This window comes from Erithacus rubecula (genome assembly GCF_903797595.1).
Source record: "Erithacus rubecula genome assembly, chromosome: 2".
NCBI classification, from domain to species: Eukaryota; Metazoa; Chordata; class Aves; order Passeriformes; family Muscicapidae; genus Erithacus; species Erithacus rubecula.
Window position 1 is genome coordinate 63,006,463 of NC_136685.1, and position 112,608 is coordinate 63,119,070.

The 112,608-nt window shown below is 39.3% G+C and overlaps 2 protein-coding genes across 7 annotated transcripts; both read right to left on the reverse strand.

Moving 5' to 3' along the window:
- Positions 1–18,072: 18,072 nt before the first annotated feature.
- EPM2A (EPM2A glucan phosphatase, laforin) lies at positions 18,073–51,995 on the reverse strand. 3 transcript variants are annotated; one of them, XM_079298813.1, is made up of 4 exons: positions 51,610–51,995; positions 40,249–40,423; positions 21,334–21,575; positions 18,073–19,935 (listed from the first exon to the last, which is right to left on the reverse strand). In XM_079298813.1, exons 1-4 carry the CDS (start codon positions 51,869–51,871, stop codon positions 19,655–19,657), a joined length of 960 nt encoding a protein of 319 aa, XP_079154939.1. In that variant the 5' UTR covers positions 51,872–51,995; the 3' UTR covers positions 18,073–19,654. The 3 variants fall into 3 exon arrangements, with proteins under 3 accessions (XP_079154939.1, XP_079154940.1, XP_079154941.1); XM_079298814.1 differs by lacking the exon at positions 51,610–51,995 and adding an exon at positions 51,340–51,496; XM_079298815.1 differs by lacking the exons at positions 40,249–40,423; positions 51,610–51,995 and adding exons at positions 35,423–35,517; positions 39,213–39,234.
- A 13,475-nt stretch (positions 51,996–65,470) lies between these two features.
- On the reverse strand, positions 65,471–82,842 carry FBXO30 (F-box protein 30). 4 transcript variants are annotated; one of them, XM_079297714.1, is made up of 4 exons: positions 82,571–82,842; positions 77,991–78,095; positions 69,222–71,310; positions 65,471–68,381 (listed from the first exon to the last, which is right to left on the reverse strand). In XM_079297714.1, the coding sequence occupies exons 3-4, from the start codon at positions 71,292–71,294 to the stop codon at positions 68,178–68,180; spliced, it is 2,277 nt and encodes a 758-aa protein (XP_079153840.1). In that variant the 5' UTR covers positions 71,295–71,310; positions 77,991–78,095; positions 82,571–82,842; the 3' UTR covers positions 65,471–68,177. The 4 variants fall into 4 exon arrangements, with proteins under 4 accessions (XP_079153840.1, XP_079153842.1, XP_079153841.1 ...); XM_079297716.1 differs by lacking the exon at positions 82,571–82,842 and adding an exon at positions 82,109–82,310; XM_079297715.1 differs by lacking the exon at positions 82,571–82,842 and adding an exon at positions 81,757–81,999.
- Between the last annotated feature and the right edge of the window lie 29,766 nt (positions 82,843–112,608).

Consider the following 112,608-nt stretch of genomic DNA (forward strand, 5'->3'; position numbering starts at 1 on the left):
GTTGGAGTTTTAAATGCCTTGCTGAATGAAAATGAAAATCAAGCTCGACCTGCAAATGTTTTCCATAAACTTATTGATAAAAGCCGTTTTCTGGCAAAGCTGAAGAAAAATCTTTTTGCCTGGTTTAGGCATTCTGTGGGGAATTCAACAGTGAAACTGAACTCCAGGTATTTACTTGTCGTCCTAAATTATCACAGAAGTAGCAAGAGAAAATATTTGAATTTCAAATTGTGTTTGAAGCACCTAAAGTGTTGGCTTGGTACCTGGGTGATGGACACAGCTGTCACTCTGGGAGCTGGGGGTGATGAAGGACCATGTCCTCCTCTGTCATTGCACTGCAAGAGTCAGGGTGAACATTTGTAGGACAGGTACTGAGAGACAAGAGCTTGGACAATTGTTTTCCTTGTCATGGGTCCTGGCATCATCCCTCAATGCATCCACAAAGCAATCTGATTGCAAGGATGCTCAAACTGTTAACATTCAGTTAGCTTTTAAAATCTCAGATTCACCATCGTCCCCTTTTGCATTTTATTTCTATTGAATTTAAGGGGTTTTTCTGTCTTTCTTAGTCTTTTCCTTTTGTGGTTTTATTTTTCCTGTTTCAAACTTAACAAAGACAGGCCAATCATTCATGACATCTGATTAATCCAAGTGTTCACTGGGAAAGACTTTGCTGCAGCTTGAAGGTGTGATGAATTAAGAGCCTGTCTTTTGAAAAACTTCACTGAATCTGAAACTAAAGAGAAAACTTTTTCTAAAGAAATTTTACTTTTTAAAATTTGTCTATTTAACTTTCACCAATATTTATATAGGTCTCTGGAAACAGAGGAGGGTGGAAGGTAGTTGATGTCTCTGTAACAGGATGCCCAGATCCACAAGAATCTTTGGATCTGATCTTGCATTGATCAAGTTGATCACCTCTTGAGGTAAGGGGACAGGATTTTATTTTGTGCTCTATTTTTTTTATTTCACTTCCCTTATTTTCTGGTGCAAAACATACAATATGATCTTTTCACATTCCTAAGAAGTTTCTTTCTTTCTAGGTGTCCCTATCTGCTCCAGCATTACATATTCACCTATGTCAACTTGCAATACAATTTTAAATTGTGGTTTCAGTTCAATGAAACACTCAAGTATTGAAGTACCATCATGTGCTAATAGCCAACCACTTGTGTTAAAACTTCCTCCACTGAAATCTAGTAGCCAAACCAACCAACCCAGAAAAGTAATTTTTGCTAAGGTAATAAGTTGTTTTTCACCTTGCTATTAAAATACAGCTAAAAGGTGGTGGTAAAGAATGGTAATAAAATGAAAATTTCCACAGTATTTCAGGAGATTTATGCTGATAAATTTTAACTCTGAAATTTCAAGATGCCTGAAATTTATCATTAAATGTTAGAACACTGACAGTACTGTCTTTTCACTTCAAATGGCCAAAATCAGAAAATATTTCTGAAAGGTATTATTTAATTTCTTTTCTTCTATTTTAAAATTCCAGATATTTCTATGGAAAGGCCTTCAATTAAAAGTCTACCTTCTTTCCTAAAAATAAAAATAAAACCATCAAGTGCCCAGAAAAATGCAGCCCCGAACCCTCTTGCTCAGTGATGAGATAGATGGTTTTTATTTGCCTAACATTCTTAGCATGAATATCTGGAATCATTTAAAGATGGTGATCCATGAAATACTGCTGTCCACTTCGTGTTGGAAGGAATTAGTACGTGGAAATTGGAATTTACAGAAAATTAGAATCTACCAGAAATTTAGAACAAGAGCAAAAATGAAACCAGACAAATTCCAAGTTTTGTATCGCAAACTCACAAGCCCAGACAGAAAGAAAAGCTTTCACAAAGAAATCAGCATGCCAAGTCCCATTGTCTTGGTTTTACTCTGTGACACTGAGAAGATCAATTGTTCTCTGTTTCTAGCACACTTCCTCTCCTTCTACATTGCCCCTTCTTCAATCAGTATCTCCTACCTGGTGCCACCCAAATAACATATTCCATCTTCTTTGGCAACTTCCTTCAGGGAATAGAAGTAGCTTGCAATAAAATAATAAGTCAAATAGTGCTTAAAGGACTTTGAGCCACAAAGGACATGAAATAACTCTCATCTCAATTGTGTGAGTGATGCTTAAGAGATCAATAGCTCTCCACCAGAACAAAATAGATACCACTGAAGAAGACACTTAGTGATCCCCCTTTATCCTGCTCTTGCTCTTCCTAGTTATTGACACAACCCCTGGCACCCACTTCTCTGGGTCTTTTTCAAGAGGAACACAAATCTAAAGACACTTTTGAGAGGCATTACTAGCTCTACTTCAAAAGAACTGCAGGAAATTAATGTTTTGGGTAGTACTTTTTAGATTTATTAAATAGGTTTTTTTTCCTTGCACTGAATTTTTTTAAATAGCTTTCGTATTCTCCCTTTTCCAAGCAGAGCAACTGAATTCATTCACAGTCCACTCACTTGAAGCAAAAAGCCTGGTTCTTTCCATAGCTCTTTGTCTTGTTTTAAAGCCAATTGTTTGCTTCTGCCAACTTTTAATTGCACTGAAAACTTGACGCCCGTGAGTGTGAAAGGAGGTTTTCTATCATTGTGTCTGATGGCTGCTCTGCTCTGTTGGTGATTATTCATTTACCTCTGATGTTTGTGGCTCTTGGCAGCTGCTGCTACAAAACTTGCAGCAGTTCAGTGTTACTTCCTATTTGTCATTCACAGAACCATTTGTTTTCTGTTCTAGGAAAACATCAACATCTTAATGCAATTTATTCTTCTGATTAATGGGAGAAGTAAAGCCATATGTTTATCTAGCTTACACCCGTTTTATTTAATAAGCTACAGTTGTAGGTATTCAAGAATATTTGAATTGAAAGCACACTGTGAAATTTTAATCCTCATGTGGAAAAGAAAACATCTTAGCTGATTAGTCTCACTTTTTCCTATCATCTGCTACAGAAAACGGAGATATTAAGGAAATGAATTTTGCAATAATCAAGTCAGCTAGGCAAAGAAGTATTTTGTTTCCATGTGCTCACTGTGACCCATGAGGAGGTGGCTGGTTTTTATCTGACATGAGCAGTAAGTCTGTCATTGGGGAATATAAATCCTGATGTCCTCCTTGTGAATCCCAAGACTATGCCCAAAAGAGAGACTAGAATTCACATTTCCTAAGTAGTTCATTGTAAAAGTCCATTTAGACAAAAAATTATTTTCTATAAAGATTTTGGAATTAAATTGTTTCTTAGTCAAGTGTGAAACAGGCCAGAATCAGTCCTGGAATTCACTGAGGCAATGCCATGAACCTCAGTGGATAGATATGTATTTACAGAATATACATTTGATCCAATCAGTACTAGTGAAAGGTATGAGACTGCATTTTAACTGGGATCCTGACACTCTATGAACTTGGGTGATGGTTTGAAGCTATAGGAGGAACCCATCACTCCACCTTTGGTTTTAGCAGACAGCTTTCACTTAAAAGGAAGATAATTTCTTTAAGCCTTAAAGACAATGCTTTTTGCTTGATTTTTTAGCAGGAAGAACTTAATGGCCTCTTATGTAATAAGTAATGATTTAATACATCTTAATCAGAGTATATGTCCTTCAGAGACTGAAGGTCTTGGGAAATTTCACCTGCAATCCACTTGTAACACCAGTTTAACAAAGTGCAGCACTTGTTTGGTACTATAAAAAAATGTAGATTCATTTCATCATCACCTCTCTTATGCTTCCTCTGAAGGACATAAAGTTACCAGCCCAGACCTTTCTGGTAAAAGTGGTATCACATGTATATTTTCTCACATCAGTTACTATTTACCACCTCTCTTCTTGCATGGTCTGTGGCATGAGAATGGGTTTATACTGTCTTCCTACACAGCTTACATCAACCTTGGCCTCTTTGACCCCATTTTTCCACAGCAATGGAAATACCCATTCAAGTGCAAACTCTACTGCGAAGTTTCTAGAACTAGTGTTTGAAAGATAACTCAGTCTTCAAGTGTTTGTCTTGCTGTGAGTGGCAGAATATGTCAGGGTACCATGGATATTGTCACCATCAGCTTCTAGTCTAAAGTGCTGCAGTAGAATCTGAGAGCTCAACAGCCCAAAACTTTCCTGAAAAACACCCAGTTCTGTGTAGTGAACAAGAAGCCTTGAGCTTCAGCTGGGAAGAGTAATACATTTGCTTCTGGGTGAAAATTTTCATCCTGCATAATGTCCCCCATGACTAATTCTGTGGGTATGAGTAAGAGGCTTAAAAATACAAATTTTGCCATGCAAGTGAATAATATGTCATGGGCCTTCCATCAGCTTTACTGCTGTTAGTGGCCCTCACATGGGTCTTGCTGATATGCAATGTAAGGTTCCAGTAACTTTGAGTTTAGTTTCCTAAAAGGCTAGATAATTTTGTGCAATCATTAACCACCTCTTGCTGCTTGGCACACTGAAATAATAAGGGTAATTGAATATCACGCTTCTGGGGGTATGCTAATTGCCTGCAGGGCTCTGGAAGGATGTTTCATCCCTGTACACCACACAGCATAATTGGATAGGTAATAGGCATTATGGGAGCCTTCCACCTTCCTCAAGAATATCAGTGCAGAAGGCAAAATGTCAAGTTAGATGAACAGATGATTTAACGCAGTCTGGCAAGCCCTCTGCTCCTGTGGTGCTGTGGTGAGCAGCTGATTGCAGGATATGCACCTGCCATTGTGTAATGAGGTCCTGAGCATCTCAGGTCACTATTTTTAACCTGAAACACCAGCAGAAGCCCCAAAGGTCTCAACATGCTAATTTATATGGAAAACTCCATTTAAAGTAACATTCAGTTGTGAATTAAAATGTATTTATGCTTAAATAAGAATCAGGAGTGACTATTCCTGGTTTCATAAACACACCATCCCCCGAATCCCTTTAATCTTCTCTGTGTCAGGTAATGGAGAGGCACAGTGTGAGTTCAATTAGTTTAAAATCTTATCATTGTAATTGGGAAGGATGAGCTGTACTATTTTGCCACATAGGACTCAACACTTTGAGGTTATTTACTAATTTTTTATGTTCTTCCAAATGCAATTAATTGGATAACCGTCAGAAGTTAATATTAATTAATTAACAGGGTTCCTACATAATTGTATGTGATAGACATGGCCAAATGAGTCCTTTGAGATTACTGGAAGGTAGGGAGGGGAATTGCTACCATGAATACCAAATCTCCTTGGCAGACTGATTCACCTATAAATGATGCTCAGGTACAATTAGGAAAATGGCCCGTGCTAAAGACAGCTCTAGAGCACACACTGCCACACACATGGCCCCATCTTAGAGATACAGCATATAATTAAATCAGAATAACCTTGGTGAAATCAGGACTCTCAAAAAGCTGTCTACAAGAATGACCTCACTACTTTCATCTCCTTTAAACAGCACTTCACTGACTTCAACAAATTTCTGTCTTCAAACTCTTTTTTACTAGCTAAATATCCTTCCCTACAATTTCAGGTAACTGGGACTGAAAACTTCCCATATAACAAGGTGTTTCCTCTGGAGTTGTTCACCAAGGACCCCTGCCTGTGCCTGCCAGCACACTGCTGCTCTGCTTTCTTCCCTTCACCACCAAAATAGCCTCCTCCCAACAAAAGCAGGGACACTGAAGCAGTGCTTCTGGGCTGCTGTGCTGGCTGGCCTGTTTTCTTCAGACAACAGTGTGAAAGCCACATAAAATTATATCACTGACCATCCAGTTGTTGAATTAAAACCCTGGGGCACTGTTGCTATTCTGCCATTTGAAGTGCCACCGTTTATAGCAGCTGTAGTCCCTGAATGCCAGTGCTTATCTCAGGTGCTGAACTGCCTTATTAGCTAGAAGAGGTGTTATGATCCTGACCAATTTTCTGACTTTATGTTCATTGTGCATTAGCAGGGTCCTGCTGTAATGATCCAGCTTTCCTGGAGCAGGAATTCATCAGATGCTCCTGACTCGGGCTGTCTAGGGAGCCTGTGTTTCAGCAGGATGAGTATGGGAACAGGGCTCCACCAATAGCCACTCGTTTTTTGCAAGGACACTGAGCACCTCTGGGAGTCAGAAATCATGTGCTACCAATATAAATTCAGAATAAACTAGAAATCTGTGGGTTTTGATCAAAATACTAGCTATAAGGTATGACAGGCAGATCAGATACTTTCCACATGATACCTGTAATACAAACAGGATTGAAGCAGGTAAGGGATGAGATGAAGTGAAATTTATTGTCAGAAAATTATTCCAGTTGAATATTCATTTTTTAGCTACACTTTTATGTGAAGGTCCCTTGCTGTTTCTGCTGGATTCTGCTTTGCTTCTGTCCTTCACTACGGGACAGGGTTGTTATACACAATTAAACACATATCCAATTTGTGCTCCAGAGACTGTGGCAGCTGTACCTCAACAGAGGGTGAAGACAGAGCAGATGGATAGAAGATGAAGTGCTGTCAGTCTGTCGGGATTGAAGATGCCACAAAATCCAAACAGGACCTATAGTTTATAAGAGAAAATAATGCCCTGACAGCCTGATGAAAGACTAACTCAGAAACCCTCATTCCCCAAAAAGTTAAAATCAGCTAAGATTGATATGGCTGGACTGTCAAGTGTTTAATCTTTTTTATCCTTTTTTATCTTCTCTTTTTTTTTTTTTTTTTTTTTTTTTTTAATAAGAAACCAGACCAATCTAATCTGAATGAGGAAAGTCACCTTCCCTGGTGCTCCATTTAATTTTCCTCAAGCAATAGAAATGAAAAATTTCATTTCAAAAACATAAAAAGAGGAATATTCTCATGAAGGTAAGAAAAAAATTTCAACAGCCCCACAAGAGAAGCTTTAAAACTGTCACTCACATCCCTAAAAAATGAAGCCCTAAAAAACAGGATGTTCAAACCCACATGTGGGTGCTGCATTTTTTTCCCTCACAGACCAATAGAAACTATAGTGACTTAGAAATTCAATTAGTGCATAGCAAGGGAACACTTGAGAAGGGAAGGAGAGAAGGGAGACAGATGAAGTCAAGTGAATCTGGAAGAGACTTTAAGAAAAGAGTACAAACAGTGTTCTGGAACTCCCAGTTCTGCACATTAGTCAGTAACAAAAGAAGGTGCTGATGTGCAGATCAACATTTAAACCCATAATACTTTTGACAGAGTGCTGGTTTAACTTTATTCTGCACTTATTGTTTTTCATTCTATATCTGTTTCACATGCACTTGACCCTGTTTCGTATAGACCAGATGTTGCACATCTGAAGCAGTGCCTAGTACCATGAGATGAAATAAACTTTTAACCTCGACCAGAAAGCAGGAGATCAGTAAGTTTTCATGTGTTAATCTTTGAGATCCTGAGCAACAGAATCACACAATCACAGGGTATGAATTTCCCAATCCCAGTGGAAGTAACTTCACCTCACCAGTTCTAGCCCAGCCAGAAGCAGTGAATTGTGTATCTGCTCCCCTGCCAGTTTACTGATCTGCCCCTGGTGTATATATTACAGCAAAGATTTCCAGTCAGCCAGCTCAATGTTTTTCTGTGAATTGACTATGAAATGATACAGCTAAAGGGTAATATGCCAAGGAATGACCAATTCAAGCATGGCAAATATTGACTGAAACAGAATATTTCAGAGTATGAGGGGCTTGCTTTTCGGATTTTTCCATAAGCAAGACACAGAACAAAATAAAACCCCAATAAACACAATCAATCTCTGTTAGGGTCGATATGTGGACAGATTTTGATGAGTGTGTGGGGCACTTTTTATTAGGATTCTATGAACATCAGGGGCTGTAAATCTAGACCCATTTTCTTCTCATACTTTCTTGTGGATGATGGGAACATTTTGACAGAGTTGCTAAACCACACACACTCACACATCTGGATGTTTTCTCATAGTTCCTTCTCCTGCTGTATTTTGTCTGACTTTCCAGGTCTCTCATTTCTTTCCAACCTGGGTTCTCCAGCTACCCTGTTTCTACAGAATCAAACAGCAGTTTATCTTTGTTTTGCTCTGCCTGCCTGCCCAGATAGGCCGTGGGGCAGGCTGGCAGGAGCCCTGGGCTCTCCTCTGCCCTCTGAAACATGCTGGCAGGTGGCTGAGCAGGACTCCAGCACAACACCCCAAACACATTTTGTGATCACTCTCAAAACCTTGCTCATACAGGGAGGCTGTTGTGTGGGGTTTTTAAAGCAGGAGTCTGTCCCTGTCTTTGTGCCCAGCTGCAAGAGCTGACATTGCTGCAAACTCTGCTGAGGGCTGATCCCACAGGCCATTCTGCACTGAGCCAGGGGCTCCCTGCCATGGCTTTGCTCTGCTTTCCTCCCTTCCCCCAGGTGCCCCAGGCCAGGAGTCTGGATTGCCAGAGTCCACATCAGCACTGTAATGGGACTCACCAGCCTGGGCCCAAAGTACCTAAAAATTGTCCATAGCTCAGCCCTCAGGCTGCCCTCAAACCTGATCCTCTGAGACACAGGAGCTTCCCTGTCTGTGCACAGCAGAGCTCCCCCAGATTGCACTGAACTCCCCAGCAACCAAAAATCATCCCTCACCTTGACACCCACTTTTAGGTCATGATTTTGTGTGTCTCATTTTTCACAAATGTATTTCCTGAGGGAATTCAGCCTAGTTCAAATCCCCCCACCGTGGCACAAGCTGTTTGAGACTGGCAGGTGAAAGCTGCTGGGATGGCTGCAAAGGCACATGTCCTTTCTCTTTCCTTTTCTTTTTCCCCCACACAGATATCCTTGTTAGAAAACCACCAGTAAACTGGTGTTTTCTATGACTGCTCTCCATCTTAGCAGATAATTTTTCCCTTTAAATTATTATTTAAATGATTTTTCAATTTGGGAAAAAGAGGAAAAAAGACACAGGAAAATCAAATTCTTTACATTATAAACCTGCAGTATTTCTCCATCCCAAGTACAGCTTTTGCTGGCAGTATATGGTGTCTTATATGGGCTAAGAATAGGAAGAAAGTAAACATTCCTCTTTTGGTGAGGCAGCACACCAACTTTCCTCTTTTTTTTTCCACTAGAAGATGTTGGAAGTTGTTGAATTAAATACTGATAGCACACACACACTTTTTTTGTCACTTTCAATGGATGACAGCTGAAGAGGGAGCTGAGATCCAAAAACCCCCTTAGGTTCTGGGGTGATGATGGTGGTGCCAGCACAGAGCATTTCCAGACCTTGTAAACATCAGCTGCCAGGGCTGGGATTTACAGCACTGCAGATTCCTTAGTGAGTTGAGGCTTCAGGGCACAAATGTCACTTACTGACTGTCAGTCTCTTGATGCTGATGTGAACATATGCTACCATTCTCTCATTTCTTCTGAAACATCTGAGATAATGGTGATATTTTTGTCATAATAGCTTTCTTCTAAGAATACTTGATTTGTAAGTGAGCATAAAATCTGTGAGTTCCTTTACCAATATGTTCTAGGCCAGGCTGCAGCATGGTGGGATCAAGCCACCCAATTCCCACAGCATGATTCCAGGATGCAGAACAGAATTCAAGTTTCATTGGGCCAGAGAGGGAAGGCACAACAGAAATGCTGGTGGTGGGATCTGGAGACCAGGATGCTCATGGTTGACAAGGAGCCTGGTGTGCCCTGCCTGCTCTCCAGGATGTTTTGGCTTGTTAAAGCCAACATAAATTCAACATAAGTTTCCTTCCCATGCCATGCAGCTCAGCATCTAGGGCCACATTCTGGGAGACACAGCTGTGAAACACTTTGGACAGAAAAGTGGATTAAGCCTACACTCCCATTTTCCAAGCCAGCATTTTAAGCCCTGAGTAATTGCAATGAGCACTAGAGCTATCACACCACCCTAAAAAACAATCAGGAGTCAGCAAATTAGAGGTGTCTCCACCAGGGATGATGCTGTGCCCCATATCCCAGACAGGTTGAGGTGTTTATCAGAACTTCTCCCAAGCTAGGAATAGGCATCAGATTTGCCTCTGACCTCTAATTTTCTATTCAGTATCTGCAGGTGACTCCTCTTTCAGCACGCAGGTGGCACACAGGCACTGTGACACCAAACAATATAGCTTCATCTAGTCCTTAAAAGCCCTAAAACTTATGTGGTTTGATGAAGTTTTTAGCTGGTAATTAAAAAATATTTATTAAGAATTTTCTTGGTGTCTGTGCTGTTACAACTGTCGGTAGCACACTCAGAAATAAATCTTTGGGGAAACTGATAGGGAAAAGAACTTTATGAGACACTAGTCATAAACACGAGAACCCTTTTTCCTTTAAGTTATCCTCCATTACTTCTAGGTGTTTTATCTGTGCATTTATGCATCAGAATTTTTGCAAATAAAATAAATCACCAGAATTACATTAGCACAAGCACCAGCAGAGACACACAAGCAATGATAATGTGATTATTGCTTCCACTTGGTTGTTTAAGTGCCTAGAAGCAGCATTTGATGCTCACAGGAGTTTTATATTTTCAGGCTCTGTGAGATGGCCAGAAGAGTGTAGTGATTCGTTTCCTTCTTTGTGCTGGTGGCAGAGAACACATGGAAATCAAAGGTAAGAAAGAGTTAAGAGAATGAATTATGTGGGAATGGCATGCACACTTCATTTAATAACTTAATAAACCAGAGGGTTTTTGAGGCAGCAGATAACAAATAGGGACAGGGGAGAAAAGTTTGTCTCAAGGGGAGCAGAGGTTTAGAAGGGACATTTTAAACCTATACCTAAATGAAGGTTTGGAGCAGGGAGCTCTTTAAAGCAGAACAGAATTAGTGTAGCTCAGCTTCACAGCAATGCTGCCAGAGCTCTCAAGCTCACCAAGGCATTTGCAGGTGAGATAGTTTTAGGTTTAGGCTAAGGCTTTGTTAAATCCCAGTGGAGTTCATCAAGTATTTTACAGAGCACAAGTTCTCAGATGGAATAGGTGAACAGATTAATTACCCTTTGGCTCTTCCAGTATGAAAACTTGGGGATATGAAATGCACTGCAAAACAAACCAAATAATGTGGTTATTCCTCCAGCATGTAGCAGACTCATGGAGTTTCTTACCAGAGGCTGCTGGAATATTTGAAGCTTATGCACACTGAAGACAGCACAAGGACTTTAATAGAGATATATTCTAGATACTGAACAGAGAAATTACATCAGCTCTGGAAATATCCTGAGCTACAAACGCCCAGAGCCTGGGGGCAGCAAAGTACCTTTGGTGTTTGCCCTGGTCTCAGCCTGCCCTTGGCTTCTGCTTTCACCCACCATGTGAGTGGGGCTTGGGCTGGGGGAACCCTCAGTATGACCCCAGGTCCCTGCTCTGTGCACCTGTGGCCTCTGGGAGAACAACTCCATTAGCCTCACTTCAGAAGGACTGGTGAAAAATCCTGCTCAGGTGTAGGATCCAGATTCTTCAGTAGGGAGATTTCTATCTAATTGCTATGGTTTCTGCACATCTCTTGTAGGTGATTCAGAGCCATGCAGAATCCTCACATAGTTTCAGGTTTCTCTCCACTGAATAAAAGCACTATGAAGAATCACAGGTGAAAAGAAGCAAGTTTGGCACCACAGTATGTCTAGTATTGCTCTAGTTTTTGGCAAGTCTGGAATGAACAGTTACCAAGATAGAGTACAATACTCCACAGAGAAAAAAAAAATCCATAAGTCAAAGAATTTTTCTTAAAATTTCAGTAGTGTGAATCACTTTAAATGCAAAGAGTAGCAGGGGCAGAAAGTAAGAAGAAGAGTACAGGAGTAAATATGTGTACAGAGTAGAGAAAAATTATGCTCATGCAAAATACTACAGCAACATTGCTGAAAAATGCAGACTCACACCAAGACACTGCAGAGATTACTTGCATTTCCAGCCACTACATATCTGACATGTATACCACCATCCTTTCAATCTGTAGTCTTGAAAACCCTGGTCTTGGGTAGGCTTGATCTTCATTTTATTTGTTTTCCAGGGGGGCATGTGGCATGTGAACACAGATACTCAGAAAAGTCTGTTGGTGTGCATGACAGATATTGTCAGATATTGTTTCCATAAAGAAGTTCAAACATTTATTACCACCCAATATATTGAAAAATGAAGTGATTTCACTTTGCCATCTTACACAGCTTGTTTGAGTCACAGGATTGTGTAATGAGAGTTTCCTTATCCTCAAATTCTGGCATTTTCTGGGGGCATTTCAGTTGCAGCAATGAACCAATTTTAAGTTTGTTCCATCAAACATCACAGTGGAAAATGCAACCAAGCTCTTGAGCATCAAGTGTAATGTATTCAACTTGAAATCCCCATGAGTGTTCTGGTACCTAAATTTCCACAAACTGTGTGTATTTTGTTAGATCAATTTGTATCTAAAGGATGTGTGACCTGAGTGAAGCCTTTCAGAGCACAGGAGGAGAATCAGCCAATCCCCTGCCCAAGTCCAGTGCTGAAAAAAAGGTAGAAAAGGTCATTGATGTGTATAGGTAGGTTTTCTCTCTGACTTTAACAAGTTTTTCTAAATCCTTTTCTCTCCTGCCTTGCCAAATGAAAAGCAGGTCCATCAGAAAAAAAGAGCAGATTCTTGTAACTGCTACATTTCTCATCAATGTTTATTTTATAGATGTTGAGGTTTTAACAAAAATTTTAACACAGCGAATCTTAGATCTTCCTAACAACACAAAAAATACATCAGTTTCAAACATGGTTTTATATTATCTGTGCTATTCAAGATTATATTTTAATCAGTACTATTAGACAGTTATAAGTATATAATATAGACAGATGAGTGAAAAGAAGATAATTCTATGTTTAGTAATATCCCAATAAACCAAACTTAAAACCACAGAAATTACCTTGTTGATATAATTTCCATCAATTTCTGATACAATTCTTTGGGGGCTTGTTTTTTTTCTTTTTAAATCAGTGTCACTGAAGGATACCTTGGAATTACAGCTTTCAGGAAAGCAAAATCAAGTTAAAATTAAGTTACTGATTTTAGCTCCATAAGCAGCAATACACAAATGGCAGAGCTCAGCGTTTTCTAAAGTGTACTCAAGTCATGTTCCCAGCAATCAAGAGAGACCTAATCAGATTTTTTCCTCTCAAAAATAATGATCTTGGCAGATTTTGTTAAATAGCTCGCCAGGCTTTGCTGTTCCCAAGGGTGTTGTGTGCTCACGGTGGTTGCTGGGTGCTGAGATGCATTTGTGCCTGGCTGCTGCATTTCCTCAGTCCCCATGCCTGTGTCTTACAGCTGAATGAGGTATTTCCAGGTGCTGTGAAACCCCAGTGAGGATGGGAGGCTGTGGCTCTGCTGCCCCAGAGAACAGGCTCAGCCCTGAGCCCCTGCCCTGGATTGTGGCTCCTTCCCACCCGCTCCAGGTTCACACAGCTCTCCCTGGCTCCCCTCCCTGCCCCAGCCTGTGCTGCCAGCCTCGCTTTCTCCCCTGCCTCTTCTCAGGTGACATGACAGCTCAGGAAGGAAGGAAGAAAGGTCACCTGGCCACTTATCCCAGTAGACTGCTCATTTCTTCAGTTCATGCATTTTCCTACTCCTGCTTCTCCATCTTCCTCTGCTGGGCTAGTATATCTAGTTACTGCCTTACAAGACATTTTGCAGTCCTTTGCATGAAAATTGCTGCAAAACAATGCATTTATTTTACCATATAGGAAGAGTAGAAGACTTCAGAAATTAAGAGCAGCACTTTCTGCTGTAGTTGCCCATAGCTAAATAGCTAAATTAAAAGCTAAATTAAAAGGTTAATTTAAAAAACCAAAAAAACCAAAAAAACCCAAACTCAAACAAACTAAAATCACCCCACAAATGAGATTTTCAGTGGTGCTGAGAATACCCTATCATGATTATCTTCATTATTCTTTGAAGAAGGCACTTGGATAGATGAGGCACCAAAAACCCTGCACCAAGTCTGGCTAAAGATGACAGCATCTGTAGGGGACTGAGGTTAAGCATCCTTTGTGTCATGTTAGAAACAGAACAACTCAAGTAGAGAGATTAAATAATCTATTTCACCTGCAGAGCCTGGCTGGTGTCAGGGCCACTGCTACTGCCTGAGGATTTCCCATTCCAGTTCTCTGGCTATAAACACAGGTGTTGCAGGGTGGGAGACATCTGAGAGGCTTGCCTGTTTCAGCAAGACACGTGTGAAGAGAAAGACTCCATCAAGATGTGTTTTTGTTTAGACTTCCATCTGGAGCTATAATTTAAACATGTTTTAAGTGGTGCCCTTCCCATTAGCTCTTCTAAAGCATAGCCTCATTGATCCTGTTTCCAAAGCACACATCTCTACACAAAGGATTTATGTGACTGCCAAACCATAGGGCACCAGTGACCATTTTTATGCTCAGGAAGCTTCACCAGCTTGAGTGCACTGTATGAGTTAATTGCCCAAGAAAAGGTATCCAAGTGGTCTGGGTCCTTGAAAGCTTGTCTTTCCAAGTTTCTTTTTCATTGCAAACTGCATTTTAAGCCTAAACACAGTGTTTCATTCTTTACCTCTGTGTTTATGTATTTTATTGAATTTTTGAAGATTGGATTAATTTTCAGCATTTGATTTGTTGCTGTGAATTTGGGCTGGCTGCCCAACTTAACCATGGCTGCTACTCTTGGATGATGGCCTGACCATTAATTATTTCTCTGCTGAAACTGCATTACCACAAAATAAATTTTGTTATAATGACATTAAGTAAAGGCCACAGAAACCTCTCCAGCATCAGAAATTTCTTCTTGGAAGCTTTTTAATGTTTTTTCCTCACATTATCTAAATCAAGAATGAGATAGCATTAAATATTTTACCAGCTTGTGAACAAACAGGCCTTCTATTTTCCTTGATGTAAATATAACATCAGAACTGAAGTAATTGTCAAATCATATACATTATCCCACAATCTTTATAAATTCAATCTCCCAAATAAGACACACATTTAAGCACAAAAAGATTGAATCATGTCAAACTAAGTTAGTAACCATCTTTAGTTTACAGAGTATAACAGTTCTTACTTCATAAGACAAGTCTCAGTGTGTCAAAAGGGTTTGATAAAATACTCATTACTCATTCTTAAAAATATGGGAATTTTTAGCCACAAAATTAAAAAGTAAACCATTTCGGACTCTAATGAAAGACCTTGAGATGAAAGGAAGAGCAAGAGGAAAATATGTATAATTAGGAATAAGCACCCATAGTTTCACTGTTAGCACAACTGAAGTGCCAACAACATGCATTTTGGTTACTTGTATCAAAATCCTGCAATTATGCTAATATACAGTAATGTCATTGCCCTTGAAAATACTGCTTTCCTCTAATCATTTAGGAAGGAGATCAATTATGAAGTCATGTGGCTTGGTTTTACTGTTGATGATGTCACACTGTTGCTGAAACATAAAAATTATTAATTCCTTTCCACTTCTACCATTCCCAGTCTGCTCCATCAGGGTAGCCCATTACCCTTTATGTTATATTCATGTGGAAAATAAACCACAATTTCTTTCCAGCAGAATACTTTTTAAGGGATATCTGCAGAGGTGATTTACCACTGAGAATGTAAACAGAGTTGGAGACATTCAGCTGCATTAATCCAATTCCATTTTAGCTAACAGCAGCCTGATGTTCATTATCTTTCCAGAAAGTAAATCTTGCTTGCCAAATATATGCTTTTCCAGTAGTTATTATGCTTCTAAGTATTTTCTCATTGTTTTCTGCTGCACAGTGTATTTTTTTAAAGAGTAATGTTTTTTGTAACTTCATCATTGGTTTGAAACATCTCACTGCAATTTAATTATGAAGAATAAAAGCAGTAACAGGCTAATATACTTACAGAAAATGTCTTTGGTTACTTTATTTTTTTCCTCAAACACGGGCCAGTAAATTCAGTGGGTTTTATAGATTAGAGCTCAAAAAGGCGATCATGATAGGTAATGGAATAAGTCTGACTTTTTGCATTCTTGTTTTAAGTAGGGATTTTTGTACTTGCTCCTCAACAATCTACAGCCTTTTTTCTTTACCATTTCCAAGTGGGCCTGACTGGCAGTGTCAAATTTTAATTTCATTCCAGAGCAGAGAGACTGTTTTGGCACATGATTTTGTGCAGCACACACAACTCAGTTGCCAGGTTTGAAACTTTTCAACCATGGCGAACAGCCTGGTATCAAACCTGCCGCCAGAGTTTTGTTGTGCTTGCTGTTCACAGAAGGAAAGATAATAAACTTACAACATAAGCAAAGGGACCAAAGTTCAAAGAAGAAGGGAGTAAGGGAGAAAAGAAGGTATTCAATAGTCACACCAGTTCCCTTTCACCAGCTTGCATCATCAATCTGTCCTGCAGAAATGTCCTGCAGAAAAGTCCTGCAGAAGACTGTCATTAGGATTTTTGTGATGTCCAAAGGAAAAATATTCATGAAACTACACCCACCAAAGCCCAACCCATCCATCAAGGGGCTGTGCTTGTTACGAAATCACTCATCAGAGAATTGCCTAGCTCCTTCCCATGCATAGAACTGGGAAAGAATATATGCTATTGGTTGGTCTTATAATGATATTGAGATACTTTGTCTGGAGTTATAAATGTTCCTATTTCAAGCAGCAAATTCTACTTTCTTCTTTAATTTAATGGAGGTAAAAACATGGCTCTATCAGGGCAGAGAACACTGATGCTCACAGCATCACAGCCGTGTTCCCCAACTGATGCTCTCCACTGATGAGTTATCAAAACATTTTTACCTGGTTCCCATTATTACAGACTTCTTGGGTCCCATCCATTACTGTCTATCTGATTCTAATTCTTTTTATAGGAGCTGTTTTTCTCTAAATTTTGTAGTGCTTTAGCACAAAAGTAGCAAGGAAATATGCAAGAGCCTGTCTTGATCCTTTCATCCAAATTACATCAGGGGGTAGCTACTGTGGAAAGAGCTAATGATCCAATCAGTAAAAGAACACACTACAAATTGGAATTCTAATACATAATCTCTAAATGCAGATTCATTATCTAATTTTACATTTGAAGAAATCGAATATTTTATATGATTGATTTTCCTGTTGCTGTGGTCTCTTGCAATGATCCCTTTACCATTTAAGTTCCTCGGTGTATTCCACAGAAAAGGTTTTGAATCAATGTTGCTTGACAGAATGGCCTTCATTGACAAAGGCAGGAAGGCAGCAATGAGAGAAAAAAGCATGTTACAAATAGGTACAAAGGGACTGCAAGGATCCTTCTGGGTTCTCTTTGCAATTCTTTGCTAACATGAAGTTGGCAAGTTGCTTTCATGCAGGTCACGAGCTAATGCAATCTCTATGATATGTACTCCCAGGCAGTTCAGCAGAGAAGCAAACTGAAGTGGCAATAAGCAATGAATCAACAACCCCTTGCTGAAATGACAGTAAACAATGAATTAACACCCTGCTAGAGCATCATTGAATCTGTGACTCCTGTGTCACGTGAATTCCTGGCCTAAAAATTAAACATCAGTCTGCTTCCATCTTGCTCTCAGGAAAGGGGATGAAATTTTGAAATCAGAGGAAAAAGTCTAAAAAACCCTCTGGAAAGGAGATATAATGAAAATAATGCATTGGAAAAAAATCTGGAAAATTTAGAAACTGAGTGACTACAATGGAATGGACTGACATGACAGGAAGGGCAGTGCTATGAACCAAAACTTGCTAAAATTGCTCCAAATGAAATCCTGAAATCAAGAAAGAAAGGTTAGAAAAGGGTGTAGAGAAGATGCTAAGGAATTGAAATGCTAAAAAACATAAAGGGAAAATTCCAAAACCTAGTAAAAACACTGAAAGTAAATGGGATGACAAGAAGTGCAGGGAAATTGACCAAAGCTTGCCCAAATAATCCTCGTTGAAATCACAAGATCTCATTCCCTTTCCTGAAAGGAAAAAAAAAATATATATATATATATACACACACATTATATATATATATATATATTCACCAGTGAAACTGACACAGAACACCAGACAAGACATGGGCAGTTACCATTAAAGTGGCTGTTTCCACTTTTCTATAGAAATATTGGTCATGACCCTTTCCAATATTTGTGAAATTGGGAGACAAAGACACATGACAAAATGGGCTGCTGTAATAGACATTTTGTCTTTATTTAACAGAGAACTTTTCTCATCCATTTCCTAAACAGGCAGTGCTATTTCAAAAAAATCAAAATGAAGTCATAATCAAAACCACACACAGAATAACTTAAATAAACATTTTTATTTTTAAGATGATTGAAGTATAGGATAAATAAAACATATTATTTTGGACATTCTCTATAAACAGTTCATATCTAATAGTTTCTCCATTAAGTATTCAGAAAATCGATATTTAGTACTTAAACTACTCTGTCACTGACTGCATCTTTAGAGGAACAAGTTGGCTGGAAAAAATGAGATTTCACTGAAGAATAAACCTATAGAAGTCATGTTTCTTAATGTTTATGCATCCTTAATCCTCTCTTTTCTCTTGAACTCAACCTACAGCAAACTGGCATTATCTGAGCAGGACTGGAAGCTGTTGGTGCCACTGCTTAGTTTAGCTAAGGGACCAAGCAGCAATGGAAAGCATTAGGGATCATCCACAAATCCAGCACCTAGGCTAAGTTCCTGAGAAACCATCCTCTGCAGAGTTGCTCTTTGTTCCTATGAGGAATGTATCCACTTCATTCAGCCCAGATAGCCCAGCATGAGCTTCAATCAGCTGAACCCAACACACACCCACTGCTTGCACCAGGAGAGGCTTTTGCTGTGCTGAAGATACTAAAGTAGGCCAGGAGCCCAGAGGCTGTGGTGCCAGTCGTGCACATTGCTTATCACACAATTCCTATAGGTCCTGTCTTACTCCAGTGGCTACTGCTCAGACTGACCTAAGGGAGCCCCTCTATAACACTGCATGGACTGGAGGGGCAAAATGCAGCTTCAACTCAGAGAACCCACAGCCCAGGATAATGTAACAAACAGTGGTCCTGCCCCACAACAAAGCAAGGCTGCCACAGCTGGAGCTGTGTCCTCTCTTCGTGCCACAGCTCAGCATAACTCCAATGTCATAACAGAATACAGCTGGAGCTCATAATAGTTAACATTAACTAGATAGACAAAGAGCAAATCTTAGTTCACTGCATTAGACATTAGCCTTATGTTTTTAAATACTGAGTTGAAGAACTAATTTCCTTCTGGTCTTTCTCATCAACACTACTTGACTACAGAATTACTACAAAATATTGCAACAATCTAATAGCTGCTTAAAATAACTGAGCAGCTTTGGTAATGATCTGCTCCATCCTAACCTGAACCTTAATCCAGTCAATCTTTCAATTTTTTCTTTATCCCTGAAATATTACTAACTCTATTTCACCTCACATCTTATTTAGAGTCCACCCTAAAACTGCAGTTCCTGTAGGCAAGTAGTTAAAAGAAAATCTTGTTTCACTTCGCAGAGTTCCTAGGTCTCATAATTGCACTGAAAGGCTTGAAAACCGGAATCATGTCATGCTTAAAGAAAGAAAAAAAACACTCTAAGGCACTTTTTAAACAAAATTCTCATCACTTTTACAATAAATTTATAATCAGAAGAGGTGAGGTGGGTGCTTGAGTCACAGAAATTTTTAAGTCCTTGGGTTTGAAATGTAAGGATTCTTCAACTTCCTTTCCCTCTTCTGCTTTCCTACTCTTGTATTTGGCACGAGGAACGAAGATGCCCAAATTTCTGGTAGAAATCCTCTTCAGCACGATTCAGAGCTTCCTCGTCGATGTAGACAGCCGGTCTGCGGGAAGCCAGGAAGTACTGCACCTTGCGCAGGCTCCATCCCCCCACGTACCTCAGCCAGCCACTGACAGCGGCCGTGGACCTGCCCACACCAGCATTGCAGTGAACATACACCGTGTGCCCGTTCTGCAGCAGCCCGTGCAGCAGGCAGACAGCTTGTGGCAACATCTGCACTCTTCCTAAGGTCAAAAACAAGGCACCTTCATTTGCACCGGACAAAGGCTGTTCATGGCTGAGATTCTGCCTGTACAGACTGGTGAACTGTGAAATATAATGACAAACCTGACATACTCCACTTTTATCTCTCTTTTCTCAAATGACCTTCTAGCTAACTTGTTGTTGGGGTTTGTTTTTTTTTTTTTTTTGCAACATAGAATCAGATCACACAAAACTGTAAAATGCCCCAAGTCTTCTCTAAATATACATTCTGATAACATCAGATGTATGTGGCATATTCATTTTCAAAGGAACTGAGACAAGGGAGCATATTATAGAGAACAGCACAAAGCACTAAAGTTAGCAAGGCAAAAATGAAATGTTTTTTAATACCAGAGATTTGTGAAGGTACCTACATACTGCTGATTTCCAAAACATTGTAATGAAGGCCATCAATTCAGAAAGTGAAGAGGGAGAGCAGAACCTTTTACTGTACAACTTAAAACTGTTATGATTTCATAGTGTACAAAGCATACTTGTAAACAACACAGAATAGCCTTTCTCACTCCCAAGGGGGTGAATATATTCTTACACTTTTCTTCTGGCTATCTTGGGAACCAGAGCTGCAAACAGCAGAGCCCAACTCTTCCTCATGGCACATACGGGCACTGACATTAACCCCTTCCAAATCCTGTTTTAAGGTCTCCTGTCTTCCCTGGTGTCCTATTGCTGGCATGACAATTATCTGTTTGGGGCAATGGTATTTCACTGTGTTGAAAGCACTCTCTTCTGCTGGTAGGCTGCTCACTTCCAAACACACTCACTTTCTAACCTTCTGGCTGGAAACAGGACTTTGAACTGGGCATTCCAACCAAGGGCTTAAAAGTACTAGTGACTGATGTTACAGCTCAGGTGCCATGAGTATTTTCAATTAATTGCAAACTAAATGTCTCTGTGGAGTTTCATCAGGCTGGTATACTACAGTTAGAGAAAAAGTGTTTGTTGGAAGGGAACAGCAGACACACAGCAGTGCCTCTCCATTTTTAATCAGCAAAGGTGGCAAGCTCCCCTGCTCTGCACACTAGCAGTCTTGCACCTACACAGCATATTTTCATTATATAGGCTGAACTCAAGCTGAAAGCAAAAATAGTCAAGCTGTTATTGAGGTCAAATGGCTTTAAACTCTAACACACATAATACTGCCAGACACAAGTACTTTAAGATGGCCTCTCTGCCTACAAGAAAATATGAATAATTTGTTAAAGACAGCACACAAAGAAACTATACCTCACGTGCCAACCATATTTTCATGCAAAATGTACACAGAACTCCTCCCCCCACCAGCGGTCATGAAAGTGACAGATTAGTAACTCAAAGTGTTTGCTGCTATTAATTTACTGCAAGAGTGACATGAGCATTACCTTCAGTGCTCATATCTGCAGTTGGCAGCCAGACATAGGCAAGGCCTTCTTCCTTATACAGTTTCATGAGGATTTCGGGGCTCATGGGTTCTGGGTAGCGATTACAGCCCCAGGAATTTTGAACTATGTCAGATTCAGTCTGGAAGTTCATCACAGCTGTAACACCCAGCTCATGCTTCAGCTTGATTGTCACGTGCTCCAGCTGCCGAGGGCAACTTCCCAGCCAGATGTTTGGCAGAATCCTAGCATTGAGAAAACATTGCAGTGGGATTGATTACAATACCTTAAGGAAACTGTCAGCAGTGCTCCACTTCCAAACCTGCTTGACATCATCACACAAACACTGCTAAGCACAGACTTTACATGTCAGGCAGTAAGAAACTTCTTGTTTCATTACAACTTATTTTGTTACAGTTGAATTGTTGATGTTTGATGCTGGGGATCAAGCTCCTGACCACAAAGAGCCAGATGAACTGAGAGAAAATTTCAGAGCACAATTATAGCAGAGGTCTCCAAGGTCTCCATTCATCACTAAGCTTGCAGTAGAAGCTTACTAACATCAGGGACTAGAATAAGAAAACTCTGAAAACTTCAGACTTTCTTCACTGTGAAGTGTGCAATTTGAAAACACACACACAAAATACAAAAAAAAGCCAAAAACAACAACAACAAAAAATCCAAACAAACAAAAAAAGAATTCACATTATCCAGATCTGCATTATTATAATAATAAGTCAAACATAAAGAAGCCTTACAACTCTTTAGCTGCCACTATAATGAGGGAAGTAGGAAAAAAAGCATTTTGAACTACCCTTCTGTGATGAAACTTAAAAATTAATGAGTAATTTTCTTCTAATTTTTCTCTGATCTCTTTGAGTCTAGTGGGAATCAGATACAGAATTACAATACATGTTAGCTTCCCTCCAGGCCTGAAGGACCAGAAATTTTTCAGGAAAACAAGAGGTTTATGTAGGATGGAAAAGTACCAGAAATATGGTTGTTTATCTAAATCAAACTTCAAAACTTCTATGGTTTTCCCACTGCTAATTATCATAAACCTATTGTATACTTCAACAGATGTTGACATTATAAACTGAATATTAAGAAACTTATTTTCAAATGAGGGGTTTTAACATGCACATGCAATTAAAATGATGGTATCTACAATGGATTATTCAGATGCTCAAATTAGTAGTGATCTACTTTAATTTCTTTATGCTTCCATTAACTTCGATTTTGAATGGGCAATCCACAAACTAAACAAAATACCCCTGCATTTAGCAAAAAACTTTGCAAACCTTATTAACTGCAACAAATCTGTAACACTATTAACTGCAAATTCAGCAAACACTATGAAATGCAAATCTACAATAAAAGCAAGATCCTCATAAATAAAATGTCTGCCATGTATGTCTTATGATCTTTCCCAGTTTTAACCCCAGCAACAAATAAGGAAAGTTTCATGTTTTTTAAGAAACATATAAACCACTCTTAAATCATCAGGTAGCTATTTCCATTTTACTATCACAGTAATAAGTAGTAGCATTTAATTAAGACCTGCAATTGACTGTAATTATTAAAACCTGCTTTATTAGTACTGCAATATTATCAAAAAGAAAAATTCAGATCCAGGAAGCACTAATTTTTATTGTTTTCTGTAAGCTGCATCCATGGTGAGTTGCATACACAAACACAGCCTTTGGCCTTAACAGCCCCTGTTTCAATGGGGCGAAACAATCTCAATATATGGTAAATGAGACCAATTTAAACAAATATATTACATAGCAAATAACCATTTCAACCACATTACAACAGCGAGATCACTTGAAAAGATTTAACTTGGTTGTTGTTTCACATACATGTTCAAAAATTGCCCAAAATCCAACTTAACCAGCTCAAGCATTCTCACTGATCAGAGGGATGGGTGAAGGTGCAGCAACTGCTTCACTGCCCCCTTCCCACGTGCCAGCCCCACAGCAGCCCCCATCCTAACCTGAGCCAGTGAATGCTCTCAGGAACCTGCACAGGAACCTGCCACAATGACTAGAGCATTTCAAGGTGGTGAATGTAAGCTACAGTGCCCTAACAGATGCTGACAAATGGCTGGAGATGAGCAATGCCCACAAAACTACATTCCTGGGACAGAGAAATGGCAATATCACTAATACCTTGTGACAATATGAGGACATTATTTCAAGAACAAGAACATTATTACCCTCCCTTCAAAGGCTTTCCTAGTGACTCATACATATGTAATTCACCTGATACTTTGTGAAACATCTAATGCACTAAATTACCTTGATGTGAGAAAAAAAAATGTGTTTTCTAGGATTTGATTGAATTAAAAGTGACTAAAGCATTCCTGAGATAAATAAAATTCTGGGTAGTACCCTTGCTTACTGAAAAACCAATGCTTTATAATTTTTTCCCCCAATGATTTTTTTAATGGGTGAACATCACAGCTGTGCTACCTGCAAGACCCCTGGGATATAGACCATTTGTTTATTTTGCTCTTGCATCCTCACACGTCTTGTACATGACAAGATCTCCTGTATTGCACAATACCAATTACATTCACTGAACAATCTGAAAAGTTTACCAAATTTTTATCACTTTCTTTCCCTATAATTAACTAAACTAGTGGAGGCATACAGAGAATGACCTAAGAGATATATTTAAGACAGGCAATTCTTGTGAATTTGTTTAATGATCAGGTCCTAAAGTTTAGCCTTTGAGAGGATCAAGATGTAGTCTTGACCTACAAGACAAGCCCCTTATCTGTAATTCTTGGTCATGCTGGCCAAGGCTTAACCACCCTTTTACTATGCAGAAAACAGTATTGCAGAGGTGTCCTATCAGCCAATTTATCCAAAAGTTTTAGGACAATCCTATTGCATAGTAGCTATATTTCTATTTGGCTTTATCCAGTTCAAACCTCACCTTTTTCTGCCATCAGAAGGAAGGAATAAAAGGGGTTAGTGCATGTGCAAGTACAGAGACTAATGGAGAGTTCAGCAGCTATATTTTATATGTTGATATTTTGGGGGGGGTTTCATTATGCTGATGATCAGGAATCATACATATTGTACCAAGCAACAATGTTCATTTTTATGTCTCTTTCCTTAATGATATAACTTTTAGTTTTCCTTTTCAATGTGGTCATTCTTTAAGTTGCCACTGAACTTCAGTAGGTAGCCAGATTTTAGCCACAAGACTATTTGCATTGGAAAGAGAGGTCTTTTAAATTCCCCTCTGAACTGTCAAGTTGCAGTGCTCTGAGCTCTCTGACAGCCACTGCTTTCCAGCCCACATGTGGGTGTATTCCAGACACAGATTATGTAATCTCTAAGCACGTAAAAAAAATTATGAAATTATTAGTGATTAATAGACCCTTAATCTTTCCAGCCAACCCCTTTCATGTTCCCAAAATATCAAAACAGGATGGTGTTTTAGCAAAACACTACTTTAAATTTTGCTTTAATATAAAAATGACACTTTTTCATTGCACATCTTTACTCTCTGCGTCAAGGATAATAAACCATGTTTGGCTCCTGAAGACATGGAAAATTCAGTCAGAGACAGTTTATCAATGAAGAAATCACTAGGGTGATTTAAACATCAATGATATTTAGCAATCTTCTGAGATTAAGACTTGTAGATTGTCTATAAACCCTTTTTTTATAGGTACTTTCTGTCAGCTACTTGCAGCCTTCCCTACACTTCAGTTCTCCACAAGTGCTATGGATACAATATTTACCTACCTTTTAGGGGTCCAAAGGATGAATTCATGTGAGAAGCTTGAGGTTGTGGTAACAAGGACTAAATATTAAGCAAATGTTATTCAGTTTATTTTTACAGAGCCCAGACTGAAGGCTGACATATTTAAAACCTGCTTTTTGACTTATAAACTGAGAAAACCAACAATTATTTATCATTACTACCAAATAAATATGGAATACCCTGCAAAAACTTGTACACTTCCAGTACATTTGAATTATTTTTAAAGATCTAGACATATATTGTGTTTGTTGGCTTCCCCCCAGGACCCTGCACAGTCTAGATAAAAATATAACAATTCAGAGTGAATGCATCTAAAATAGCAAATACATTCCATTTAATCAATGTGTATGCAAATGGTCTTCCCATCCCTAAGGAGAAAATGAGTCTGAGACAATGAAAAATTAGCATTGTGAAACTTTTTAATGCTGCAGACTAATTTTCAGGCTGGTTCACAAAGCATGACACATGATACCTCTCAATCTTGGTACAGTGTACAAAAACCAGGCCAGCAACTGCAATTGTAGGGATTTGATTCCCAGGGAAGGTGACCTGACCCAGGGGAAGACACCAGGTTACTGCATCAGGCAGCCAGTTCTTCCTCCATGACACCAATGTTTACTCTGCTTCTTCAGCAGCTCCTGTTTTACTTTTGCTAATACTGCTTTGAGACAAAGAGATCCTAAAATGCTGAGTTGCAAGCTGGGATGACTCAGGTACTGCTTCCAGATCTGAACAATCATCATTGTGCTAGGAGGAGGCATCTTAGAATCTACCCTAAAATCAATCAATCCTCTAGGAGTCACAGTTCTTATAGAAAACAATAGGATTTGGCACTTTAGGGACATATTTCATCAGAGTATCTATCAGGTGCTGCCAGATGTCCTTTTATCTTGATAGTTGCCAGCTTTAATCAAAAGACAGGACATTGCCAAACTAAGGAAACATAGCAGAGTGTTTGTCATTGGTTATTGGCAACAGTGAATCATCAACTATGCCATTTGTTTATAGCAGTGATATTTTTGACCAAGGTCCAGTCTGTTATTTTAAATGAAAAGTGATGGATTGAATCATCCCTCTGTGCCAGGTCAAGGTGTAGCCTGTGTTAAAGCTTGCACTCCACTTCACTTGTCTACTTCCTCAGATCCCATTAAGCATCTGATGACAGTGAGATAAGTATCAATATACACATACAACAAAACAGAACAATTTAGCTGAAACAACAAACAAAATAATGATTCAATTGACTCTGTCCTCCCTCAAGAGACTCTTATTTCCTAAAGGTATAGCATGCAACCACATCTACAAGAAACTTGCAGTAAAACTTCCTCTGCATTCCCAGAAGAGCAACATATATAATTCAGTCAATTTACCCCTAGCATTTTGTGTTGCTTCTAGGCATACAGAGTGGTTTTTTGCACCAATATAGTGCTATTACTCTGGTACCAGTACAAGCAAGCAGCCCAAAGGGAATATAGGCCTGAAGTACAACTCAGTTGCAGATGATTTTTGCAGCACTTGAACTACTGGAGACTGTTTCCAATTACACTGCATTCCTATTCCCTCTCCTGATGGGACTGCAGTAGGAACTCATTCAGAAATTTTTATAAGGTGGATTTTTATGGAAAACTTTAATCTGTCTGAACCAAAAGCTTCATAGAAATTTTCAACTTTCAGCCAAATTCAAACTAGTTCAGAGACCAGATGTCTGTTCCCTGTCTCATTTGACACTTTAAAAAAAAAGATTTCCAGAAGTATTGCTTTGGGCATATTCAAAATGAGAATATAGGAAATCCTACCAGCTATAGCTGAGATGCTCTTTCATCTTTTCTGTATCCTCTGCCTTGTGACAAGGCACATCACTTTTAAATGGTGATACCACTGGATTATGATGACCCAGAACTATCATCCTTCATGTGTTCCTTCTTTTGCCTGTGGCATCCTTCTAACATCATATAGCAGCTTATTCATAGGTCTGTGTGTGCCTTCCCTCAAGTACCACATTCGACATCTCTCTTCCAGGCCTTACTTGTTCTTTTTTCTGAAGCTGTTACAGTATGCACTTCCTAGAAATCAGAAGAGGTTCCTTTACTTCTGCCAGAGCAATCTGGAAGCATTACTTAGATTGCTGTCTAATGCCTTGAAATGCATTCACAGACAAGGATTTACATATGACCAGATTCTGTTCTGCAGGGAAATATTTGAGCATGTTCAAATATTTGGTATGTGGAAAACACACTGATTACTATCCTCACCTTGGAAAAAAAATTCTTTTGTCCGATATGAATAGTGCAGTCAAGGTCATACAGACACCTTCTTGTCTCCAAAATGGACACAAAGAACAGACTATTTCCTTCCAATCTGTAAAATCCTTTTATTTATCTCTAAGTTACTAACACACTCAAATACAGCTTTGCATTCTTCACACATACACACACACAGGCTTGTCAGATATTCATAGCATCTGATCACTCTTGTTTGCCTTTGGACTCTCTCTCTTTTTGAGTATGTTGTGCCCAGCACTGAAAAGAGTGCATTTCTGAGAAGAACCAAAGATTACTTACTTCTTGGGCTTCAAAGGCTTTATCCCTCTTTATAGTTCCCTGGCAGTTCTTCTACAGCATGTCATTGCTGACCTATATTCAACATGGGATTCCTTTTTCCAAACAGATGAACCTACTCAAGAAGAAACCAAAATTTTCCCAAAACATTATTAGTTTCAATTTCCAGTGGTGTAAAATTAAACTAAATTAATATGCAGGAAAGAAGCAGATGAGATGCACAGTTGATGAATGCATCTCAGCAATATGTCTTGGAATAAATAATCCCACAGGCACATCACTGTGTTTTAAGCTAACTATAATCAAATAGAAATGGAAACTGGCAATGACACTTGGTGAAAGCATTGCTTTATAAATAGGTCAAAGTGGAAATATGAACCTGTACCAAGAACTGAATGAAAGAAACAGAAAATTTATAATAATGGTCTAAAAAACATTGATCCTATTCTACACACTCAAACATTGAAGTTTTTACTAATATTTTATTATATCAAGAAAAATACAGAAAAGTGAAGATATTAAAAATACAGCAGATTCCAGCTATTTCTTGTGAAAATACTTTCAAGTGAGAGCATACTAAGGATTTCATATTCCTAAGAGGGAATTTAACTACTGTTTAAAGATAATACATATCAGAAAGGCAAACCAACTGGCTTTATCCAAATAAAAGATATAAGGAATATCAAATTCCATATAGCTTCACCTATGAAGTAACTACCAAGAAATGAGAAAAATGGCTACATTTCAAAAATATTTATTTTTAAGTCTTATGTGTTCCTCCAAAATACAGACAGTATGGGCAGATATCAAGGAGTCCCTTTTTTGGTTTTGTTCAGGAATTCTGTTTTCACTACAGTCTGTTTAAACAAAGGACTGAAAGATCTCTTGCAAAATGCTTCCTTTCCAATGAAATGATAATGTAGAACTGAGGGGTTACGACACTGACATTTCATTGCATATTGCAGAGGGCACAAGGGTAAATGGCTGTGGTCTTAACGCCTTCTCCTGTTGATTTATGATAAAGTCTCCTTGCAGAATTCAAACTGATGGACCCTTTGTGGTGAGAGGCCTGACTTAAGCAGGATTGACTGGGAAATCAGATGCACTTGATTTCCCAGCACAGTCAAGCAGTAGTGGCCAGAGCAGGAGAGCAAGGTTTGATGATGCTATGGTCTAAGTCCAAGATAGAATAAACAGGCTTAATAAGATCACTCTTATCAAGAAAGATTAAATAAATGGCCATAACCTTAGGAGAAGCCACCAGAGAAAAGCACTGATTCATGATAAAACTATATCCTAAAAAGAACACAGCTGCAGACCTTGTAGAAACTACTTATATTCTTGAACAAAAGAATTGCACTTACCTAAATGTCAAATGTCAAATGCAGAAGGAGCACAAGTCATTGCTTATAAATTTGTTCTGCTTTACCACTGAAAGACTGCAGTTTATTGCAAAGTTAAGAATTCTACCTCAGGGCTTTAAATGAGGAGAATTAGACAGACTAAAATGTAGTTCCAAGGCTTTTTTACTTCTCCTTCTTATTTGGAACTCTGATGTAAAGCAATTAAGGTCTGGCAAATTTTCTTCTTAGATGTAATTTGAACTACTTATCTAGCCTCTCACATGGGAGCAGACTTGGAATGTAGAAAGGAACACCTGCTTTTATCACTTTAGAACACTTTGTCAACTTAGCGATATGCAAAGTTTCTCAAGCCCTTGAATTCTGAGTCTTATGCTTAATAGTATCTTATTTATTCCATGTTCACAAATCTGTGGCATAAAACTACCCCATTTACTGATATGGCAAGCAAATAAACCATTAAGGTTTTGACTTCATACTGACAATGTGCTAAAAGTAAAGCAGATAAGAATAATATCAAACCTGTAACTGAAATACAGTATTACCCAGACATTCAGCTACAAAGTGGTTCCAGTGTTTCACTGCCCTCAGGAAAAGATTTCCATAGCACCAGCTTGGTGGAACAAAAGGGTACAAAATACTGTCTTCACTTAATCCACCAAACTGCTCCTACAGCAGGTGCCACGGTGCACTCTTGAGGTGATGAAACACTGAGAAACTGTGCCCATGCCTAAGCACAGCTCTTCTCATTCACAACCTTCCCGTGCATTCTGTGTGTGCTTCAGGATTGTCCCGGCTTTGAATTCACCAGGGACACAGAAAACAAGATCCACGTGAGAAGAATCAAAGTCACATAAGACTTTAGTCTAGACAAATCCACAAAATTTTCTCTTTATGGCCCATTTTCCCCTTCCACAGCAATACCAAACATTCCCTTGCAAGGAGCATAAGAGCTTTATTAGAAGAAACTCACAAAAAACAATTCATAAGAACAGATGCAGAGATCAAGGACATTCCTGACAACCTATTCCCTGCCACAGCAGGGAACTTATTTGATGAAAACACGTAGACAACTCAGAAGTAAACCACATCCCAAACTGCAAAAATGGCAATAATACTTGGATAAGCAGTAGTGTTATGTTTGAAAGTTACCAAATAATCCTTCTGTTGCATTCAGTAATGGTAGACCATCATCAGGAAAAATGGGATGATGGGAAATAAACACCTGGAGAGCCCAGCAGAGAGTGTCAGAACAATCAGAGTTATAGAAGACATTTTTTCAGAAAAAAGATTAAGTGATCCAAGGACTAATATCAGAATGAACACAGTGAGACATTCCAAAGTCAACCACTCTGATTCTGGGAAAAAAAGAGTTTCCAAGCATATATTGAAGGGCCATAGAAGGGCAGGATATTAATTTGTTCTCCAAGTCTTCTGTGGAGAGAACAAGATGAAATTAACTTAAATTGCACTAGGAAGACTTAAATTGAGATTAGTAAAGCTTTTTAATGGTTGGAATAGTGAGGTAATTGAATGGGAGAGTAACAGGCCTATAGAGTCTCATCACTAAGATGAGATCATATTTTAGATCAGGCTGGATAAACCTGAAATGATTTAAATGTAATTGAGATTAAGTTGGGGCAAGGAAATGGACTGGATACTTTCTGAGGTCTCTCTGAGCCTATGATCTATGATACTATAATCATAAACTTTAATTTCCATTTCTGGAATCACTACGTATATTCATTTATCAAGCTCCATCTTGAAATAATTTAGGTTCCTTGTCCTTCCTGCCCTATTTGAAAGGTCATGCCAGAATTCAGACATCATTTCTTTGATGACAGAAACCTTGTTCTAATTTACACTCTCAATTCATTCAGAAGCAATTAATATCCATTTGATCTTAAAGAAGGTTCAATTTCAATAATTCTTCTTCGCACTATGTAGTAATTCCTGAATATCTTTTACAAATAGTAATAGATTATCTTTCTTAGTCTTCATTAAACCATGCTGTCTATCCCAGACACCAGAAGTAGTCAAACTATGGTAGCACAGTTCCTTTCATGCCAATTTATTTTGCTTCAACTCCAGTGGCATAAAAGCTACACATCCTGTAGAAAATACTCTCATTCATTACATATTTGTTGTCCAGACACAATAATGGATCAAATTTATCTAATTATGTCTCTAAACTATGCTCATGTACTTCAGTAAGTTCAGTGGAATTGCTGTTATCAGCCTCATAGTACATTCAAGTACAGCGAAAAGACTCACAACATAAATTCTTCTCCCTTTTTCACTTCATTCCATTAAGAAGCTTAAATCAAATTAATTGATCACATATACATTTTTATAATCTATTTGTTCTCTAGTCTAGATATGATCTAAAGTAATGTGGTCACACAAGACTATGTACATAAATGAACTGAAATGTGGAAGATTAAATGTTATTCTTCCTGCATCCAAAGTGAAATATTTTATGTCACATTTTTCTATGTATTTCTACTGTGAAGATAAGAAAGTAATGAATCACAAGCACAGCAATGTCTTGTAGGACAGGGTGTCCAGATCTACCCTTAAAGGACTTTGCCAGAATTTATTTTCAAACATACACACAAGATTTCAACTGATGCCTAAGGAGCATACTGTATGCAGGAGAAAGCAAGATCTGCCTTTGTAAGGAATGACTCTTCTTGTACTTTCATTTTATAAACATTCTCTGAAAGCAGACAGTGTGCCAATTACAAAAACACAGCCTGAGAAGAGAATCAGGTTCCAAGGCTTGCACTGAACAACCTGGAAAGGACTCCTCCATTGGCTTGTGAGCATTAATGCCTAAATGCTCCAATTATAGAATCTTGTCTCATGCAAGCATGGTTGCCAATGGTTACTTCCTACATATGTCTCTGTTAGATTGCCAGCATTCCCATTTGTTTTGAATTAGAACAAATACCCGGAAACACAAGAACAACAGGCTGCTAAACTCAGCCAGACTGCAATAAGCCATGAATCTCTTGGCATTAGGAACAAGAATTTCTAACATTAATGCTTACAATGGGAATGAAGCCACTGCTGGCACCTGTAAGTTAAATCATCTCAACAAAATTGCCTTAAACTGCTACAAACAAATTTCAAGTTAGTGCCCAAGAAGATTGGGGAATCATTGGTAAAAATGTATTTCGTCTCCTTTCAGAGTTTACCTATTAGCAGCTGCTTAGGAATCGAGACTGGAAAAACTATAAAAGATAAATACAATTTAAAAAATGTAGCATTTCAGATCCAATGGAAATACAGTCCAATGCTTCAGAAATAAGTACATGTTCATGAAAATTGCATAATTGCAAAGCACAGATTATTGCTAGGTGGCCTTGTGATACACATGGCACCATATGCACATATACAAAAGTATGGAATCTCTCAGAACTACAACAATCAGAGAAAGATGCACATTCATCCCTTGTGATACCATCTGAAAACAGCCTTGATGAGCTCTGTATCTGTGTTCATTCCAATTTATCCAGAATTTCTAAACCCACATCAGTTCATTTATTAGAATTTTAAAGAGGGACAGATACATACTAGAACAGCACAGGCTGGAGGACATCATCTTAGAAATATGGACAAAAATTGAATTAATGCCTCACCGCAGTCAGCTACAAAAACAAATATAATAAGGTGTTCTCACAGCAAAATCAAATCAAAAGGACAACATAGGGCTACCATAACAAAATTGTCAGAAATCTGCATTTTAGCTAATGTACCTGGTTACTAGATTCTAAAGATAAGATTAATAACCTGGTGGATGAGTAGCCAACATCAAAGGTTGAGGCTGGCATGTTAATGGAGCTACTGAGAGGGCCCAGAAGAAGCTATGTGTGTCTTATTAACACAAAATCATCAAGTATAGTGGAATGTATTGAAGAAGTCTTGGATGACAAAACAGGAAAAAATCATGAGAGTTAAATTTATGCACAATCAATGCTGCAGTTTTTATTGGAGCTCAATAACTGCCATGAATTACCAGAGGTTCTTTATTTAAAAAAAAAAAGTCTTTTTTTTCTTTCATATTTCTTTCATTTCCTAGCAGTATCATTGCACCTGCTTGGAAATTGAAATTTCAAGCATTTGAACAATTATATTAAAGTGATCTACTGTTACTAAAGTTTGTTTAAATGTGTTTACATTATTAGCTGAAGCTTGACTTTGTAAATTTGTTAAACATATTGGACAACCTTATTACCAAGACTACAGGTATATTTGAGAAGCTTTTTCCTCCTTTTATCTCACCAGATTGAAGTAACACATTATTACAATGAAGCAGTGAAATTCAGTCTTCTGCAGTGAAAGCAGTATTTAACATTCTTTAGGACTGGCCTGCACACCCTCCAAGCTGGCAGCCAGACCACAGAAAGAAGGAACATTGGAGAAATTATTTTGTTAGGGAAGCTGCACATCCTCTTCATCAGATCATTACCTTGAGAAAATGAAGGCACTGTTCGGAAGAGCTTTTAAAAGGCAGTCATGGAGAAGTTAGTTAAACTAAAAAATAACCAATAAAAAAGAAAAGGCTCTAGAAGCTCACCAACATCCACCCCCCTGTACTAGCACCCAGAATCCAGCCCCTGAACTGAATGACAGTCATAGAGAGTCTCCTTGCTGACCCACAGCTGATGGATGGGAGGGAAGAGGAGGGAAGGAAAGGGGAGAAAGGGAGAAAGTAAGCAAGCACCTATTGAATTATAAATTTATTATCTATTCCACATTTTCCTGTATCTGCATTAAAACTGAAATGCATATTTTTGCCTTTGTTATCTTCTTGGTGCTTAAAATCATATATTCTATTACTAGGCTTTTCACATCAAAGAAAAAAGACATTTCATTTTAACTTATAAACCATGCTGTCTACTGAACCAATAAAGAAGGAATCCACATTTCTAAAAGCTTGGCAATGTCTATGACATTTGACTCAATTTTTATCACAGTTCATGGGAGGATGCACATTAAACTTCTGAACAACAGCAGGGATTATGTACCTGACTCCCTGAAATTAAATTTCCCAAAGTACAAGCATTAAAGGAGGGAACAAGAGATTTTCAGTTCAGCCCCGTAATATGTTCCCTGGGAAGACAAATGCAGTTCATTTCTTTGTTGGGTTTTGGTTTTTTTTTCCTTACAGAGAGAAAATTATATATGGGAAAATACAGCAACAATTTGATAATCTCTATTTACTCTTGGGAAATAAAACACTTATGTTTCTGAGACACACTTCAAAGGAACTAGAGCTATATTCCAGTTTCCTTTCTAATAATATTTTTTTATCCTTTAAGAAGGACTCTCCATATTTTCATATGGAGGCACATTTTTGAAATTATCTTGTGAATATCTAGAGCATTTAAGCACGAAAACTTGCATTTATATCTCTCAGCTTTTGCAAAAATTATTGAAGATGGAGGTAGAATTCATAACTTAATAACTACAGCTTGCTAATGTTTCACACAAATTATCTTTAATAATTTTCCCATTTAATTTGAAATAACTATGCAGTTGTTTATTTCAGATTTTTTTGACTTTCAGATCACCTCTTTTAGAAATATAGTATACACTGAGCAAGTAAGTAAACACTAAACCAGCTGGTGGTAATAAAACATCTGATGGCATTACTTTTCTCATTTGGGGATTAAAAACTCTCTTGCTCTGACATTTTTTTCTGTAAGAGTCAGCCTCAGGCTGCCTGGGCAAATCTGCCCTAGCAGTTATGCCTGCAAAAAAAAACAGAGGAAGGGGACGCAGAGTGGGTTTACTGTGCAAACACACATCCCTGGTTCAACAGGTTCACCACGTGTAACCTTATGGAGTTGTGTTAGTGAAGTTTTTCAACAACAACCAGCAATCTGAATTCACTCTGTCCTGGTAAGCTAAATAGCAATCAGAATGTTTACACAATTTCTGTTTTTCATAAAGAGTTCTGATATCTTTAGATAAACTGTATTAAGAAATGCCAGCAATTACTCAGCACCTAACAAATGCATGTAAAACGAAGGAGGAAATAAATATCTTCAAGAGAACTGGAACATCATCTTCAGTGAGAGAATGATGCTGCCCCTTCCTTGTCATCCCAGCTGTGAGCTAAATTGCCCAGGATTTCACAATCTCAGTCAATTTCATTCACAGCCGGCAACACCAGCAAATTGCTTTCCAATGGAGACAGAACTTTACTCCCTCGCTGACAGCCTGAATGTTAAAGAGTAAAGAGGCAGGAAAAAGGGCTGAAAATCCTCAGAAGAAATATGGACAAGCGGCAGGGAGACACAGTAAAACACAGAGGGAAATTGGAAGTAACAATAGTTTCTGCTCCCTAGCAGTGATACCCCACATAAAATTCATACTTACTGGACTATCAACATTTTTCTGTTATATCCTACAGAGAAAAACAGAACTACGTTTACTCCTCCAGGTTTTCCCATAGAGGGTTCCTAATCTTCCTTCTATTTTTTTCTCCCAGAATGACACAGAATTGTTGGGGGTGATGTAGGAAAAAAAAATTAAGACACACAAAGGACAGAAAACAGAATTAACCTTTAAACCATTCTATAAAAGGTGATTCCCATTGGGAAGTAAACAATGGTTCCAATTTTTAGTAGTTTCAGCCTATAGCTCAGTACAATAAAACAATATTCAAAGGAGTAGTCAGATATCCTAGTTTATGGGATAAACATAAAAAAATGTGCCTTAGAATATTTTCATTACTTAATATATAAAATGGCCAGACAACTTTACAGTTAGAGCCCCAAGTGGTGAAATCAAAGGATGAACTCTTATTGATGTTAAGTTCTTTTGATCAGGATTATTTTACTAGAACACAATCAATGAATTTTGTTCCAGAGCTCATTATTTCTTTTTCTCTTCTCTAATATCACAAGCATTCTTTAGGCACAGGGGACAGTTAGGTGTCAGCTTTTAATGTTAATTATGGTAATCTCTGTAGACATCATCACCTCTTAATTCATAATATAGGCATAAAATATCAGTGCAGCTTCCTATTGCGGTAGCACAGGTCACTGCCCTCTAGGGGGTTTTTGTGACAGCTTACTCTTTAAAGCCTTTTTTATAATCCAGTAATAAAAAAAAGCTAAGAATTATATTTAAAAGAAAAATGTCTTTTATTTTGTGAATTAATTACAACCAGTAAAAAGAGAAATTAAAGACTAAAATAAAGTGCTCTCTCTTGTATTTTTTCAAAAGTAATTCTAATTTCAGACTGAACCCAATATACTCAAACAAGTTCTTGTTTTCCACCTAATTAAAAACATATATCAATCAAGTAAATGTTCATTTTTCACATAGAAAGAAATTCTCTGCTCCATCAAAATACTGCTCTAGTGCCTCCAAAAGGTAAAAAAGAAGCATCTCCATTTTGCCCTGGATCATTCTTCATTCACTTACCTATTTATGCTAACATTTACTACAAGGCAGGAACACACATCTTATGTGACCCTCCTGATCATTCCCACTCAACACCTAACTTAGTTTATAACCTACATTATTGGCAGTGTTGTAGGAAACTGTCTTACCAACAAGCCACAAAACATTTGTAAATACTACACTATAAGCTGTGTTTCATTTGCAACCACTGAGAAACAAAAATAATATTTCCAAGCATGGGAGTTGATCTTCTTTTATCATTACCCTAATTTTGTCTTATAGAAAAAAGCACAGATGATAGCAACACATTTGTCAACTTGCCAATCACTCCATAAACATGAAATATTAGTATTTAATAGCACATATATATATATATATATCTTATTATATATTTATATATTTATATATATATTTTTTTTTTTTTTATGCGAAAAAGGGTACTAAAGAAACCTTTTTGTCAAAACTTTGTTGTCAGGCCTCATGGCTACTCTCATGTAGTGACTCCATTGACTGTGGTTTGCAATTTGTGCATTTTCCTCCAGAATATTTAACAGCCATACAATACCACAGTAACAGATTAGCTATCATTGTTGTCTGAGGAATTCACTTGCATATTCCAGTTTATTTGCATTTTACATGCAAAGCATGTAAAAATTACTTTTCTTTGTCAGATTTAAGAAATATGAGTCACAAAAGCACACACCTAAAATTAGTCTGAAAATAGGAAACTTAGATAGCTTTTCCAGAGATATTAATTTCCATAGAACCTAATTCTGCCAACAAGCATCATTGTCTTCAACATATTATTTAAGGATTTTGTAATTTCAGATGTCACTCCCTCTCTTGCTCTTATGTAATGCCTTTCTTCTGAGAAATGTAGATGTTTTTATATAAATAATAAGGTATACTACATCTACAAATTAGGAACTTCCAGCTTTCACAGATGGAACTGAAACAGGGATAATATGCTTCCGATTGGCAAATTTTCTGAAGTCATCTTCTCCCAGAAAAGATTACTATAACTCTAATTTAGTTTGGAAAATTACTCCATCCTAACTGAATTCTTCTGCAATTTGAAGCCATCTTATTGCAGTAATACCTAAATAAAAGAAAAACTGATTGGGTTTTTTGGTTTGTTTTTTTTTTCCTGAATCAGATTTTGGTTAAACGTGGCATTACATCTCCAAACCAAGTGAATATTAATGCCAGGGAGCTTTCAGTCATGACCCTTAGCTGTGGGGAAAGTTCCATCTCACATTTAGAAGAAATTATTTCAAATCCTGCTGTGCTTAAAAACCACATTGCATACTCTCCTACCTGAATGACTAACACAAAATGAGTTCTCTAAATATAAGTTTAAATGTAAGTTTACTAAATTGTGAGTGATATACCTACATCAAATAAGAAAAATCTGATTCCTGACAGCATTGTCATTAGCCTCAGCTAATTGCAATAATTTGGAATAAGGCAAAATTGGTTTTGGCCCCAGCCAGAAGCAGGCTCTTCCCATGCTGCTGCAGCTCATCTAAAGTAGAAGCTTGTGTTTTATGAAGAAGCAAGATGGCAGCAAAACTGCAACTGTTTTTAATTGTGATTCAACAGAAGATAAATAAAATCAGTCCCAGGGCTCATAAGGGAAGCCCCTTTGACAGAGTAAAACCTTCCTTTCTCATTAAGTCACACATAGCAGCCCTATTAAGTGGAGCAAGATAGAAGATGGGCTCACATCTAAAGTTTTCATTGATTAATCACCTCCTTCCAGCCTCCACCACCCTGTAAAGATCCTGTAAAGAGTAGTGACAGGACTCAGAATTTGTGGTCATAATGCTCCCACTACTGCCTTCACTACAGAATGGAAAAAAGTAATCTTAGCTGGAAAACCATTGTGATCATACTCTGAGATTTAACTGTAAAGGCAGAGGCACAGGCTTTTTGCTTCTGTTTGGGTTTGGGGTTTTTTTGCTTTAGGGAGGATGGGGGGTATATAGGTATTTTTTAAAAATATATTTATTAGATCAATCTTCACAATACTTCTCTGAATCCAATAAATCCATTTCAAAATAAGGGTATTTTCATCCGCTCACTTCAGCTGCTCTGCCAACAACAACAAAAAAATCTAAAATAGCTAGTGTTTTTGGGCTGCTTTATTATAACCAGCAGAATGGTGAATCTGCCCCCAACTGTTAAAAATTAAAATAAAAAACATTTAAGGCGGAATTCTACAAAGTATTAGAAGTAATTATGTGACAAGACTGTTACAGAGTATCCTTACTTAATATAGCTCAAAGAAATGAGATAAGAATTACTAAGATGCACATATAAGGCTGATTTTCAATGAAGGTACGTGTGTGAGAAGGGAATGAAAGAGAAGATCTTCATCTGCAAAAGACTACACAGCTCAGAAAATTTTCTTCAAATATTCTCTAGCAGTATCTGCAGCTTTTTTACCTAATCTTTGAAACACATAGTCATGCAGATAAGGTGGCATTAAATGGATCACTGCTGCCTCTGGAAAGGAAGATAACTTAGCCTTTGGTACTTAGATATTCACTTTCTGACAGCTGTTCTTCTTTCCCAAAAAATTTCTCTGCCAAGAAAAGATTATTTGGGATTGACAAATCTGTGCTTTGGAATAAACAAGATCTTTACTCTGATAGGATGCTGGAAACAGATGTTTAAGATCCATATAACACTGCAGTTATCAGGTGTACCATGTAACTTGAGGGGGTCTCAGGGAAAAGGTCCCACAAATACCTACATGTGCCTGACAGTCATGTTTACTAATCCATGCTATTCCAAAAGATACCAAGGGGAAGAAATCTTCCCCTTGCACGCTGCAAGTCCAACGAGGAAAAGACAATTCCCCTTCCTACCCTGTGAGAGGGTGGAGAAAAAGAGCACAAAGAGGAGACATGAGAGTGAATTTGGTGTAGCTGATAAAGAAATTCATGCAAAACAATGCCAGGGCCTAATGAAAGTACAAGGTGGATTGATTTCTTAAAAAAATACATAATGCTTTGGGATAACTAACTGCTCTGTAATGCATGTGGCATATCAGGACTGCCAGCATTCACACAACTATTATCAATCCACAGACTTCCTGCTGTATCAATTGACCGGAGATGGGGAAAAAAGAGCTACACAGGGTCCCAAATTCCTCAGTGACACTTTGTTAACCATCAGTGCTCAGCCTGTTGATCATCTGCAGCCCTAAGGGATGGGTGTCCTCCTTGACCTTTACTGTCTCCTAATTCAAGCAAGGATGCCGTGGGACAGTGGACTCAGGTGAACACTACAGAATACAAACATTTTAAGGCTTGTCTAAGTTTTAGTATTTTGTTAAATACATGCCCAGAACTGGAAGTAATTGAAAGTGGCTGTCACTAATTGCAGTGGCTGCCACACCAGCAACAACATGTCACCAGTAAGCTCTACTGCTGGATATTATTTTTGTTTCCCAGGACATGTTCCTCAGTACAATCATCCCAAAACAAACACATAACGTACATGCAATTTTACACATGTATATAGACAAGCATTTGGAAATGACAACCCAAAAATCGCCACAAAACTTTTTCAGATGTGAAACAGATCAGTAGAGGGTACAGGCATCCTTGAATTTAGGATCTGCTAAGCTGACATTTAATTGCAAAGAGGTGCTGAATCTTTGTTAAAGTTTACTGTTACATACAAACATTCACTATCACTACTTCAAATGCAGTTTTCAGATATGCCAGTTGAGATTTTCTGTTTGTAACATTTGGCATCAGCCAGGCTCTGCACATTTCTTTTACCTGGAGTAATGGATAGCTTGATGTCCTGCGATATTAAAATAGAAATCGGTTGTGTGTTTCATCTCATCAGTATGTCCAGAGACTTCAATCCAGTGTGCTATTGGGAGGCAGTAAACTCCATCTACTATGTTGCTCTGGTTGTAAACACAACTCCGATCATGGTGGGGCCCACTACCTGGAACAGAAGAAAGGACAGTTGCAGGCTGTGCCTCTGGACAATCTTCACAAAAAACTGTGGGGAGATTTGAACTGAGCCTTCAAGGCCAGGAGTGGTGCTTCCTGCTTCTTCAAACCACATTATTAACAACTGAAATAGTGGCAACAGAAACACTGCCATAAAGGGAATGTTCAACATTAAAATAAAATTTTGTAGATTATTTTTAAAAATCTATTTTAATTTATTTATTTACTTTTAAACCCTCACAATATTAAAAACTCCAAAATCACTTAAAATTTAAGGAATAATTAATGTCATTTAATTTCCTTATTTGATGTCTCACAGTATGTTACCTCAGTGTTTAAAATTCTTGCTCAGTGGCCTCTCTCTCAGTCTTGCTGTGTTTCAGACATGTCATAGCAACCTGACCGTGGTTCAGGCTGAATTCTAAGGAAGCTGCCAAGATATGGGAAAGACCTCAGAGAAAGTCTAGAGGAGAGCCATGCATGCTCAGAAAGGTAAAACCACGATAAAAGGTAGGACTGGTGACAGGACTTGTTACCAGTTTAAGGATTCAAGAGGAAAACCATCAATGTGGAAAGGCATCAAAGCCCAAAGAAGGTGGTAGATAGCAACCTAGAAACAAGGCAGACTTGTTTAAAGGGGCAAAGAAGGGTGGCCCTCTTCCACCTCATTCACAGCTGCCTGGCCAGCAAAGACTCTTCAGATTCCTGTTGCAGACCAGACACATACAGGTATCTAGCCAAGGAGTTCATTAAATCCTGTATTTTATGTTGGCAGACCAATAAACACTCACTTTGCTGTCTTCAAATGCATGTCTCACTTTCCCAAAGTGACCCACAGAGAGAAGGCCACAATTGCAATGGTGAATGACCACAACTACCTTAAATGGCCTAGTTTAAAGTAAGATTCTTTTTCTTATGATTTTCCACTAATATTCATTACCCCCTCTTCTTCTCTTACAGCAATAGTGTGAGCTTTAGCCAGAAAAGTTGTTTTTAATACCATGCCAGAGTAAGCAACTTAAATAGAAATGTGTTATGTCATCAACCAAAAGGTTATCTAGCCTCCAAAAATACAGTACATATACATTCTCCCTTCCACCACCATTTTTACATACTTATTGCAATACTAATTGCCATATAGCATTAATTATCATGCAGATCAGAAGTGACCTAGTCTATGGCTTGCTTAAGCCTGTTACGCTTACACATTATTAAAAATGTTAAAATATTTCTGAGAAAAATTATGCCCAAAGGAATATATTCAATTTCACATTGCACATAAATGTATGACCAGTTTTCAAGCACCACAGCTAGGGAAATTTGCTAGAGTAAGAGCATTTTGGGAGATGTATTAATGCAATGATTAGAGAGTAAGAATAACATTTAAGAGAAAAGCTCAAATCATCTTCTTATTTCCAGATGACATGCAGGCCATTTTATCTTAATTATGAAATATTACTATTTACCAAAGCAAAAAATAAAATATGAGGCAGAAAACTATTTTCTCTTTCACATTACTGAGCAGTTATGCATCACAGTTTTCGATTATTTTGATAAGGTAAACACAGTTTCAGAAGCTACATATCTTACCACTACATTTTTATCTCATGTTTCTAATTCTTTACATATTCTTACCACTTTTAAACAATATGAGAAGACAAGAGAATGCATCAACAAATACAACAGTGTAAAAATCTATGGATATTTATAACTTTTAATTAATGACTTTGTGTATTCAGCAAAATACAGCCACAAACACCATATTACCTTCCCCATCCTCTCTCCAACAGCTGTTTGTAGCAATGCACATCACCATGGCCAAGTCCTGCTGTCTCAAGGCTGTGTCTGATCCTGACCCCCACATTGCCACGGGTCCATGTCCTGTCCCAGCCTCAGCCTGTCCCCAGGGAGATGCCTGATGCTCAGGCCTGGGGCTGCCCTCGTGCCCCTGGCTGCCTGCTCCTGACTGCCAGTCCCATGGGGTGTCCCTGCCGTCCCCAGGGAGCTGCCAGCCCTCACTGTAACCTGGTTCCCAGGATCTCTGGCTTTCTGGCTGCTCTCAGCCCTGTGCTTCCTTGTATGCCACCATGTGCTTCCTACTGCTCCATTTCTTGAGGTATGTGCACTTCTACCTGCCACTTTTGCAGATCATCATCCTTCTCCTTCTCTAGCTTTAATTCTTGTCTCTTTTTTGCCTTTCTTCCTTCTCTATGACCTTCCTCCTTCTCTCTGCCTTCTGAAGTGCTGCAACCTCCTTGCCTTGTAACCTTATCACCTTCACCATCATTAATTCCCTTAAACAGTCACATATGGAAATGGGGACAAGAGTAAGCTGCCATGAGATGTTTATTTTATTTGTTCCCTCGAACAGGTTTGGTCTCATTCTGAAACATTTTCTTCTTTAGTCAATATTTATCACTGCTGATTTTTCTGCACCACTCAGCCTCAGCCTTCCCGCTGTGGCTTACAGTCAAACCTGCATCTCAAAAGGTATGGTTCTGGTTTGCCTTCAATAATCAGGTAAACAGTAGCAGCTTGTGTTCATATCATATTTCGTGAGAATTGCCTAGCTCTTTACTACTCCTTATGTTATATAGTGATCTATGAATTAAACAACTTTCCTACTGAAATAGGACATCTGTGCAACAGACTGTACATCAATATATTTTCAACATATACATATATATTCATATGCAATATAGCTCACACAAGAAGGAGAGAGTGCAACCATCTTCAATAAATACTAATTTGGGGAACAATATGATCAAAGTGGATTGTGCTTAGAAAGCTGAATTCATTATACTTCTTCAAGGAACTATGAAAATCTGCGATTAGCAAAAAAGATCAGGTTTCACTACCCAGGTAATATCCACATAATTACACGAGTGCTTCTCACCACAGTTTGTTTCACAATATGCATTTAACAAGTTCCAAAATGAGAAAACATTGTTTTATGAGTCCACATAATGCTTCTGCTAGCACGATTTGTCACAGGAAATCCACCATATTTTGGATGCCGTAAGACAACAATGCAATTTTTATAGTATTTCTACTTTTCTGTTCCTAGAGACAATAATAAAGCTAAGAACATCAAATGTTTCATTCAACTGCTCATCTTTGAAGAAAAGGAAAACAAACACAAATGTCCTTTGAGAAAAGGCTCACACAATAGCAAATATATGGGTTTACAGCTAAACCCATTTCTATATTAGTATTTTTTATCATCTTGTTTTTATCCATATTCTAAGTGGCAAAAGATAGATTTAATTATTTATCTTTGGGAAGCAAATATACAATCAAACATTAAAATTCAACCAGAAAAAAAGGATAAGTTAAATATTCGAATAGTACTGATCTTCCTGTTAATTGATCATGTTGGCTCTCCTAATTAAAGAAGAAAAGCATTTTGGAAGAGTTTATTACAATATACAGGTTCTAGTTTAACTTCTTGGTTAACTTTTTTTTTTTGCCTTTAATAAGGTCCATATTTTTTTTATTTAAAACCCATCTTTGTGATTCTTCACAGCAAAAATGCTTATCTGAAAGATTAAAATAAGTTTCCAGGAATTAAATTATAGTTTTTCCTTTCTTTTGTACTTGTTGCCTTGTCCTGCAGATGGTTTTGCACAGAATCCACTGACAAAGGGAATTGCTGGAGAGCAAAGCAACCAAGTAGCCCCACTCACAGCCCAAGCCTCACAGAGGACTCTTTCAAAATCTGCATGACTGCAGTTTATGGCTCCTTGTTTAATGCATATCCAGATAATCAAAGGAGTATACACATAACTAAACAAAAGAATAAAACCAAAGATCTCAGTATAACTGATAAATGGTGCTGGTAAAAGGAGGAGACCAGAACGAAGCAAAAGAAAACTGGTTTTGATCCTCCTTGAGCAGGGAAGTTGGACCAGGTGACCCACTGTGGTCCCTTGTAATCTGATTAATTATGTGATTCTGTAAAAAACAGCTACAGATATAAGAAGTAATACAAGATGTGGAAAGATCTAGGACTGGAAGAAGGTAAGCAGAGACTAGAAAAGGATGTTCTGAAATTCAATCTAAGGAGGCACAACCACAAAACACATAGAAAAACCTGCAGTTACTATTCTATTACAGCTGTACTACAGGGATGAAAGAAGTATAATTCAAGTCTGCCAACAGCACAGATTCACCTTGATACAGAAGAGAACTGCACATAGATTGCTCAAAAGAATGAAGAAATTGCCAGCTTGATCTTTAAAGATAATAAACAAAATATGGGCCAATGAAATTTTTTACCACTATTTAGAGTGGTGAACAAAAACCACATGAATAAATTAAAAAATAAAGATTGCCTCTTCCACTGTCTCTGCAGAGATCTTTGCAGCAAAGGCTCTGCTCAGTCACTGCTCTCCCAGCTATCAGCTTGTTGCACAACTTGCTCAAAGTTTTAATTTTTTCTGTTCTGTGTTGTGTAAGGCAGGCATGCAGGAACTCCAGGGCACAACAGCAGCCATAAAGGCACTGAGTGTCTCATCCCTACCTTAGCCTGACCCTAAAACACAGATATACAACTTCCAAACCCCAGTAAGGTGAGAGTGTTTCTCAGTTCACTGCTACCTCTTTAAAAACCACAAGGCTACTACTTAGATAACCTTAGAGAAACACATTAAGTAACTAACTAACCAACCCACCCACAAATCACAACCAGACAGGCAATTTTCACTACTACCTACTCAGAAATCAACCAGAGCACAGACTAACTCCTATAGTCTTTGTCATAAATTTTCCATGAACCAGCACACTTTAAGTGTCAATTCAAAATTTTAACTATGTCTAAATATTTTAAGTCATTCCATTTGCTGTATGAAATGAGGTTCTTTAACATGGTAAATGAGTATCTTAAGCTCATGCTTAGAAATTCCCCTGGAAGAGTTTAATATTATAAGCACTCTGTGGGCAGATAAACAAGGAGGGGGTCAAGGAATAAAAGACTATTTTTAAAAAAGTAGTAGTAGAACAGGAAGTAAAGAAAATATACCCCCAAAAAATCTCCTCTCCAAAATAAAGCATTTTAAAGAATAAATTTTTGCTAGCTTGCTTATCCTTTGTACCAAAATTACAACAAAGGACTCTCAAGTCCTATTTTGGATACAATTCTCAGTTATCTGAATGTGCTACTGCAGTCTTTTTATCACACATGACACTAACTGAACTCCCTTCAGTACACTCACAATATTCAAATTTACTTACCCTTCACACCAGATTGTCACAAAAGTCTCCCTGCTGCCTGTGAACAAAATTCAATCTCTGATGCTTTGAAATAGGATCTGTCTCAATCTTGCCAAGACTGAATTGCTATTGATTGTTTAAAAAACAGAGGTAGGGGAGGCTGAATTCCCCTCATTGGAACTGAACAAAGTCAAGTTTTTGAGACTTTGAGTCTGCCACAGGCTCTGGAATCCCACTTTCCTCAAGTCTCAGCAAAGCCCTCAGTAGAAACCCTTTGTGTTTACAGCTCAGATAAATAGCTCCAATTCTGTATGTCATGTATGAAGCTTTACTTGTGTACCTATGAAATGCATACTTTTTATGGTCAGTAAACCATCTTCCCCTTAGATTCTGTAAGTGGAATATGAATGTATTGTATTACTTAAATACCTAGTATTAATGTAAGGCAAAATTGTTCATTTGCCACACCTAGTTCAGTAACTCCTTCTTGACTGATTTTTCAGAAATTTGCAAGCCAGGAAGGGATACCCAAAACTATTTGCATTATACACCATATTTATATTCCACAAGACTTAAAGCAGACTGTTTCAACTTCCATTTTGGTAGAGTGGCTACACAGAACCATGGAAAAAAGTTTTAATTCTATTAAAATCCAGGCTGAATTTGAGACTTCTTAGCCTCAAATATTAGTTGCTATTTAGTCAAATATCTACTCTCAAATATTTAGTCTCTATTCATATATCCTAAGGATTTTTTTTGTTTTGAAATTATGCCAGAATTAAAATGAAATATTTTACAAGAAAGCCATTCTCAACACTTAATGCTGTTAATCACCACAGCTATTTTTTTCCTTTTTAAAAATCAGATATAAAAAAATCAGAATTTTCAAAGGCAACTTTCAAAAACATGTTTTATTTCTCTCTCTAGGTCTGCTCAGGCCCAAGTGTTTTTCAGTGGGGACTTCTACCATACTAAGAGATTTTCACCAAATGCCTCGTGTAATGATGGAGACGTCAGAGAAAAGCAACTAAAAGGAAATTTTCCTCATGTTAAAGACAGTTTCTCTTCTGACAGATGGTAAAAATAAGACTTAAGGAAATACAGATGAGAGAATAATGGCTGATAGCAACAAAATGTACAATCGAACACAGTCATCCCATTTGCCTCGACACTTGCTACTATACTGTCTACTACTGATTGCTACTTTTAATCCGCTGAAAGAAAGGGCAGGAACCTAGTGATTCTGTTTGTTCCTGTGTCATCCTGTGTGAAATGAGCTACATCAAAAGAGCAACCTCAGCAACACCTTAACCAAAGTATCGTCCCAATTACTTATCATTTACTTCTCAGTGTTTCTTGTCATTGAAAATAAGCTGATGAGCCCTATTGAATGCTACCACCACTTGGAAGTGAGGGACAGAAAAAAATGGTAAATACAGGATTTGCATAAACAATGCATTTTTGTAAATTTGCCATTATAACCACAAAGGCTTTAATTAGACTCTCACAGAAATCAGAACTGGCTTCTGATTATCTCTGTGGGTAGGAAGATACATGCTTGCCAAAGTCACAGGAATGCAAGTATATGTATTTATTTTTATTCTTGCAATTTTGCAGTTTCACATAGGACCCTCACTCTACATTGTTTTACTGACATCTGGTTGTCTGCTCAGTGTAAGTTGCTTAATGCTGATAAGCAGGTAGAAAATAATCTTGCTGCCATTTGGTTGCACCAAAATGCATGCTATGTATATGTCTTGAGGGGGTTGAAGAACAAACACCAGGAGCTATTGCACTTTATTATCAAAGTTTCTTTCCTTCCCTTAAAGAAGTATTGGGTTGAAGAATTCAAAGCTATCCACTTTCACTTTAAGTTTTATCACATCTGAAAGGTATTAAGGCATCTGTCACTGTCCAGAAAGCAGCAGCTTTGCAAGAGCAAAATGCCTATGATGTACAGTTATTCAATTATCACATAATTTGTGCTTTATGCTCATTTCTAGTCACTGCCTACTTCAGAACAAGACTGGGATTGGGAAAATAATTAAAACCCCGGATGATTTTCAAAAGCAGAACAGATTACACTAAATACTAACACAACATGCAAGAAGCTGCAAGATGCTAGGCAGCCACTGGCTATACACAGGGAATATGGCACCACCCAGTGGGAACAGCACTACATGAAATATCTGCATTAAACGAGCCATGAAGAAATGTAACTCTTTAGGGTTCACTTGGGTTTGTTTGGTTGGTTTCATTCTGTTTGTTTTTAACAACGGAACTGCTAACTGTTTTGGGGATATGTAGATTAGCTTTGGAAAAAAAAAAGAAAAAAAAAAAACAAACATGGATCTGCTACAGAAATTAACATTGTGTCCACTGTACTTCTTAGAACAACCTCAAAAGAACTTCTGTTTTGTGTATCCTGCTAAAGCTTAGCCCCAAGAATTTTTCAGTTCTAATCTCTCCATTGCAAATGGCAACTACACCTTACCTTCTCATACTGCTTTAAAGAATCTCTGCCTTTTAATTAAGAAATTATACCTGTTTCGTTCAAAGAGCTGAAGCCAAATGTCAGATTGATTGAAGTTTCAATACACTTTAAAAATATCAGCTGACCCTGCTTTTGAGCTTCCACTGGTGATACTGTATGTCAAGCTTCAAGCAACCTCTATCTACACCAAATTAAGAGCTACACAAAAATCAAAGAATAACAAAATTGTTTGGATTGGAGTGGCCTAAAAGATCATCCAGTTCCAAGCCTCCCACCTCTCCCCAGTCAGGGACACATTTCAGTAGACAGGTTGCTCAGGGTCCCATCCAATCTGGCCTTCAACACTTCAAGGAAGGAGCATCCACAATTTCTCTCAGCAACAAAAGATCAACATTTTACAATAGAAATTTACGAATGTACTACAAGCTCATGTAGGTTTTTGTGTAATTTTTCCCCCTCCCAAAAATACAAAATGTAAGCAGATTGTATTCCATCATCTCAAAATACAGTGTGGGGCATACCTCTAGTAAATTCCCTGTCTTTTCATGCTGCATGTTTCTTGATTAGTAACTACAGTTTATTTAGATTAAAGTAAGGGGGAAAAGGCACAGGTGAGTGTTCCACCATAAACTCACAAAAACAAATTCAAGCATAAGTTTCATCTTGTATTTATTTAATTTTGATGGCAGGAACAAAATACTTTTAGTTTCCAAGTTGAGGTGTGTTTATGTCCAGTTTTGAAGAATATGCAACAAAAACAAAGTACACAGACAGACACAGGTGCAGCTGGGGGAAAAACAGTACATTTATGAATTTAGTTATTTTTCTAAACCTATTCCCAGATTCTAAAGCTCAGCATAACCAACCTGTTTCTACAGACACCACAGCATATCACAAATCCTGGACAGCAGGCTTCAGCTTTTACAGCAGGTAAACAAGTGCCAACCCTGAAGAAACCCCACACAGCTCCTGTGACCTGAGCCACAAATGCTCAAAGGCTTTAAGTGACAGATCCTGGGTGCACACCAGCAGCATCCCCTTGGGACAGAAGAGGCAGGTATCTGATCCTTCAGGAGCACAGGGGAGTCTCCCCTCCCACTTCATCCTCCCAGGGAGGGGAACTTGTTCCCTCCAAGCACAAGCAACAACCCAGTGGATCTCGCACAGGCCAAGCCTTGACTAAAAGCTTCCTACCAAAAGCCACAGAACACTGGCCTGTGAATCTGACTCTTGTAGAAACAACTACCCTACAACTACTTTATCTTTCAGTCCAGTTCACTGCATTGGAATGGCTGCAATTTGTACTCAAAATATATGATATGGTAGGTACTATATTATTATAAAAACCATATGCTCTACCAGTGGAATTCTCACACACATACATGACTTAATAAAAAACTGAAGTAATTTTCTTAAATACAGCACATGATTCAGTATATGTAAACATCTGACATCCATAACTGGACTAGACTTTCTCTGGTTACAGATGAATGCCTCAACTCATAAGCTTAGAGCAAGTATCATTGTGCACTTTCCTCGTAAACATGTCTTCAAAACTGCAGATGTTCTGCAAGAGCTAAGTGTTTCCCTAAGCACATTTTAATTCTAAACATGCAGGATACTAAAGAGACTGCATAGAATTTGTTTAGAACAAAAAAAAGTTATTTTAAGAAGGGAGTTGTCTTGCCATGCTGTGACTTTTATAAGAATAAACAGATGACAGCCAAAACATTCATTGATCAACAGTTTAAAAAAAAAAAAACCCAAACAACATCAAAACAAATTAGATTTAAAAGAACTATAAGTTTGCTCAGTTATTGGGTAAGAAAACATCCTTAGGTTACATGAAGAAAATAAATTTCAAGGTTTAAGCAAATTTGTGCTTTCCTGAAAATATCAATTGAGGAAAAAACAGTTGACATGAATAACTAATTAAGAAACTCTTCTGCATTTAGATGACATACCCACTTGCTTTCTATCATTCCTGCTAAGCACTGAGCCCAAACTCTCTGGAGCATTCACAATGACAGGTACAAAATACCACCCAGGATAATCCTAAAACTTCTAATCTGCCAAAACACAGTATACTTATTACTCTATCTACATTTTCCTAAAAGTGCTCCCTGGAACAGACAATAATTAGAGATACCACTACTTCCAAACCAGAGAATAACCATCAACCTTACAACTGCTGATTCTCTGTAGTTATTCTCTATTATTTCTATAAAATCCTAATTACTTCTAATTCTACTATTATTTCTCTAATGTGCATGGTGAGGACCACTTTATATACCAGTATCAATGTCATATTATGTACAACTTGGCACCTTCAAAGAGACCCAATTCTGCTTCCTTGCACAGACGTAAAGATTTTTATTCCATAAAGTTCACTTTTCCTGCAATTCTGGAAAAGAAAAACATGGTTAAAACAGGCAGAACATACTATTTGTTTTAGCTGCTAAACAAAATAATTACTACAGCATGATGTACATAATCCTTCATGATGTAAACTTCTGTGAATGCAGCATTAACACAAAGTTTTTTATTAGCATAAAAAGAACAAACAAATGCAGCAGTTATGACAACATGTATGTTTTAGTCTACATGACAGAAAGACAGTTCAGAAGTGTGGTACATATTCTTAAAATGGGTGAAGAGCAACTGCTCTACAATGTGTTATTTTGGTACATGGATTATTATGCTATGAGTTAAAAAAACCCCTCACAAATTACCAAGTGATGTGTCTTCCTTTCACTAGGTCAGATCCATTCCTCAGTAACAGGAGCTATATTTGACTCAGCAGACAATATGACTTTATTTGTCTCAGCAGACAACTGTCTGAGTGTTCTCTTGTTTCTAAGATACCTAAATACACTAGAACAGCACATGGAAACTGACAAGAGTTATTCAGCATTTGAATTTGAGCAGGAGGAAAACACGGTGGAAGCACTACTGAAACGGCAAGAAGACTGGAAAAGCCGCAGCTGAACTTCTCCCTGTGTTTTTCTTTAAGAAATCGCAATAGTAATATTTACCAGTCTGAAAAGGTCATCATGACATTTCACCTTAGCGAAATAACATAACAACTCACACCATAGTGTGTGCATAGTGCATACTAGGAGATCCTGAATTCTTTTATTTCTGCAGAAAGAAAGAAAACCAAGCGAAACATCATGACAATGGATGCCTAAGCTTTTACCAACCTAGAAAGGCAGCCTCCTTGTGCATTCCCCCGCCTCCATCACACGGTTAAAACATACTTTTGTTGGCGAGAACCCCCGTCAGCCACGACAGCCTGGGCGGCTGCAGCTGCAGGCGGAGCTCAGGCCCCGCAGCTCCGGTGGGCCCGGCGCGGCCAGCGGGACAGGGTGGGCCGGAACGGGCGGGCTCGGGCTCGGGGCGGACAGCGGCCCGAGCCCTCCCTCGGCCCGCCCGGCCGCGCTCCTTGCGGCGGCGAGGGGTCCCCTCCGTACCTTCCCAGAGGAAGTGGCCGCCCTCCCGCCGCAGGAACTTGTACCAGAAGGGGCTGGCGGCGTCCTCGTCCGGCAGCGCCACCTCCGCCAGCCACAGCGCGGGCTCCTGGGCGGGCAGCGGCGCGCTCGGCCGCGCCCGCCTCATGGGCACGGCGCGCCGCGGGTCCCACTCGCCCAGTTCCGGCCGCGAGCCGGCCACCAGCAGCTCCGCGCCGCCCTCCGTCACCCGGCCGGGCAGCACCACGCCGAAGCGGAACAGCATTGCACTGCCGCGCTAAGGACGTGGGTTGACGACGCGCCCCGCCACTGCTGCAGCACGGCCGGGAGCGCGGCCGCCGCTGGGGGGCCGCCGGGGCCCGCCCTTCCGCCGGGGGCGGACACCGCCTCTGCCCGGGACACCGCCCCGGACACCGCCACTGCCCCGGACACTGCCCCGGACACCGCCACTGCCCCGGACAGTGTCCCTGCCCCGGGCACCGCCGCTGTCCCTTGGCCCGGCGGAGATTCCTTCGGTCCGGGCTGCTCCCGGTGCCGAGGGCGCTTCCCCTCCGACAGTAGCGGCTGGGAGTTCAAACAGCACCGCCCCCGATCGCCTCCTCGAGTAGGGATGGAAAATGCTCTCCGCAGCCTAACGCTGGCTCTCCTGGTTGCCAAAGGCTACGCGTCACACATGCTGAATTTAACAAGGATTATTGCTGCTTTAAAGGAAGCCACTGCAATCACTCCCAAGAGCCCGGGCTTAATTTAGCGCAGCAAACACATCATTAAAAATTGCCATACGTGCAGCTACAAACAAGGACTGGCTGCAAATAACGCTTTGGTGCTCATGAAGTTTGTTTTCCCCGCTGACAGCCAGCCAGTCGTGGTGAGGAAAGAAATGTAAAATGCTGAGGGAGGTTAGAAAGCTTTCTTTAAAAATCTGGATTTCACTGCACGCGTTCTGTTTACAGCCAGAATGGGAACATTTGGCAACTCCTACGCGTAGCAATACTCAGGACTTAGAAAGACTGAGGAAGAGGATGCAATCCAACCATTTACAGGGCGGTCCCTGCTTGAATACGCCCATTTCAGAAGCTTTTAAGGACAGAAACAGAGGAGTAGTAACTTTATTTAGGTCAAGTTCTGGGAACAGGATGGAGGCCTTTCAATGAGTCAAAAGAAAGCCTGCCTCAAAAGATGGCTGTTTGTTTCCTTTATTCAGAGGTGATGACACTGAAGTGTATGTGCTGCCAGATTTATTTTTAAGAGTGCTTTAGTCAATTTTCACTGATACTTACTGAACTTGTGTAAGTGATATTCCACAACTTTTCCAGATGTAACCAAAGCAAATGGAATTCTCACTTTTCTCCATTTCTGCTGGCTTCACTGTAGCACTGCTGCCTTTGTGGAACAGTGCAGTGCATTTTCATGTTTGTTTTTGCTCAACATTACAGTCGAGCTACCCATACTCTATGTCATAATTGTTTTTCGAGTATCTATCTTTTTACCATACACCTTCATTTTAGCAGCATGGATGAGACAGGATGTAACAACTCTGAGATTTTATCATATAGCTCAAGCATGACAGGAGTCCTAAAACCACCCCAGCATATTGTGTCTACATAAAACTATATTCTCCTATTCATTCCAGTCACAGTCAGCCAAGAAACTGCAGGATCCAATAGTACATCTGATTGACAGCTGAGTCCCTGGCTGTTGTCTAAGGTCCAGTGTAAAGAAACACCAGCAACATCCATCTTTGGACAAACCTGAACTGCTTTATACCTGTAATATTGAGTTCTCATCTTGGACCAGTAAGCCTTGTGGAACAACAATAAATTTTTTTGTAGACTCTGATGTGTCAAGTAGCATCTTTTTCCTCCCTGTTAGATTTTCATGGTCTGTGATTTGTCATCTTCTAAACTGGAATTTCAGCTGGAGTAAAGGCAGCGGAGGAGGGGAGGAGTTCAATTTACTGTTAGTATTTGGGATTGAAGGAGTTGATGAAGTACTTCCACAGTTGAGCCATTGCTATAACCCTAAATTTAGTTTTAAGTGTCACCCTAAGCCTCTTAAGGAATTAACAATAGTTTCCTTTGCCAAAATGACTTGTTATTCTAGTACTGCCTGGCCAGTCCTCTTCCCCTACAGTCCTTAACACTATTCTGAAGCCTAAAAGCTTTCCCTATAATCCAGTCACCTTTTACAACCACAAATTAAACATGACTATATCCTTCTTTTTTCCCCCCACTATAGTAAGTTCTCATTCCAACTTGGCAAACCTTACAGTTCCCATCAAAAAGCTTTGGCACAAAGGGGCAAAACCCTAATAATCAAGTTGTTTTTAACTCTCACAAAAACTACTGTCAGTTGGTTCCTGTGGGAACAAGCTACCATCTTAGTGGTCTGTCTGCATTAAATAATAAACGCTGTGCATTTGTGCCCCTCGCAGCTGTTTAGGATCTCTCAGGATATTTGACTTACAGCAAGCACTTGCTGAGGGGAAGCCTCAATTGACCTCAAATTGAACAGTGAACTAGCAACACAGTGAGGCTTAGTGCCAAGTTTATTTTAAAGCCTTCAGTTTATTGCTGCTGCTCTGCTATCATCCCAGGCATTTGCTAAAGCTGTTTCTAACTGGCAAAAAGGGAAGAATAGTATGGAAAAAAACCCTTATTTTTACACAGCATTAGTGTACAAGAAGGGACTTGAGAGATTGTAGTTTCTGCAACAATCAGTTGCTTTGTGGATTTCACCTAAATTGTACAATACGTAGTAGCCTTATGTAATTTCCAGGTCCTCATAGGAAGACTCACTGAGGTTGTGTACCAACTTAACATCAACCAACCATTAGTTGTGCCTTCAGGTTTCTGCCTAACTGTCGCATCTTAAAGGATTCTAGGGAAAAGGCTGAATTTCCAGACTTTTCCAGAAATTCCAGAATTCCAAAAACTGGGGCTGTGACTTTATTTGCAGATACGTGAAACACATTTAAAGGCATTTTCATTTGCTGTGCACTAAACTTTTGCAGAATCACAGTTCTAACTTTCTGCAGAACTCTTAATTTCTTATAGTGTCTCTTTCAGGGATAAAATTGTCATGGTATTTTTTGAACCCAAGATTTTAAAACCATTCATTATAATCAGAAAACTTGGGCAAAGTATTGCTAGCTGAAATTTTAGTAAAAACAGTACTTGAGAAGTTTGATGGTATACATCAGTTCAAAATTCAGCTTTCCAAGTGGAAAGTCATATTTTTCTTTACAATTTTCATATCTGAAAAGCATCTACTAAAAGTGTCTTCATAAGGGTATAGAGACAGTTAGCTGATCAATGTGAACACTACTAAAATGACAGATGAACTTAATAGTTCCACGTTGGGGCAGCCTGTGTCTGCAGTGTGTGTCCTTCACTGATTCCAAACTTTTACCCCATAACCCAGTCTGCAGCTTGGAACAGCTTTATCTGTTATTGCTGTACAGTGATCTCAGATGATAATATTTCCAAGTAGGGAAATCTGTAGTGAAGAGAGTTTGAGTAACAAAAACAAAACACAAATACAGAAAGATCTGGTTGGAGAAGGGAGGGGGTGTCCCTGATTGTAAGTTGTGGGTGATGTTTAGATTAGCAGTGCTCCTTCTTAGACTTGCCTTTTTTCCCTTTTTAGGTCATTTTCTTTCTTGTAAAGATACAGAGAAAGTGTTATTGCAATTTCCAAATATTTCTGCTAATTATAGAAAAGAGAAAGGCAGCACATGGTACACAGTCTGCCTTGTAAAAAGGCAAACATTTATATTATGTGTAAGCTGATTTAGATGTATTAGTGATTTGGGTAAAATGTTCATTGCTGAAAAATTTAGACAGCCTGTATTTCTTCAAAAAGATTGAGCTAAATATAAAAGAAATCCTATTCTAGTGCAAATAATTTAAGACCACTTCTTTAAGTGAAAGTTGATTATGTTGATTAACCTAAACTAATCAACATATGGATCCAGACCTTCTAATTGAATTCTAACTGCCCCTCTCATATCAATTCTGATAGAACTATGAATTAATGCTCTACCTATACTTCTAATTTGACAATGCAGCAGCTAAGAAGTATCTTTACCAACTGAAGATTGAAATAAGACGCAGAATTAAAGAACTTGTTAACAGATAAGCACTGCTATCCATAATTTTTAGTTTTGAGCTGTGTCAGAGCAGTGATAACTGCACGAACCATTTTAGCTGCTTATTGCTAGGAGCAACCTTTTATGCAGACTAAGCTACAGAAGTTCTGTCAGGACTGACCATTTCAGGAATTGTGTTGGAAAATTATTCTGCAGCAATAGATAGGACACTACAGGAGATGGTTTCCACTTTTGCATGGGGGTTTGCATAGCATGTTTTTAAACTGTTTGCTGTTTTTAGAAGTAACTTGGCAGTAAAAATATACAACACTACAGTAAACACTACAGAAATACATACAGGAATAACTGGTAGGTTTCTCTTTTCAACATCCAATAATGCTGTTTGCATCCCCATTTGCCTTAGGAGCTGGAAGAAGTCCCAACATATTTCAGCACAGAGTCCTTCCAGGATGTCCTATCAGCCTCATCAGTGTCCAGAAATCAATGAATATTGCAGACTAGTCCAGCACATAGCTCCTTTCCTGCCCAGAGCAAGCCACACAGTTTTTGGAGGGATACTCCATGCCATCTGTGGTGCATTTGCACTGGGATGCTGTGACCCAAGCCAATCCAGAATTCTTGCAGCCCTAGCAGGAGCATGGCTCTTCTGCCTGGCACAAAGGGAGGAGGGAGGCCAAGTGCTTACATGGAGATCAAAGTACTGGGAGCTTCTTGAGTGAAAAACAGTATGTAGCAGTAATTGTTCCAGTATTAACTCATTATAAGCTTCATTTTTGAAACCAGCCTGTTGCCACCAATGTTTTATCAAGTTTCTAATTAAAGTATCTACATATGGGAAAAAAGAAGTGTTTTGGCTGTTTAGAAACAAGACAGGGTAAAAACAAATACTTAACTGTATGGAATAACAAACCTTTATTTCATTAGTTAGGAGAATGCAATCTGACCCAAAACTTATATGTGATATGATAGATTAAGTAAATCAATGTGCCTGCCTTTTTTCTGTGGAGACATAAATAATCCTTCCACTTTCAAAAGCTGATGCTCACAGATCCTAATAACTGTGCTCCAGTCTAATGCACCCTCTGTACTTGTGCAGGGTTTCACTGTTCTTGGGATCCCCACCTAATTACTGATTGATAGAAAGTTCCTGTATATTATACTCCTGGGGGCATTTTAAGAAAAAAATTAATTGCTTACTTTTCATTATGCAGACTTTTTAATTGCAATTGTTTTATATATGACCAACAACATTTCAGGAAGTCACACAGCATTAGATGTTCAGTAGAAGGTGAGAAAGGCAACCATGGGAAAGGAAGTTTGACAAGAAAACTTCCTTCTTAAATATGTGCTTAAGCAATAGATTTCTAGCTCCAAAACTGACTGGAATTTAATAAACAGCCTAAAAAAACTTGAAGTCTTGCTGAAAAGTCCAACTAGATTTTTTAAAGTTAGAAATAGAACCATTTTATTGTATAATGATTAAACAGCTTTGGAAGAAAAGCTGTTTGGAACAGTAAAGAGAAACCTTTACTGGTTTTTAAAAAAATTCAGCAAAAACCAACCGAAGGATGTTATCCTTAAAGCCATGATCCCATATCAGAAAAGAGAAGAGGAACAATTATTCATTTAGAGTATAAAATTCTCAGTGGTTATTACATGCTCCTCACAGTACAAGAAATCAAACTTACTGGTGACTGACCCTACCAATCAATTTATTTTTCCAATTATATTAAAAAAATAAAAACAAACAAACAAAACTTAAAAAAAAAAAAACCCTTAAAGCCTTTTTCTTAGACTGAAACTGGATCAAAAAATAAATCCAGAAATTATCTCTAGATCAACACATTAAGTCTGGGAAAAGTGGCAGCAGAAAAAAAAAAATTGAAAAGCACCCCACCCTACAGTTCCACCACTTACAAAAAATAAGAGGTTATATCACCAGATAAATCTAATAAAACAGAGATTTAATGCTCAAGTGTATATAACAGCATATAGAATATCTATTTTCTTATCTTCTTTCCATACATGAATCTGTTGCTGTGTCACTGCATCAAATAACACATTGCTGCTGCTTATCTTACTGGTTTCATGTATTTACCAAATTTTCCACTGCACATCTCTTTATTTTAAAGAAACTTTATTTTGGCTGATTTAGCAAGCTTCCCTAAATTCACTTACCTGGCACACAAGTAGTCCTTGCTAAGAAACAAACACTGCTTTCATCCAGATATAAAGAAACCCTTGGAAATAGGAATTGCAGTCTAGAACAAGTATAAACAGCCTGCAACTTAGCAACCTTCCACTGGCCGTGGCAACAGCTTGCAGCCAAGAACCAGGAGATGTGTATGACATACTTTACAGACTAGATCATAGACAGGGGACTCCTGCTACTTAATTTGGTATGTGTATATTGCTGTGTACCATAGTAACCTGTTTCCACTTGAGCTCAAGTTCTCACACAGATGCCTCCCCATTAGCACAGCCATCCCTCAAGGTAATGCCACAGAAACCACAGCTGAGCTGTACCTGCCCCCTAAGTCAGCAGCTGATCACTTGGTGCTTCTTCACCTCTTTGAAAGAATAATGGATTTTGAAGATCAGCCCAAACCAGATCAGTCATGCTGCAACAGTACTACAGCAGTCCTTCAAGTACAGCACACACTTCAAATACTCTCCCTGTAGTTACACTTGAATTACACCTGCATTGTCTTCAACAGCTGTAAGAACACTTGAATTTTTAAATGACATTATCTTTATCAGTGCTGACTTTTATTCCTTAATGCATGAAATGATAATTATGCAAGCTGTCTGAAACGTCTTACACCTGCACCCTCTAAACTGGTTTTAAGGTTACTGACAAATAGCACTGATGCTGAGATCTAATTTTTAGAGATTCCCTCTTTGCTTACTTTTATATATTAACTAATCTGCACTCTTCCATAAGCACAAATTCTTAAGCTAAGATCATTAAGGCTTAGTGCTATATACAATATTGTCGCCAAATGCCTTTCCTATTCTGAGATAAATCTAAATAAAAAAGTTAACAGAGTTATATATTAAAACCAGGTATTTATTTGGTCAAAATTGCATCTTTTTCAAGTATTACACTCATGACCTCAAGTTCCAGGCAAGCGAAATTATTTTCTTAAATTATCAGTTAGTTTTTTGATTATTTTAGCAAATCCCTTGTCTGCGAACCTTGTAGAATAAATCCTGATCTGATCTCACACTTTTTAGGTTACTGCCTACAAATGAAATGGGAGTTTTAAAATATGTATTTATACAGGGATTGTTGGAACTAGTTCCATGCAAACTTCAAGCACTTTTGAGTTCTTGTCAGCCAACTAACAATTCTTTATAGCATGTAGTAGATTATAATGTTCCAAGTTCTCAAGAATTTAATTTTATTTAAAGAACAGGCTTTTTACACTGCACACATTTATAAGTAATTTTAATTTATTATCAAATGTCGGTATTCCAGTGGCTAAAATATTTCTAAGGAGAAAAAGGCAAAGGTAATAGAGCTGTTAGACTGGCATGATGGTCAGTCTGGATTGACAGGGGCAGCACAATGAAGAACCTGATGTGCCACTATAAGATTTCCTTTGGAAGCATCACATTTTAACTGATTTAAACTGAAAGCAACAATTAAGCTCTGCATTTCCACTTTGACTGTAAGTATGAATATGAAAGTAATATAACTTTTTTTACTTTTATGATCAATTATATTGTTAGTCTTCACTACCCTGAACTGCATTAAATTACACATAAATTAAACTATCATTCAGCATTTTGCAAAGACTGAGATGTGATAACTCAATCTGTTGCTTCCATAATCAGAAATTCTGAATGCATCACTTTCTGGCTCGGTGAATTTGACTGGTGTTATTGCACAGTTTCTCCTCAGCAGAACACAAGTGAGGTACTGACTGAGGGTTCCAAGTATAAGAGAGCACTTGTCTTACCTCTGCTTTCTGAGCTACCTCGCTTTCAGCTGTACACACATTGCTTTCAAACTATGTAAATACTATCAATATAAAAAATAATATAAAAATATAAATAATATAAGAAAACAAAAAAATAAGAGAGAGAAACCAGTATTCATATAATTTTGATCTCCATGTCTTTGTAGGGGAAGCTAAACCAATCTTACTCAAATGAGGTTCTCTTAACTGTGTTAAACACTAAACCTCAGAAGGTAGGTTCTGCTTTCTTTGTATTTAAAAAGCATGAAATAAAAAAGCACTGACTGTCAGTGCCTTCATTTGCTAGGCAAAAGATTCAAAGCAAATCCATTATTTTTTTGGAAGTCAAAAGCTAAGACTTTACGAGAGGTAACAGATAAATCCATAACCTCCTTTGACTTTATTACCACATAAAGGATTATGTACCTGTGGAAACATATATTTCATTTTCTGTGCTTTCAGATCATCTATTTTGAGCCATGGGTATTTTACATAGGTGCAAGTTTTAACTTTAGACTTTATGAAAATAAAATTGCTGTTTATAAAGCTATGCAAAATGGCCTTTTACATATATAGTTTACAGTAGTATGACTGCAGATTAAAAGCCTCAGTGGGAACAGCCAGTGGGATATTATTATTTTTGAACAATGTCAAGAAAATTACAGAAATCAAAGAAAAAAGGAATATTGCAAAGAAACTCTTCCTGGTCTGAACTATGCAGACACCAAGAGAGACTGATCCTTTTTCTACTGCTTCCCTCAGCTGTGTTTTTTGCAAAGCTCTGTGGATTTCATTAAATCTCACAATCAGCTCAAAATGTAAAGGGGACTATTAGACTTCAGCAACTGAATTGGATACTATACAAATTTTTATTTGAAAATTGTAGTTCTCTGCCATTCAGAAATGCTTGCAAATACAACAGCTTTTTCTTTAGGGACACATCATCAACTAGAGACCTATAAAAGGGAAAGCTACTGAATTGCTTCACGGCAATGGACTAGAGAGAGATGGACAAATGGCACATTATTACCTAGAAGGACTTATTTCAGACCTGGAGAGTTAGTACTTTGGTTTAGAACTGAGATCTATTTTAAGCAGCAACCCATGTGACCTGGATTAGAACAGCCTGAAAATTGCATGGAAGTCGAATGAATCCACTCATTTCCCCACAAACACCTCTTTATGTAAATTTAGTAATAGTGTTGTCATATGACAGAATGTGAATGTGTCTACGCCATGAATCTGTATAACACATAAACTAACTGACTTCAGTGTTCTACTGAGACCAAAACCTCTCAAAAATCTGTGAGTTGTCATTTACATAATAAATCCATCTGGTTGTTACTGGTAGTCTTTCCTCTGTTCTGTTAAGGTTTATGTCCATACCACTAAAGAATGAGTAGTTTTATTTTATTTATTATTCTGTATTTATTATTTGCTTTGCTGCACCACATCTTTGTTCAAACATTACTACCTACATAAATTCAAGGAGATAGAAACCAATTCATTTGATAGTTTTATGCTTAGTTGGATCAATGTAACGCTACATGGATTCAAAGAATTATGATAATAATAGATGTTTTCCCTTTAAAAAGTGATGACATTTTTTTCCTTACAGAAGTTGCATTATGGGTAAGTTCATGAAAGTAATTGCAATTACAAGCTCCCATGTGTCTGGGAGCAGCTTACTCTTACTATGGGTGAGTCCCTAGATAATGATCCTCATGATAGTTTCAGCTTGAGCACAACTCTAAAACTTTACCACCCTGGATGCAACTAGTCACTCTAACTTGGTCAAAATATGGAAAAAAACACACTTAAATGATCTTCATGCAACCATGAGGCACTTTGCTCAAGATCTGAAGTCGCATGGCATGTATCAGTTGACCACTTGTCACCTTTTCCCCATGCTCTGCTAGGTCACCATAGCTGCCAGGGAATACTCACTCATTTTGTGTGTTGCTCTCACCAAGTACCATAGTTAACAGTAAGTTGTTCAATTGCTGTCAACCAAGAGTGGCTTAAAGTTCAAACAGAATATTCCAAAGGCAGGCTGTGACCTACCTTTAGAGTAATGGTTTTTAAACCCACTTTTGCTGAGAGCATATGTGTGGTCAGAGCAAAATCAAAGACCAGTACCTTAACTGTCAAAAACATAAATCATTCCATATTCTCCACCTATTTCAATGATTTATTACACTTTATTTCATCTATGGATGTTCTGGCCAATCTTACTTACCACACCTCTACATAAGGTAACTAATTCATACAAGTTTCTGTGTGTTATTCTGGGACTAGTTAATGTAATAGAAATGTAGCAGGCACAAAACCTGCCCCTGCATAGACTCCCTTCCATGGGTGGAATCTCCTGCCAGAAGCCTGTTCCTGTGGGGCTTTCCATAGACCGCAGCTTCCCTCAACCTAGATCCACCTGCACCCCATGTGGGGTCTTTCACTGGCTGCAGAGCTGATACCTGCTCCTCTGCAGTCCTCCCTGGGCTAGAGGAATGGCCTGAGTTACCATGGTCTTTTCCACAGGTTGCAGGGGAATCCTTGTTCCCACATCAGGGACCTCCTCCCCCTGACCCTTTGTGTCTTCTGCAAGGCTGTTTCTTTCACGTTTTTGTCACTCTTCCTCACAGCTGCTACGTAGTGTTTTTTGCACTTTCTTAAATGTCCAGTCTCTTCACATAGAGCTTCCTCCCTCTTAAAATTAGAAAATCTGGGATCATTAAAGTTTCACTTGAAGATCAAAAGGATGAAGAAAAGTGATATTGCCAATCATACACCTTTTGCAAATGTGTTGTTTTGGTTTTGGTTTTCATTAAAAAGATGCACTTGCTTGTCTACATGGCAGGAAATTTCATTTGAACAAAATACAGAAACTGAGTTTTCTATTTACCAGGTAAGTTCTCCTAACAACCATTAATCAGCACTGTTAATACATTAAAAAAATATATCACTGAGAATTTTTCAGTTGTTGGGGTAGGTTTCTTTTTAGCGTGGGGTTTTTTTATCAGTTGGTTTGGTTCTAACCTTTAATATAAAGGCTTCTGTGCGTATCCAAAATGGCAACAGCTGAAAAATGAAGTGTTACAATTCCATTTAAAGATGCAAGTCGCTTGGACAGTGTCTGTTTTAATCACAAAATATGGAAGCAATTTTTGTTGTATGCAATCCCATCTACTCATTAGCCTTACTGCATTGTTAATTCAAGAATATTCTATCCATCTATATATTAAAAAACACATGTCCAGTGCTGTACCTTATAAAAATCTTGCTTGTAAGTAAAGCCACCTTGCTCAGGAAACACAGCATCCAGTCACCCCTTCGTCTTCAAATTCACAATGACGTGAAACTCCAGACAGCTGATGCTCATAAACAGCTGTCAGAGTTCATAGCATTAATATTTTACCTTAGCCAAAGCTCAAATCGCTTTAAGCAGCACACTATTTCCTGTTTGTTGCAAAGAATCACAAGTGGAACACAACTATATAATTAAAATACTAAAGAGAACACAATATTCAGATTATACAACATGTAACAATCAAACATTAACACTTCTGAACAAAGTCCAAGGTAGGTTCATGCCAGGTCGTTGATGGTTCATTTGCTAACCAGTCACATAATCAGATTAGTTTTGTCCTGCAGCCTACTCCTGTGCTATGAATACTAATGCAATTCAACTTTCATTTTACTAGCAGAATTGCCTCCATTTAAATCACAATAAACTTGAAGGTGGCTCTGCTGTTACTTACTTAAAATCATATGTTATGGGAAAAAAAAAGGCAAGTATTAAAAGCATGTATCAATCTATTTCTTCAGTTCCTCTCTCTAACACCTTGCAAAATTCTTGGTTCAATATGACATTATGACACTATGAAACTGAAACAAATTTGTGAGCTCATTTAATCTTTTCCTACTACTATTTTCCTGCAGCTCATTTGTTTTATGATTTAGATAAATATATAAATGCCAGTCCAGTTTAGAACTAAACTAAGAACACTGAAATATCCTCAAGGAAGAAATCACATTTTTCTGATTCATTGTACAATCTAGCCCTAATGAAATTCTAGCTTTCCTATATTTTGCAGTTAAACTATGTATATGGGTTTTTTTTCGACTACCTGAGGCTGTAAGGAGGCTATATACCTACTGCTGTCAAAATTTAGTTTGTCAAAATGACAGAGGTGTGGACTTTTGCCACCATAGTGCATCTAATGATGATTAATAATATTTTCTTGACTACCAGGTTATTAGCAAGCTATACTGAATGCTATCAGTCTCACTCCTTGCATTCCCTAACACATTTTTGGTCTCTTTTTCTGGCAAATATCAAGAAAAACCAAGCAGATGAGTCTTCTGTCTCTGAGGGACCTTAATTTTCTAATCATTCTTAGCAAATACTGCCTCTGATTCCACCAGCATGTAGAATCTACATCAAATACATACCTTGCATTCAGTAGAGACGACTGCATTCAACTTAACTAATATCTGACTCAGGAATGCAAGCAGTGCTTGGAGACAGTTTACAACTAAAGCACATTAAAGCACAAGTAGCAGCAGGATAACTCCTGCTATTATGGAAAAACTGATAAATCACCACTGAAACACAGCTGCAGCATGTACAAGTCAAACTCCCAGCATTCTCACGGTCTCTCAGGAGAGTCTGTATATGCTGGGACTCAATGCCCGAGTTATTCCATCTCTTCATTCAGTTTCCCTCTCCAGTTTGGATTATTGTTTCAATATTCACCATGTGCCAGAAATTCACAGTATGAGACTGCCATTCTTCAAGCTCTGCTTTACATGCCCTAACTTTTTATAAATCCTATCTGAATACTGCCTTTTTCCTCAGTGCTGTAAACAGGTTCTACTCATCTGAAGATGATCAAAGCTGCCTGAACAGAAATCCTGACTAAAGGAGTTTAAATCTGATATTACAACAGGCATTGAACTGTCCACTGAACTTAAACCTCATTTTAGAAAATTACATGCAGCACAGAAGACGTTTCAGCAGTAGCCATCTCAGAAAAATAACCTAAAACATACAGGCAAATCCCCTACAATACTTTAAGCAAAATATTTCCTTACACAGGAGAGTATCTAATCCAGTTATGGAGAGAAAACCAAAATGTGGCCTGTCTAGAAAGTGAAATAGTCACAAATTTTTGAAGTTGAACTTAGTGTAGTATGGGTACCATTTTAATTTGTAAAGATTATTAGTAAGCCAGTATTAGCAAATGTCAGGGCAAAACATCAGTTTCTGAGCAGTCTTCTATTTTAATGTTTTATATTTTGCCATTCCATAAGCAGCCTGAAATACAACCATTATCTAAATTTTTGTTTCTGTACTATTCTAACCAACAACTTTCAACAGAAAGCTTTACTCATTAAACAACACACTGAAAATGTTCTTTGCAGACCAGCAGCATATCATACTGATCAGATCATGTTTCCAGTTTATTATTCTGAAAAATCAATTAGAACAAACCTACAAGCTACAATATGTGCTTCAATGTTACGTACTCAAATCTTTAATTGTGGAAGAGAATCTATGCTGCATAATGGACCAAAGCAATAGAAATGGGTAGATAATCTGAAAAGGAATGACCAAACTTCATACTGAAATGTGCATAAATTTTAATCACTTCTGAATTTTGCAATGTTTGAATGTTTGTAAATAGTTTCCTTGAAGTACTTACTGTAAGCCTGTAGGCAAAGCACCATGTTTGAACACCTAAAGGCTGGGGATGAGCTTTAAAGAAAATACAATCATACTAAAAGAGAACCTCCAAAAGTTTTATTAGGATTTCAACAGACATTGAAAAAAATATTGCATAATGATTGAAAACATAATATTTTTAACAAAGTAGCAATGTGGTATCAAGTAAAAGAAAGACTGGAACAGCTGTCTATATATGCTGCATGGAACATGTACCAGGAAAGGGATATGACATTTTTAAAATTCAAGGTCAAATGTGAACAGGTCACATTTTGATAGACTGACTATACACCATAGATGTTTTATAAACTGCATAGCAGTGTAAAAAGAAAAAAGTTTTATCCTAAGTATACTGTATTCCTGCATTTGGAGCAGTTTACAAGGCAGAGATGTTGTTTACAACATTGATATTTTAATAGCTCTGGATTCTCATAAAAAATAAACTAATTTAACAAAAAAAGCCTGTATCTACATTTGAAAATAAAAGTGCATGTATTGAGAAATAGTGTTATTTCTTAAGAAGAGTACTTTAAAAATTCATTTTAATAGATCAACAACTGATGATACTTTAGATGCAGTTCTGCACTGTGCTACAAGCGAGGTTCTAACACCAGTTCCTCTAACTGAACATCCTCTTTTCCATAAGCACCAAGACACGTGCCTGCCTACTGTACTTATCTGGGTTCTGGGGAGTTACAAAGAATGCAGAGTACCAAAACCACCATACTGCTCACTAAAAAACCACCAGTAACCCAAGACAGATGTTTTAAAGTAGATTTAGCCATAATTGCAAGCATCATCTCATCAACTTCCAGGATCCTTCCAGTCACACAACTACTTTTAAACACTGGAAAGCAGCAGCAAGGAGCCATTAGAGCTAAAAGACAAGAACTGATCAAAGTCTGTCTCCTGCCTTGTACTGAAGAATTGGTGGGTAATGAGCATTTCAGTGCATTCAAAGAACTGGGCTAGGAGTGCAAGATTGCTACCTAAATCCCAGTTGGTATAGTCAGATCTGTATGTGAATCGAGATTCACCTTTCCAGATAACTGTGGTAACAGCTAAGAATTACTGCAAGTGTCGCTAACTGTGGAGGGTTTACTCCTTTCTTCTCTTCACACAACAAAGAAGAGAAGTTGTGGAATGAGAACATGCAGTTTGAAGATCCAGGCAAAGCTTCTATTCGAGTTCTTATAATTTCAACTCATGGCACTGAAGAGTTAGTTGTTTTGTTTTTTTCTGGGCACCTGTAGCACTCTGAATAGAAGAAAGGCAGTGAATGTTTTGCTGGACTGAATCCAGAATGGGAAATTTACAGATACCAAAGCTGTGAACTGCAGCCAGACTAGCCATAAACAAGTGTCCGGTACAGAAATTACAAGGAATAAATTTAGCCATTTTTGTAAACATCTCCTCCTTACTTATCTCTTTTTTTTCCTATAATGGAAATACACACTGTATTTCATTGTTCCAAGCTCTGGTCTGTTTCTGTTTTAGCTTTGTGGCACAGTTGCTAAGTGCAACAGGCTAGAGACACCAACATTAATACAAACAAGTTGGAAAGTCAGTTCAAGTTATTAAAGTTTTGCTATACCAGGCCATTTTTCACAGCAAGTATTCTCTGTTCACAAATGCTTTGTAAGATATTTTCTTATGGAAGACTGGAAGCAAATTGGAGTTCTTGGTTTAACAAATGTGATTTAAAGTAACATTTCTGATATGCCTTATGCAATTAACAAATCATGTCTCATCTTATGAAGATGATACATTTGCTATACATACCAGTAATTTAAAATGCTCCCTAAAAAAGCAGCATTTTTATAGACAAATTAACAGAAACGGAGACAATACATCTCACAACACCACAGAACATGTAAAGCCCTTTCATTAGCTGCACTATAAATTCATAACTGCTCATCACATACTTTGAATTTCTGACTGCTCAAGCAATTTAACCCTCAGCCAATTGCAGGACAAGGAAAAATTCTCTGAACATTTGACATTGTAGGTGTGAGAGTAAAATCAAGTATTCCATGGTTTTAGCTCTAAAAGTTTTGCTCCCAGAAGTAAAACAACTGTTAAGAGTTCAGAAGAAAAATAGCAATTGTTGACATGTCAAAACAAAGTTGTACTAAAAATTAAGCTGCTATAAATCTGAGTTCACTTAGATCATTCCTAAAAACCTTTTTTTTAAAAAAAGCTGATCCTAGAACACTTGTTAATTAGGAAGAGCAGTAGAACACTGATTTAGTGAGAAAAGATGTGCTTAAAAGCTGTGTTTGAGACATCTATTATAGTTTTGCATTCTTATCTTTCAAATATTTGGATTTATAATTTTTTTTTTTTTAAAAAAAAAGGACCAGACACAGAAGGTACAGGATTTGGACAGGACCTCTCTTTCACTACAATTCAGTGTTTCCTATCCAAATGTGGATACCATTTAGAGGCCATTTTGGAAATGATCAGTCAACAGCTACATGGGCACCAGTGAATCAGAAAACAAACCTTAGGATTTTGTTCTTAAATTATATAAGTTAGATAAAACTACCCTGTCCAGCAAGTTCCGAATTTTTCAAACGTTAAGGCAACTTTCATTACTTTCCAGCTAAACAGTATTATAAAAAATAAATGTCACTTCAAACCTTATATACACAGTGACAGAGTAGATTCAGCTAGAAAGTATCTTTAGTACATTAATAAAGTGTCTCGTAATATTACCGAGGTTATATCAGGTGCTTGAGTGTATGTGCAATTGGAGTGGCTGCAATACTTAGAGCACTGGTTTCAAAACGGAGCGCAGTGAACGTCCCTCCTTGGTGAGCTCCCGTGTCACACACATACATGGCAGTGGCACAGCCTCCTCTCGCCTCTCCACAGCGTTGTAGCTGCACTTCTTCAAGTGGTCAGCCATGCTCACGATGTCAGCAAATTTCCACTCATTCACAGTACAAAAGGCTGTACTGAAGCGCCAAACCTAGAAAATAAGCTGCACTTAGGCTCACAGTGTTTTAAGATACCTGAAATCAGAGCAGGAAATTACTTGTGCTTGTGCTAGAAAACATTCAGGTAATATTGTCAGTAACTCGTACTAAAAATCAGTATGACAAAAAAACACTACACAGAATTTAGAATTTAGTATTGTTAGTCTCAGGCTGATTCAGATGCCAAGACAACTCTGAACACTGGGAAGAAATAAAGGTAGTATTTTTTCTGTCCACAAGATAGATACAATCAGAAGTTAAATGATAAGGTATTTCAAGACCAGATGCAATAGTTCATTTCTTATCAACTTGCAGCTCCAAATGAGTGTTGCAAATACTCTGCAGTTTGGGGTGGGGAGAATGGTAAAATCTGTATTACATAACAGTCATCCAAAGGTTTTAAGTTATTTCAGTATTTAAGGTGTTCAGTACCAAGGCAATAGATATGACCTCAACAGGTTTGAAAAAAAAAATTGCTGTAAAGACTACACAGGCAAGAAAAGCAAACCTCGTAGGCAGCTTTCCCACTTCTATGGAATATTGCTCTTACAGCAAATCATGAGGTAACCCTTTAACATTTTAAAATATTGGTAAAAAATAGTCAACTTGCTTACATCCAGCAAAAACTAGACAGACTGTACTTCTACTTCTCCAAGTTTGGAGAAGACTGAGACAACCTGCAGCAATTTTACCTTTTTCTATACAACAATCTCCTCCTTGAAAGATTATACCAAAATCCAGTAGTAACAGACATAATATTAAGAGAAAAGCAGAAACAGGACCAAAGAAATACTTTCCCTTTCACCTTCCAAATAAAAAAAGTAGCAACTTACCTTTTCTTTTACCTGCCAAGAACTTCCTTCTGGGCACTTTCTCTTCTCCCAAAGCAGTATCACCATTCCACGTGCTTGAAGCAAGCTTCCACACACATCTCTCATTAAACGTGACACTCTTGAAAGCTGACATAAACTAAAGCCATCTAGAAAACTAGCAATGTGCTGCAGCACCTCAAAAGGTAGACTACTCAGATGGTCATTGTGTAGTCCAATTAAGCAGCTTTTTGCTGGTTCTACTAATACTGTGGATATACAAGGCTGAACTCCAAATGACCGTAAGTGGCGGTCATGAATAATTTTTGCCCCTTGTGTTGAAGGGCAAAACCTTCGTTGAGAGTATGTACACCCATAATATGCCAAAGGACACCTCTGCTCCATCCAGCCATTAAGGCCAGCATGAATGTCTCCATGCACATTCTTAAAATGTGATGAAAATTCATTCCTTCTAAACAACTGTCCACAAACAAATGTAAACATTGAACGCTGTTTTGTTTGGTATCTAGCCACATATTCCAATACCAAATCCAACCCAAGGGTCTGGAATGGACTTGGATTTGAGAGCTGTGGGTTGGCGTGATCACATGCAGATGCTGAAGCTATTTCCCCCACCATTGTATTTGTGGCCAATATAGCAGATGGGAGAGAAAATGTTTGGGTCCCAAAGTCAACGTGATACACATCGACAGCGCGACTTTCCGATATCCCCCTACCTCCGGGAGAATCTCCTAGGCAAAACAACAGAGCTGCAGTGATTAGATCAATTCCCTGAAGACCCATAGGATCTTCTGTTATCTCCAAATCTGAAGTATCAACAGCTTTGTCTTCTTTTGGTGTTGACCAATAATGGTTAACAAGGAACCTGTACGATCGATGCCGTAAAAGTGAAAATGCATCTATGTTTCTCAATCTTTCTTGTTCCACTTGTCTCTCTAACATTTCTTCTTCATTAGCACTATGAGGAAGTTGTACATCATTAGCATTGCCATTAACTAAGTGATCAGCTGGTATTACTTCAACTTGTGCTGTTACAGGGCAGGAGCTGCCAGACTGTAATTCTTCATCATCATGAGATGCAGTACATTCACCATTTGCTACACTGGACGGTTTTGAATTACATATACCAAGATCTTCACTGTGGTTCAACACTTTTGAACATTCATTTTCTACATGAAAGCCATTACACAAAAGTGAGGAGTTACTGAAGTTTAGATTTAAGTCATGGTTTTGCACTACATCATAACAAATATCACAAGAGCCATTTTGCTCCATTTGTGAATTTTGACTCAGGCTATCAAAGTTAATTCCCCCAACTGCTCCTACATTATCTTCATTTGCATTTTCAGAGTCAGACTTTTTATCCTGAATAATGCCACTAGAAGCTTGTTCTTTAATCTTGGGATCTTCTTTCGTTTCTTGTGGTGAAATGCAGAGGTTTGAACTTAATATACCAATGTCCCTTGTAGCAGTGTTCAGGATATCCAGAGCAGCAGCTAAACTCCTCGTTGTTTCTACAGTAGCTTGATAAAGTGCATCATAGGACTCTTCATCTACAGGCATCAAACCATTGGTGTGCACTGTATCGGGGGCACTTGATTTGACAGAGGTTTGCTCTCTGGATTCTGGTATTTGATCCCCGGCTTTTGACATCATAGTTGCTACTTTAAGTGATTCTAATAACATGCGCTGGTCTTGAAGAGCTAAAGCCATATCTAGCTGCTCCACTTCATCAACATCTTTACTCAGGTTTTCGTAAGATTTTCGGTCAGCATAACTGACTGGCCATCTATTCCACTCCATGGTACAACATACCACACTTGCTGGGCAAACTTCTAGATGATCAGCAATTTTATTTCGGGCTACTACGAAGGGACATCCAAAGCCACTATTCAAACAAGGCACTCTTTCAAGTGGACATAACATGCGATGTTCCTCAGCTTTACATGAGTGAAAAACTGCTCCACAAACCAAGGGGCAGCCAATCAAATCACAGGAAATGCCCGGCTCTGGTCTGGTCATACAACGACGGCTGACACAGTTCACACAGTGTAAGTGTTGCTGATGTTCCTCCATGACTGCAAGTCCAATTCTGAGTAAAGAGACAAGAGACAACAACATAGAATATTAACTCAATGTTATTAATATTTGCGAGCTACTATTTGCAGTTCAGCGTGTTTGATCAATAGACATTTTAAGAAAACATGTATGTAACATCTTATTTCAAAGAAATTATGCTTAAAAGTTCAGCTGAAAATTAAAAATACACATTTGTATCAGAGCCCAGAATTTATTTATTATTTATTTATTTTACAGCCCTGTGCATTTATTTACCAGGTCTAATAAGTGCAACTTAAGTAAAAAACGTTGTATAATACTTCACTGTGGAATAGCCCTTTTTCCCTGCCCATAGCAAATATATCATTCCATAAAAAACAAAGCATGATCTTTGACTATATAGCCAACTACCTAAAATTATATAATTGCACAGAGTACAGAGACAAAATAAAGGAAACCAGACTCATCCTCATGTCCAATTTTTTAAAAGAGAGACAATCTGTTCCCCAGGCTGCCTGCTACCACCTAAGCTGTTGATATCCTCTCCTTGTAGTTCTGTTTAAGGCAATCTGCAGCCTTGAGCAAGCATCTCAACTCCATGTCATGTCCTATTCTCTCCCCACTCTCTATTTCTGCAGACTGCAGTCGTTTACAACAGTTCTTCACTCTTTTTTTTCATCTATAGCCTATAGCCTCTCTATTTTCTACAGTAGCTGTTGTACAAGGGAAGCAATAGTACTACATCATTACACTACATATTAAATAAGTCCTTTTCTTTCACTGAAAACATTTACATAAAACTTCAGTTGACAAAATGGCCCTATCCACACATCCACTTCAATGCACAAAAGGTAATTTTTTAATGCATCCTAAGGAGGCCTTGATCACAATACCACAATTCAAAGTGCAAGGATATCAACAACTCTGCATAACAAGGCCAAACAGCAATAAAAATCAAAATACATATATATCCATGGTGCAATCTATAACACATTAACACCAACAAAATCAATTATTTGTTGCAGCATGGAAAAATAAATAAAAAACAAAGAAAAAAAGAAAAAAGAGAAGAGTACACTTTGTGTCTTTGTATCATACTTTGAGAAAGTCTGGAACTACTCTCCAGCTGGAGTGCAGGCCCACACAAGTCACCAAGCTCTCCCCTGTGCTCTTACAAACTCCCTCTCAGAAGTGACACCAGTAGGGATTAAAGTTCAGTGGTATCAGTGAATGATTTGCACAGAGCCAAATTTCAAAAATATACTGCAGTTTCATCTTTTCCTTGCTCCTCCCCCTCTAGCAATTTTCTTGAGAAATAAAACACTCAAAGAATTTAGGATTAATAAAACTGGTTCCTCCTGCTAACAAGTACTCTTACACATTGTCTTTAGACTAAACACTTCGGGTTTAATGAACTAAGCCTACTAAAATTAAAATTACTATAAACTATAAAAAGAAAACTGCTTCGCCTCAAACTGAAGGTAAAAGGAAACAAAAGTGCCTTTTAGACACTCTAAATACTTTAAACATTTAAATAGAAATCTATGTGACACTTCACTCACTTGTATTCTTTTATAACGCTTTGAAATTCATGCCAACTCTAAGTAGCAATCAGTCCTCATCCCCCCATGCATCGTAATTTGGATAACTTAGATATTTTAGCCACCCACTCTCCTGAACACTTTTAACAAAAAAGCGTATGTACTACACTTAGCAGGCAAAACACAGCTGAATCTTCCCCACCATACTTCAGCATTTATATATTGAGCAACAGTAGATTTCGAATAAACTGTGAAGTGTATCAGTCACCGGACTCAGTGACTGACTTGTTCAACATTTTTGCAAACCTCTCTGGCACATAACCTGCTTCTGACTTGCAAATTAAGTCAGATAGCATCTACTACAAAGAGATTAAACACGTTCAGTAAAGAATGAAAAAATTACTCTACTTCTCTGAAGATAATTTTAGCTCTTTCAGCAAAGCTCTCTATGAGTAATTCTTGCCAAATACGGTGGCCTGTTGCTAGACCAAAGAAAATCTCAGAAATTTCCATCAATACTGAAACCAAACTACTTCTCCTCAAGTTAACAGGTGAACAGATCAAAATGAAACTCTCAGGTTATGTGTATATTTTAAAGTGCCTAAGATAAAATGGAAATAGCACTGAAAAAGACAATTTCTGGCTCTCTATAGAGAGCCCAGCCTGTGCTTTATCTATCTAAACAGAGTCCTGCTCCCATAAAGCAACAGCCTGCTCATTTCAAGCTGTCCAGAAGTGAGCCATTTGGAGAGCAGCGTGCGGGTGTATTCAGGGCAGGAGTAGCTATGACTCTCGTAAGAAAGATGGGACAGTGTGCTGCTAACTGGGCTCAGCTGCACAGGTCACACCTGCCCTGTGCAGGGTACCTGAGATGACCTCCGCCTCACTGCAGAGGTTATGGATGCTCTCACCCTATCCAGCAGCTTCACCATCCACTTGACAGTGCCCCAGGTGAAAAGAGGGCACTCATGTCATGAGCTGCCAATGCCCTTTTCCCACGGGGTGGAAAAGCTGGGTACAGTGTGACAGCAGCCCGGGGGTAGTGCTGCCAAGATCCAGCGTGCTCCTGCACAGCAGCAGGGGCAGGTCTGCGCTGCCCTGGGCACAGCCCGGGTGCACGGAGCAGCTGGAGACACACCCATTCCAGACCCCCATGGCTGCCTGCAGCCCCTTCCACACCAACTGTGACACTTGGACTTCAGTGGGAATTTCACATCAACACCATCAGATCATGTCAAGATATGCCGCACGACAGTGATTTGGACCAAAATTTTACTGATTTTGGACAAGGCAGACGAGCCATCTTCACTTAACCCAGGGAGGGGACATACATTACTTATGCTGGAAAAAACAGCACACACTGTTAAGCCAGCACTATTCCACTGCTTCTAGGCCAAAGCTGGCCCACATGCAGCAGCCAAGAACACAGTCAAACTGAGATCGTGTTTGCCTGCACCATTTCTGGAGACATACCCTAAATTAGTCAACCACCATTAAATACTATCTTTAAATAGCCTGAGCTTACACAGAACATTCTATTAAGACACTAAAACATCCTCCTCCCCAGCACACTATCTTGGTCTTTACAAGTCAGATTGTGAAACCTGAGTTGCACAATGATACTGGTTTTTTTCAGGCTCCTGAGCTCCTTTCACTCATAAGCTAACATTCATCAAAATTTATTTATTTCATATAATCAAATGACCTTTCAAATGTCCTTTCCAAAGAAGGAAACAAAACCAGATGAAAACATCAAATAACACTAACAGACAGTGTTTGAAAGCCAAAGCTGACACTAAAATCCCAATATCAATATCTAAACACTAATTTGTTCTATTATGGATGCTTCAGGTTGGTTTTATCAAGAAACAGTTATGCACAAAATCAATTAAATAGATGAAGCAACTTATTCTCTCAGTTTCTACAAATAAGAATTTTACAGGTCACCAAGAAGGTTGATACTAGTTGCCATTTATCTTAAAATTGAAATACTTTGGCTTGTTTTCTAAACACATAATTTAAAGTATCTTCAGACATCAGTAGACCATCAACACAACATTATTAGAATTCTGTGTGCTGCATAGAAGCCTTAACTCCTCAGCACCTGCTGCAGAACTTCAGTTTAATCAGAATGTGGCATTTCATTTATAAGTTACTAAAAAGTCTCATTAAATATATTAAATGTCATTTTATGCATTTTTAATTTTAATACTTGAGCTTCAAGCCCAACAGCTGTTTTGGGCAGTCATGTGCTCCTGGACTGCCTGAACTACTTTAGGCTTCTGATATAGTTCAATTCTTAAATTGCAAATTATGTACAAAGGAAAAAAAAACCAAAACAAATGACGTTATCAAACTGGTAAAATAAGTAGATAATACCTCAAGAATTTGCACACTGATTGATCAGCAAATGGCCATGACTCACTGAATTTTGTAAGCTCACTCTGTAAACCACAGAACTTAGCACCTCTTTCATTCACAGATTAAGAGTATTCATATATGAATAATTTCCCATTAAAGAACCACAACCAATGTATCATTAGTACTATACTGAGAACAAGAACCACCCTCTTCCCAAATATTGTTTTGTAAAGAAAAAAAACCTGTTAGGTAAAGGGGTGATAAAGAAAATTCTAGCTAGAGGTAACAAGCCCTGTTATTTCCTCTAATACAGCAAACTGAAAGGCCTATCAAGGAATGTCATTGCTGACACAGAGAAAAATACCTGTTGTTAAAACATCAGTAGTATTTACAGTGTTAACATCTCACTGTGCTCTTCGTCACAATATGGTCAGAAAACAGTGTCAGATCAATGACTACAGCAAGAATGAACAGCTGTCCTTTTCTGATAGTGTAGTGTCAGCAACCAGCTTCAGTTCCTCTAGTTCAGGGTGCCGAAGTAGATACACTTGACTGTTACTAGCAGAGAAACCTAAAAATACATCCCGTTCCAGTGAGGTGACCACTGCTCTCAGAATTTGTGCCATCACTTGATGTTATTGTACATACTATACAGTCAGCTGACTAAATCGGCCAGAACATGCTTTGAAAATCTGTCATAATTAAAAGGATTAAAATTCCAGCTGCTACAGCCACGTGATTTCCAGTTGCTGTTGTAACACAAACATTAAAATAGCATAATAAGGGTTTCAGACACACACAATACTTCAGCTGCAAGTGCGAGCTCTCACTTTCTTCTACATCACAAAAATTATACTCAGTATTATCAAACCCAAAGCCTGCTTGCTCATTCTCTACTATATGAATTCTTTGGGGCCAATAAGACAGGAAATCACAGCAACCATTACTGCTATTGGAGCCCTCCACTACACAGCCACCTTTAATTCACCAAACCTATAAAGCTAAAGTACCTTTGAGACTCTTCTATCAAATTCAACTGAATAGACCAACAGGTTCCTAAATGACTGCTTCAAGGAAGTAGAAGACTAGAGACACACAAGCTGTACTACAGGTTTAACTCCCAGGAGCATCCAAATTCACCCACAAGCAAATACATGCAAACTGTACAAAAAATTCCCTTTTGTTTTGGACTCTGCAGAAGCAATGCCTTAAGTTTTAGCTTTTATATTTTTCAGATCCTGTACTGGATTAGTGTATAACTCTGAACCTCATATAGAGCTTTAGTAAGCTCTCATCAAAGTTTGGCCAGACAAAACAATCCTTCCAGGCCTGAGGACCAGGATCATCATCACAGCCTCAGGCCTGAAAAGTATGAAGAGGAAGGAGCAAACTGGGGAAATGTGACTTCATTACCTGAACCTGTAATTGAACAATTAACCCCTGATATGCAAACAGGCCAAACTCAACTGGCCTGAAAAACTCACGACTGTCATCCATCTTGGGTGTAGCCTCTGTGAGGCTCCTGCACTGCCCAAGTTGTATCTGTTAAAGGCCTTTAATAAATACTCACTTTAACTCTGACTAGTCTCTGTTCTAGGTAGCCAGTCCAAGGCATCAGAAGAGAAAACTGTATTTCTCAATCCTCCATCTTTTACCCAGGTTTCTCTTTCACATGACAAACTTGAATTCTCAAGCTTACCTGATACTAATTACTGCCCCCCACCCCTAAGTTAATCAGGACAACCCTGATTTCTGTTACAACAAGGTAAAGCAGGGAATCTAAAACTATATTCAAAACAGTTTGATGGATGAGTGTTCACTGCATTCTCAAACACAAATTCATTCACAACAAAGACAAGAGCATCTTCCCTGGCTGGCAGTGACTGTACATACTGGAATGAGTCGACATTAATTTATTGTTAATCACTGAAAACATGAAAAGAGTTCCAATTACTAAAGCTCAAAATACTATGTAAGCAGGATGCTACCATCATAGTCTACAGCTATTATTATATATTACACAAAAGAGGCAGAAAAAGGTTACACTAAAACATGTTTTTTTACTGCAGGAAAAAAAAACCCTCAGGGGGACACATACTGCTGGAAAGATTCTAGTTTTACCAGTGGTCTAGCATCGAAGCAATATATACTAGCAGGTTCTTTTTAAGCATAAATCAAACTTACCTATCCACCTTACAAACAAATCAGACCAAAAAAGAGAAATCTCTAACTACAGCAGAAATAATGAGCACTAGAATTATAAAGAATTGCAACCTTTACTATGCCAACCTTATAAAGAAGACTTTTCCATGTCTGCCCCCTTCCCACATGTCCTTTCTTCCTGGAGGCAAACCATCTTCCTACCATTCAGAGAATCCAGTGAAATTATTTCCCTCCAAACCATTGCAGCCAAAAAAAAAAAAAAAAAAAAAGAAAGAAAAAAAAAAAAGAAGAATTCAAGGGGAAAAGAGCTAAAGCAAAACACTGCTTTGACTGAAGTGGACCCTCCACTGATGCCCTACGTGTCTGGCTTTGTTACATGTTAGAATAGAAGTTCTGATAAAATGACAGAACACTTTCTTCTATCCCTGTTAACTCAGTCAAAAGAGTGCTAAAAATCAAAAGCAAAACTACTAGGCTTTTCTTTAGAGTACTTTTGTGACAGATCTGCCATGCATTCCTGCTTCCTTGACAGACTCCCCAGAGAAGAAACTCAAAGACCTCAATGAGCCTTTGGCCACACACGGACACAGAACAACGGCACGAGGAACAGCTACACTTGCTGCATGGCTCAGGCACAAAAGCACTCTACCTGTTGAGATGGTGACAGGGCAGAATCAGCTAGAGAGCCAGTAGATTTCATGTGTAAAGCACTTCTGAACTTGAACACAGTGTGACTCCTCGACTGCTGCAGATTCTGCAAGAAATGAGATCAGAAGTAAGGTTTTCATTTCAGGTGTAGACATTACTTTCCATATGTACAATACCCTGAAAAGGTCACGCACTTAACACTGTTTGGGGCTGCAAACACTGAAATTTTTTGTAGATTCTATGGAAATATAAACAGGTTTTTAACAGACTTCGCAAGTAGAACCTAAGTTCTGTCATTTTAGCTTATTGCTAGTTGTTAGTCACACTGGATGGTAACCTAATTATATTTAAGGCTGTAAGAGATTATTAAGAGTTATTATTCTGACCTACTGCACTTAATTCACTTCTCTGACCACTTCAGGGAAAAAAAAAGCAAACTCATATAAAAGACTGCAACAGCTGGAGATCTAAAAAAAAAACCAAAAAACAAAGTTTGATTTTTTCACAAACTGTATTTTAGTCTAGTTAAAATTTGTCCATCTTCAGTCTTCATACATGGGAACTTATTAAGCAGTTGCTTATTATTAAAAAGCTTTTTACTGTAACAAGATGCTTCTTCCATTCTTTCATGCCCAAGGATTACCACTAAAACTTAAGAGAGGTGAAACTGAGGGATATGCCCAAAGGAACAATGATATTCTTATCCAAATACCAACTCACAAATCTTCCAGAAAAGCAGGGAGGAAAATAAGCCATTTCTCAGTAACCAGAAACAGAACCACTGGAAATAACAATGCATTCTGTATTACAGTGGGTAGTTTTAACCACCGAAAAGAAACCAAAAATAAATCCTTCTTACGTAATATTTTAATTCATACATGCTGCTGCCGAAGAATTCCTGACCTCTGCATACTTTCAGAAATCAGGCCAAACATCTCATTAATGTACTGTTTCAGGTCTTACTACACAAGCTTAACCAGCTCCCATAGCAAAATGAGAAAACAACTTTAAAGTAAATAGCCTATGAATGCAACTTCTCTCCAACATCCTACACTGAAGTGCATTGTCCAGTATTCTGTCCATATCAAGTTATTTTTTCTGTTAAACATATACCCTTCTTAGTAGAAAATTACCTGACCAATATGCAGCAAAATAGACAGTACACAAAAACATTTAACAGACATACCCACAAGGATACCTTATCAGATTACACTGAAGTAGAAATGATGGGAGTTTGTCTCAAAATATTTTGAAAAATTTCAAGTAAAACAAAAAAAAAGGTATTATAAGGCTGTTTTAACAACTTTAATCGATTCTATTTTCAAGTATTTCCCTTTCTCATCAAACGAAAGACACTTCACAGCAACTGTCAGGTTTTTTTCCCCCTTCCAAGCTGCTTGGTTTTAAAACCAAACCAGTAAAAAAAAAAAAGGCCAGTTTTAAATAAAATTATTGTCCAAATAAAAGCCTCATCTATCTCAAACAGCTGATGGCAGAAAGCTGGGAATATATCTCATAGTGAGCATGTTATAGCAGCTCTTTCAATATGTTTCTAACATGAATGAAGAACTGGAAAACACAAACATCTTCACTACAAGTTTGTACAGGGTTTTAGGACATATGATTTCTCATCAATTTGTTATCTCTAATATCATTAGAGATAATACTTTTTAGACTGCCTTTTCCAAATGTCAACAGGCTTGATGTTATTTCTTTTTGCCTAAGGACTCCAGCTGAACCATCCTATCCAAACACATTCCTTATCTGGTGACAACAGTGACTCAGACAAAACAAGATTTTGTAAGAGCATTAAAGCTTTGCCAAGAAAACACACTCCTATAAAGACCCTATTTGCAATTAATCTATCACACCAACAAATTTCTCCATCACATAGGACTTTTGGAAAACTATAGTTTGTACTGGAGATGTTTCTAAATAGATAGATAAAAGCCTGAACACTTCAACAAAACAGCACCCAACTTCCAGCACCTCTGTAGCAAAGTGTGAACCAGGTATCACAACCAGCCTGAACCACTATCTAAAGTTTTACACAAACAGGTGTAACTACACCTCTCAGAAACTTACCTCACCATGCCTCCCATTCTCAAGCCTCTCATTTTTTTCATCATGATTTCACATTAAGAGCTTAGATCAATGTTGGACATTTGGTAAGAAACAGCACAATCTATTCAGCTGGATGTTCTACTGACTGTAGGGGTTTGCAGAGTCCTGAAGTTTCAAACAGCATTAACAGATACTATAAAATTATAACAAGACACCAAGTGTCACATCAGAAACTATTAAAAACAGCAGCTTGAAAAGTAAGTCAGAATCTAGAGCTCATCTGCCATTTTAACCCTCTTGGCCTGTTTCAGACCAGTTTGTATTACAAAACTTTTCAGCTTTTTCCTCCATTCAATATTGAGACTAGACAGTGTCCTGACACTAAGGACAGTTTACACAGATATTTCTGTAACCATTAATAATATTCACTTATTTGTGGTCTGTTCAGGAATACTTACCACCCCTTATACAAGCTAACCATCTCGCCAATAGATATTTTATATTTATTCTTATTATGCAGATAAGGAAACTGAAGGGAAACTGTCATCAGTACAGTGATGACTATACATGATTCCCTGCTCCCATCTTTATTCCACTGGGTCTCACTGCCAGAGGCAAACAGCATTTGCCTCCTTTTAGATAGAGCCCACCAAAGAAATATGTCTATCGATATGAGGGAAATTTTGTTCCTTTTAATTCAACTGGACTGAAGGCAAAACAGGGGTGTCTTACATAGCTGAAATCTGCAGCAGCCCCAGGAACTCATTTGAAGATTAATAACCATATGCTTTCTTCTTCACAAAGTTGTAGACTACACCCTCTGTTGTAGACACTCTTTATGACCTAAAAGCCTGGCTGTCCAAAAATATGCTGAAATCTTGTCCAGAAACTTTCCATGCAGATATTGCTTGCTAAATGTAGAACTTATTTTGTCCATTAGACTTCCAACATCAAAGTAGGAGGCAAGGAAAATATAACCCGAATTTAATGAGTTAATTGAGTAAATGCAGAACTTAGTGCAAAAGAAAGAATGTTCAGACAGCAGAGTAAAAACACTGCTTTTGCATAGCTTTTGTCCATTTTGCTGGGATTCTCCTGTTCTCTAACACCTTCTAACTTTGGAAGCAAATGAGAAAAGTCTCAGCTTGCAATACAATCTCAATTCATTCTCTCTAACCTATTTATTTCTCGATGAAACTAGACCATTATGGAGAAATTGCACATTGATATTTACATGCATACAGAGTAAAGCTGCCACCGAATTTTACAGTATTCCAGGTACTCGACTTGCTTGCCAACAAAGTTCTTCTAATATTTTTTGTACTTCTGGGAGAGGGGAAGGTCATAAACAACTGACATCCTCCTCAAACAGGATGCATGAACCTTAATCCCCCCAAATGACAGCACAAGTTAAGGTGTATCACATCAACGTGAAACAGAAGGCAGCAAGTGTCCAGGTGAAGGCCTTAACCATCCAAGCAGAAGTATTCCACATCAATAGAGAAAGCAGAGGAGATACCTTTGCCTTAAATGCTAACACAAGTAAGATTAGGCTATTACTTCAGGGGCACTGGTTTTGAACTAGTATGCTAACAAACACTTATCTGGCATATTAACAACATAACCAGCGAAAGGGAAGCAAAGATTATGAAAAGCTCCTCAGCAAAATCCAAGCAGAGCTTTGCAGAACAAAAGAAAGCCACCTCTCCAGCCCACGGGTTGTTTCCCTTAAGAATTTTGAAGGCCTGCTGCGAACAACAGCGACGCTAGAACTTTTGGAAGTGAGGCCACACAACTGTTCCAACACGCGAGCCGTTCAACAAGCTGCTGTCATCTCCCTGCACGCCGCCGATTGCCCAGCCGTGGGGTTACAGGAGTACAGCCGCACAGCCCTCGTTACCTTCCAGGAGGGAAACAAAGGCTCCGCCGCACGTCAAAAATCTGCCATGAAAAGGGCACTGAGAGAAGAGAGAAAACACCACCTCCTGCACGGTCTGAGCACATCTACTCGACATAACACAAACACGGGGGATTAGAGAAGGATTTCAGCAATACCTTTGGATTACTTGCTCTCTTTCTCTTCCCCCTCCTTTCACGCAGAAAGGCGACTCCCCGACTGCGCGGCACCAGGCAGACCCCGGCCCCACGCCCTCCCCACGTGCTATCGCGACACCCCGACAGCGCCGGCAGCCCGGCGGGGTCAGAGGAAGCGGCGGCGGCACAGCTCGGCCCGCCGCCACCCGCGGGCCCGGCACGGCGGCACACACCCGGCTCCGGGCCCCGCGGGCCAGGGGGGCGGCCGAGGAGCAGGCGGCCCGGCGGAGCCGCACATCGAGCCCCCGCGGCCGCTTCCAGCCGCGACCTGTCAGGGCTGGCGGCGGGCAGGCGCTCCCGGGCGCTTTCCCCCCGCCGGGCCGCCATTTGTTTACCGCCCGGCTGCCGGGCAGCGGGCGCGGCCCCAGGCGGGACGCAGGGCCCGGCTCTCCCCGCCAGTCGCGGACGGCAGCGGAGCCTCACCCGTCCCCGTCGCTCCGCAGGCAGGAGGGCAGGCGCGGAAGCCTGCGCTGCACCTCTTGCTTTCACCCCGCCGGGCTCCGGCCGCCGCCGCCGCGCCCGGTCCGCTTCTCCTCTCTTCGCTTCGCTCCGCCTCTCCCGGCCCGGCCTCACCGCCCGCGGGGCTCCCGGCGCGGCCCCGCTCCGGCCGCGCCCCCGCCGGCCGCGCGCGCGCGCGCCAGCGACAGGCTCAGGGAGCGCGCGGGGCGGGGCGAGGCCGCCGGGGGCGGGGCCGGGAGCTCGCGCGCGCCGGCGCGGCCCCGTTTTACCCCCGGCGGAGGGGGCGGGGTGCCCGGATGTCGCGTGCGCGCTCCCGCTTGTGTCCCGCGCGCGTGCGCGGAGCCGGGGGCGGCCGGGCCTGGAGTGCGGGACTGGGAGGCGATGGTGCGGGACTGGGGCGGCCCGGGATTGGGAGGGCTCCGCGGCCTCGGGGCTCCGGGCCCGGCCCCGCCAGGCCCGTAGGCCTCCCTGGCCGTGGGGTCGGAGCTCCGGCAGCTCTGCTGTGCAGGCGGTGCCGCGGGCGGAGGACGCGGCGGGCAGGGCTGCAGCCTCGGGTGCCGACAGCCCCAGCTGTCAGCTTCGCTCGCCCGGGGCTGGATCACCGGCCTTGGTTCCAGCGTACATCCACCACCACCGCAGTCCATCCCGTAACCAAAATCACCTTTTGGGCCTCTACGGGCTCTGGCCTTACTAAAGCTGTCACCTCGAAACCTTTGCTGCCAGCCATCACAGTACGCCTTGTGGTGGCAATGCTTCCCTAACACCTCTCCTGGAGTGTGTTGGACTTGAGGGCCAGCTTCATTCCCAGACACTTGGCCGTGCGCCCACAGGTGCTGGCTGCTTCCTTTGCAGGTTCTGCCCTTCAACCTATGGAAGCCAGACGGAGGTTGTAGCAGGGTAGAAATTATTCGGGTGTTACCCTGCAAGGGTTGCTATTCCTCATATGCATGCCATGTTTAAGGGGCTGCTTAGTGTCTTAAGAGTCCTGAGCAAAAAAAACTGCAACTTGGACCATGCCCTTTTTTTTCAGAGGGAAAATAATTATACAGCTAGATATGTTGAGGCCACAGAGATAGAGTGAGGAAATAAGTTAATTGACCAAAAAAAAACCAATATTTTTTCTTTAAACTTCCAGGAAAACCTTGGTCTGCACCCAGTTTCTGAAGACCTTATTTCCTGCCATTTGTGTTGATTTCTGTTGGAGAGAGGTTATATATGTTTAAGAGCTAGCCAAACACATCCTCTCAATCTCTCATCACCTAACCCAGGTGTGGGGAGGAAGTAAAAATGTGACTGTTTCAAGTTTGACATTTATCATCTTAGACAAGTCTTAGTTTTTATTTTAAGAGAGCATGAAGGAAAGGCATAAGTGATCATTTCCATGTTAGCTATATAAGACAGAATGTAAGATGACCTTAATATTGAGGCATCTTTGCCAGCACTTCCTATAATAAGCACTCTCAGGTTTGCCCCACCCTTGTATGACGGCCTTGATCTTCCTTGATCCTGAGGACAGGCCCTTTTTCCCCTCATAGGTTTGATTATAGGGTCAGTATATAGTAATCTAGCCAAGTGAGCTCCAGAAGATGATAGGGATTGGCACCATGACTCAGAGAAGCCAGGCAGAATCGTTTCATCTGCTCAACAGACAATTCCATAAATTGCTGGGCAGAATCCATGCAGTCACTGCTTTTCACAATGTCTCTTACTGGCAGTGCCTGCTGTGGGACAGGTGAGGTTACTGCATTGCTTGCTCTCACCACAGTGCAGTGTGCTCAGGGCCTGGCTGAGGTATTAATTACACAGGATGTTGCAGTGCTTTTGTGGCTGGCTGGCTCTGTGCTGGAACTGAGCTTCTACAAGAGAAGCAAGGCACTTCATTTTAATTGCTTCTTTTGAGTGAGGAGAATGAATTTCTGTGGCTTGGACTTCCTTTCTCATACCTCAGCTGAGACTTGTCTGGTCATTCAGGGAACAGTCTGCTTCTCTAATGCTTAGATGGGTATACTTGCTCATGATTCCCACCTGACAATAATCATTCTCATGAACTGCTGTTTAAGGTAAACAGGCAAGTTTTAATAATACAATTTGACTAGTACCACTGACCCACAAACCAGAAGATCTTTGAGGATTAACTGGGTGAACCCTGGAGGGTTTATTTTTTACTAGCTTAAATCCAAAATGACTGAAGCTTCACTCTGGTTACTCATAAATGGAAAATTAATATTCGTGTCTGGTCTACTATTGTTCTGTACACGACACTGTCAGTGAAGCCAACAGGAGAGTGAAGTGCAAATTAATTCTTGAGGCAGTGTGATTTGTGTCTTTCCCTTCATCTGAAGTAAAGTCTCCATCAAATGCCAAGGCAGTTTCTGAGGTGTGCAAACAATCTCCTGTGAGTGGCTGTATGTGAAATAAACCACATTTATTCCTAAGGGTGTGGGTAGTGCAATTTGTTTGCTGTCACTTCCTACGAAATGTGAATTATTTAAGCACTTTCTAATTTCAAATTTGAACTATCACAGTCACTTTTCACTGATGGGTATTTATGTCTGGAAAGTCTTTCAACATGGAGATAGAGAGCAGGAAAACAAATTTCGAGTGTTTCCGAAATGTATTTGCAAGTACATTTACTAATGCGTGAGTGTTTAGCAGTATGTAAAAATAAACAGCTAAGATCTGCCCACAAAGCCACATATGCAATTTGCACTGCACAGCTTTGACAGCAGGATGTTTCCAAACACAGAGACCTCAAAAGAAGTTTTTTGCAGCTCTTGAGCTTGTGCTTTCAACCTAGGCCCCATCAAGAAGTGTGATACTTACTTTAATGCCTTTATGGTTGTATTTTTTCAAGCAAAGCCTTTCCTCTTTAACAAGGTGCTTTGTCATTTAAAAAGAGGCTATTAAATAGCCTGGAGACTTGAAGTAGCATAGTAATCATAGTAATACCTTTTTTAAAGCTTTTTTGAGTTGATATTTTAGAACATCTGGAAGATTGATTGTAAAAGAAGCTGCTTGATAAGCTAATGAATTTGGGGATTCTGTGTTGTTTGACCCTGTTCTGTCTTTAGCCAAAGAAGGATCTTTTGGTAGGAAGATCTACTCTATGGGGTCAGATGTTTCAATGTCAGCAGCTTCCTAGTTTCAACCATTAAAGCTGCAGTGGGTGGTTGCTCTAGTTGTTTAGTGGGAATTCTTGATCCTCTGACTCAGGTGCCAGGATATAAATACCTTCAGAATCACAGTATGGTTAGGGTTGGAAGAGTCCTCTGGAGGCCATCTAGTCCAGCCCCCTGCCAAAGCAGATTCACCCAGAGTAGGTTTCACTGAATTGCATCCAAGCAGGTTTAGAGTATTTCCAAAGGAGATTCCACACCCTAAAAAAGTCAATGAAATTTTAATCCTGCCAAATTGGACTCCCTTGGTTGATTGTAGACCTAGGTGGAAGAGTGTGATTGTTAGAGGAACTAAGCATCACAGTAGTGGTCTTTTAAACAAAATAAACCCCAAATATTCAGTGCCATTCATATGTACATGATACAATTTTCTGGGATACAATATTGTCCCTTCAATGCAGGAGCTGCTTTCATGGGGAAGGGCTGTTTTCAGCCATCTAGGTCTCTCCTGCAGCTTCACAGGGTTTCATCCTGTGTGATCCATCCTCTATGAGAGGATGAACCAGTCTGAAGGGACAATTGTCCATGATGTGGAGTTGCATTTTCATTATGGATGGCAGCTAGTCTAGACAGGACTTTAAGACTGAATTGTTCCTAAAGCTGTCTACAGCATAGGCATAGACAACCTGATGGAGCTGTGTCTGATTTGGAGTAGTGGAAAGAGATGGGGCCTCTGACACCACATTTGAAGGAGTTGTGTGAATGGCTGAGTTTTACATAGCAGTGTCAGAAGACCTTTCTGAGCTCATGGCAGGTTTGACTTGGAAGCTGCAGTGCTCAGGAGGATCATTGCACCCTCTGGGCTTACTAGTCCAAAACTGTGTTTTAGAAGAGGGAGAGTGCCCCATTAAACAAGTAAAATAACAGTGACATATCACCTTCACTGGATGTAATTCCCTTTGGCACTAGTAAGTTCTTTGTATAGCCACACTTCAGCAATTTTTATCTGTTAGTATTTTTATTTTTTCCATATGTTTGGGAATGTTCTTTGTAGACAATCTTGCCATACTGTATGACCTCTGGTTTTAGTGATTCCAAGTTATGTCATTTGTTTTAGGAGTAAAAGTGAAAATCTAGCTAGTATTGCCATGGGTGATGAATTCAGAAGACTTAGAAAGATGCAGTCACCCACTATTGCTTTTAATTTCTTTTCATTTTTCCTTTACAAAAACTGGTGGTGTGACAAATGTCACTTCAGTGTTTTATCCGAGGGGGAAAGGAGCCGAAGGTCAAGTCATGGAACTATTGAAATGTTTGAACTTGTCATGCAGGGCTGCAAGGCGAACCAAGGATGAAAATATCATATACGTGCTCCTGCCTGCTGCACAACACCATAGCTTATTTCTGGCTTTGGCAGTTTCATGATAGGTGAGAAGAAGAGTCAGGACTAACAGGAGTGCACTTGGAATTCATTCATCACCCAGCAAACTATAAACCATTCGTGCCTCAAAACATCTGGCTGTAGTTTTTACCAAAGCTTGCTGGCAGGGAGGCATGGTAGTTCCCAGCCCTTCAGACTGATAGCAGTGTGTTCATTAGTTATACAGGAGCATCTGGCTGGGCTGTGCACACATGTGCTAATCCAGAAGAGTACTGTGGCAAGGGAATGACGTGTGCATGAATATATTCAAGTTGTTTTGAATTACAGGAGACTTCAGTTTTAATCTCAAGACATTGATAAGAGTTCAGCTTCAAACACTGTCACATTTTTTGCTTTAAAAGCATGATGGTGATTTTCAGTAGGTTTCATAGAACTTTCTTGTTTCTGATGAACCACTTAGTTGGAGTTGCTTTCATGTTGGCTGTTAACTTGTGTTTAATAGCATCATAAGAGACCATGTGAGTGGGAAATGAAGTTGAATTTATTACTTCTGGCCATTCTGCCATAATTAGTACAATTCTGATAAAAAAATGGCAAATTATAAGGTGTGTATACGCTTCTCTAAAACAAAAAGCCAATTAATGCACTAAACTGCTCGCTCAGGAACAAAAGCTGAACAAGAAGAGGAAGGAACAGCTCTACCAGCTCTATAAGGTCATGTATAGGAGCTATCTCCTTTAAAAGAGGGCTCTGCCACCTGTATATACAAACCAATATATCATATATTCCAGAGGCACAGGACAGCTTGTCCTGCAGCCAAAGCAGGACTCTCTGCTACTTAGAGGACTTGTTGTGGAACACTAACTTTTTTTGCAGGCAGACTCATTTGAAGTCATTTGAGGTCAACCTGCTCCACGAAGATGTGGAGCTACAGGTGGCCCAGGGCAGCTTGCACAAGTGTAGCTATACTGACCTCATTTTCCAGCACTGCAAATCAATGCACTTCTTGCAAAAGTTGTGGGGCTTTTTTTCAGAACTATTGTTCGCAAGGAGGTACTAACAGTCTCTGAGAATTAATTCCTAATCAAATATTATTTTAGTCATACAAGGGGTACACCCAGGAACAGGAACAATGAAAGTAAGATAATGGGGCTTTATTGACTCTCCCAATTGTACTTATGGTTCAGAACTGTTACCAGCAATGCTGTTCACATCCAAACTGGGGAGGTTTATTTGTACATATTAGTGTGAATTACTAGGATGACAAAGGACATACTAGAACATATGGTAGGATTTGAGCTCAGGTTTGAAAGGAATTTTACTCAGTGAGCTTGAAAGATTTCTGTTTCTTTGTCCCTAGTATTTGCACATTTTACAAGAATAAATGTCCATATTTGCTTATATTTCTGTCTGTAATATATAGAATAATATATATTTAGATGGAATACCTTTAAATATTATATTTCTATATTGTACATGGTTATATGCAATTTCTATGTATTATATAAAAATAAAATTATTTTCTTGCCAGTAAGAAATTATTTTCTTACTCTTATATGGAACAAACTTCTATGTATATCAAGAAGTATAAGTTTTGGTGACCAGATGCAAAGACAAGTAACCACTGTGGCTGTTTCAAAGAATGTCTAATACACTGTTACCTCTTCATGACAAAACTGACAGATGCATCACAAGGAGATAAATCAGAGGCAGTTTTAGTGTGACAATGAAAGACACAGGGTTGTCAGTGTGGTCCTAAAAGGAAGAATTCTAGTAGGATTTAACCAAGATAGCAATATTACAATGAATGCTCATATTTAGAAGTATATGGGCAAAATGATATACAGTAGCAATTTATTTTCAAGTTTGTAAAGCATTGTACAATTTGCCTTTCACAGTAATGTCCTTGATTCCATTTTTTTTTTCTAAGCAGGCTGATTAGGCTGAGACTCTCTGCACAGAGAAGATAGGTTATTCCTTCATATTAATTGCTTGTGCCTGCAATGACAGGTTAAATCTGGCATGGTGCACACTCCCTTTTTCCAAGGACAAAGCCTTCCCTCTCCCCTGGCCCTATATATAGAGATCAAGTTCTAGCGAATGATGCTGGGGAACTCCAGTGAGCAATGCTGCTGAATCTCTCAGCATCTTGGCTGGAATGGGGAAGGGAATTCCCCAAGTGCTCAGTCGTCTGGGGAAAGATCTTAATATGCATGTCATTGCCTTGATTCAGTTCTGCAAAAATAGTGAATTTCAAAAGCAAGATTATGAATTAAAGAAGAACTTTCACCATCCATAATAAAACAGATCAGGATTCAGAAATCCTACCCCTTTCACACCCTTGCAACATACCCAGAACTGAACATCCAGGTCAGCTGCACAGACGAAAATAAAAACTTGCTTCACTGATTGGGCTCTCAGCCCATAACTCCCTCCCATCACAGCTGTGCATAGAAGTTACTGGGGCTGTAGCTATTCCTCCTGCTTCATAAACACACGTGCTGGTGGCTTGGGAATGTCCCAGTTAAAGATATTTGCAATATGAAAGAAAGAGATCTGCAGAAGGATTAATTAGGCAGAACTTCAATTTCTTGTCTGGAAGCAGGAGACTGAATATTTTTAGATTTATGGACCTTAGACCTCACAAGTGCTAACAACTGCAAAAGGCTGAGGAAGACAACTTGCTGTATGATAATCTATAAAATCATTGTCACTTTCTTCCAAAACCCCAAAAAAACTGCATGGTGAAAATCTACCCTATTCCACAAAGAGAAGATGGAATCAGATACTGCAAATAGATGCTGATGTTATAAGGCTGCACATTTTGAAGAAGATAAAAGTTCAGCAGTGCATTTTTAAGGGTTTTGTTATCCTCCCCTATCAGTTTTATTCATATGGATGAGTAAATGCAAAACTGCTATAGTTTATAGTAAGACACAAAAGGAAATTCAGGTCACTTTAACACAACCACTACTGGCTTACCCCCTGTGAAGAAGTCAAGGCTCACTCTGCAGATACATCTTGAGGAATCTTTGTTTCTCACATGAGCAATAATCAGTATGGAATATGACCTGCCCCTTATGGTACCATGATTACCTTTTCTTCATATTTAGATGAAGCTAGATTAGGTCCTCCTAGGAAAAATAAAATAAATCAGATGCCCTTCAAAAGTGATGGCATTGGTTTGACAAGGTTTTGAATCGCAAGGTGAACTAAGCAGTGGTTTAACAGGATCACGTTCCTAAAATTTTGGGGGTTTTGTCTTTTTAGTGGCAGTCATGCTGTTGTGTAGACTTAGATAACAAGGTCTGAAGCAATAACTGACATTTATATCTGGAAGCAGAGTGAACCCTAGTACTGTTTTTCTCATGCTTTGTTTGTTGAGTACATTTTCAATCTTGTGACTTTCAGACTTAGCATCTGTTTTGGAATCCATTTCCAAAATGTCACAGTGATTTCTGCTTTGATTTCTTCCCTTGTTTAATGTCAGAGTGGTGACTTTCAGCTATATCTTTAAAGAGATAAACTAGTTCATAAAACCTTGTTGCCATGAGGCAGCTGCCATTAATGAGTAAGCCTCTACCACCTAAAACCTATCAGGTATATATTGTATTTTGTGTCATGGTATCTCAAGCACTAGGAATATGATATAATATTTTCTCCTCTGATCTACAAAGTATTCTCCCCCTGGGCTTTGAATAATAAATCTTCTGCTGTTATCATCACTGCAGCATAAAACAATCTGTTCTTCTGGGATATTATAGTGCTCCCATCAGAGAACTCCTGTTTCAAGACCCCATAATTCATTAGCTGAATGCTTGTAAATGTCATCTAGTTATAACTCCTGTGAGCAAGTACTATCATGTGCTTTCTGGCACTACCTGCCTTGTCTGCTCAGACAGAGACAGATTCTTTACTGTGTGTTTTCCTTCGGGACTACAAGTGTGTCATTTGAGCTGTAAACTACCATCACTAGAGAGCTTTTGCTGTGCACATCACTGGACAGGCTGCTCTAGAAATAATATAAAGTATCAGTCAAATAATGTAGACAAAACACAAATTGATTTTAATGGGATCTTTGCCTCTTTAATCATGGTTAGTTTGCTCTCTAGCTGCAATAGTAAAGTTAAAGTAAAAACGTGTGCTGATTGCTCCTTAGTTTCATTTCTGCCAAGTCATTGCACAGGCTTGCTGCAAGAATTATTATTCTTGTAAAGGGGATGCTAAAACCCCATGGTTGAACACTCTGCTCTGGGCTAAGTATCAGCTAAATGATGGCTGGGATTCAGAAGCTACCATGTAAGAAACCTTCTCTCTTGGCCCAGTGAAATGGAACTTCATCTTTATCCTCACACCACACTTGCAAAACTTATGGGCTTGCAAGCAGCTCCTGTGGCACATCTACATTCTACAATCCAAAAAAATGGAATTGCAAGAGATACCAACAAATCTGAACCCCTGGATCATAAACATTCCATTCATTAGTATAGACAGAGTTTCATCCTTGGCAACTTTTGGGCAACTATGTAAAATAAAAGCTGTGATGCAGTTAGATCCACTAAACTTTCAGACTGTGGAACTGTCAGACATTGAAATGATTTAACTAAACAGCAGAATCCACTGACTAGATTTGATATTCATGCAATCCACAAAATAACCTAACTGTGAACTGAAGGAATCAAAATCACATTGTGAAAAGCAGTGAGAATTTGCTAAATTTCAATAATAAAGTGGTTACTTATGTAGAAGACCCTGTAGAAAAAGGTACTAACTTCATTTGTCTATTAGACGTCTCAATTTCCACTTAATTTTCAAATAATAATTTTACATTTTTACACTAATTTTAAAACATCTTTAATTTTTCCAGATTTGTCAGAGGAGAGAAAAAGTGAAGGACTGCAGGAAAAAAAGATAAATTTCTTTTGTCTGTGTTTTCTTCTGTGAGAGTTTGAATAAAATCAAAAACCAAACGCAAAGAATTCCTGGGGTGGAGTCACAAAATCTTTTTTCTAAGGAAGAGGAGGTGTCTAAAGTAAACAGTGTATTGGATGTCATACAACCACTTATCTCAGGTGTGTTTTCACAACATTTCCCCTTGCCCATGCCTGTTGTTTGCCTGGGGCTCAGAGATGCCTCCCAGGCTTCCCCTTTGAGGCTGGGCAGCCAAGGGGGCTGCCTCAGGGGCTGGAGCAGGTAACCTGTCTGCTGTCACTCCTGAGATGGATGTGATTTAATGCTAGGAGTGAACAAAGACCTCAAAAGTATTTTAATGCTTTTTCCAAAAGCTCTTAGACGGATTTGGATTTGAGTTTTTAATGAAATATGCAAACAGGTAGTATACTTGGAGTAGGACAGGGAAGAGTGACTCTGTTATTGTAAATAAATTTGCCTCAATGAGGTTTTTCATTGGCTGAAATGTTCAGTGACACTTATTTCTTTTTATTTATTTCAAGCTTTTACATGTGTTAGTTTTCCTGCACACTGTAAAATTTAAAATTGTCCCATAGAGTGAAAGCTGTAATGATCATTTTGTTGAAAGATTTCACTTGAAATTGCAAGACAAACAAACCTAAAACTACTGGCATACCTGTTTTTGGATTAATTCCAGAAGTGTGTGAGCGCTCCCACCAAAAATTGCATGAAGAGTTACATGCACCCAGCTGCAGGCCCTGAGGGGAAGGACATACATTGTGAAGAGTCCTGCTGGGGGGCAGCTTCTGCTGACTTGCCCATTTGGCTCACAGTCAGTAACCTGCCTCTGCACAGTGGTCCAAATTAAAACATGATGCTACAAGAAATACTTGCTTGGTATGGGATCTTGGCTAGCCAGAGCTCTCAGCTGAGCTGGGAAACCTGCAGAGATGAGGATTTAGAGAGGAAGATGTGGGGAGCAGCTGGGAGACAGCAGTCAGTGATATCTTAACCTGGATCAAGAGCAGCTGATGGTTTGTCAGACCAAAGCCCATGTACCTGTCCCTGCAGTATGCAGCATCAGCTATTGCTCATCCCTGGCATGTCATTCCATTTATTGCTGGCAGATGAACACATTAGCTCGGTCTTTCTGCTCAGATTATCATCAGCAAAAAGGTAATATATTTAAATTATTGTCAGTCTTCATTTTAGTAATGCACAGAGATGAACTGCATACTCCTCACAGAAGGATGTGTTTTGTGCAGGTTTACAGAGGTATCACAATGCAAATCTACATTTACTTAACAAGTTTTCTTTCCCACCTGCATTAGCCAGTGACTATTTCAATGCTTTCTTAAATTGTGTAGTAAAATTACATGGGAACTTAAACAAATATGAAATTATGCATGACTTTATGGTCAGACTGTACCTGTTGTTCAGCTAATGATATTGCAGCAGAATTGATCAATATAGAGGATTTTTCCTCTGTGGCAGATTTCTGCTTTGATTTTCCTTTTGACCTGAATTGAAAGGATAACTTAAATTTTTTTATTCTTTTGTTCCCCATGAAGTAAGAATTCAAGAAATTATTATTTTAAAATTTTGGGCAGCTCTTTTTGAATACTTAATCTCATAAAGTAAAGATCTTAGTTTGAAATAGCTTCAACCTCATTCATAACCTATTAAGTCCAAATGAAGCACATTGGTTTCCCTCAAATCATCAATTTTTTCCATTATTTTCTTATAAAAGTCAATATATTCCTGTGAAAAATTATTCAATTTCATTGCATATTTTTAAAAAAATGCAGTTCAGAAAAATTTCAGTCAACCCTAGATTCAAATTGTTTAATTATTGAATAGGAATAGAAGCCTTTCTTCTGTAAAGGAGTACTGGACAGCAAGGGAAGGTTCTTTTGTTGGTGTAGACCAACAGTTTTATGTGGGAATTATTAAATGTCCTGGAACCTGATGGAGACAGACACAATTTTGTGATGATTATAAATCCTTAGCTTCAAAGCTATTGTTTGTGCCTGCATCTAATTGGTGATTGTGACAAACTCAGAAGTGGGAAGTTACTGTTGGGTGAAAATTTTTGTAGTATTAACTGACTCAGACTTTCAATTGAGTTTACATCTTTTTAAATATGATAGTTCTTTCTAATCAATTCCTTCATATTCACTGTGGAAGGAGGCTTAATGTAACACATTTCAGTTAAGCAACTAGTTTTGTCTAAAAGGGAGAAGAGACTTGGCTGAAATATTTTTTAATATTTTTACCAACACAAAAGGTGCCAACTCTCTAATTTAAAATAATACTTTTTTTAGAAATCTAGATTTCACTGAAAGTTAGAATGATTTAATAACCTGCAGGTTACAAAAATACTTTCACTTCAAGCAGATTTTTGTGGGGTTTGTTTTGGTTTTGGCTTTTTTGTTTTTTCCCAGTCCTTTCATCTTACTTTGAGAAAAAGAAATCCACTGAAATGGATCAGCCTTTGAAATTTGGATGCCCCAGGTCTGGAGACAGGCTGCTGAGGACAGAAAAGCTGTGGGAGCACAGGGCCAGTGTTTGCAGTCCATGTCCAGGGAGGGTGGATGAGTGAACCAGAGCAAATATACACTGAGGAAGCACCAAGTATGGACACAGGAGAGCAAAGCTGAGGTCTTCTGTGCAATCTCCTTCTCAAAAGTAGGAGAGCCAGGCAGAGAGCTCCAGAGACAAGAGAAAAAACAACCTGGGAGAAAATGAACCACAAAAGTACTGAAGATGCTGTTTGGCCTGACTCATGGCAGCAAGAATGCCTCTTCCCTTGGTCAGCTGCAGCAGGTGTGTCAGATGAGGCTTTGTGTTTCTCAAGCCTCCCATTCTCTGTGATCTCTCTTGACCAAAAGCCATGCATTACATTCCAGCTAGGTGAGGATACAACCTTTCTGGTGGCATCCTTTATGTGTAATACTCATGAAATGCTTTTTCTTGTGAGCTGTTTACTTTCCATCCCCATCTGACTGCCTCTGTCATTTTGGGGAAACAACAAAGAGTGCCTTTCCACCAACTCAGGATAGGAAAGTCAAAGGCTCAAAACCTGATGCAAGCCACATCACTCCATCACTCATTATATTAATCTAAAGCATGACCTAACTGTGCAATGGAACTTTCCTATGAAAAGAGAAAACTTTGGAAACCAGAATGCAGCATGAATAGAGAAGTATAAACAGGAGTCAAGAGAAGAACCCAAGGCTTACATCTTGGGGTGGTCACAGTGGTGGTTGTCACTGTGACAGAAAGGGCACAGAATCCCATGGCAGAGCTTTGTGTCATTCATAATCTTCTCTGCTATCTATTGCCATTTCAGCACTTGGGCCTCAGAGAAAATATGGTAGTCATTGTCCTTCAAAAGTTATTTTATTTAATTCACTCTTAATGAGAATATTTATATTAAAACCCCCTGTGCTAACAGCTGAAATTATTCCCTTGTTACATCATTAAGCCTCTTCCCTGGATTAAATGTTGATGTTTATGGAGTATCAATGAGAGCTCTCTTTTGCTCACAGTTGGACTTCATGATCTTGAAGGTCTTTTCCAACTTAAATGATTCTGTGGTTGTGAAGCACAGTAGTGGCTTTTTGGTGTCAGTCTGTCTTCCAGCCTTCACCTCAGAAGTATTTAGGAAAAAAAAATCACTTTGATGGATTGAGCCTGGCTGACATCAGGTGCCCAGAAAAACCACTCTATCCTTTCCCTACTCAGATGGACAGGGAGAGAAAATGGAGCACAAGCTCACGGGTTGAGATAAGGACAGGCAGAGCTCACTCACCCATTGCCATCACAAGCAAAACAGACTTGACTTGGGGGATATTAATTGAATTTATTATCAATAAAAATCAGAGTAGAAGTGATAAATAAACCCAATTCTTAAAATTACCTTTCTCCCACCCCTCCCTTCTTTCCATGTTCAACTTCATTTCTGATGTCTCTACCTCCTGCCCTGTGCTGCACAGGGAAAAGTGGAGTGGGCTTTGCAGTCAGTTCATCACACATTGCCTCTCCTTCCTGCTCAGGGGAAGGACTTCTCCCACTCTTCTCCTGCTTCAGTGGGAGATCACTCCCATGAGAGTGAGTCTTCCATGGACTCCTCCAGCCTGAGTCCTTCCCATGGGCTGCAGTTCTTCAGAAACTGCTCCAGCATAGGTTCCTCTCTCCCTCTGCACACAGCCACAGGTCCTGCAAAAATCCTGTTCCAGCATGGGCTTCCCACAGGGTCACAGCCTCCTTTGGGCATCCAGCTGCTCTGGCATGGGGCTGCTCCATGGGCTGCAGGTGGATCTCTGCTCCACCATGGATCTGGCTCCAGCTGGACTGCAGGGGAATCCCAGCTCTGGTGTCTGGAGCACCTCCTCCCTCTTTCTGCACTGATCAGGTGCCTGCAGAGCTGCTCCTCTCCATTTGCAAGCCTCTTGTCAGGTGTGCTGTGTGAGTTTTTCACCCCTTCTTAAACACATGACCCCAGAGGCACAGGGACTGTGACTGATGGGCTTAGTCTTGGCTGCTGGTGGGTCTGTGCTGGAGCCAGACATACAGACATACAGACATACATTTGCTCTGCCAGACATACAGGAAGCTTCTGGAATCTTCTCACAGAAACCACCTCTGTAGCCCCCCACACAACCAAAAGCTTATCACACAACCAAAGTATAAGCATGTAACTTACCACACTGATTTTAACAAAAATTCTGCCCTTCAGAATTAAAAATGCTGTAACAGTTCATATATCCTCAAACTTCCCTCTATAGAGAAATTACCATCTTCTGTATTTGGTGTAATTGTTCTGTGATCTATTCAGATAAATCACATAGCTAAAGTGAAACAGTCCATGAACAGTTCATAAAAAGCATGTCTGAACTGAAAAAATTACTCTTTGCATGCTTTACAGCTATCCATGCTGTAAAGTGCTTTTAGTTTTTATTTGCCTTCTTGTGTCTTTGACTAGCCTCTTATTTTAAGAAACAAAATGACTGCTCTTGAAATAACATAAGCCATAAGCCATATTTTCCAAACTCTGGTGGTGCCAGACACACCGTGCTTCTGATGCCACTGTGAGATGATAGATGAATCTGAGTTCAGCAAAGCCAGAAACTAAAACTGGACTCCTACTCAAGTCACTAGGGCAGAGGCACAGTAACTGCATCACAGGCTCAGTGCTCTGCTGAGCTGGGATCCATGGTGTGAAAAGCCAGGCTGAACTTTTCACAGAAATGCTGAAGTTGGCCCAGAGCTGCCCATACTGTCAGATCAGCCCTTGGTCTGTGCAGGCATGTGTCCCCTCCATGCTGTTGGTGCAGGGTGGTTCTGACATTAGCCCAGTGTGTGACCCAAAAATTCCCCACTCAAAACCACAGGACACTAGGTTCCCACAAAAAGAAGTGGCCAGTCCTGAGAATCTTCTCCCCGTGGGGCAGAAGCTGTTTCTAGGTGTTGGTCACAATCCCTGTGGCAAACTAAGAATTAGCTCAAGAGCTTTCTGACTCTGAGACTTTTATCTGTAGGATCCCAGTAAATGTACTGAAAATTTGTAAGGCTTTGTGCCCTGGGGAGAGGCCACAGCTGCACTTAGTCATTGTATGCATGTAAATTAATCATGAGATCTTACTGTTTGAAGCAGACCAGAGCCCATTCTGCCAGACTCATCCTTTATTACAGAAGCCATGTAAAAGGGCATTCTTTCAAGGTGCTGAACATCCCTAGACTTTAATTTTTCTCTTACTAGGTCTTTAAACAGAACAGTTTATTAGCTCCAGTGAAAGGGAAAAGTAGAATTACCTAATGTCGACACCAATTTTATTCTACCTGTCAGGCCATTGTGACATGAAACTAATAGGATGGATGTTGGCAAGTAAACACAATACTGATAGAGGCTCTTGCAATTTTACTGGAGAATCTGTTCTGTATTGTGTTTGTGAAGACAGCATGTGCACCAGCAGAAGTCTGAAGGTTAATGAAGAAATATTAGGAGACAAGGAGACTTGTCAGCAGCTGGTGTTTGTACAAACCTTCCTAAAGGGAACATTTCCATCTTTATGCACACACAGCTCCATTAAAAGCAATCATTGTTCAAAGCAATTATGTTTATTTTGTTACACTGAGGCAGGAGACTGCTCTGCTCCTGGTGGTTTCCAGAGAAACCACCTATCCATTTTCCAGCACAGTCCTGGCAGCCCCCGAGCCCATACTCAACCATTGATAGAGGTGTGGCTGCCAGGGACAGTAAGGTTCCACCTGTGTCACGTGTAAAGGAATGCCCAGGTGAGAAGGGACACTTTGTCAGTGCTGAGAGGAAGAAGGGCCACATCTCTCCCTTCCCTCTCCTGGGAAGTGAGCTGCTGGCAGCCCCATTGACACATAGGCTCAGTAGCCCCAGGCTGCCTTCCACCCAGCCACAGGCCACTGTGGGGTGGGTGCTGAGTGCTTGGAGGTGCTGGTGAAAGACCAAAAGGGAGGTGAAGGAGAGCTAGAGGCATCACTGTGCAGATGTCTAGGGGAAGGAACACTCCAGGCTTGGGCTGATGAGGTCTAGGATGAACTGCAACTTTCAGCAGAAGCTGGGACCACATGGTCACCAAGGTCCCTTCCAGCCCAGAGGCTCTGGAACATATTCTGAGAATGCTTGGCAGAAGGTAGAAAACCTGAAAGGAAACACAGCTTTGCAGTGGAGGGGTTGACAGTGGCTGGTGGGGTTGGCAGAGGCTGGTGCCATGGCAGCAGGGTGGAGGAGGCAGGTGACATGCAAATTCATAAGGAGACAGGCTTTGTTAGCTCTCAAAGCAGAGCAGTTTAAAAGGAGAAAATGAACATTCATTAGTGTAATTTCAAACTAACAGCTGGTGCCAGACATGATTAAACTCACACTGTGTAAGGCACTGAAGCAAAAAGTACACATCACCTTTTTTGCAATAGGTGTTCAAAAGCTAGAATTCAGGCAGTCTCATTCACATATCCCATCCTTCCACATGAAGAGTTCCCTGGCTTCTGGGAAACTCTTGTTCTCAATTCCCCAAAGTGCATTTCTATTTGTCATGATTTGTCGCACATTTTAATAATTCACATTGTGAATTATAATTATAGCTATTAGTCCAAGGAATGTAAGTGTAGAAAGCTGCCATGCTGTGCTGGATTTTCTCCTCTCAAATTATACCTATAGTAAATCTTCTGAATTTGACCATCCTTTATAGTTGTTTCTTTAATATATGTTCTGAAACTGCACACATAGCAAGTTTCTGTTCTTGTCTATGCAAAGATCTATTCCCATGGACTTTGAGCAACATCAGCTTCTTGCAACATCAGTCTGCCAGTCTTGTAAAGAAAATTTACAGTTTAGCAGAATAGGCATACTTGCCCTCCTTTCCTAATGCTAGTAATATCTTACTACTGATATTAGTTATTCAAATGGTGCATTAAACTTACACAAATTCTTCATGGTCATAAAATTTTGTGGAAACATCAGGAGGCCTCACAGATAAATAAAAATAAATTAGGACAGGTCAATAGTGTAAAGAAAAGACAGAGAAGGCACAGAACTTTATGCTTAATCCTCAAACGTGCTATTTTGCAGTTTAAACCATCCCATCTGCAGCACCAGAAGAAATAAACACAGCATTTAGGGAAAAATAAATTTCTTTCTGAGAGCAGGCCATGGCACATAATGCCAATCTTCTTCCTCATTTAGTCAAATTCTTTTTAAAGCTGAAAACAAACATTTCCCTTTTCAACACCATGGCATTTGGGGTCATTCAGGTGTAATCTGAATATGGAATGAAATAATTTTTAGCAGCTTATTGTATGTTAATATAAGGTGGTTTTGTAGCTACATTATCTACACATATCCTGGGATCTGAAAGAGAAACTTTTAATTTCTGAAGAATAAAATAAACAAGAAACTATTAATTATAGCTATGTTCTACAGTAGAAAGACCGTAGGTTGAAAATACCAAAAAAGGGGCTTGGGTCTTTTCTTAGAATCAAGCTTTCAGCCATGGCATGTGGAACTCTGAACCACACCCACAGGATGCACAGTAGGATCTAGGAGCTGCACTGATGGAGGATGCAGGAGATCAATATCCTCATTTACCCAGAATTTCTTCAGTAGCTGAGTAGAGCTCCCATTTTGGCTCTGTAGACAGCCCTGAAATAATGCAGGCATAAGCACTGGGTTTCTTCTTGCAGAGTTTTGCTGTTGAATTGGAAGGAGCCAATCTCCCTCTGTGTTTGATCATCTGCCTGGATCATCTGAATTGGAAGGCAGTTATAATAAAATCCTCTGAGCTTGATTTAGGGAGCTCCAGTATAAGTCTTGTTCCACTTTTTCTGTTTGATTTTTGCCGCAAAACATTTTCTCACTGTGCTGGTTTTGGCTTGGATAGAATTAAATTTCTTCACAGTAGCTGGTGCAGGGCTGTGGCTTGGATTTTTGCTGTAAATGGTGTTGATAACTCAGAGATGTCTTTGCTACTGCTGAGCAGCACCAACACAGAGCCAAGGTCTTTTCTGCCTCTCACCCCACTCCACCAGCCAGGACACTGGGGGTGCACAAGGGCTTGGGAGGGGACACAGCTGGGACAGCCTGACCCCAGCTGACCCAAGGGATAATTCAAACCATCCAACATCGTGCTCAGCATACAGAGCTGGAGGAAGAAATGATGGTGTTTGTCTTCCAAAGTAATCTACACACAGATGGAGCCCTGCTTTCCTGGGCATGGCTGAGCTCCTGCCTGCCCATGGGAAGCAGTGAAAGAATTCCTTCTTTTTCTTTGCTCATGCACTCAGCTTTTATTTCCCCCTTCAGCTGTGTGTATCTGAACCCCAAGTTTTGTCACTGTTCTGATTCTCCCCCATCCCTGGTAGGTGGAAGCGAGGGTCTGCGTGGGGCTGTGTCAGCAGCTGGTTAAACCACACGCTTACATAGCAGCTGGCATTTCCCACAGCCTAAATCCTAGCACCTTTAGACAATTAGACACATTTTTTGAATCAACTGCCAAACTTCAGGAAGAAAACAACAACAAAAAATTGTCTGGATGCAAATTAAATTGATGATAAAACAAGCAGACCAACAAAGAGGAACATTGTGAACCAATTCAAATGTTCAGCTTTTCCCGTAGGTTAATTGCAAAATGAGAAATATTATTTTAAAGCCATATAATATATCTCTTTCTGGAGGCATTGAAATAATTTATTTTCTTTTCCAACATGAAACAATTCATTAAAATATCAAATATTTCAGTATTTTTATAATCCTGTCCTCTTTGCTTTAACTGGAGCATATTGCCAAATTCAACTTCAAATTCTATGTTTCTGCCCTCAACCCCACCTTCTTATCACACAAAAATTAATTTTTCAACTAGGTTTGATTACCGGTCTGGAAGAATAGCAAGTTACTCAGCATTATGTAAGAATTCAAAGCACAACAGTAAACACCAGGTAGGTGCTTCCTATCCAGTTCCAGTAGATGAATGCAAAGAACAGCTGGATTTTCTTGTATTCATGCTATTTTCCACATTATCTCTTCTTTCCCCCTGAAATGCAAGTCACTGTGCACCACTGACGGTAGGCAGGTAACAAATAGAAATGCAAGTCTCTAACAGCTCAGCAAAATACATGGTAAAGTGAGGAAATAAAGACTTTTAACCACCAACACATTTTCATTTGACTCAAAAAGACAGGACAAAAAAAGGATTTTCACATGACAAACTGAGCCAAATGTAATCTTATATAACCTGTGATACAGGATGTAAAGACTGTAATCTGTTCATGTGAAAGTAAGAGAAAAGAGACAGATAAAATATCCCAGGGTGGGAATTGCAAAGCAAACCTTTACTCTTTTAGAAATATTAATAGAACTACGATAAGACCAAGGTTTCATTGCAAACTCTCTTGTATTTAAAGATTCCTGATATTATTTTAACATGCTACCATCAAAATTCACAGCAAATGAATCGAGATTCCCAGGTACTGCTGGAGGGGACAGTGACAGAGGCCTGATGATGCCTTGTCAATGCTTCAGAAAACCATGGCTGAGTGACAGGAATAACCTCTCATCAATTCAGGAAGGAGTCCTTAGGAAAGGTCTTCCTGACCTGACTTCTCTGTGCCTCTGCTGATTTATGCCAGATGGGAAACATCTTGTGTCATGGAAAGTCCTTGAAGAGGCTTGATGTTGAACTTAGGAAAGGAATGGGATAGAAGTTGTGTCTTTTTTTTTTTTAACATTCTGGTCTTGCACCACATTGATGGCCTGCAGTTGTCTCCTTGAGCTACCACCACCATTTCTATTTTTCAAAAAGAAAAATCCTATTTTGTTTACTACTGAAAGAATTATAAAGAAATAAAGAGAAAATGGTTTCTGCTCTTTCCTCTGACCCAAGGATGTCTAATGAGTCATCTAAATTCAGATTGAAGAGATTAAATTCAGATAGAGAGCCCACAGTACTGCGGGAGCTGTTTCTCCATGGCATTCACAGTCTAACATTATCTGTCTGTCCAAATTTGGTATGTTTCACATTATTCAGTGTCTGACTACAGGAATACATAATTGTCACTGAAATAAAATGAAATTATACAGATTACAAGGGGAAAAAGCCCATCAGATGAAGGCATAAAAGTACCCTATTTGTTTCATGTGGATGAATACTTCCTAGAATCTGAGGGCTCTTTTCAGAAGAATGGTACTTGGAATCTCCACTTCAGTCAGGTCCTTGGCACAGACAAGAGTTTCACTGATTTCTGTACAAACACTGAAATTAACCATTTGAATTCATACAGCCAAGGCCAGTTTGATTCTTCCTACTATTAATCCTAATTCAGATGAACTATAACCTTCTTACCTCAAGATCTACAAAAGATTGCTGGATTGAAATTTATGTGGAAATACAGTTGTTCTGTGGTTCAGTCACAAAAAGTACAATGAAGTAAGTACAGCAAAGGCAGAAAAGTCAGAATATCTATTTCTCATAATTTTCTATACTTTGAGCATTATGTACATCCTGAATAGAAAATATCTTCTCCATATACCAGCTTTTTGAAAATGCCGATTCAAAAACATTGAAAAAATTAAATATTTTTACATTTAAGAATGAATAGTTTGTATTTTAAGTCAATAGGACATATAATTGTGAAATTCTTGCTCAAACCCTTCATGGTTCCACTCCATCCTGTAGGCAGATTTCTTTCCTGTGACCCTTGCCACTCACTGCAGCTTTCCCATAAATGTGCCCACAGTGCATCTTGGCCCCTGGGATATGTGAGGCATTTCTACTAGCAGTCTCAAAGGAAAATTACTCAGGGAGAACTTTTACAGAAACTTAATATTGTATTTATGATGTGTTTTGCCTAGAAATCCCAGGTCAGCAAAGTAACAACTTTGCACTCTACCTACTGGTATTATCTTGTGAGTCCTTAATTATGTGTGATGCTTCTGTAGTACAGAACTATTCCAGCTTACGTACAGGTTTAATTTTTAGGAAAATATTTCTTGTCTTTGACTCACGTTCAGATCAGTCTTTTACCTCAAGCATGGACTTTACTGAAGAGCTCTGCATTGTTCTGCAAAGGTAAAAGGAAAAGTCTGTGTGTGCCTGGCTCTCAGCAATAGTGCAGCCCTTGAGGAGAGCAGGCAGCAGTGCCTAGGGAGGTTTCCTTGGCTCTGTTGGGCTGACTGCTTGGCAGCCTTTTCCATTAGGAAACTAATGCAGTGGGAATAGACATCTCAGGAGACAAAACTTAGTCTGGAAACTCTCATCCCTGGTTGTTTGAGGGGATGACTCAGAGCCCCTTCACGAAATCTTATCATGCTCTAATCTAATTTAGCAGTTCCTGACTCAGAGATGGCTGCTACAATATGTCAGAAAAACAGTAATTATTGCCCCACACCTTGTCACACATGTGGTTAATGATCACTGAAATTAGGAACCAGCCTATCTTTTCCACTGGTAGCAATAGAGACTCAGTAAATATTTCATGTATGATAGCAAACAACCTCCATCATTAAAACAACTCTGTTATTCTATCTTTTTCATAGGCAAATTTTTCAGTTGTGAAATACATTGCAGTCTTGAAAAACTTCCTTTGGGAAATAATGTAAGCAATTATTTGGGCCTGACACCTTTTTTTCTCTTACACATGCTACACACCACAATTTCCTTTATAAGGACATCACATTAATTCATAGAAATGTAAACTTTTCCTATGCCAATGTCTCCTTAACAGGAGCAACAAAAGTCTTCTGAGTAAAAACTGTATAAGAAACCCAGCCTACCCTATGCTACAGTATTAGTAATACCAGAGGTTTCCTCTTTCTGAGCTTTACCAATGGGACTTACAGCTACAGCACAGAGTTAAGGTTGAGACCAGCAGCTAATCAAGGCACAGCTCAGTTGTCATGTGATTCTGGAATTTCAAATGAGGGAACCTGGAGAAGGGTTAAAGGATTAAGGAAAAAAAACAAACAAACAAAAAAACCACCAACAAACCCCAATCTGTTAAATGCAATCCAAGGTGTTTATTTTAAGTTTCATTAGTGCTGCTAAACATAGATCCTGGAGAACTGGATACTGGTTGGTGGAGATCCAGAGTATTTATGTGTTGTGTGCAGGAGCTGAAGCACCTCTTCCCTCACATCTGTGCCTAGCACATGGTGTCTCCAGAAAAAAACCTGGCAGGAATGGAAAAGAACATCCTTTATTTCTCCTGTCAGATGATTCTGCTCAGACTCAGCAATCAGTGCAAGGAACAATCCTAATGTGGAGTTTGTATTAGGGCACGTGTAGCTTGTTTTTCAGGTTCTTGTTTGCAATGACCCTCTTGGTGCTGAGGACAGTGTGTGCCACTTAGGCAGCTGCTTCCAAAGGCTGACTTGAGTAAAAGCACAGATACTGAGAGACTGGGATGCACTGACACCTTTGGATGGGGTAGGGAAGAGTGGAATGTTTATCACAGACTGTGTAGCACAGAGGCTTTCCTGCCTCTCAGTATGAAAAGGGAATTTTGATGAACTGCGCAGTAAGGCTGCTGGAACCAGAAGGCTTTGGAGGTGTCTGACACCAAATGATGTCCTGATGGACAGGACTCCACACCAGTGTGCAACAACCCTGACAGTTCCCTTTTGCCATGCACAGCTCACTCTGATTTACAGCTACACTGGCAGCAGAGCAACGTGCAGCTGAGTACCAAAGGAGCTGATCTGAAAAACCTCTTGAAGCACCAGAGTAGTGACCCACAGCCACTTTCACAGAAGACTGTAGTAATCTCCTCCTGTTGGTAGTGGAAAGGGCAGCCCTCAAGCTGAAAAATTAACTGATAGATAAAGCTCCAGCTGTGTCTTCTCCTTCCTTTAGTGTATATAAGAACTCTCTGAGAAAAGTAACAAGGAAATGCTGAGTAGTAGACAGGTAATATTCAGCTATTATTCAGTTTCGCTTTGTTGTAACAGCAAATCCAGTTCCTGAAGTGGAAAAGATGATCTCCAGCCACAGGAGATGTTAACTTGAATGTGACATCCTCTGGGGCTCAGTTCCTGACCAAGTGAAGCCATGCTGGTAGAGCAAGAAGTACCAAACTTCCCCCTCTGGTAAATGTGGGACAGAACTCCAGCTGTATCTCTGGTTCAACACTGGGACTAAGACCCCAAGAAAGTGATCATGCCAGGGAGCATTTTAATTATATTGGCCAGGATGAAAAAACACTGATATTTTCTATCTAACCTTTGCAATTATTTATATAAGCTCTGATATTTTGCAAAATGAAGGGAAGATTATTTCTTGTGTTTGCAGAATTTACACAGGGAGAGCTCCAGCTCTCTGTTTACCACTGAGTCACCAGCTTAACATCAATTTGACCAATCTATGTTAAGCTGCAGCCAGTTACTTACACCTTGGCAGCAGCAGTTCCCTCTCACTGCCAGCTAACCCCTGACACAGAGCTCTGCAGGTGCTCTTCCCACATTGCAGACAGAAAGCTCCTGCTGGTTTAGGACCAGTTCTTACTGTAACTGATGCAGCTTATGATGGTTTTTATGTACTAATTGCCATCCAGATTGTCTTGGTGGCTATTCATATTAACTTTGTATGCTGGAGTGGCTTGTGAGCTGGAGGATGTAGAAAAACAGGCTACAACAATTTCTGCTTTGAATGGGTGATTTGTATTTAACAAAGGGTTCAGCTGAGAAACAGAAATGCAACCATATGGTGTATCTAACTTAAAGTCTCATAAATTCAGGCCCAGGTACAAGGGAAGTGCATCTAAAATACAGCTTTCCTTTTCTAAATATTGATCATCTTCCTCCTCAATTTTCATAGTAGTTCACTTACGGTTCTCTTGGAACAGAGGCTGAGCCTGTAATTATCAAATGTTGTATGCACTGGCTCAGTGTAGACTGAATCTGGAACTCCCAAGGGACAGCACACAATTGCACAGCACCCATTACAGTTTCACTGACACTTAGGAGAATGAGTACAATTAGAAATTGCAAGACACAAGAAATTCTCAAGCTGACTCCAGGAATCCATAAAGGTTAGTTTTAATCTTCCTGAATGTAGGTTTTCCTGCAGAGCAGAAATCTGGGAGCAGATGCTGCCCTAGAGAGCTCAAATATTTTTCTTGGAAGAAACCCTATGCTCCTTGTGAAACAGTTAGCAGGGGTCTGATCCATCTCTCCTTTCTGTAAACATCCTAATGTTTACAGCAACATCACAATGTTTAGTATTGCTATACCAAGTCCAGAAGTCCTAACTCATGAAAAACTTCTATGAAGGCAACAGGAATTCTTCTGTGGATAAGGCAAGCTTCAGCTTGCTCTAGATGGATGTAACCAGAGCCAGAGTTTACTCTCAGTTGCACTGGCATGAGAACGACAAACTCCATACAGGTCCAGATTTACAGTGGACTGACTGACAGCAAAACATGCCCCTAGATACTGAAACATACCCAAAGGAACCAACATGTTTGAACATCTCATTGGATAGAGCCAGTAGCACACCTTACCTTTTGACCTTTCACTCCAGTTGTGATTTCTGTTTAGCTTTTAACTGTTGGAAGTCCAGATTTTCCCTTTCCTTTTGCCATATGAATGCCTAACAATTTTTGTTTGATTAATACACCATCTTCCTTATTCAGGATACCATGGACAGCTAAACAAAGGAAAATTAGATGTAGCAGTAATTTCTTATTGTGTATTTTAGGAGGAAAAAGTTTTCCCCCAGGCAATACTTATGCATTCCCACTTTGCTTATTGCAGTTCTACTTCTCACATCCCCATTCCCATCCTCCTTGGATGAAGATTACAGGTCCCAGTCATGCACTCACAGTTCTTTAAGCCAGGGGCTCACTGCAAGGGCTTGTGGAATTGACACAGGGACCATCCTGTGCAGGATCAGCCAGGAGCCATGGGTAACACATCCTCACCTGCCCAAAGCCAGAGGGGCTTTCCAGCTCCTTCCCAGGCAAACCTCAATATGAAATGGGTGTTTTTCAGGGTGATTCTGTTGAAATCCTACCTTTCATTTCTGACCCTGTGCATCACATTCAGTATTTGGTGCAGAAGGTCTAAGTGTGCTTCTCTAGTGAGAGTGCTGGTACCATATGGTGATATCATAAAGTTCTCTCATAATAGCACATTGTAATGAAAGCCTGCATCTCATTCACACAGCTACTGAATCCACAAGACTCCACTGCAGACTTTCTCTGCAACCATCTTTTAACAGCTGCATCCCAAAGAGCCTTGGTGCCTTCCTCTTACATACTTAACACTTTGCTATATGTTTGTTTCAAAGTGTAACAGATGTATAAAAGCCTTGATCAATAGATGCACTGTTTTTGACTGGTGTACTGCCTTTTGGATAGGAAAACTTTATCTCCTGCCTATTTACACTCTAAGTACTTCAGCATATCAGGTCATAGCATGCTGTGGTCTGTTAATAGATATGGTGTTTTTTCCAGGGTCACACTTTTTCCCACATTATTGCTAGAACTGACACCTCCTGAGGAAGACTGCCTGGCTGCTCAGTGCAGGGTGGCTGTCAAAAGCTGTCAGCCGAGTGTGGGGGACATGGGAGACAATCCTGCTCTGCCTGCACACAACACTCAGTAGCAGGGAGTGTTGCAAGGAACCCAGCAAGTCACAAAAGCCTTTGTGGAGCTGCATCAATATACAATAAACACCACAGTAAGAGCAGGAACAGGATCCTGTTGTGTGCCAGCAGGCACCGTGCGCGACAGCTTGTGCTGAATGGCTCCAACACCAGCGTGCCAGCAGCTCTGGGCATGCAGGAGCCCAGGAGCAGCACCGTGCCAGGGCTGGCTGCTCCTGGCCCATGTGGGCGAGCCTGCTCCCCACAAGGAGTGGGGGGGCTGCAGCTCCATCTCCACTCCACTGCCATCTGGCTTTGGGCAAGTCCCCTCGCCACCCTCACGTCCTTTGCAGCTTCTGTGGTGGCAGGCTATCCCTCCCTGCATAATGGCTCCACAGACCATTTCACTCCACAGAAAATATCCTATTTTAGATTTGTACTTTGGATTATATCCCACTTGTACAGTGCCAGGAAAAATAAGACCCTGCTGCAGTACTCTCTTACAACTCTGTTAAGATACCTTTTTTCAATGTAACTTCTCATGGTTTGTCAAGAAGTTTGGTTTTATGAAATGTATCAGCTATTTTCTTTATCCTTTAGGTTCTATATACGTATAACTAAGTGCACATTTTTTTATATTTTATTAAATTTTGAAAATCTTAAAAGGAATTAGAAACAGTTACATATGAACTGCAATACACCAAAGGGCTGAAGAGGTCTCCTAATTATACCACTCTCTTAAAAATAGTTTGTATATATTGGGATTGACCAGGACTGATTTACAGTTCTAGGAAGGAAAATATGATACAACTGATCCAACAGATAACTTTATCGAGATGTCACAGGCCTGGTCTCCATAGAGCAGGAGACTGTAATGAAGAACTGCTCTAGGGAAGAGTGAGCTGCTTCCACAAGTCAGCAGTTTTGGAGCTGGCTTTAACCAACCACATTGGAAAGAATAATGATGGACCCCTGTACTTCTACACATATTGTAAGTGCAGCTTTGAATAACAATTATTTACATATGCAGAGCATTCCTATTAATCAATACTATTTAACAGGTAACATCTATCAGATAATTCAGTTACATACTGAGGAACAGGAACACAAATGATTTAAGCACTGTCTCTCGGAAGGGGCAACAGCTATTTTTCTACAAACCAGGAAGATGGAAAGAAAAGGAAATGAATACATCGGTCAGTATTATTTCAGTAGGAGGATAATTTAAGACAAAAATTTATATTCACAAAGGGTTTGAAATAGCCACAAAGCTCAAGAGACACTTATGATGTAATTTTGAGAGCAAACTGAGTGCAAAAGAAAGGGTATTGATGGGAATATTAAGCTACTCGGAGACAAGAGAACATAAGGTTATACATTTATCCATACCTGATAATTTTAGAATAAAAATTTAGCATTCATTGGTACTTTCTAAATAATTTCACTGAAATTACAGTAGCTATATAAAGCAAGAAAACACAGAGGTAATCAAAATACTCTTTCCTTGGCTTATCATCTAGGAATTTCAGTATTGCAACATAACTGAACACTGCTCTTTTCTCTCCTGTGGTTTGGTTTCTAGAAGTCACTAACTTGCTGCTGCAAAAGCTGATTAGTTTCAGTGTTCTGCTACATGAACAATTAAATTACAGGACATGAAATTGCTTGCAAATTCCTGGCAAAGTATCTGTTAATATCAGTTATATGAAAGAAAACATTTTATATCAAAATGTGTGTAATTATAGATTTAAGTCCAGGGTTGTGGCTTTGGACTTTAAAACCTCTCTTTATAATCAAGGGCCCCAAAAAATGGCCAAATGGTGTTCTGTGCCTAACAGCAGCATTCCTAAAGTGCAAGTGAGTGGAGATTTTAACACTACTCAAAAAAACCCTTTCTTTTCTATTTTAGAATCAAAACCCCCAGGACAGGGCTGGACACCCCTCTCTCACATTTCTCTTGTGTGTTACAGCAGCAGCATCTGTAAGTAAGCAGAAGTAAAACTTCCCTCACTTCATTTGCTTTTTCTGCCCCTTTGGTGTTTCATGTCCTCTAATTGTATTCTAGAGGTTTTTAATGAAAGCTGTAAATGATTCGGAGTCACTCACCTTTGTTAAGAACAAGTAACAGAAAAGAAACACATGCTCCACAAGGAAAAAAGAGAAGTCCTACTGAACAGTGGTAGCTTGTTGATGAAGTATATATTAAGAACTCTATAAACTTTACAGAAAATCTATGCTTACAAGATGCTTGAAGATTACTGTAGACAAAAGGAGAGATTCCCCAGAAATATTTATGGCATGTCCCTCATTTGACACAAGTGGCTCAAACCTTTGACAGGATTTCTCACCACTTGTTTCCCTGCACAACAGGACTAGGCTGGCTTTACTGCCTTTCATCCCCACTGCAGGCATTCATAAGGTGCAGAATTTTCCAAGTGGCAATTGCAAAGTCTACTGTCTTGCCCCTTCAGAGACACTTCCTAATTTACAGCAGAGGTGATTAATTACATTGCCCCTATTAAGCAGCACTTGCCTGCTTGGTTCAAGGTTAATCTATAAAAGTATATATTACAAGTTTGAACCATTATCCTTCAAAAGTCCACAGCATACATTTGACTAGGGAATCCTATGACTTAAGTGCACATTAAAACATGTATCCCAGGGGCTAAAACTTTTCAGTATTCCCATTTGTTCAACAACTGCAAAGCTCCGTGTGTTCACAGCCCAAAAACTTGCAGTAAGAAAGTGACTAATATCTCGAATCTGGAACACAAAAATGTGCCACTGCATTTAGATGAACACTTAACTCCAATGAACAGGCTATACTTGCAATCTTTCACCCTTTGTTTATTCATTGCTTGTATCAGTGACTCATTCCACCCACAGAAAAATCAGCAGAAGGGCACTTAGAGGAACATTTTACAACTATTCCTCATTTTTGCCCCCAACCTCCTCCCATTTCCTCCAACTCCATCTAGTACAGATTCCACCTCTGCTGCAGCATGTGCAACAGCAGTAGATATTAATGGATCACCTGGTCTCCTAGAGAGCCCCTCCATCTCTTTTCTGGCTGGTGGTGAAGTGCTCTGGGCTTTCTACCTCTGTGACAGTAATTGTAGGATAGAATGTCTTCTAACCAGATCTGCTTACAAGATCTAACAATGGAGACAGCAGTTACCTGGTGTAATCATGTCCACAACTCCTACATTGCTGCACTAAGATTTTGTAGAAGGCTAGAAGAGAAACAACACATTTCAATAATACTTGGTATAATAAATATAATTGAAGTTACACTAGAAGTCTGTATTTTCCAGGGTCTTTGCTCATGTCCTTCTTGTAAACTGGAACAATAGCTAACTTCCAGTCAACAGAACCTTCCCAGAACTTTGGCAGAATGATCAAGAGGGGCTCTTCCATACCATACACCAGCTCCTTCAGAATGCTGGGGTGAATCCCATTATGCCCCATGGACTTGTGAATATTCAGCCAATACAGCTAGTCCCTTACAATTTCAGCATTCACAAATGGAAAGTCACTGTTTCACACTAGTGAACCTCCATCTCAGGAGACTCCAACAGTGACAAGGCAAAATTCCATCAAGGTAACAAGAAAGGCAGTCTAAATCTTCTTCCTTAAACAAATGACATAGTCAGAAGAAAGTCTGACAAATGAAAATCACCTGTTAGCACAAAAAAGCAACAATTCATAGCAAGATAATATAAATCCCATTAGAAGGAAAAGCAGCATAAAACTCCCCACAATTATTGAAGCCAGCTTACACCAACAATTTACATTTTGAGACACCCCATAAGCAGTCAGACCATACACTTGGTAGAATTTAGAAAGGTAGTTTCTACCCATTGCTATCAAACCAAGAGATGTTATATCATGGAAACAATAACACCTGTTCCTCAACTGATAAAATTTGGTTTGTGCCCAGTTCAATGAATGGGGCGGGGCACTTGCTTGTGTAAGCTCTATAAATACACAAAACAAAGGAACTTGGAAGTTAGCCCTGGAAGGCTGATGTCTTGTACACAGAAGAAAATCAAAGCAGGGGTTTACAGGTATATCAAATCCAATTGTCTAAGAATTATTCTAGGACTTAGAAACCCTATGTCATCTATGCCAGGTGACTTAATTCCTTAAAAACATTTGAAAGCTACAGTTTCAACTACCTGTCCTCTTGACACAGTGTATAACTAGAATAGAGTGCCTACTTGGGATGTGAATCCAATGCTACTGTGAATCAGTTACCTATTCCTTCCTCCTTCTCTAAAGGAGAGAAGACAGTGGATGCACTGTGATTTGTGACAGTAGTTCAGGTGCACTTTATGAATTCCAAAACTATAGACTTGGCTAGTAAAAACTTGTAAGCCTCACTGCTTACTCAGTAAATAGATTACTAGGATTGTTTTTGTATGTCAGCGGTATGATATAAAACCTGATATTATACAAGTTAACAGACTGAAATTCAGTATCTGA

Excerpts from the sequence above, each read along its gene's own strand:
- EPM2A (XM_079298813.1), bottom strand. The coding sequence starts at position 51,871 with ATGCTGTTCCGCTTCGGCGTGGTGCTGCCCGGCCGGGTGACGGAGGGC. Across the intron at positions 21,576-40,248 it reads CAAGCTATCCATTACTCCAG|GATTCTGCCAAACATCTGGC; the intron begins GTAAAAGAAATG and ends TCTCAATGCTAG. Across the intron at positions 19,936-21,333 it reads TGCAGATATGAGCACTGAAG|GAAGAGTGCAGATGTTGCCA; the intron begins GTAATGCTCATG and ends TTTTGACCTTAG.
- FBXO30 (XM_079297717.1), bottom strand. The coding sequence starts at position 71,294 with ATGGAGGAACATCAGCAACACTTACACTGTGTGAACTGTGTCAGCCGT. Across the intron at positions 68,382-69,221 it reads CTTGGCAGGTAAAAGAAAAG|GTTTGGCGCTTCAGTACAGC; the intron begins GTAAGTTGCTAC and ends CTTATTTTCTAG.